The following is a 127,282-nucleotide window of genomic DNA, read 5'->3' on the forward strand; positions in this document are numbered from 1 at the left end:
ATATCTAGAAAACCTATTCAAAAAAGAAAAAAAAACAAAAGATCAAGAAAATAGAGAAAATTAATTTAGTAACAGTGATAGACTTCTTGACTTTTTTTTAAAAAAAAAAGAATTGAATTTGGTGTGATTAATCTACAAAAGTGGTAGATTTTGTGTTATTATGATTGATTAAGCATGAGGTTATGCTTGTCTTGTGCATCAAAACAAAGGATCCAGAAAGAAAATGCCAAGACAATATAGCTAAAATATTAAATGATAGAAGCTTCAAAAGGGTAGCCTTAATATTTGACATTCTTAAAAATGCTTTTATGATCTTTAAAGCAAAAAATACTTTCAAAAAATAAATATTTAGTAACATCATCTACAAGGCACTTTGAGAGGAAACTAGAAAACCTAGCATTTGTCCTTCTCTTTCCTAAAGCAAAAGCAATATCAAACAAACAAGACAAATATATCAAAAAATTACATGAAAATATTTTTTAAATATTTTCTTTGCATCATGCGTCCGCTTTTCAACATCGTTTTCTAGTTGTCACATGTGGGAGACTTCACCAGAGTACTCCTTTAAACTGTTGGAAACCTTTTTTTTTGATAAAAAAAACTGTTGGGAACTTGTTAGGAAAGTGAGTGGCGTAACAAATCCTATTCCTCAAATGGCGATTTTAGTTTGGACGTACTCTAGATTTCTTCTGTCAATTAAATAATTTATACATGGAAAAGAAAAAGGGAAAAATCTAAATGAACAGGTGCTCTCTCTCTCTCTCTCCCCACACTTCATCTGTGAACTGTGATGCATTTTACTGCATAGATCTACATCTTGTAAATTCTTCAACCATTTGACATTATTGTAACAAATAGGACCATTATTCCCTCGCCAATCTCTCCAAGAAACAAAAATGGGCAAAAAAAAGTCTGTATTCTTCCTTAAGGCCTGTGGGCTGCATCCTGTTTGACGAAATCTAAGCTTGTGTAGAATGGAATCTACCGTCAAGCAAGCAATAGAGGTTGCGTGTATAATTGAATAATATGCGGAAGACTCCAATGATCACAGGAAGAGGTAAGGAGGCCAGGATCTAGTAACACCTTTCCACAACCCGGACTCTCTAATAGGTGCTCGCTCTCTCTCTCTCTCTCTCTCTCAGACTGACATGCTTTACTTGTAGGCTTTCGATTAAAAAAAAAGAAGAGAAACAAAGAAAAGAAAAAAATATGTGAAAAAGAAGTCGCCCCTGCCCCTGCGTCTCTTTGTTTTCCCGTACAATAGTATCCCCTTTTTAATACTTTGTTTACCACTTAATTAAACTTTATTTACCTGCTCTTTTCTGTTAATATCATTCCTTTACGTTCTTACTAGTGAGATTTTATTATACTGTGCGCTCTCTCTCTCTCCCCCTGTTCCTCTCTGCGTGGGCTTTGTCACTTTGTTCGTGTATTTATTATTCCCTTCTTCGCTCCATGCTCTGTTGCTCTAAACATCAAACTAGATGTCCCTATGCAGCTAAATCTGATCTGGGAGCGGATTAAACGGCGCAAGATGGCATTTTGGAAGATGAGCATCTCATGCTTCGATGATCGATGGGTAATTTCATATGGGTTGTACTCATTTTCGAATGGAAAATCAGGAGTTCTGTAAGAAAAATAGGATTTTTATTGCTCCCCTCTATGGATTTTTCCGTTTTCTTTGCCTGGTTTCATTGACCCTTGTTCTGATTCTGTTGGATATTGGTATCGGTTGCTGTGTTCTAGTCTTTGGAGAATTAATAGGCTTATTCTGAAAGTGATGGATGGACAAAGACTTGTTTCTGTCTCTAATTTCGTTATCTGCTATATGGCTTATTTCATAGTCTCTCTTTTATGGGCTTTGTAGCATCAAGATTATTGCGGACGGTGGATGTTTCGTTGAATGCTCCTTCTTCTGGAGTAGAGAAGGGGATTTTGTGCAGAAAAGGCAGTACTCTTTCTTCCCATTTGTTTTGCGTTTAGAGAACATGGGATTCTTGAGCATCATGGGCAATTCCCTTGGATGTTCGGCTTCCGGAGAGCGGCTAGTCTCGGCCGCGAGAGATGGAGACCTTCAGGAAGCCAAGGCCCTCTTGGATTACAATCCCCGCCTCGCCAAGTATTCCACATTCGGTGGGCGGAATTCTCCTCTCCATTACTCTGCAGCAAAGGGCCACCATGAGGTGATCGATCCATTTATCGGTTCCGTTTATTGTTTATGGTTGTGACTTCTGATTAGTCAATAAAAAAAGGAGCATATTTTGAGGCCAATTCTGTGATTTCTACCTCCAGATGGTTTCTCTCTTGATTGAATCTGGTGTTGACGTTAATCTGAGGAATTCTCGTGGCCAGGTGAGATTGATCTTGATATCCTTACTTCCCTTTCCTTTTATTGAGGTCACTTGCTATTTTGCCTATGGCTTGGCAAAGAATTATACTTCAACAGTGTTGTCTTGTTAGAATATTTCATTGGTCTTTTGAGGGTTGAGCAATATCATTTGCTTATATCTACTATGATCCGATTGATGAAAATTAGTACTTGAGTTGTTGTAGTCTAATTCTCAGTTTGAGAGGATGAATATTGATGGAAGCTTTCCAATTTAAATGCATTCTGCTTTCTTGACAGACAGCTCTGATGCAAGCTTGTCTGTATGGTCACTGGGAGGTTGTTCAAATTCTAATGCTTTTCAAAGCCAATGTAAGGCTTTTCAATATGATAATGGTTTTGTTTATTTGGCATTGCAACCTAACTAAATTACTCAGATAAATAGTTGGCCATTGAATTTTAGATTCACAGGATGGATTATCTCAGTGGTGGAACAGCTCTCCACTTTGCAGCTCTTAATGGTCATGCTCGCTGTATTCGGCTCCTCCTTGCTGATTATGTACCCAGCACACCTGATTTTTGGAATATTGTAAGGAGGAGATTGACCAATGAAGCTTCAATAACCTTTGATGAGGTGTACGTTGAATTCTCATTTATTTTTATTGATATTATTTTTTGATAACTATAATGATTTTACATCCTCTTTTCTTCCTCTTCTTCTGCTTCTGCTTCTGCTTCTCCTCCAGCTTTAGTGCTCTATCTAAGATGCTGAACAGAAGAGCTGATGGAGGCATCACCGCGCTTCATATGGCAGCACTAAATGGACATGTTGAGAGTGTGCAGTTACTCTTGGACTTGGGAGCTTGTGTTTCTGAGGTCACTGTGGAAGATGGGACAACAATTGATCTGATAGGTGATCTGCTTCTATTCTTGTCACTAGGTTCCTCATTCCTATTTTCTTTTGTTCTATGAACATCTGTACTCAATTATTCTGGTGTTAAGTTTTCAGGATTCCAAATTTTTATGAGTGACTTTGGGTATTGATTGCTTTATACTTATGGTGGAAAACAGCATATATGTGCCAACAATGGTCACAGTATTCCCTTTTTAACTCTTTTTTTGTTGTTGTTGTTTTTTTTTTTGGTTGTGTCCGTGTGTGTGGGGGGGGGGGGGGGGGGGGGGGGGATTTATTTTTTTTTTTTTGGGCTGTGGGGGAATTTTTTGCAGTATTCTTGTTTCATGAAATCTTACATTATGGAATCATATAGGAAATCATTGGTGAATCTTTTAATAGGGCAGACTTTTTCATTATATATTGCTTTACATGGCAAAAAAATAAATGTAGTGGAAAGATACAAAGAAAATCTGGTTGCGGAACTACAAAATACCAAATGGATAGTCTTTACAATCTCTCGTTGCCAAGACAAACATCATGTAGCTATTTTGTCTCTCCCTGCCAAAATGAAATGGTATTTGCATTAACCTGATGTAAAGTATCCATTCCTGTATGCAAGCATTTAGAAGAGGTTCAAATGGTATATATAAAGGTTAACAAACTCAAGAGGGAAACAATGGTTTATTATTTTAATTTCTTGTGAAATTTTATTTGTTATTAACATCGCATGTTCCAACAACTTGTGTTTCGTTAGATTAAATTTGCATTAAGTTATCCTTGTAGTGTCATTCATTCCTTTTGAGAAGGTTTATTTTTTTTCCTTTGGCAGGAGCAGGAAGCACGCCCCTTCACTATGCAGCTTGTGGTGGAAATGCAGTATGTTGTCAAGTATGTTTATTTGTTCCTATTTTATTTTTTATTTTTTATTTTTAACAATAGCTATTATCTTACTTGGTAAACATGGACATGCAGATTCTTATTGCAAGAGGAGCCAGCTTGACTGCTAAAAATGCAAATGGGTATGTATTTGCTATTTCAGTTTATAAACAAGTGTATATAATGTTTCGTGGAGATTCCACTTTGTTTCTGGTTAGAAACATTTGACGCGAAATGACAATTGTTGACTTGATTGAAGGACATGTAGGCATGGTACCAGTAGCTCAGGTAGATTTGCAGAACTTACCTATTGGAGAACTCACAATGTGTTTTATGAAACTATGAATGATATTGTTTATAAAGTTTGTCTTGAGGAAATGGGAGAGGGTTGAACCTTGAAACTATTGTCAGATCTCCCAGAGTCACTGATTGCTATATTGAGAAGGAAGGAATGGTGTTGAGGTGGAAGATCAGTCTCAAGGACTACGAAATTCTACATTCCAACCAGTGCTTCAGGAGATCATAATGCATTAAAGTGTGAAGGTTTAGATTCCCCAAGCAAATTAGGGAATTATGCAAAAGAATAATTTGAAAGCACAGAATTATTCGAAAAAATATTTTGAAAAACTTTTAGATAGGAATCTGATAGAAACAATTGTAGACATAGATAGAAGCATATAAAAACGTGATGTCTGCTTCCTCATTTCTGGTAGTCCCCTTTTCTCCTTCCTCCTGAGTTGTATCGGTTGTGTAGATCCTAATACCGTACATGCAACTGACTAACCTTTTACTGATCCAGAAAGAAAAAGAAAAAAATTGTAAGTTGATTCTAAGTGATGAGCATGTTAGAAAATATTAGTTAGTCAAAGAGAAGCTAAAGTTTAATTGTTCATCGCTCATGAAAATGAGAAAAAACAATCTTTTGAACATATTCTTTTCTATGTAAGTCTTATGTTGACTGTAAGTTCTCAGATGAGGGCCCCTGGTCTAAAGCATGGGAATCATTGAGGATTTAACTGATAAACTTCTTTGTGGTTTATGCGAAACTTCAATGACTCTTACACATTTAATGCCTCTTCTTCTTGTCTCTGAGCTTAATGGATCTTTATGTGATTTGAAATTGTGCATGTACTCTCACTCTAATCACTAGATATTTTTTCTCTGTGCACTAAAAGTTGGACTCCCTTGATGGTGGCTCGTTCATGGCACAAAAACTGGCTTGAGGGTATTCTGAGTAAACAGCCAGAAGGTCGAACGCGTGTTCTTCCTTCCCCATATCTTGCTCTTCCTCTTATGAGCATGGTGAGAATTGCTCGGTAAGTGCTCCATGGTCCACATATCATCATGTTGTTTGTTAAGTTAATTTAGTTATGAATCTTCTGAGGACATATCTTCCCTTCTTTTTCATCGTATAATCTGATTTGAGTTACTTGAGAATTTAATTTTTCTGCATGCATCTTGGTCCCTGTATAAGCTTACATTTCTTCTTCCCTGTTTGTGCTTGTATATTAGCAACTTAGTATTACAACTGTATCATGTTGCTGAACCTGTTAGCTTAATGAATCCATTTTCCTGTGAAGCATAAGATATTTTGGTTGCTAGAGAGAATATTCTCATTTAATATGGCATACATTAAATTTCATTCCAAACTTATCCTGCTTTTAATCAGAAAGATAATTTTACTTAGCATGAAATGATGCCTACTTGAATTCTTTCTGTCTTTCCTTCTTCTTCCTCATCCTCCTTAATTTTTTATTTTCTTCAAGTGTAATATTAGAGTGTTGCCACAAGGATGGGAGCAAAAGATTATTATGACTGAGATAAAAATGTTGATATGGAAAATAAAAAACTGTGCAAGGCTATTACAGCATCTTGTTCAAATGCATGTTCTTGAAAATAGTAGCATGACGAAACTAGATCTAATCTCTGCTGGCCGATAAGACACTAATTTTTGAGGCAACTTTGTTGCAGTTCTTAGATGAAGAGCAAATCAACCAGTAAACCATAGTTGTTAGATTCGAGGAGCATGCTTTGCTGCTTTGCGTGCATCTAATAACATATTTTGAACACCATCATTGATAATACCAGGGATCGAGGACAGATCACAGAACACCAGAAGTTTCCTTGCTGTATAAGACTAGGATTATGTGCTTTAGTTTTTATATGACTATGGTGAAGAGCTTCAGTTTTTTTTCGAATTTTTGTATATATTCAATTCTGCTGTTGTTTTGTGAAACAGTTCAATCCTTGTTCCCATCCTTTGGTGCTGAATTTCTTGAAGTAAATATCTGGATATACATCTACAGACTCTACCTTACTTCAACAAGGGAAATTATTGGTTAAAATTTGCTTATCTTTTGCAGAGAATGTGGATGGAGGAAGACCTACCAGTCACCTGCATGCGTTGATCCATGTGTGATTTGTTTGGAATCGAGATGTACAGTGGCTGCAGAGGGTAAGTTTCATTCAAACTTCCAATTGCTGGAAGGACAGTCCCTCCAACCATCTACTTCCAGATTTTCTCCTCAAGATTCTATATGGCTTTATTCTTCATTTAGAACAAGTTGCATATTTGAAACTGATTCAGAGGGATAAAAAACCTCTTGGACATGCTTGCTTTTGTTGCTAATTGATGGTTACTGAATGTATATTTAGCTTGCCTTCTGTTGCTAAAGCTCTCAATCTCACATCTGACTCCCAGTTCCTTCACTGTTCATCTACTTTACACGCATGCTCTCGAATATCTACTGCTGATTGCTTTTGACCCATAATGAACTTCTGAGTATTTTCCATGTTCCTTACTCCATTAGGGATATGTTTTTCATTATTTATCATAATTGCAGTAGGTCGGTTAACTCTGTGGAACTTCAGTACTTAAACAACGACATCCCCTTAATCATATAAAAGTTCTTTGGCACCTCATTCTAGGCTTGCAGTACCATGTCAATACGCTTGTCTGTGAGCAACCAAGTAGCGTATGAAAGTGCCATCGCTCCTTTTACGATACATACCATCACTACTGATTAAATAATGCTCACTTTGTAGGTTGCGCTCATGAGTTCTGCACCAGATGTGCACTGTACTTGTGTTCCACCGGTAGCATCTCAACAGTTAAGCGAGGCCCCCCTGGCTCGATAGCTTGCCCTCTCTGCCGGCATGCCATTTTCTCCTTTGTCAAGCTCCCAGAACCCAGCCTGACCCAGGAGCTGCCAAAGGTAAGCCTGCCTTTGTCCATATGCACCACCGGTTCAGGCTCAAGCTTGGAGTCTGCCACCTCGATGGCCACCGAGCTATGCAAGCCCAAGATCCACTGCAGCCGGACTCCTTTGGGCTCTTCTTCCTTTCGATCACGCAACCTCCAGAAGTTCCCGTCCATGAAACTCAACTCCGCACTCTGCATGGAAGCCTCGGAGACAAGACCATGCCTTGTCAGGCGCCCAAGGTCAGGATTAAAACGATCTGCTTCCTACTTGGATGGTCGACGCAGACCATGGCTCTTTTCTTTTAACCAATATCTGAGTAGCTCTGGTGACAGCTAAAAAGTTCTCTGGTCTCAGAGTCTCTATTTGTTCATTTCATTCTTTTTTCCTTTTTCCGTACTTGGTTTTTGTATCTTGTGCTAAGATACCGATCAAGCTGGTCTTGATATGTTGTTAGGTTGTAAACATAGAGGAACCATAAACTCTTGCAATATTATCTACGTATATACTTTTTCTTTTATAGTAGCAGTATATTATCTATGTATATATCGATTCTCAAAAGGAAAACAGGATTGGGATGACAAGAAAGCATACAAAGCCCAAAGGGAGGGTTCTAAAGAGGAGAAAAACCATAGGAAGCTTAGAGGTCAAATATCTCTTGCTGTGACCTCTCTATTTGAGAAACATGGAAAGCATGTCTGCACAAAGCTAAGGGCTGAAAGATGAGCAGATCGAAGTAAATGGCAGGCAAGGAAGTGATGTTCTTCAATTCTCTATCGATTTCATGGTGTTCTTGTTTACCGAGATCATTGACATCAAAACTAAAGCCGCTGAGTTCTTAAGAAATATAAAGTTGGTTAGTTTAGAAGTGGTTCAATTAGGCTAGAGGTGTAAACAAGCCGAACACGAGCAAGCTAGGGTTAGGTCAAGCGCAATTCCCTTTGCAATAGCGCCGCGCTCGAGTTATTCACGCGCAGCTTGTTTAACATAATTGGATAGAGTATAAGATTTTTCTTTATCTATTTAAGATAAAATTCTGGTTATATTTTAATATTGTATTTGAAGTACATTCTATTTTATATAACTTATATTTGTTTCTAATAAATAAAAAAGGTATTTTTATATAAATAATATTAATTAAAGTAATATAATATATAAAGTACTTATATATTTATCTTTTGAGGTACATTGAACCGAGCACGAGCCGGTGAAACCTAGCTCTAGCTTGGCTAGCTCATTTACCAAATGAGTGAGTCAAATTCAAGATAAATTTTGAGCTAGCTTGCAAACAACTTGTTTGTCCAGCCCTAAATTAGAGTTGCAGTAATAGTCTCACGAGTTCAAGAAAAAGAATGTTCATAACTGCTGTAACATGTAAGGTATAAATAAGCATCAACCTCATCATATAACCCACCAAGATTAATCCATCTAAGCTCTTTGATTTCTACCACCATCGCCTCTTTTTGACACCAAAGTCATCACACCCATCTTCTGACGTCTCTTCTGAGCTCTTTGATCCACGCTTCTTCTGGAAAGCTGGACGAGGATTATCGAAACTAAATTACAACCAAAGATCACGGGGACACTAAACACTCTTGAGAGGAGTGGAAACTGCGAAAAGATCAGCACTCCGGTGATGATGGACGGAAGTCATGAGACTGAGAAGGAAAGGGATGGGTTCAAAGCAAAACCCGAAGCTGGTAGCAGAAACGGCCTTAAGCAATTTTTCTATACATTATCCTAAGAAAAACCAGCGCGTCTAATTAACGTCGTTTGCACCTCTCGGAACTGCTGTGGCCGTCATCACCCCAACGGTATCCTGCCAAACCCTCCCTTTACATTAAAAAAAAAAAAAAAAGTCACCACAACCATCATATCTTTGGAGGGGGTTTGAGAGTATAACATAATATTGCACAGAACTGCACGCTAGTATGAATGAACTCATTGTAACAATTCGGGGCCTCACCCAAAATAACTAATCGAAAAGTATTTGAATTTCTTAATCCTGTATAAGTACCTAAGATCTACCTAGCGAATAACCGATGTGGGACTAAATATACGCCCACACGATTCCTCACACTCATGATCTTCTTTCTGTGTTTTGCAATATATATAGGGAATTACATAGTTTGTTGAGTCAACGAGAAGACCGCTGATATTTGTGTTAGACTTGTTGACTTCCTAAAGCCAGAGAGATGCAGGTCAAGCAAAGTACCAACTGAAGCAGATATCTCGACCGGTATAGCGCTTAGATGATTAAGCTTGAGGAAACGGAGGGTTTTCGAGCAGATCGCTTACCAGCACGATGGAAGCAGGCGTCAGTTCTTTGAAAAGATGATTATTCTGCAGTGCTCAGGGAGCAACTTTGCTTGGGATGATTATGCTCTTCTACGATGCCATGTTTTGAAGAAGATGCTTGCATTTATTACAAAGAAGGAATAAAAAAGGCGCTGCCTTGACCCTAGATGCACAGGGGTAACCAAGGCATCTATATGAAGCCCTGTTTGAAGGAGATCAAGGCAGTATGCATCGCATAACAGTAGCTACTGTGTTTAAGTTTCAGGATCTCAACATGGTATATATCGGTTTTACTTCCAGACTAGCCCTGTAGAGAACTGAAAGCCAGATATACAATAATGAAAACAAGGATATACTGCAAATGAGTGTCATGTTATTCTTCTCATGGTAGCGATCATATCGAACGAACTACATGGTACACATCAAGCTATTCAAAGATGAAAGCAACACAAAAGGTACTAGAAATTTCAAGCTAAGAGAGTTCGGGATTGATGAAATCTAGCAATGAAATCTGAAGCTTTCATGTCGACATCGGGCTCACCAACCCATCGACCCCGGTCCTCGTCGCTGGGACGTATCTTTCTCGTGTACGTTGGCTCCCAATCAACATCGTCGACATCCCTGTAGCGCGACCTCCCGGAGAACTTGAAGACGAAGCAGAAGAAGGAACGGGACATTTTCCCTCCCATATCTTTCTTCCTCCCTCCCCTCTTGGCTAAGAGCTCTTTGCTAAGAGTAGTTTGGAGAGCGAGGAGCTTGTCTTTGTTTCTGAAGGGAGAGAACACAGGGCCCCTGAATTTATAGGGAAAGGACCTCCCCTAGCTCATGGGGGTGGTGAAACCTTGCTGGATTCCACACCATGCAAAACCAGATGAAAGGTGGATGATTTGATCTATGGCTTAAAGTGTGGTGGAGATGCCATGGTAAAATCCAGTGTGTTAATTTGAACCATTTGCTTGCCATGGTTATAGCTAGGCCGTACCCCACGACAGCTTTTGAGAGCATGCACCTTATAATATTAATTAGAACACTAACCCCTTCTCAACTTTAAACGAACACCACCCCACAGGATTGCAAGAAGCTCTAGTTGTCTAGTGTGTGTTCTATGACCGTTCGCTTGCCTGCAGACTTCGTTAAAGCTATAACATGCTGTTATTTTACAGTGGTAATATTGACTGTATTTTAGGTGCAATCCTTGGCTGAGACTTCATGAAGAACGGCCGGGAACAAGAGTTCAAAATGATCAACTGATAGATAGCGAGGTCCTTAATTAGTGGCTGCCAGTCGTTCATATAGAAGCTCCCGTTGTTTCTTAGGGACAAGTACGTACGATTTGGTGACTTTAATAGGAAAAGTAGGCTTAACAAAAGAGCACTTACAGGTTCTCTTTGAATCAGTGCTTTTTCAGCACCAAGTGGTAAAGGTTGGGTTTGGGTTGGTGTGTGCTTCAAAAGCCTCCCCTTTTGGCACATAATGCAAGCTGTCTTCCTTTTCAGCTATCTTAAAGCGCTGCTAAAATCCAGTTCTTTAAGGCACATTGCAGTCCAACAAATTCAAGCATGATTTGGTGATGCCCACTTAGCAGAGGAAATCACGGCAAAATATCTTCCTTTTGCCGTTCCCCATTTGTTTACTCATTGCTTAATATTTTCTTGGTGTAATCGCATTGCTTATCGAATTACATTAGCTAGAATCTTAATCATCAAGTGTCTTCAAAAGTTGGGTGACGTCCTTTCATTCCGGGCTGTGAGATTCTTTCGAAGTACAGGTACGTGTCCATGACTCACAGCGGTGGAGGAAAGAGCAAATAATGGAATCCTATGTCAAGGAGAAACATAAAAAATTACTGACAGGCTATTTTTTGGTTTCCTGAGGGAAGTTTCCACGCGGTTTAATTGGTCAAGAAAGGTCCTCTAAATTAATTCAACTTGCACTGCTTTACAACCTCATCTGTCCTTTATTTTGCGTTGTTTCAATAGTACGTCACAGCATTTGCCGGGGAAAAATGTACATATGAACAAAAGACTAGGATCGTCAGGGTGGAACCATCACCTTCAGCATTTAAACTACTTGGTCTTTTCGAAAACTATCGAACCAAATCAATACTTTAGTTCCAATAGTTGCTGTCTGTTCTTAGACCTTAAGGCTTTCCATCACATTCTCCTCTCAAAGTGTGCGGCCCATCGCACCATCAAAACGTTGATAGACATATACTACTCTCTGCAGGACAAGTTGAAATTATTCTGTGTCATTTAATGGCCTAGTTGGACTTCCCTTGATAATTCTTTTACGTCCATCTCTACATCTTTCTACTATTCAAAGTATCTTATTTTTCATCATTAGTTTCGCACAACTAAAATAATATGCAAATCTCCTACATACCCCGTGTGAATTGAACAACATGCTCTCAAGCAGAAAAGTTTGAGAAGCCTATTAAGTTCTCTAATTAAGGTGTAAACAATTATAAGCTACTCACAAGAAATGCAACACCGATGGCAAAGATGCACGCCACATTTCATTTTTCTTTTTTAACCAACGATGGAAGAATTGAGCCAAGAGAAATCACAACTTCATGAAAGCATGCAAAGGATATATCAACTAACCATGTTTGGATAGAGGCAGATGGTGATTTCCAATAGAGAAATGTGCAAACTCTTGAATTTGGCCCATGTTGACGAGTCGTCCAGCCGAAGTTTGATGAGGGCGGGATTAGACCTAGATCAAGGGTATTGAGCGCTAAATGACTTTGCTAACCCAACTCATCGGCACCATCTTGGTCCATTACTGATCCATAAAATCTTTCAAGATAATCACCACACGAGAATCCCTCTTGAGTTATTTCAAGAAAAACTCATTACGAATTATATAAGAAATCTTTAGTTGTCCTTCAAAGAGAACTTGAGCAGAGCCAACAAGCTCCCAAACGTGTCACTAGTATAGTATCAGTTTTCGTCTGTAGTCCCCTTGACCACAGGTTGCATTCAAGATTGAAGGATTTCCTATTTCCTGTAGGTGATTCTATGTATCAAAACTACGAGCACGTAGTTTCAATGCCATGAGTTGTGCAAATAATAGGAGGATATATTTATGTATATATCTTTATCAATATCTGAAATAACTTCTATATCTTTATAAATTTACTATTTACATATATACCTTTTTTTGCATATATATTCTCACAAATTTTCTATTTATGTATATATCCTCATAAATTATTTTTTTGTATACGTCTACTTTTATTAAGTTAAGGGCATACATGCAAAAAAAAGTAATTTATAATGGTCTACACACAAAAATAAATAATTTTTAAGGGTATACGTGTAAATAGAAAATTTGGAAGGGCATACACATAATTTTAGATATTGATAAGGGTGTGTATATATATATATATATATAATAATTAATGAGGGTATACATGTGAATTGCAAATTTATAAGGATATTCATGCAATTTCGAATATTCTTAAAAAAATAAATGTAAAAAAAAAATATCTTATAATTATAAAGCTTCGGTAAAGCTTTATAATCCTACTTTATCTGTAGGTGTGGCAAAAGGTCAAATCAGATATCTTTAAAAATATTAATTTGAACCTGATTTGTTTATTAAACAAACTATGAATTCAAAATAAACCCTATCGATCTATTAAACAAGTAATCTGACCCTGTTTATGTAACCTGTTTGATAACAGGCTAAGTCAAATCAAGTATATGATAATAAATTAAATGTCCTAGACTGCAAGTTAAATAGGTCACAGGTTGTAATTATTTCTACCCAACATAATCATGGAACCGATCGGACAAATTAGAACTTTTAATCTTAAACTGAGCCATTTAATAAATATATTAAGTCAGGTCAACTCCTTTACGATCCAGATCTGTTTTTGCCAAATCTAAACTGATATGCTGGTTGTGAGTTGATTGGCAGGTTAAGTCAAATTGTTGCTCCTATTTATTTGAGTTCATGGTCCAGTGGATTTAATAAATCAATATCTACGGGTGCAGGTGAATCAGAATCAGCCCCTCCCTGATTTGTACCAAACCGGAACCTAGTTTGTCCATATACAATCTAATCACCGACCGTCAGGATGAACCGTATTCTCAAATTATAGGTCTAGGCCTGGTACAATTGAAACTGGGTGAAAAAAACCAGCCAGACCATTGCTTTTGAGCGAGGGCTATGCCTCGTCGTATTCCCTAAGCCTGTGAGCCTCTTTCTGGTGAAAGAGAATATCGGGACCAACCAGAAACAGTTCAACACCAGCGGTTGGATAGATCATTCTGTACTGCCACAGGGCCTGAAATATATATATATATATATATAGATTTCAGAGCCTGCATTTATTTTCATGTTGTGAAGCAATTGTTTAAGGGGGAAAAATGTTCGACATTGATAGTTAATTCTAACAAGATCCGATCCAACCAAAACATTGCTTAAACTTAGACCCGGAAAAATAGTATTTCATTGTAAACTTAAATCGCCTCAGAAAATCTGTCCCTAGAAAACGAATTCTGGATGGATGATGTACAATTGAACATATATAATAATTTTGCCTTAGCCCAGTGATCCAAGTTGATAGTTCGCTAACGTCCATATCTTCACATTAGTCATAAATGAGGTTATCACTAATGTTCGTAAAAATGGTCATGCATAAGAAAGTGATAATTGTCAGGAAGAATATGAGATGGAAAGCCATACTGAGTTTATTATTTTTTTTAATAAAATTTTGAAAGGCTACTACCCACCTTTTTACCACCCCAAACTCCCATCCCCTTGCCATACCATCTGACCAAGTGCTTGGTTGTTATTTGCTTACATTGAACGGGTAATCACTTCGCCCAACAGATGTCTTTCAGTTGGTGAATAGGCATCGACCAGTTCATCAATCCAAAGATCGAGACTTATCAAGACTTGAAGAATAAAGTCTTAGAATTTAGTAAAACATACATATATATATATATATATATATATATATATATATATATATATATATATATATATATATATATATATATATATATATATTGCATTTTAATGGAATAAAATAAGATCCTGATCAATGTCAATGAGGTGCAAAATAACTATAAATGCTATGTAATTGATGCATAAAAAGGCAACTTAAAGAATAACAAGATAATAAAACTTGCTTTATAGTACCGCCCAATTTTTATGCAGAAGCTTGGGAAGATATTATGAATGCAGGAAACTAAAAATGTTCAGAAGGATTTGTGGATATAGATAGGATAAAATGACAACTAATACATTGCTTCCGTTGGAGTCATACTGACTGGGGAACAAAGGTGAGTAAGAACTGATTCAGATGGAATAGATATGCAATAAAATCTAAGGTACTTGTGTAACGTACATAGAAGCAGACAGGAGTTCTGAAAAAGCTCGGAATAATACTGCTGGTAATCCTCAAAGAAATTATTGGCATATAAGCCAACCTCAAGTAACTGGGACTAGGGCTGATAGTAATCAGTGTGGGCATCCATGTTTGAAACATGGTAGTGAAGTATGTGTTTCTGCAAGATGACAAAGGGTTATGGCGCCATGGAATTTTCAGAAGACATTCTTATAACATAGATGGTGAAAAAGATGCAATTTATGATGCAACTAGGCCATGGTAAAAAGGTGATCTATACATCCTGACAATCTTGTATAGGTTATCAGGCTAAGCTTTTTGAAAGAAATCATGGAAGTTGTTTGGTTGTGTACAGGACTCAGGGAAATCAATAATCATAAAATATGGTTTCTTATAACACGGGAGACATGTTTATCATAAAACTATTTTTTCAGGTTTTGCCACCTACATATCTTTCAAGACAAGTCTGACAAAGCAACCATATATAGCCTAAATCATTCAATTTAAATACCATGTAAACCTATTTTAGCTAAACCTGACACCAAAACAGCCATGTGGCATTTTCTTTCTCGCTTGTAAATAAAACCAGATTTACCATATGTTATATGGCTAGACCATTTCAGCTTTTGTACTTGTTCGAGCATCACTTTCATTAAATAACCAGTACTCTTCCAACAGCCTCTACTACCTAGTGTCATCTGTATTCAACTCATGGTAGAAACTATTAATAAAAGGATTTAGGATAATATCAGTTAACCCGGACACCATAAGTTAAAAGAAATGGAGTACCCTAAAAGATCTTCAATATACATGGGAACAATAAAAATTTGAAAACTATTTCAAAAAACCAAGATCAAACCAACTTTTTGTCATAACAATGGTATCAATACTATCAGCTGCTATGTTGATAATTTCCTAAGATAAATTCTATAAAATGCCATATTTTGAAACCTTTTGCTATTTCTATACCCCTGCAACTTGAAAAAATGGATGCAGAAATCAATAAATAAAATATAAGTAAATGAAATGATAAACATCTTTACCTTGTGCATGAGACCAACAATGAAAGACATGATGATGACAATTCTCAGGAAAGCAAAAGTAATCATACCAAAGGGGTATAATGCATGATAATTTGTTAGATCTGTGATAGTGTTAGTATGTCCCCTGCATTCTGTTCTATAAGCACATAAATTTGGTACTCGTGATGCTAAATAAGAGTCAAACCTATGACCTCCAAGTTGTACCAACAGCTGTGGCAATCCTATAATATCCAGGCAAAAGCTTTGCATCAACCAGCCATTTGCTTACGATACCATCAACTGTAGAGTTAATATTAAAGAAAGGTGTTTCAAATCTTGACCCCTTCTTTTTCTCATTTTTCAAAATAATTCCATAAGTAAAAAGGAAGATGGTAGCAAAATAGGATACGAATTGAATATACCCAAAAAGAGCCTTCAAAAACCATAGAGTAGCTCACACAGGATAAATAATAACCAAACAAAATCAGCAAAATGGGATCAATACAAATGCAACATGATCAGTTTTGAAGAAAAGGCTTCATATAGCTAAAATTTCAACTCATTATGAAGCACATGGCATGGTCAGATATGAACAAAATTCACAACCACAATCAAATAAGATGTTGGGTAGCTGGTCTTGCAGAGTCATAATCCCTTCAAAGACCTTCCAAAACTTAGCAATAGAGTGCTGTCAGCATGCCAAACTTGCAAGAACTGTAATTTTCTATTTACAGAAACATGAAGATACACTAATCTCTGTTTTGGCCTATCACCTAAAAAATAGTGAAGCTTAAGCAAACCAACATTGGTAAAAATGATCACAATAAGAAGCCACTCTCAAGTTTGGTATCAGTATGGAGACACCTGCAAACAGATGTCAAAAAAGAATTATTTTGACACTCAACAGGATTAGGAACATCATGATTTTGGTATCTATATGATCTCAGAAACACCCGTAGATGAACATGTCAACAAAAGGGACTGACTAATTGTAGCAGCTGACACAGAATCCTACAATTATCTGCTTTTTTTTAGCTTATGCTGACTCTTCAGGAGGCCTGGGTTCTTCAGGCTTTGGCTTGATTGCACCTGCTGCCCCAATCTCAGTTTTGAGGTCGTTGATGCTCTGCTCCAGTTCATCAATCCTGCTTCCCATTTCATCTAGTGCATTGTGGTTAAGATTTACAGCACCCAGGTTTTCACAAAAAGCATAGAAACAGAATAATACAGTATTCCATGCATCAACAATCCATAAAGACAAAAAAGGTACCAAGAAATTGTTTTAAGAAGCAAAAAATAAATAAAGAACAAATCTTTGCATTTTCCTGCAGAGCCAAACTTTGTCAGTATTATCCTAGTGGCAGCTCCACAAAATAATATAAACAGTAAGGCGACTATGAAGGTAATTGAAATATAGAACACACTTACATTAACATAAAGATTTAAACATACAGCCAACTTATTCCCATTGTAGAACCTGCAGTTACTTGGTCCCAACTGGGACAAAATTCAAGTGATGAAAGAAGAAACATCATTCATAAAAACTTACAATTGAACTTAACTGCTAAAAAAATTATTAACCTTGTAATGTCTCAAAGCACACAGCCACTTTTGAAATTCCATTTACAACCCTAGCAAGTAAAACTGGATTCCAACAAAGAATCCAGTAAGAAGTAAAACATGTAGCGTACAGCAGGAATGGGAGGAGGAAACGTAAGTGAAACACCTTTTTTCACCAGTAAAATCAGTTGCTGAGAAAAATATTTGTGCTTTAATATGCTCAATACAGGTACAGGTATTGCACGGCAATATGGATATCAGACAAGGCAGATTATTAAACCGAGTCAGACATGAGGAGTGGATATCTACATACTTGGGTATGTATTTATACTTTTTGTCCCTATAACTATACATACGGCATGCATGGCTCTTGTTACCTTTGAAAGTGTCACCAAACTGAGAGTTTTGAGTTCACGTTAGCCTTAAACAACACAAAAATAGAACTTGTAATAAACTAAAAATGAAATTGAAGCTATAAAATTATGTAATTTGACATATTAATATATCTTGAAAGAAAGCATATTATACCATAGACAAGTTAAAGCATTCAGAAAATATGTGTTACTCCTGCTAGGAATCTGAAATTTGCTTCTTCAATTACTACATCCAGTATCTTGGCAGTCACCTATTTAACAATTACCTTTAGCTTTCAACAATCTTAGACTACCTATTCATATGGATGATTAGACATAAGGATTTTAGCACCACACAATGACTTTGATGCATGCTAGACATGTGTCGGACACTTGAACCTACCCATAATATTTGCCAATCAAAGAATCAATTAACATAAGTGACATAAACCTGCTGCAGTATCAAGGTGCACTTTGCTAAGACTGAGTGGTGAAAAGGATATTCTTTGAAACAATGCTCCCAGACATTGCCTGGAACCGCGTTTGCTGCAAACAGACTTTTTTCAGTTAAAAGAAGAGGCTAGGATATATGTATTAAACTGTAATTGGAATTCTTGCCAGATAAGGGCAAGAAACTCACCATCTGCACAAGGAGATTTTGCACCTGAGCAAAACAGGACAGAAAATCAGCAAACGGATATAATCCTTGTTAAGAACATAGAATTATGCTTATGGCATCACTACGAAAGTCGAAACCTCCACAACATGATGCTAAAAGCATGTTTAGGTTGTAGAATCCTTGAATTTTTTCCCAGATGTGAGAGATGCATATTCAAGTTTAATATTTTAATGTTCAATTAAGAGCCAATTTTGGAAAAAACTCCTATACTTTAAGCCATTGTTTCATAATCATGGAAAAGAAAAAGAATTTACAGGTATAAAGCTCATTTTTCTGAAATATCAAGAATGTGACAATATTAGAACTCACAAATGCTATCATATCAGCGGTGCTTTGTGTTGAACCTTCGGATTCTTGTTCAGTCTGCCATCAATACCAACAGATCGAACGCATCATAACAGAAAATATCAATAAAATCCAAAGCTTCCATGTGACATGAGCCACATATCCAACATCCAGTGAAATGAAATCTGAAGTTTATACATAGTGTGAAACAGCTTACTGACCAGACATGATCTGGAACAACCAATCAGCAAGATATTAATGAATACACACCCATCATGTGACATAGGTCAGCAGCAATTACTGATGATGATATAGATAACCAAAGCAACTGATGTGGAAAGGAAGCAGTGAAAAGAAAATTAGAATATTGAAACCAGAGTCTCACAGTTTGGTGTTATCTTCTAACCACAAGACCTTATATCCAATGAAAACGTTGGCAATTTACCAGATTACCAGTCATAACTGAATCCCACCAAATAATCAGGGTATGTTTGGCATCATTTCCATTTCCACTTTTTTGGTTTTCAAGAAGCAAAACATGAAAACCGAGATTCAAAACTTGTTTTGGAGCATTTTTTTTTGAATTTTTTTATTTAAAAACTAGAGTTAGAACTTCTAGAAAAAGGGAAAGCTGGAAAGCCAGCTTTCGCTTTTTCTAAAAAGAGAAATCAGCAGAATAGGGGCTTTCTTTTCTCGTGCAATAGAGACCAAGGTGTTCTCTATTTTGTTGACGCCACAACTATAGAGCTGTCGGGTCCTCTCTCTCCCAACTCCCATCCAGCCAGATCTGCATCACGGGTTAGATATTTACAAAAAGACAGAGAGAGAGAGAGAGAGAGAGAGAAAGAGAGAGAGAGAAAGAGAGGTCAAGAAGGGCCCAAGTGCCATTTTATTTTTTCAAGCAACTAAGGAAAACAGTGCCCATCAACACTCATCTCAGTTTCTTGAAGATTTGATTAGTGGACTCCAGACATTTTACTTATACAACAAATCAACATTATTCCTTTCAGTCCATTTGAAAACCAATGCTTGTAATGTTGTATTAGGATTTTTGTATGATTAACTGTACTCTTGATGGTGCCACTAATTACGAAACAGTGGATTTACTCATTAACACCCCAGACAAGTCTGTTCCTGTTCCTCTCAATAAGCCCTATTCCCTGCACCATTAAATAAATAAAAGAAATACTGTAATGCTCTTACTAATTTCCGATAATAAGTAATTGACCAACTCTAAGGTTTTTCAAAAACATATAATCCACATACAACTACCCTGATTCTTTCCTCAAAAAAAATCAATGATTAACATTCCATTATCATGCACTGTTGGAAAGAGATGTTGCAATCACAAATTACATGAACCTAGTAAATCTTCACAAGATCTCATCCACATCATTAATGAATTAATTTAAATTGCATTATGTATTAAAGGTAATGGCCATTTGAACTTTCCACCCCTTGGAACCTTCTTAACATCGCATATCTTCATATAGCTCATATTCCTAGCTCTATTATAAATTTCAAAATCCTGCCTATAAAAGGAAAAAAATGAAGCCGTTCATCATTTTTGATATTCCAAGCTCTACCAAACAATTTCTCCTTGATGCCAATAACAAATTCAGAAACCAAAAAAAAAGAGAGAGAGATGGAGACCACCTTTCATCTTCAATATCATTTATATCTTATATACCTATTCAACACACACACACACACACATACATATATATATATATATATATATATATATATATATATATATATATATATATATATATACATACATATATATAGATATAGATAGATAGATAGATAGATAAATGGAAGAAGCATGTATCTAAGTTTCTTCATCAATGGACATGATAAATGGAGTACGAGATTTAACATTGAAGAAATGAAAATATTGAAGGGTTACAGAATGGTGTTTATCTAACTCCTTGTTGCTTGTAGCCTTAAGATCGTGTGCAAGTTTATATAGTTTGATGCATCTCCTGTACAAAAGAATACCTAGGCCTAGAAAACAGGATGGGTACTTGACATTTGTAATATAATTATTGCTACAAGTCCACTATTTTTGCCAAGGACATCAAGCTATCACATTGTTCTTTTTAAGCTAGATGATCGAAAAATATGGCTTGTAGGTTAGCAGAATATAAAAATTTCGCTCTTGCACACTACCCAAAAAAAAAAAAACAGTAACTTGGGACATGTTGTATTTTGGGCTTCTATTTAGCTTCAAAAGAAGGTGCTAGAACAACAAACGTTGCTGCGCATCACACCCCAACTAATTAGCAGTTGACTTGACTCTCTCCTATGCCCTATCTAATGAACAAAGAGAGAAGATCAGACTATCAATGACTGAACCAGTCTGATCTCCTTATACCTCCCTCAGACAACAGGTGAAGTTGAGATGCTGATGAGAAAGGGGCAAATCTCATGGCCAAATAATGCTCTTTGAAGGGTAAAAGCCCAACACTCTGCCAACTGAGTTATACACCCAATTTGGCAATCAGGATTAGTGTTGAAAAGGAAAAAAGGTTGGTGCTGAAAGGAGAAATGTGCAACAAGTTCAATGGCCCCCTTAACTTCCAGACATATAAACCTGAGAGAGCAAATAGAAGACTACATGGCATCCCAGAAGCACTGATTCATATTTTAATATATCTATATACATATAAACACAAATAATATAATATGATTCCTTAACTTCTATTCATATATGTCCACCAGAGGCAGTAGTTTGGGAGGTTCTGAGATAGGTGATGGATGTGAAAACAGAAGTGAGAGAAGAACAAATTCCAGATTCCTTATAATTTGGATAACCTGCAAATCTTCATAGACCTGATTTTCTTTTACAAGTTAACAAAATAATACATAGAAAAAGGATCCACGTGATTATTTCCATTATTGCTGGGCAACTAGTGTTTGATTGGATTTATTTGCAAGCAGCAACAGTCATATCGAATGACATCTCTCTTTTTTTCCTCTCATGATTCTTAGTTGCCTGGCATTGTAAGTTCTAGTTGCAGTACCTCTTATCTATGGTAAACAATTCCATATGGGAAAAAGTGACACAAACTGCTACATAAGTTAATACCAGAAATACCCAACATTATCGATGAATTATATACATGACTTGTGATTTTAATAAACTGATTTACAGATTTGACAAGAATATTTTTTGTTGGTCGCCTAAAAAGGCTTGCAATGTCCGCAGCAACCAGAGATGTGAATAGAACCAGATATGATTCATCTACTGTAACTGAACATATAACAACATTGTGATGATCTTTATCTATTGACTTGAAAAACAGCTTGCAATAGCACACTATACCTCATCACTTCTGACGGCACAATAATCCAGTTTTCTATAATGTTCCACTTGGCAAAAAATAATAATAATAATCTACCACAAAGCATACTAAAAATGCAACTTATTAGAAAAAAAACAGCTACCGTCAGGCAAATTCATAATCCACATTTCAGCACAAAGTATTTCTAATCACGGTAAGCATTTCTTTAAAGAAAAACATGGTTCAAACTCATCAAGATTATGCAGCAATACTACACCGAAAACAGCTATATCACATTTTCCCTGTTCTTGATGTTTCTTGATTAAATCGGATGTTAAATATCGGATCAAGAATCAGAACCACGAGAGGCAAGCCGTAAAGTTAGAGATCGATAGCAATAGGCACAACAATTCAACGCAAAGCAGTAACAAGAATAAGAGAGGACAAAGAAACGCAAAAATCAATAGTTTCTTGAAAAAATTCATCAAAAACTCGAGGGTTTCTTGAGGAATCCGCCGATCCAGGAAATGGGCAACGGAGGAGATATGAGGGTCAGGGTTTAGATGGGAGTTACCCTGAGACCCCCGGGGTTGGAGGCTGCCATGGCGCAAGCGACGAAACCCTAGATCGGAAATGGCGAGGGGACTCGCCTTCGCCTCCGCTGCTGGCGAGCAGAGATGGGAAGCGGGAGCAAAGAAACAAAGCGAAGAGCAGGCCAGGCGCAAGTACGAGTCCCAATATTTATACCCTCGTCGGTGGGAAGCAATCGGTGCAGCTTTGCTCTTCACTTCTAAACAGCGAACCGAGAAATACACGGAAGCAATCGCCTATTCGAGGTCGGTGCCCAGTATGTTAGCCTGAACGGTGACTGGGCCTTTATGATGTAGGAGATCAGCGGACGGCATGCCATGATGGATCGGCTGTCTCTGATTTAGGACTTAGGAAGGATGACTTACGCTTTCAGTGTTGCACATGTTTATCAAAAGAGAAATACAGTTACTAACTGGGTAGCCTCCTATGCAATATAGGACTCTGGAGCTTTTTTTGGATGAACCAGGCGGACGTTTCCGATCCGTTTAGCTAACTTCTTTTTTTTGATTTTGTTGGTTGTACTTATATACCTATAATGTGAAGAACTGATGTACCAAAAAAAATAAATTCAAGAGCCAAACCAATGTCCAGCCACACGTGGAATATAGCATGTTATATTATTATTTATACTACTACTATTATTAATTATTAATAGATTATATATGGAGCTTCTACTAGAACTAGCAATGCACACGTGGAGTATGAACATAAGAAATAAATTAATAAAAAAAAGATGGATAAAAATTTTAAAAAATAAAATTAAAATGTAATTGGTTAAGAATATTTAAAAAATTATAAAGATGAGAAGCAGAAGCCAAGAAATAAATAAAACTTTATTGATTAATCATATTTTTACGTAGACACTCATAAAAAGAATTAAGAATACCTTAGTCACAAAATTTGACAGGTGAAATCTAAAACAACGTACTTCTCTCTTATTTGATAATATATATTGTAGATAAGGATGGTATGTTTAGCCTCGCAATTGAGCACAGAGAGTTTCCCAAAGTATATATACTGCCTCCCTAAAAATTAGACATTGCCCCCAACCACCGTTCTTAATCTTGCTCATGGCCTTCCTAATTTTTTTTTTGTATTTGGTTGATATCGATCGTATTCGCTAAACAAAAATGAACACCTTTACATATTTGATTCGTTTTCAACCTTGAACTCGAGATTCGTGGGATGTTGTTTCTCAAAATTTCATCTATGATTTCACTCACATTTGCATCTTAATTTGATAGCCAAGGCAAAGGGGAGATGTCGTGATGGTACAAAGATAGGAGGAATGCCAGCCTCCTGCCAAAAAAATGCCAGCCCAATCTTTTATCCAGAAGTTATTTTAGTAAAAACTAGCTATTATGCCTTGCTGATATGATATACCTAAAATCTTGATCCTTATATTCTTGACCAATACAAACTAATATATCTCAAGATATTGGCTGATGATATGATACCAACTTATCATCTAAGATTCGTTGGGATCTTTACTTCTTATTACCTTACATAGAGTTTTTCAATAATTATCAAAATCAATTAGCTGATTTTGGTTTCGCTTCATCGATCAGCTAGGATATATATCGATATTGCAAACATAGAAACGGGAGGATTTTTCTCAACTTTAGCTTGTGGTTGATGACTGTTCGAGTTAACCCTCAATACTGTTTGGAGTTTTGAAATAAGATGTAAACTATGAAGGTGGACGTTTCAATTATGAGGTTCGGAATGCATGGACCGCATGATAGGGATTCACAAGACTCATTCGAAATAATAATAAGAATAATAAAGTGAAGACTATAGAAGTCTGGCCACATGCAGCACACTCAGAAGCCTTTTGAGTTATGATACAGCAAACTAATATATACAAGCAATCACAACCCATAGTAAGATGGAGCCAAGACTTGTTTTTTTCTCATAAACCCATAGTAAGAACATATACATCAAAGCTTTAGAGCAAAATAGGTACATTTTCTTTCGGAGAAGAAAAGCACATACATGAAGAAAAACCTCCCCTTTCGTAAGACCAAAAAGATGTCTACAAAGGAGGGTTAATTAAAAGAACCTACCTTCTACCCTTTAACAAAGCCTTCCATCGATCCAGTCCCCCTTCATCTTTCTACTCCACAAGCTACGCACCTCATTGTCATGCGCTCTCCTTCAGCCGGCTCTCCGCCATCACCAGGAGGATTCCATCGGCATGATATGAAGACAACTACCAGGACGAAGAGGAACAATAAAAGCTTGGGGTCTTTTGAGGGCTGGTTTTGGTTTTGCTGGTGGATGGTGAGATTGATGACATTGGATGCATCCGAAGTTCGGGCCATAAACAACAACCTTCCAATCACAACACCTACAATGACACAAAGAAAAGCACATACCAATAGTTGAGGAATGCTATGATGGTTTCTTCTCGCTCTTTGGCGGTCCATCTTCTATGAAGCGAGTAATTAAGGACGATGGAAACCGGAAGCAGAAGGAAGAAATAATAAAAGAACGTATTTAAGAGAGAAGGAACCGAAACGACTCTTAAAAATTCACGTAGAGACGAACTTGGAAAGTATATCTTGGGAGATCACGTGGATATCGTTAAATCATTTATTATGGTATTAGTCATATGGCCGAGTGCAAGTTTTCCAAAGAAACGCGGACTGGTATCGCTTTTTCCTCTCCTCCCTCCTTCCTCTCTCTTCTCCTTCTCTTCCTTCAACTTTCCCTCTCTTCTCACCTCCTCCTCCTTCCTCGTCTCCTCTCTTTCTCCTCTGTTTATTATCAGTTGCCATGCAAGCATAAGCATCACTCTGACAAACATGTGATGGTACTAGACATCATATTAGTATTGTCTCAAACCTTGTTCTTTCTTTCTGAGGAAATCTTCTTCGTTTTTGAATCTGGATTTGGGCGCAGAAAAAAAAAAATTTTAGCATCCATTCAAATATCCTTGTACAGTTGCACTAGATGTTGATATTGAACATGCCTTTGGATGTGCATCTGTTTAGTGCTGGAAATGGACCAGGCTTGGGCTTAACGGATCAAAATTCCGGCTAATAACCTGACCCTGTGCCCCTTGTATCCAGCCCCACCCTTTCAAGTTCTAGTTCAAATCCTACTTCTGTCATAACAAATAGAGGTATTCAATATGGTTGATATCTGTGTTTCTACTTGCATTCTTGTCCGAAAAGCAGACTGCAGGCATATTAGCATGTACAGATTGATCCACCCTTAGTCCTAACCATCCATGTTTATTTGTGGATTTTATTGCCCAAACATGTGAATAGTGCAACCACAAAAAGATAGTTACCATTAATCTCTCACTCTATTCCTGTATCTATCTCTTGAGCACCATTGATTGGTATTTAACAGAGTTTGAGCATTGTGACATAGAAATGTTTTGATACTTAAAACTACGCATCTATGACTATTTGTAAATGGCTTTCATTGACCGAATTATTTCAGCTCCCATTTATTGCCAATCAGTTATATGACAGTTGTAAAGTAATTTAAATGTAAACTATTTACTTTGTATACCCAAAGAAAAGTAGATGTGATTAATGATGGTTACTTGTCAATTTTTTATTTAAGGGAGCTATATATAATACATTTGTTACGGATGAGATGGGATGCATGGATGCATTAATTTCTCCTTATGCTTTGATTATCCAACATTTATATTATGCATAATTTGCATGCTTTATTTTATTTCTGTTATCTAGAAATCCATCCTGCCCAGTAATATATATATGGGGAGTTTGGTTTCTCAATGTTTTCTACAGTTATGGTCTAGCAGTTCAGTATGTTTTAATCAATTTCATACCAAGGCATAAGTTAATTAAGTGGCAAGCATTGTACTCCCGGTTTTGCAAGATGGTTGAAAAGAAAGAAAGAGAGTATTTTTCTTCTAAAAAATCATTTTTGTTAAAATTTAAACAATCCTGGATCTGCACCATCCCACGTATTCTTTCAAAAAGAGAGTATTAAAAACGTAAAAGCAAAAAAAAAACTAAAATTCAATGAAGCAATAAAAGCCTCACTTAGTAATCTTTATAGAACCCTAAGGATTTTTATTTTCAAGAAAGAGAATATTTAAAAACCCATTAAAAAATAAATAAAATAAAAAATAATATATATATATATTTACAATTTTAATCATTGGAAGGTATATCAAGCACTCCAAACTCCTTCATTCATCCATCTGCATAAATCTCAAAACAGCTGTTCTGCGATTCAAAATTGGATTCATGCAAAAGGAAAATGAATCCTTCTTTCGCGCCCAAACCCTGGATTTAGATTGCAACCGGCAAGCACTAAGTGAGCAAGCGACCGCATAAACTGAACATAAAGAAAGAAGGGAAACAGTGATGATTATGGAAGGAGGAGGAGGAGGACTAAGAACCAACACCAGTCCTATTTGCGTGCAAGGCAGCTAGGCATGAGGAAAGAAACATCCCATGCACCGATAGAGGCCAGCAAACCCAAAAGCAAAACATCACGATGACTAGTTCTTTGCAGCAGAGGTTGCACTGCGATTCCCGAGAGCTCATAACAATGTTGGCAGTGAGAGACGATGCATGAGACACCGTAGCCGTAGTAGGCTCCACCGCCACTAGTCTAGAGGAAGGAGGTGACGGTAGGGGAGGATCCAAGGGTTGCACCACCACATAAGGAGGAGGACATGGAGGTGGAGGAGGTGGTGGGGGTTTCACCACAAGGCGCGAAGAGATTCAGGTAGAGGAGGAGCCGTAGGCTCTACTACTGGATAACGAGGCAGCTCCATTGTTAACCTATAGCAGGTTCGGAGAGGAACGATAAACAATAGGCTTCAGAAAATAATACGTCCAGTAACCGGAACTAAAGAGTACTTAGCATGGGGAGTAAGATAGTAGAATTCGGTGGGGAGAAGTATTTTCATTCCGACTGGAACTCATACAACAAAGTTGTCGAATTTAACTGAGTTGGTTGAGTCGCGCTTTGCGAGTAGTTTGACTTTTGTATAAATTCTACTTCGAATAAGACTCGGGCTTTTCGGCTTCGAGAGGAAATAGTAGAACCCATATTCTAAGGTGTGCGAGTGCCGTAAAATACGAACTTACTAAGGATCCATCCCCTGCAGCTAGGTTTTGGGAAGTATTGGTCTTTTTCTCAATGATCTGGTTAAAGAGAGCAACGGATACATCCTAGTTCTGCTCGTTTCTTGCTCGTGATTTTTATGGTCATTGGTATGTTGATCTTGGGCCATTTAACATGGTTGTCGGTGCTTTGATGGTCTGAAAGCTGAAGTTACTGCTTTTAAGTTACCCCTAGTTACATCCTGAATATCTCCATCGACATCTTAATCGTCTGATATATTCTGAACGAAGTGGAGGATAGACTTCTCTCTTGATTGAGCAGTTTTCATTAAGCATCAAAGTGTTCATACAGCTTGATTTATGTGTAGATGAATGAATTATTGTTGATTTTATTTCGCAGGAGGTTACATGTTCGATCCAAAAATAATAAATAATTTATAGGAGGCCCAAGACAACTGTTGGGGTCAAAGGCTATCTCAGTAATCAACAGATGAATATACATGCTCCGCTTCATAATGAAGCCCTACCCCATGGCTGAGGAATCATTGTGCTCCGCTTCAAGATGAAAGAGGACGAGATGCTCTCTAGCCGAAGGCCCTGGGTGCCACACCAACTATTGGCCATGGAACCTTGGGTGCGACTGCTATATTTGGCCCTTAGATATTGAGGAAAGGATTAGAGTATAGAGGGAACAAGACCATCTGAGTCATCACAACAGCAGCCGACTGCCTGCTGACGGTCAACAGCTTCACAAACCAATTGAGGAACCGAAGGCATGCCGAGATAAAGGTCAAGATCAATGCTCTAAAACCGCTGAAGCCAGATATCCTCATATTAAGGCGAAACAAAGTCTTCCGACAATCCTTTTTCGAAAACATCCTGCAGAATGATGTTTCCTTCTTCCCTCGCAAGCGGCAGAAGGTGGCGAACCAAGTAGAGCTCATACAGCCCAGATGGAGATGGAAGACTGTAAGGAAACCCCCCAACGTGGAGGAGCATCCTACCGTGCGAAAGTGGCAGGTTTTGGACCTTAGTTGGCCACGGAAAAAATCCCACCACCTAAGATTTTGAAGGGAGAAATTAAGCCGAGAAAAGAGACGTGATTCAGATAGGCGCAAAAGCCATACAAGGTGACACAGCAAAGCTCTCGAGCAAAAGGACGCCATTAAATGAGTCGCATCCACTGGTGACGAGCCGAGTCAGCCCGGTTCTGGATCGAAACGGGTAAACAAGCCGGCACAGCCCAGTAAAGGCGGAAATTCGAGCCGAGTTTCTAGCCGAATGAAACAAAAGCAGTTATAGTTAGGGCTGTCAACGAGCCAAACCGAGCCCGAGCCACAGCAGGCTCGGCTCGGCTCGTTCTATAAAAGTCTAGCTTGGACTCGGGCTCAGTACCGAGCCCTGCACTGGTCAAGGTGGGGTCGGCCTCCGCCAGCTGAAGCGGGCTAGATAGCCTACAATGTGGCTCAGCATTCCGGTTGTTCATGAAATAGCCTTGAGACACTTTCCCGTATTACCATATCTTCTCTTTTACATGGATGTACTCAAACTAACATTATCCAGAAATACGCCTCAAACGCTAACTATAACATTAGACAATAAACCAACAATGCCATTATACACTCCGATCATTCACGTAAACGGGCCACAGAAGTGACATCACAGAAGCACATAAACGTCGAACCACCAGTATCGCAAGCAGAAAAGTTGAAACCAGAAACAGGACCATCCTGCCACAGAGATGCATGCTCTTGGTCACCTTGCTCGACACCGGAGAAGAACAACATGGCAGTCTTCTGCTGAAGACATGGTTTTAATCATGCAAGCTTGTGTTGTTCATTCAATATAGCACATGAAGCATAATGCAGTGACTGGTACAATTGCAGACAGATGCAGTCAAATAAAAGATTCAACGGGTCTAAGTTCAGCTTGAGACATACCGCGAATAGTAAGGAATGAATTTTCGCCAAAGAAAGAACAACTCAGTCACCACTCATAACCACCAGCCAAACATTTTGAATTGTCAATAAACTGATGCCATGGCCAAACCAAAACCCTGATACACAACAGGAAAATGCCTAACGAGAAACGGGGATCCCGCAGCTCCAAATTTCGAAAAAAAGCTCACAAAGAATACAAAAAAAGGAAATCTTGACAAAAGTATAACCTATACAATTCATACTAGATCACTAGTTAATGCGAACATTAGAGTTAAATCTCTTGAGAAACCCATTAGAAGCTCATGTAGACATCGATATTTACAAGATTCGTACAAAGAAAAGAAGCATGAATTGTTTTCCACAAACTGTCAATGAGAATGAAGATACGGGATTCAGATGGCAACAAACAGCCCCATTGATCAACAGTAAGAAAGACGCTGTATAAACGTCGCCATGCAGAACTCTACATGACAAAATATAAAAAAGCATGAACCTCGATGCAAATACCAATTCAAAGTACTAGAAATTATCATATATCCCCCAAAAAATGTCAGGAAAAACAGGAGAGAAAGAGATCTGGCTGACTTAGTGAAGCACAAAGGAGGACAAATGTAGGGGACTAGTTCATCCCTAAGGCTAAAATGAGAGCCAGAGGGGCAGACGTGTAGTCCCGAAGTTGCCAGCTTCTACCAAAGCTGTTGGGATACCACCAACGGTAACATTCGAAGAATTGAACTAAATAAACACAAATAACAGGACATTGGAAAACAAGATCGCAAAAAAAAAATCACAGAACTCAAAACAAGAGCATAATTACAAAAGACGTTGATCTATAAAATTGATTAGAAAAATACAAATATCATGCAAAGTTTGGTCAACAAAGCACAGTAAATATCAAATTTTCCAATTCAATAGTCCAGCGGCCAACGCTCAAATCAAATATAGAAAAGAAGATTGTCCACATAAACAAATAAAACTTCAACAAGAAAAAAAAAACAATGCGAAACAACAGCAAAGAAGACCAAATAACATAGAATTTGTAGTTTGCCAATAGCCTCAGACATCCAAGGAAGGAAATTTGAGCAGCACAAGCTCTCAAGCCTGGCAAGGCGAAAGCTCTCAGGCGGCCACTGCGAATGTTTTGAGAAACAAGCCTTAGGATTTGTCATCATCAGCATCCTACTACGGAACCACAACATATAAAAAGTTCCAAAAACTCTCATCATCACAGTTCTCATTTTATACAGGAGATTGGAAATAGAAGAAAACAGCATTTCAAATAAAAATAATCAAACAGAACGAAATAATATCATTTACAAGCTTCAAGATCAGCTGAGCAACAACAACAGAATGTTTCAGAAGCACAAACTCCAAAGCTTACCATAGGCCAACGCACTAGGCGACTACTACATGTCTGATGAAAGCAACAATCCTGTCAAACCAGAATAAGATATGAGTCTTCTCATGATGCAGCCTCAGACATCCAAGGAAGGAAAAATTCAAGCAGCACAAGCTCTCAAGCCAGGCAAGGCGAAAGCTCTCAGGCGGCCACTGCGAATGTTTTGAGAAACAAGCCTTTGGGTTTGTCATCATTGGCATTCCATTTGAAGACTCATTTTAGCCACCCAAAACAAAAAACAGCCAAATTGCTAATATCGTGTTCATAATAATAATAATTGAAGGTAGCAAAATATTTAGAGAATGGACGAAGGATAATGAAAATATGACAAATATTAAAAAAAAAACTACAAAGACATCCAACACAAATTTTTGAAACAAAATCAAAAACCCAAGCACGATGGAATACATACAAATTCGGGTTTATTAAAATCACCATTTTCCAGGTAACATCAAAGTGTTATCAATTTTGACATTAAAACTTAAAAAACAAGTAAAAATAACCTTCAAATAGACTCAGTAAACATCCACAGAAGAAAAAGTTTAGGAGCTCTCAAGCCTGGAAGGCAAAGAGCTCTTATGAGAAACAAGACTTTGACTTGCTGCTGTTAACGACCGAGAAATTTAAAAAAAAAAATATGCATCATGTTTTCAAAAATTCAATTTCATCATCGGTCTTACAAACCAAAAGACCAATGATTTGAAGTTTCTAATACCAAAGTAACTATCCTTGTATGCAACAGATTCCGAAATCTATGGTAAAAGACTTAATTACAGAAATTTTAGCTTCAGACATCCAAGGAAGGAAAAGTTGAGCAACATAAGCTCTCAAGCCTGGCGAGGCGAAAGCTTTCAGGCGGCCACTGCGAATTTTGAGAAACAAGCCTTTGGATTTATCATCATCAGCAACTAGATTAATATTACCCAAAAAAAGAGCGCAAAAAGATCAAAACAAGTGGAAAAGACGCCACATAAAAAAGATCAAAAAATAAAGATTCAACCAAACGTAGAAAAAAAATGTAGAACTACACAACGAATTCGCGAGAAAGGAATTTCAACTTGAGGCGATCTCAGCCATCCAAGGAAGGATTTAACAGCAAAGGCTCTCAAGCCCGCTAGGCGAAAGCCCTCAGGCGGCCACTGCGAATGTTTTTGAGAAACAAGCCTTTAGATTTATCATCATCGATGCCCCAGCATAAGCCCATCTCACGATCCACAAATAATTCGACGATCGAGAACAAAAAAGAAAACGACTAAATAAGTAAAACATATGAAGAAAAAAGGGACCTCTTACCGACTTCAATCGATGAGAGGCGAGGCTTCTCTATGCCATGGCCATGGATGGCGGCGCCTAGGGTTTAGGGTTTAAAGGATGGGGAGGGTAGTAAACCAGAGCACACCACGGTCGATATATAGTGCTTGTTGGTGTAGCTCCAGAAGCTTCCATTGTTAGCGCACAGGCGAGCCCAGAACGGTAGCGGGCTTCGGCAAGGCCTTTCGTGATCATTTATAGGCCCCCACATTGTGTTTGGGCTGGCCCAATGTTAAGCCGGCAGTTGATACTCCACCGACGCAAGCATGGTTCGCGCACTGTTCAATATTTTATAATGAAATAGATTTTTCTCTATCTAAGAAAATCGTTCATGTGTTTAGTCAAAAATAATTTTAATTGACAATGTTTCTAGTGTGTTTTTTTACTTGCATGGAAAATAATTTTTTTCTATATGTTTGGCTGATGGAAGCGAGTTCTCAAAGCAACAAAAATTAAACACATAAGGCATATGATATAACTATAGTATCATGGAAAAAGGAACAAGTGATTGCTTTTTAGCTATAAAATGTGATTCTGAACTATTGTTATTATCCAACGAAAAAGAAAAGATTGCGTCTATCATCGTGGGATTAACTTACAAAAATCCCGGCTATTGATCATGCAAAGAGCCGCAACAATATAATTACTCTTATTATCATTTCAATATTTTTAAAGAAATAATTAATTATACCAAACATATTTTGAAATTTAAAAATTTAGAAATAGCTTTATTTTCTTTTTTTTTTTTAAGGACGACGCCAAATGGTTCTAATTTCTTTGATTTTTTTTTCATCTTATTTGATTTCTACTTCTTACAGGAGCACTTTTTCTATACCTTCGATAGATAAAAATTGAAAATATATCTTTGTCCCTTTTTCACCGGGTCTTTCTTCAAGCACTGCCTCCTATTTTATGTTTTCATGAGGCAATAGATCATTCTTTTGCTACATACATACATATTCTATATATATATATAATATATATGATATACGTTATATATATGTATATTTATATATATGTATATGTATATATATGTAATGTATATATATATATCTATATGTGTATATTTATATATATTGTGTATATATTATGTATATATAATATATATATATATGTATATGTATATATATATATATATATATATATATATATATAGACACACACATATCTATAGATATATGCATATATGTATGACTAATTGTTTGCATTGGTCTAATCCTTGTCGGGTTAAAACACATATTTGAAAATATATCAGATCAAGAAATAGTAGGATGGGAGAGGAATAAAATTATAAATACAATCTCTTTTTTTTTTTGATACATGGTACGAGACAAGCTTGCATAAGAAAAAAAAAATACAGTATTCCACAATCTGGGCCTAAGCTCGAGTATATACAATCCCATACGTATCTTCCAGCAGAATACCAGCTAAGTCGGGATGCAGATTATCTGCAGCATTGATGAAGAAATCTCCATGTAAAGTTTTGGCAACCATGCATCTAATCCTCCATTTGATTTCTCTCCTGCAGTAATATGTGTTGATCTAAACCATAAAACTCTTTGACATTGCATTATATCTTTGAACAAATAAATATTTCTATACATGGACACAGAAGTATCAGAGATTTATTATTGTAGCAGCAGAATCACCTTCTACCCAAAGATGATTTGCTTCTTACTTGTAAATTGCTACTGAATTCCTTCCAAAATCCAACAATCGGTGCATGCACATGTTAAGATCAACGAATCTTTTCCATTATTTTTTTGCTAATTGAACTTTTGGCTTTTTTTTTTTTTTGCTAGACTGAGTGATCTATACAACACGTGTACAGATGCATCTATAAAATCCGAATATAAAATATCACGAAGCTTTCGAGACAGCTTTTCATCCTCTGCTTATAGGGTACTACTGGCATGGTTAGCCACATACGTGGCCACCCAATCTGCAACTTTTTGGCTTTTTTAAATACATGTTTCATCTGGACCATCCCTCCGTCCCTCATCATCATCCAGATATCGTGAATCAAAAAATGGTCGGCAGCACGACCCTCGATCTCTCTGAATCCAACTGATAATCGTAGCCGAGTCATCCTCCAAAATGACTGAACTAGCTGAGAGCACACGCTGAACATGTCAAAGATCAACCTAGGCAACTCTCAGCTCCGCTCCAGAAATTTGGGATGGTCGTTTTTTTTTTTTTTGAACTTTTGGCTCTATTTGCGATGCATATTTATATGGGATTTTGATATTGTCAGCAGATGCCGTGGGATGGACGTCTTTTTTTTTCGTTTTTTTTTTGAAGAGGAAGCCAATAAGTGTTTGATATTAATGTGTTGAATATTGCAAACAAAAACAAAAACGTGGATTCGAATGCTTCTAATTTTCTGAATCGGCAACTACTTCTTTACACATTTAAAAACTGGACTGGTGGTTGGACCAAATCCATAGCTCTTGATGGACCACATGAATTGTGGAGAAACGCGCAAAAATAAAAATTTAGAAAAAAGTGCAATACATACTACTGTTGCATATCGTTTTGTAGTTGGATCGGTCCACCAGCTCAGGACATGATCCAACTAAAATTTATATTGTTTTAGAAGTGATCATTTGTTGGATCAGGTCGGCGGCTTAGGATCAATCCAACTACGGAGCAAAATGTAGAGAAACAGATAAAACAAAAAGAGCACAATATATGTGCTCCTACGGATGTTGCTTTGTAGTTGAATTTGTCTATCAACCCAGTGGATTTGATTCAACTAAAAATTATAGTGATTGAGGATGATCACCCCAAATATGGTATAGGGGCGATCCAAGTTTACCGCTCTTTTTTTTTTTGCTTTAACGGATTTTTCATACAACGCGTGTACGAATACACCCAAGAAAATTAAAATACACAATCTCATTGAGTATCAGTGGCATCTCCCTCTCTCCTACTCACAGGACGTATCCTGAGTGGTGGGCCGCGTATACAACCACCTAGTTAGCCGTCCCATTGGCCTCTCTGAATACATGCTTGGCCTCAAAGGCCACACCATCCCTCACCATCACCCAATGTCCCGGATTAGAGGGTGGTCTGTGCTCTCACCACTCCGCCGAATCCACCCAATAACCGTAGCCGAATCGCCCTCCAAGATGATCGAGTTGGCCCGCAGCTCCTGCTGTGCATGGCGAAGATCTGCCCAGGCAGCTCGCAACTCCACCCCTAGAACTGATATATCGAACAACCGGCAACTGCCCGCTGCCACTACCCTGGAATGAGGGTGTGAGGCCCAATAGTCCCACATCGGAAAGACTCGTTCCAGAGCCTGGACATATGAAGCGGGTGTCTCCAAATCCTGCAGACGCGTTTGGGTGGAAAACAAAACCGGGGAGGGGTGAAGGACGCTTGCGTGAAGCCCCAGAACCGGACAATATCTGGCAGGAGAGCCCCGTGTTCCCCCCTCATGTGGCCCCCACGTGGGCACTGGGTGCCTCACGTGCCTCGCAGAGGCGGGGGCGTGACATTTTGGTATCAGAGCCGAGGACGGCTCTTGTCCGATGGTGGGAAGGGTGTGAGGCCAATAGTCCCACATCGGAAAGACTCGTTCCAAAGCCTGGGCATATGAGGCGGGTGTCTCCAAATCCTGCAGACGCGTTTTGGGTGGAAAACAAAACTGGGGAGGGGTGAAGGACGCTTGCGTGAAGCCTGGAACCGGACAATATCTGGCAGGGGAGCCCCGTGTTCCCCCCTCATGTGGCCCCCACGTGGGCACTGGGTGCCTCACGTGCTCGCAGAGGCGGGGGCGTGACATTTGGTATCAGAGCCGAGGACGGCTCTTGTCCGATGGTGGGAAGGGTGTGAGGCCCAATAGTCCCACATCGGAAAGACTCGTTCCAGAGCCTGGGCATATGAGGCGGGTGTCTCCAAATCCTGCAGACGCGTTTTGGGTGGAAAACAAAACCGGGGAGGGGGTGAAGGACGCTTGCGTGAAGCCCCAGAACCGGACAATATCTGGCAGGGGAGCCCCGTGTTCCCCCTCATGTGGCCCCCACGTGGGCACTAGGTGCCTCACGTGCCTCGCAGAGGCGGGGCGTGACAGAGGGTCTCGTATAACAAAGCCTGCCTCGCCTTGCGTACCTCATCCAACACCGACTCGTCAAAGTTGATCTTGAGGAAGCTCGGAGGTGGGGGCTTTCAGGTAAAAAACACCGTCCGAGGAGCTGCCTGAGCAGAGAAGGAACCCCAGGTGTCCCGAGCGATCAAGGGTGTATCTGAAGGGATGGTGAGTCTGGACTCCATCCCCAGTGCTCGAGCAGACTCCACAACAAACCTCGGCGACATCCTGCGCTCGCCGAAGGTGCGAGCGTTCCTTGCTAGCCAAATCTGATAGGCTGTGCAAGTTGCTCTGATGGCCTCCTGACATGTTCCGAGACTGGCCAACCACTGTCATATCATCTGTAGGAAAAGTCGCCTCTCACGCCACGCCTCCTCTAGGATCCCTGTCCACTGCCATGTCGACCTCGCCGAAGTGCACTGAAATAGCACATGGTCTACATACTCCTCTGCACCGCAAGCCCCGCACTCCGCAGGGATTCCCAAACCACGCCTACTCAGCACTGCTCTCGTTGGAAGGCGGCTCACGTCACCTTCCATAAGAAAGTGCTGCCCTCGGGTGGAGCCCCGACCTCCAGATTCAGGCGCAGTCCGGTCCCCGCTCATGCTCCTGCTGGATAATTGGGGATAGATCATCCAGTCTGATACTGGCCCTGCATGAGGTGCCCCAAACCCTGACGTCTGGCCCCTCACATTCTGGTACTGGAAGGGATCGGATCCTTTCAGCAAGATGTACCTCGAACAACTGATGTAGTTTGGCCTCATCCCACTCTGCCCTCCCTGATGCTAGGAGGTCGCACATCCGGAGCCACTTTGCTGCCTCAGAATCCACCGTAGCTGGCCAACTTCGTCCACATCTCAAAGGAAAGTATCCACCATAATTTACCGCCCTATAGGATCACCACAATATAACTAAATAAGACGATTTCATCCTCTCATCACTTTTGATTCTTGGTCATCACTCCGTACCCAACATTCCCCATATTGCCATCATAACAGTCCCCAAATCGAGTTGGCGTCTGGTGCCGGTTGGGCTGTATTTAAGCCAGATCAGATCGCGTGTTATTAAGACCCGTGTTCCCTCGGCCTCGGCGAGCTCAGGAGTTCATAACGAGGCAGATCGTCGACCAGGAAGACCGTCCCCTCAGGATTAAAACCCCCGATCCCCCTGGTTATTTCTTTCAAGCTCTTATCATGGCGGTTCGTCCCCCCCTTCTTCCCTCGAAACCCAAGAACCAAAACCGGACAAATCCGAGCAGGAGAAACTCCAAATCCGGCCCCCAGGATCCTTCCTCCCTCCCTCTTCCCTCCTCCATTCCTCCTCGCGCCTCTGCCGCGGCCGCCGAAAACCCTCAACCCCAACCCCCTCCAATTTCTAAACTCCAACCCTAACCTCAATCCGAACCCAGCCGTCGTGACCTCGCTGCCTCCATCAGTTCCAGCCTTTCGCCCGTCGTGGCGGCCCCTAGGCGCCCCTCCTGTCCCCCAGTATTCCATCCCGAATCCCAGCTTCCTGGGTCCGATGGCTCAAAACCCCAGCTACCAGCCGCCAGGGATCTTGGCCCCTGTCCCGATCATGCTTCACGGGGCGGCGAGCGGCGCCGGAGCCGTGACGGCCTCCGTTTCACCCATGCCGCCCGTTGGCGCATACCAGTTCCCCCCCGGTCAGCCCCCCACTCCGCCCCGGTGCCCTACGGCAGGTTCCCAATGGATATATGGGATTTCCCGCGCCTTCACCGCAGGCTCCGGCTGCGATACCTCCACCTTGTGGGTTTTCTTGAATTTGCCTTGCCGATGTTTTGGCGTGAGGCTTCTCTTTAAATTAAATATCATTGTTGCTTGCTTTTAAGTAGATGACGGTTTATTATATCCGATCTGGCTTTAGTTTTTTATAACCTATGATTATAACTAGCTTTCGTCGTGTATAATTAAATCTCTTGTTTTTCTTCTTGTTTTTTTTTCTTTTTTTGGTTCGCATGAACAATAGGAGATGACAATGGTGGTAATGTGTAGCTAGGAAATGTTAGATACATTAGGATTCATTGTGCTATATGAGAGTTGGTTGTTGGATTTAGTGGGATGGGTGACGGGAGGTAAGGGAGAAGCATCGGGAAAGAGAAGAAAACCTATCGGTTTGGCTAGATAAGGGATGCTTTTGATATCGATGGCTAGATTATTTCATCTTTACAGCATCGTCCTATGGTTTCCTGGTGAGAAAGATCGGCAGGCTTCCTCTTGCGGTTCGTAAAAGATCACTTCCACTGCTGTGTTTGGTATGCTTAAATTCTCCTGGCTACAATGAATATATAGCATCTAGCTGTATTTTGAATATGATTTGTGCCCTGCAAACTTTTAGTTAGCTTTTTGCATGAAAAAGTGACTTTCATTGCTACTTCTACAAATTTACAGTATGGTACCGTTTATGAGACCAAAGAACATTTTTTCCCCTCACGGCTTTCATGGATGCATAATTTTTTTTTTCAACAGTGGATCATGTTAGCATCTGACTGTGGTTGCAATATGTCTCGAGGTACAATAATCTTCTTTGATTACATATTATGTACACTCTTTATCTTCCTTTACCCAATCGTTCTTCCCTGTTCCGTACTTTTGTACTATTTTTGATTTTATAAGAGCTTAGAAATAGTGACGCCTTTCATATGTTGTCACAATTGAATAGTGTATTGCCATGATTGAGCTTGACAAGTCTCACAAATGCTCAAACTCACTCTTACCTGGGATAACTTCTGAAGATTGTGTTCAAGAATGTAGACAAGGTAAGTGCAATTTTACATACTTTGTTTTATGAAATAGATGCTATTTTTTGGGCATGCCCCCCCAGGTTAGCTGTTCAAATGGTGATAGTTGCCACACTTGTGCTGCGCATCTCTTGTATGCTTTATGTTGTGTGGTAACATGTTTAAATTGTTCTTGTCTACTATTTTAATTTTCCTTTGTAAGTAACATGCTTGCTAAGATGTTTTTACTCATTGCTGGTAAGTCTATAGATTCTGTCTGAGACGTTTGCATATATGTTTTTGTGTTTCTGCAGGGGTGCCCCGTTATCCTGCACCATACCTAACTATGACTCATCCTGGTTTTCCTCCACGCGCAATTACACCAATTGGTGTGATACCCCAACTTCCACAACCTCCTGTTCCAAGGATTCGTGGCGTTCCTCCTATTGTTACCCCTGTGGTCAGGCCAGTTGTCCCTATTGTTCCACCAACAGAAAAGCCACAGACCACAGTTTATGTTGGCAAGATTGCGCTCACAGTAGATGATGAGTTTCTGCTGTCTTTTCTTCGGGTGAGTTTATATCTTATATGTTGCAGAAATAATTGTGTCATATAATTTTGAAGTTGTTTTGATGTGTAATTTTTATTTCCTTTTTTTTTCAAGATTTGTGGGCCGGTGAAGTGTTGGAAACGTGCTCAAGATCCCTCTAACGGAACTCCTAAGGGCTTTGGGTTTGTGAATTTGAGTCTGCTGAAGGAGTTTCTTCGGGCATTGCGCTTGTTGAGTAATTTGAACATCGATGGACAAGAGCTGGTGGTATGGTTGTCCTCCTACTTTACTTTCAGACATTACCATGTGAATACCATCGTTTTTTTTCAATTATTGAATGCTGATGAGGTGTGTGAAAAACTATTTTCAAGAAAAAGCTCACTTGATCTACCAAGAATCAAATTTGTCATATGAATTCATTTTATTGGTTCTTTTTAAGCTCTACATGCAGTACAGATTCACGGATCTATTCTTGGTACACGATCTAATTTAGAAGGCATGCCAGTTCTCTCTCTCTCTCTCTCTCTCTCTCTCTCTCTCTCTCTCTCTCTCTCTCTCTCACTCTCTCCCTTTCCCTCCCCCAAGCAATTTTTCCAGGGAAAAAATTGATCCTTGTAATTGTAATTGGGCTAAAATCAATTAAATGACTGTGCTTTTGTTATTGTTATTTTGTTTGGTCCATGGATTTATCATGATTGCCCTTGTCGTTTTTCAAACATGGATTTCTCATCTAATATGCAGATGACAATAAGATGAGACATGATGAGACTTTTAGTATAATTTTTTTGTTGGTGATTTCATTGGGTTGTTGCAGTGTTTCGAACAGTGCTTTATTTCTCACAAGAAAGCACTGTTGACTGTTTAATGCATTACTTGTCATGCAGGATGAAATTTAAGGCTAGAAATTTATATCCCTGGTTTGTTACATTTGGATGTGCTAATTCCTATGTAGTTTGCAATTTTTGTGCATCATATGCTCCCCAAATTTGGATTGAACTTGTTCTCTATGTTTGTTATTCATCTCATACTGTTTGTCATTGATCATGTTTTGATCATGGGATAAAATTTGATGTCTTTTCAGCTAAAGTTGACCAAGCAACCAGGAAATATCTTGAGCTCTATGTTTGAAAGGAAACTGAACGAGAAAAGCTCAAAGAAACTGAAGCTTGTGCTGCTGATAAAGAGAGTGAAAATGCAGCAGGTGTTGAAAAGCGAGAGCCTCCAAAGCCAGTTGTAGGACAAAAGGGAAACGATTCAGAAGATTCCAGAACTAAAGAAAATCAAGAGAACATCCAGAAATTTGGTATTGTTGCAGATGAGATAGTCAGGCCGATAGAGATGCTCTTGAGAAACTAACAAATATGATAGAGGAAAGATTAAAGACTAAACCTCTGCCTCCTCCCCCCCCACCAGCACAGACCCCTGCTGATGGTTCTGCTAAGTCAAATTCTGAAGGTCTTTCAAAATCGAGGGATGGGGACTCAGACATGGGTATTATGAAAAGCGGTGAGTCAATTTCTATTAGTTTTTTTTAAAGAATAATTTGGTACACTACTTTCATTGCATTGTTGCGCTGTTGTAACATATTGTATTCTTATTGTTGCAGATGCTGCTGGAGATAAGAATGATGATGAAACAACAAGTGAAAATAAGCCAGCAACTGATTATTACAAGCCTGAGACTGGTTCACCTGATAAGAGCAGGAAGCATGATGGTAAGATCAAATATCGAGATAGGGACCATGATTTGAAACGGGAGAAGGAAAGGGAACTGGAGAGAAATGAGAGGGGACGAGAGCGAGAGAGAGTTAGGAGGGAGAAGGAAAGAGAGCTGAAGTTGAGAGAGGCTGAGCGATTGTATAAAGAACGTCTTAAGGAGTGGGAAGCTAGAGAAAGAAGAAAGAGTACCAGCAGCAGTAACGAGAAGGAACGAGAGAAGGAAAGAGAACGGGAAACGCCGCAGAGAGATCCTGAAGAAGGAAGATGACGGTGATGATGATGATTCAAGCAAAAGAAGGTGTAGGAGCAGCACGCGTGAGGGGAAGAGGAGAAAGAGACGGAGGGAGGAGGAGGATGACTTGGTTTGATAGCTTAAAAGAGGAGGAAGAAATTGCCGAAGCAAAGAGGAGGGCAATTGCAGAGCAGCCATCTAAAGATGACACAAAGCCTCCTTCTGATATGATTACTGAGAATGAAAAACCTGTGATGCAAGAAGGAAAAACTGCTGAAGGCACACAAATTGCTCCAGACCAGGCTTATGAAAGCATTTCTGGTAATGGTGATACCCCTGGTAAATTTATTGGACATTTGTTATGGCATGGATTGCCTCTTCACTGGCTTATTTTCTGATGTCATATGGATCTTCATTGTTACAGGTGATGGAATCTACAGAAACAGCAGCAGTGACGAATTGACTGCAGCAATGGACATGAAGCAGAGTAAACAATGCTCCAACTAGAAAGCTGGGGTTTGGTCTTATAGGTTCAGGGAAACGAACAACTGTACTATCTGTTTTTCATGAAGAGGATGATGAAGATGTAGATGAGAAAAAGATCAGACCTCTTGTGCCCATCGATTATTCTGCTGAGGAAGCGCAGGCTGTCCAGACTAATGCTTCCGGGGCACCCGCAAATCGGGCAGCTGCTGCTGAATTTGCCAAGAGCATCTCTAACACTAACCCTAAAGAAAAGAAAGCTGAAATGGAAAAGGAAAGAAGTAGAAGGTCTAATTACAGATGGAGTCGGAGAGAGCGAGATAGAAACAATGATGAGAGTACCCGTGGCAAGGATGAGAGGAAGGAGAAGATGCATGATCAGGAAAGGGTACGAGAAGATAAGTTGAAAACAGAAAACAAGAAGCTTTTGGATGCAAAACAGTTGATTGATATGATCCCAAAGACTAAAGAAGAACTATTTGTTTACAAAATTAATTGGGATATATATGACAAGGTGTGGAAACTTTTCCTTTGTTTTGCTGCAATTATTGTCGTTTTCCTTTATCATATGCTGCATATGAAATCAGAATAAATAGTTAGTGCACCTATTTGTAGATCTTACGTGTTTGAGGTACCTTCATGCATTATTGTTAGTTAATAATGCTAATTTGTTAATGCAGAGTTTGCTATTGTTGGTATTTGGTAGGTTCCATCTACAGTTTTCTTAAAAAACGAGAGGTTCTGAATGGTAACTTCCTGAAAAATAATATGTCAAATAACTAAGCTGGAAATTCCCTGATCATACAATTTTATACATTTTGTTTCAGCTGTTGCTTATATATGTTTGTCATGTTTCTGATGCCTTAATTTTAACAGCATGAGTTGCATGAGAGAATGAGACCGTGGATTTCAAAGAAAATAACTGAATTTCTTGGAGAGGAGGAAGCAACACTGGTTGACTACATTGTGTCCTGTATCAAAGATCACATGCACGCATCGAAATTGCTAGGACAGCTTTCATCTATCTTGGATGATGAGGCAGAAATGTTTCTCCTGAAGATGTGGAGGATGTTAATTTTTTGAAATCAAGAGAGTTGAGACCGGTCTACAGGTGAAACCAAGTGTCTAACTGCCAGGTTGCATTTCCTTTCATTGTCTTAATTATCTTTTTCTTGCATTGTTTTTCTTTTGTCAAAGTTATTGTTATAGTATTGTAGAGAACAGAAATTATAAATAGTCATTTCCACTGAATGCTTGTTTATGTGATCATCAATCTCTAGCATCACATACCAGGATTTATGGCTGATTGGTGAAGGATCCGTATTTGCTCTCTATTTGTTTCTACCTGCCATTCTCAATATTGTCTCAGAGATGATCATGAAGGGCCTTAGTACATTTGAGGTTCAAATTTTGCAGTGCTTCCATGAAAAAAGAAGAGCGCTCTCTTGTGAGAGGACAAGTCTTAACCGGTAGGTATTGTATCAATTGCAAGTACCTTATACGTGTAAGGGCTTGCTTTACTTTGCTTGCTTCATTTAATTATTGTAATATATTATGTGCTTGGTAGCTTCATCATGCAGCTTGATGGTATATGTTATCCAGGCCTTTTATATATTCAAGCTTGCCATGCAGATGGTAAACCAGTGGAAGTCCAGATCCGATAGGTTTGTTTAGGCACATGTTGACCAGAATTTGTATATCTAGTGTGTGGTGTGACTTGTGAGAAGCCTTGATCACAGCCACAAAGATAATAGTACAGACTTTACAGGTGCCCATATTTAGGCATGGATCATAATGCTTCTGAACTGTTTTATAAATGAAACCAGAATTATTTGTAATTTAATGTTTTTCTCAGAAGTGATCACAGTGTTATTTGGACATTTCTTGCACATTGAGAACTTGCTAATCAACTCTGATGTAACATTCTATGTATGTCTTCATAATTGCAGATAGAGCACCTGCTAGTTCATCAGTTAGTGCATGAATGTTTGCAAGTGGTAGGAACTTCAACCATTTCGTCCATTACTTGAGGCAAAATAAATGGTCATGGGAAAAAACATATACAGCAGTCGAAGTTGTAAATGATTTTTCACCCTCTTTGCTTGGTTTGATTATAATGATATCACCAATTGTTGTAAGCCAAGTCAGGTCACTCCCTTGAGTTCCCCCTATTTCATATCTTTTTTGTGATTGTGGTTATTGAGCGACAATTCACAGAAAAAAAGGATTGATATTTTGAGTCACATAATCCAATTGCTCTGAAAGGTGGACCTGAATATGAGAAATGTTTGATCATCAAAGACCTTAGTTTTCAAAGTATCATGCATTACGAGTCAGAAAGGCAGACCTGGATATGAGAGAGATTCGATCATCAATACTTGAGGTTTCAAGTATCATGCATTGCTCGCAATGATCATTAATTGGTCATATGCAAATTATCTTTTGTTGGCATGGAAAGACAAATATGAAGATGTACAAGGATACTTACAGCTAAGTTTGGATTGCACCATAGAGATGAATATTCTGCTGCTTCGGCGCCTTTTGAATACATCCGGTCCTTGGCTAATTGTGCATGCAGTTCCGGTACTCTTCAATATTCCTTCTTGTCGGTGTTTAACATTGCTTCAGAAATTATTGCATACAAATGTCTTGGAACCAGAAACTAGCATAAACGTTTATGCAGGATATCATATTTTATAATTGTGTTCAATGTTGCCCTACGTCTCCTGCCTGGTAAAGAAAATGATATGGATGAAGTTCTCTTGACTTGCCGTTATATCTTTTCACATGCTTCTCTGTTTCTTATTTAAGTTTTTTTTTACTGAATTCGCTATTTTTATTGATGAACTAGCTATACTACCATGGGGCTCGTAAGGGCCTTTGTAGACCTGATTATCGGCTTGTCTGTCAATTTGTATCTGGATGTCTCATGGCCTGGTAGTTGCACTCCATAGGAATGTTTTCCCCTTTTCTATGGAAACAGCAGTTTACTTACTTAGAATGCTACTTTTTGGGTCCCTCCCACCACCACGGCCCCCCAATTTCTTATGTGGTTCCCCCGCCAATTTCTGATCTGAGCTTGGGGGTAGTGCTTTCCAGTAATCATGCTGATCAGTGTTGTGCCGATTCAAACTTATCAAAGCAAATGAACCTTGAAATTGGGTTCGTTGGGTTCTGGACTTACAAGGACGTAAACAATTAAGCAGATGGGTCATATTATTTTTTTTAGCTAAGGGATAGGTCATATTTGATGTGCAACCAATTTCATGCCATGCGGAATTATTTGAGTTCCTTTTGAATCAATTCTCAAACACGAACGTGTGTTTTTCTATTAGTTTATATGAAATACGGTTTAAATTGGGGTAGCTGAAAGTTTGATTGGCTGCTTCCATTTTTTGAACGAATCCGTACTCGGAGGTCTTTGGTTCCGTCGTTCTCTTCACTTGTACAATTTGCAGTGATGCGGTGTTCGATACCATAAGGTTGTTTCGATGACTTACTCAAAAAAAAACTTCCGATTATGTGAAAGATGGTTTTGCACTTTTTGTGCGCTTACACCTTTCTGTCGCATCTCTGTCCATGTATTTTGTTCTACTTCTATGATGAATTATATATGGTGCAATGTTCCAGGTTTGGAGACTGCATCACCTTGTATTCCTTCAAGCTGCCTAAATTCATTCAGGTCTGACTTGGGGCAAATGGAAATCGATTAACCGATGGCTAAATGTCAAATTATATTGATGGTTTTGGTTATTTTTAGCTGACATCAAGGGGGTCACATTGTAATTTAGCCATACCGATTGAATGCTCTCCCCGCCCCCCAAGGCCCCAACGGGGTAAAAAAACAAAAAACTTTGCTTTATATAGCTCATGTTGAGTGGGAGGAATGGATTTCGTAATTTTGAATATCAGTTGATGCCTGAAGCTTAATATGATTCATCTTTCGTCACTAGCTGCTGTAATGATTTGTGAGCGTGGAGTTAGAAAACTCATTTAAGCCTAGTGACTGGTTGCCGCTTTTCATCGAAGGTTGTCATTTTTTTTTGAAAAAAACATAAATTCCAAGGAATTCATTCTTGAAGCAGCGTGAGATTTTTGAAGAGAAGGATGGTTTGTGATTTGAGTACTTCCATCTAGATACCCATGGTCCTCCATGTTCTCTTGAACGGGGACTCCAAAATAATGTAGGTAATCCGTGCTGCAACAGCTTACCAATCAACATAAAAATTGATCTTAACCAGCAGGCTCATGATGTGATCTGCATGTTGAATCAAAGGGGAAAATTTTAATAGATGGACGTGGTCCCATCGCTAGGTCATGCATCTCGTTCTGAGTTTTCTATTATTATGAGGGTGTAAACGAGTTGGTAATGCCCAAAATTAATGGATACGAATTATTTAATCTTCTTTTCAAATCATTTAATAGAATTTATCGTCAACATATTGTTCTACTTTTCATGATACATGAGCTGTTGATATCACACCTTAAGATTGACCTTGTGGATGATCAAATTGATTCATGGGCTTGTAGCTTGTTTAGGCTTTTGTGGAAGCTTTGCAATGTTTTATACACGTTGCTCTAGCATTTTGATTTATTAACTAGAATAAGATTAGCAGCGGCTCTCATGGAATGTATACCGTAAGTTTCTTTAATATACACCTAGCGACGATCCAATATATAACTCTATATAAATTGATATATATTTTTTAGAATATGGCATTTACTAGTACATGTTGTATAAGGCTGCAAATGTAGGTTAACCCGTGATCCGAGTCAATCCGACCCACTTAGATCCGACCCGACCCGATCCGACCCATTTAAAATTTGGATAATTTTAGATTTTCAATCTTACAATCCGATCCGACCTGACCCAAATCTGTAAAATTATTTGGACACGTGGACTGTAGCCCGCTAGGGTACAAACACGAATTCCGAATCCATGGATGAATTGATCTGAATCGGACCCCGACTTGAACTGAACCCGAATTTTTTGAGTTGGGTTCGGGTTATACATGGAATGGACCTGACCTGACTTAAATGACCCGTTGAGTCAAAAAATGTAGCAGTGGACCCGATAGAGTCGGGTCTGGATCTAAAATTAGGACCCGAACAAGAAACCGGGTTGGGTCGGAGTCACTTATGACCCAATCCGACCTGACCCAACCCATTTGCACCCCTAATGCTATATGGTTAGGTAATACATATCTAGCAAAATAGTCATCCAGCATCCTAATACGTACCTTCAGATAAAGTGATATATAGTTTTCAGAATATGGTGTTTATCAGTATACACTACAAGGCGAGGTGCTACATATCTAGCACAATAGTCATTAAATATTCCAACACATATTTTTACGTAAATTGATATGTAATTTTCAGAACATAATATTCACTAATACATAGTCCATGGTTAGGTAATATGCATCATAAATTTCTTTAATCTTGAAAAAGAAAAAATTTGGAAAAGAAAAAAAAGAACTCGGGGAGGAGAAGGAAGGCCCTACAGACGGGAGAAATAGTTTGACGAGAAAGAGGATAGATAGAGAGAGGTTTCATGAGGAAGAAGAGAGTATGTGGATGGATAACCTCTCTTTATGCGCCCTATTTTCTTTCTTTTTTTTTTTTTAATTATGGCACTCGCGGACACCGCTGGTAGTAGGAGCCACATTTCAATTGACTTTTGAGTTTTCTTTTTAAGATAGAGGCTAGAGAAGATGTCACAAAATAGAACATGCATCCCATGCGATATTCCCTAGCGCATGTATGAGAGGGTTTTTGTTCGCATCGTCCAAGCAAGTTCTTAGAAGACGCTTTTCCCAAGTGAAGTCTTTGCATTGATACTTGCGTGCGTCCTCTAGCTGCTACCTGATGCCTGACTTCCATACCAAGGGAATAAAATGGCAACTTTTATGTGCGATACACTGGATTGATACAAGGGGGAGAAGTTATGCGGACCGCCATCATTAGTTCTGTAGGAGAGGAAGTATTTAGTGGCTTGTTTTAATCCTAGCAATCTGTTAAACTACGTCCTTTGGAAAAGTTCACTACCATTTGCCTCTGAACAAAAATCATATGGGGTTATTACAAGAGAATAAATATGGGGACAACTTCTTATTTTACCACGTTTCTTTAATTGCGCATCTTAAAAAAAAAAACCCAAAAATCATAGGTCCTTCTCCTAACGAAGTCATCAGTTTTGTGCCTTAAAAAAAAAAATCAAAAAAAAAATTACCGTCCATACTACAGAGTCAAGTAATACACACTAAGCAAATTAGTTATTTAGAAAGTAATATACACATTTAGATAAATGGATACACAATTTCTAAAATATGAAGTTTATTAATGCACGGTACATGATCAAAATATACACAATTAGAAAATTAATCATCTAATAACCCAATACACACTTCCAAGTAAGTTAATATACAGTTTTCCGAATATCATATTCACCAATACATACTAGATTGCTGGTGATATACATTTGTTGACCTTCTAATGCATACTGTAAGCTTATCCAATATACACTTTCAGATAAATCGATAAATAATTTTTAGAATATGTTTTTTTATCAGTATACACCAAATGGCCGGATGATACATATCTGGCTATTAATCATCTCTCATTTATTTTTTTTTAAAGTTACGAGATTGACAGACTCGATTAGTAGCAGGAGTCTTATTCTGATTTGACTTTTGGGTTTCTTTTTTAAGATGAGCATTCAAAAAAATGTGGCAAAACAAGAGTTCTGTTCTATAAAATATTTTATAGTGCCCGCCCCATATGCTTTCTGTTCTATTTGCCTGTTGTATGACTATACATACTGTAATTAGAATGTAGGGAGTTCGACCATCTAAGGCCCAACTTTTGATAAGCCTCCACTTAATTACACTTCAATAAAATCCATGATCATGGACCTTAATGGGAAATCTATCAGGTCACTATGTCAGAGAGAGATATCAAGGGAAATCTAGAATATCAATTCCACTTATGGGTTCCAAGCTCTACACAAATACTATATTTTTTACATGCATGGCATGTACCAAACACTAGTTATGGTAACTAAAATTTATAATAGTTTGTACCAATGAAGAAAGGAAATTTATTTATTCTCGATTGAAGCCTTGGCAGATTGCCAACATTAGTCTTATAGATTTCCACAATGGAATTTTTGGAAGATCAAATTTGTACAAAAAGAAGAACTATTAAATATATGCATAATGTATGCCCAATTAAATCATATACATAATGTGAAAGGAAATACATGTTTTATCTTGGTGATTATTCCATGTTCTAATAACTTATACTGTAATAAGAACTGCTGTAATGTTTACACTCTTACCCGGCAAATAGTGATCCAAAATACTATACATTCAAGTACAATTATAGTGACAATTTATTAATCAGAGTCGCGTCAGATGAGGTAGGCCCAATTCGTCTAGCCTCTTTATTTTAAAAATTAGATGAACAGCTTTTATCCAAGAAGTTACATGTATAACAGCTTTATGTTGTGGTTGTTATATGAACATAAAAATTTTAGCTGACAAAAATAAAGCCAGAAGAAGAATATCCATGTCACGAAGCTTTCCAATCTTCATCTAATTTTGCAAGGCAAGGCAATTCCTTTCTTTTCCTTGGATACTAAGCAAAAGGAAAGCAGAACAAGCAAGGTCAAGCATTGAAGTTCCTTCCACAGCCGCATTTCAGATTTATTCATACCCACTCCGTGCCTTCCATGCCTCCATCAACCCCTTACCAAATCCGTCTCTAGCTACTAGAAGGTCACATTTCTTCATGCAAACAATTCTCTCATGCATCACATCCCTCCCTCATGCCTCAACCAAAACTTCTATAAAAAACTGGGAAAAAGCCCGAGACCAGGACAGACAAGGCTCTGGTTGGCCAAAATACTAACCAATGCCGACGGCGCGAGCTCTCATGCTCTCTCGAAGCAAAACCTACCGCTGACAACAGCTTCCACCGCATTGTTCATTTAAGCGTATTTCAAGGCGAGGGAACCGGGAATGTTGAAGAAACTTGGGAGGAGAGTTGGTAGGCTCACAAGCCATTTAATCTCCCAAACCCTCAAGAAAAGGAAGCGACGCCCCAGGCCCGCTTCCCCAAGCCCAGTTCCGCTCCCTTCCCCGTCTCCTCCTCCTCCTCCTCCTCCTCCTTCCCCTCCCAAGATGTCTCGCCCTTTCCTCTTCCCAAAAGCCCAATCCACCGTCCTCCCTGACCCCTCCGCCTTCTTTTCCCCACACCTCCTCTCCTCCCCTCTCCCCACGAACTCCTTCTTCCAAAACTTCGTCCTCAAGAACGGAGACCAGCCCGAATACATCCACCCTTATCTCATCAAATCCTCCAACTCCTCCCTCTCCATCTCCTTCCCTTCTCGCTTCGCCACGCCTTCTTTCATCTACCAAACCTTCAACGCGGATCTCATCATCTCCTCCTCCAATTCCTCCAGAAACCACATCATCTCTTCTTTCAACGATCTCAGCGTGACCCTGGACCTCCCTCCCTCCCTCCGCTTCTTCCTCGTCCGCGGCAGCCCCTTCGTCACCTGCTCCACCCTCGCCGCCCCCGCCCCGATCTCCATCTCCACCATCCACGCTATCCTCTCCGTCACCTCCAACCCTTCCTCCACCAAGCACACCTTCCGCCTCAACAGCGACCAGACCTTCGTCTGCTACTCCTCGTCGCCGCTCTACCTCACCCAGTCCAACGTCTCCCTGCTCACCGCCCAGAATTTCTCCGGCGTCATCCGGATCGCGTTCCTCCCGGACCCCAGCTATGAGTCGGTTCTCGATCGGTTCTCCGCCTGCTACCCGGTATCCGGTGACGCCTCCTTTTCTCGACCCTTCTGTTTGGAGTACAGGTGGGAGACGAAGGGATGGGGCGATCTCCTCCTCCTCGCCCACCCCCTCCATCTCCGCCTCCTCTCGACTGATGATTCGTGCGTCACCGTGTTGGGGGATTTCAAGTACCGAAGCATCGACGGGGACCTTGTCGGAGTGGTCGGAGCCTCGTGGATCTTGAAAACCGACCCTGTCTCGCTCACCTGGCATTCGATCAAGGGCGTGACCGAGGACAGTTATCCGGAGATCATCTCCGCCCTGTCCGAGGATGTCGGCGCTCTGAGCTCGATCGCTACTTCTTCGTCATACTTTTACGGGAAGGCCGTCGCCCGGGCTGCCCGTCTGGCTCTGATTGCAGAAGAGGCCTGCTTTCCGGATGTCATTCCGGCAGTGCAGTCCTTCTTGGGGAACTCCATCGCGCCGTGGTTGGATGGGAGCTTCAACGGGAATGGTTTCCTCTATGACCCTAAATGGGGCGGCCTCGTCACCAATCAGGGGTCGGTGGACTCCGGTGCGGATTTTGGATTTGGAGTTTTCAATGATCACCATTACCACCTGGGTTACTTCCTCTATGCGATAGCCGTGTTGGCAAAGATCGACCCTGCTTGGGGGAGGAAGTACAGGCGACAGGCTTATGCCTTGATGGCGGACTTCATGACCTTGGCTCGGAAGCCAGAAGCCAATTATGCTCGATTGAGGTGCTTCGATCTATGGTTGCTGCATTCTTGGGCTGGGGGGCTGACTGAATTCGCTGATGGACGGAACCAGGAGAGCACAAGCGAGGCGGTGAATGCTTACTATGCGGCTGCTTTGATGGGATTGAGCTATGGAGACAGTCATCTTGTGGCCATCGGGTCGACGCTCGCAGCGTTCGAGATCCGAGCTGCAGAGACTTGGTGGCATGTGAGGGAGGGAGAAGGATTGTATGAAGATGATTTCAGTAGGGAGAATAGAGTGGTTGGAGTGTTGTGGGCTAACAAGAGGGATAGCGGGCTGTGGTTTGCTCCTCCCCAGTGGAGGGAATGCAGGCTCGGGATTCAGGTCTTGCCGTTGTTGCCTATAACCGAGGCTTTATTCCGTGATGTTAGGTTTGTGAAGGAGTTGGTTAATTGGGCCTTGCCAGCTTTGGCAAGGGAAGGGGTTACAGAAGCGTGGAAGGGATTTGTTTATGCCATGGAAGGGGTCTATGACAAGGAGTCAGCATTGGAGAAGGTGAGGGCTCTGAATGGGTTTGATGATGGTAACTCGCTCTCGAATTTGCTGTGGTGGATTCACAGCAGGGATGAAGATGAGGAGGGAGTTGTGGGATGGGTGAGAGGCTGCTGGTTTGCTCACTATTGCCACTGAAGATGATGCAGAATCTCATGTTGCCGCTGTTCTTCTTTTAGTTCTCTTGGAATTCATTTCTCTCGCATTTTCTTGACAATTACTTCTATCTCTTTAGTTCTCTTGGTTATGGTATACAATATGATGTAAAGCTTGCTCTCTGAAATTTAAATCGGATCTAAAACATTAAAAAAGCTGAATGTTTCCTGCTAAACAAAGCCTCAGTCATTACATGATATGAGAAACATCTAATCTTTTTGTTAATTCTGGAAACCGGGTGCTCGTGGGTATTGAAAAAGATGTCTTTTTTAGACACCTTTGACGTGAGTTGTGATGATGGCTTCAGTAGTTGTGGCAGTGCAAAAGAGTCAGTCTGGGAGTTGTGCCTTGCGGGCGTTATGGTTTATTGTTCTTTGATCATCAGGAATTTTTCCTTCCCTTCCCTTTTTCCTCTTTTTTCAAATCTCGATATATGGGTTAAGACTCATTCTTCTTCATTCTTTCATGGTTTTGGTTTCTGCTCCTCAATAGTGCATTCAACTGATTAATTAACTAGATTGCAGATCACATGAAACTACATTCCCCATCTTATACAAGCGTCTGAAAAGTTTTTGTAGACCTTTAATTTCAGATAAACAGGCGTGTAGCGTGAACCTAGATGTTATTGGATATTCTTAGATTATTTTGCTCTGTCCTGACCTGTGAAAGCCCTTTTGATTGTACCTCCATTAAACCCAAAATATAAAAGAAAAGAGATATTGAACGCTGAAAAGAAATGTAGCTCATGTTGAAATATTATTACTCAGTGTAAAGATGTTATTTCACTTGTCTCGTGTCAATTTCTGTTTATTCTCTGCACCAATAGTTAGTAATTCTGGTGGAGTCTATTCAGGAAGAATCGCAGCAATTCTCCAATCGAAGTCATTTCTCCGGAATTATTAGAGTATCAATCAAGAGACAATATTATATATATTTTTCCTTTTTCATCTCTGGTCAGGTTTATCTCTACTCTGTTTTTAATGCCTTAGCACTACGATGATATTATAATGTAAATGGTTGGTTTCGGCCGGTTCATTTGCAAACTTAAATTTCTTTCTGACATCAAGATAATTTCACTGACAACTTAAAATGTAATATGACAGCTAAATATAGTATGATCCAACACGTGTATGGTCTCCTAAAAATAGCATTTGAACTACAAGAAAATATAAAAAACAAAATTTCATTCAACTGATTTCTGTCAACCCCCCGCCCCCCCCCCCCCCCCCCCCCCCCCCCCCCCCCCAACACACACACACACACACACACAAAAAGAAAAAAAAAACTTTGAACAATTGATGAAATAATGCAACTCTTTTTAGTTTGAAAGTTACATAGCCCTTGCTGATCTGATGGCTTGAGGCCATGAAGTAGAATGCAGAATAAGTCTGTGTGCCATTACTTTGTTTTACCAAATCTTTATTTCTACTTGGCACTCCACTATATGGTTTCTACTTCTAGTGGCAGCAACTGGAGAACTTATAAGGTTTTATTCTTCTGGTTGTAGTTACATTTGGAGACCACCTATTCAGATATTGTATATATTTTATTTAATTTTTTGACCTATGAAATCTCTATAAACCTTCCCACCAGCCGATTGGTAGGTGGAGATAGCACGGATAGTCAATTTGAAGAATTAGCACAAGGCCTTGATATTATAATTGCAACTCCTGGCTCATGCATCATTTGTCAGAGATTGAGGCATGTTTCTATTCACTGTAGAATATGCAGTGTTTGATGAAGCCGGCTGCCTGTTTGGCGTGGGCTTCTGAACAGTTGCACAAATTCTTTAACAGATAAATGAGACGCTAAACCTTGCCTTTCAGTGCTACCTTGACAAATACCCTTGCTGAGTTTGCCACGGCTGGTCTGTGTGATCTACAGCTAGTGCTGCTAGAGTTGGAGACTAAAATTATCCCAGATCTTAAGCTGATCTTCTTCACATTGCACCATGAAGAGAAGCTCGCTGCTTTGTTATATTTAGTTAGAGAATAGAGAAGTTCTGATCAGCAGACTTTGATATTTATTTCAAATAAACATCACGGGAAGTTTCTAAAGTTTCTTTTCAGAGAAGAGAGTATCGAGCCTTCCATTTCTTATGGGGATATCGATCAGGATGCTCAAAAAATTCATCTTTCAAAGTTCAGAGCAACGAAGATCATGTTGCTAATTGTGAGAGATGTTGTTGCAAGAGGCCAAGATGTTCCCTTGCTTGATAATGTGGTAAATTGGGACTTTCCTCCAAAGCCTAAAAGTTTTGTTCATAGAGCGGGCTGAGCAGCTCATGGAGGTCGAACAGGTACTGCTTATGCATTTGTCTATCGGAGGATATGCCTTACCTGTTTGATCTTCATCTACTTCTTTCGAAGCCTCTTAGACCTGCTCCACCAAAGGAAGTTGTTAATGACCTGGAGTGTATGCAAAAATTGAACATGCACTTGTTAATAGGTGTTAAAATCACCACATATCCCAAAAGCCTAAGCTGATAGAATCAGGTAGATTTATTTATATATTTTATATTTTTTCTTTAATAGTTGAGTTCAATATGTGAAATTTTTAATAATGGAGTTAAAGAGTGCGGAGACAGGATTAGAACTCAAGACCTTTGCTTTGATATCATGTTAAAATCACCACTTATCCTCAAAACTTAAGCTTATAGGATGAGGTAGATTTATTTATATATTTTATATTTTCTTACACTTCTCTTCACATGTGGGCCAGACTTTTGTTTAATGGGTAAGCCCAATATGTGAAATTTTTTAATAATCGGGTTAAAGAGTGCGAAGATAGGGTTCGAACTCAGAGCCTCTGCTCTGATACCAGATTGAAATCACTACAACGGGTCCCTGATAAAGTTCTTGAGATTATTACTGGATAGGAAGTGGTGATTTTAACAATGTGGAAACTGTATATGGGTGTTTTCCCTGATAGAGTTCTTGAGATTATTACTGGATAGGAAGTGGTGATTTTAACAATGGGGAAACTGTATATGGGCGTTTTCCCCGATAGAGTTCTTGAGATTATTACTGAATAGGGACTGATTTCTTTGCAAAGAGCTGTGCTAATCCATTTCGTTTATATTCAAGAATTTACCTCACGAAGGTTTGCATCCAATTTTTATAAGTTCACTGGGATCCCATGAATGGACAGCCCTTGCATTTTCTGAATGTTTTGAAAGCATTTAGGTTAGTGCTATTTGAGTTTGCTATGCTTTCCTTGCTGGTCTATGCCTTCTTTTTTGATGGTGCTGTATCAGGCATCCTAATTGCTCATACTTGGATTTTTCCTTCCTTTTGATTTGATTATTAGTGAAGGAAGAAAACAGAACACATACATTGAAGTGCTAATATCAAACCATGCATAATTTTGAAATTAAGAAAATGGAGAAATACAAGTAAATAAAGAAGGTGGGCAAGTTGAGCGGCTGATAGCTTTTCAAGCTTTGTACTGTAATGTAATAATTGATTGCTTCAGACTCCGGTTAACAATGCTATTCATTAAATATCTAAAACAAAATTGTGTTTTTTATGGAAGTTTTCGATATACGTCCAGTGACAACAAATGGACAAACAATAACATGCTAAAATACATTGGAAGCCGCATAAATCTTGGGATCTATGTCTTATAAAACCTGCAAATAAAATTCAGCTTATCTAGATGCATCTAAATTGTTGAACATTTTATTGTGTTGTTAGAAATTATCCATTTTATGGCCATATATAAGCAGAAAATCTTTTGAAACATTTAATTTGTGATCTCTAGCTATGTTTTGGAAGGCTAAAAATGAAAATGAGGCGGCTTAGCCTAAAAAGGTGAAGTGGACCCCTTGCGACATTCTGAAGCATAAACCATAAAAATTAATTGAAATAATTATGAATAATGTAATGACATAGGACAGGTACCTCTAGTATTCATATGTTCATGGCTACCTGCCGCTGCTTTCTTGTTAAATGGAGCTATGCCACTGTCGCTGTATGGTGGCGACTGGCGAGTTAAAACAAGTGGGATAGTTTTAATACTTCACATGTATCTGTTTCAAAGAAAGACCTAGTTTGTAAAACTTTTAAAAAAAAACCAAGGTTAGATTTGTTTCCTGGCTAGTTCTATAAAAGAAAAAACACTTAAAGAATAATTTTAATGAGAATGCATGGGTTTCCTTGTTTCTTTGGGAACCCTTTTTTTTTTTTTGTCAAAATTCAGATTTTATGAATAGTCACTTTTCATAAATTCAAGGGTTAGAATGGTATAAAACACTGTTCAAAGTTTCAAGCGAGAAGACTGACTGGACCATACCAAGCAATAGTCAGAGTATCATAAGCCAGGACATATCATGAGTATTAGCGCCGGGGAGATTTCACATTTTCTGAGTGCAGGAATTAATAGTAACAGTAACACATCAATGCCCCCTCTGTAACGTTCCAAGTGCAAAGCCAAGTGCTTCGATCTCTGCTGCTCATTACTAATCAGTTGTGATTCAAGAATTTTAGTGATTCAATTCTAATAAATCCGCGTGCATGACTACTGTAAGCTTTTTGCTCAATGGACGAGTTTGGCAGTCTACTTATAGCTATAAAGCCATCCAACAAGCATAGTCATCAGATTTCTTGCACTCAGGTGTTTTAATATCAATGTGCTAACAATACAATGTGCCTAAAGCTAACACATTTATATATATATATATATATATATATATATATATATATATATATATATAAAGAGAAGGTAACACATTCCAATTTGCAGAATTCTGAAAATGGCTGTAAAATGCTTGCCCTGCGCCCTTTCAAAATACTGCTACCCTCTTAATAGTGAAACCTTATATGCATATTCTATGCGATAATTGGAGGTGTTAAATTAATGAGTAATGATAATTGAACATCAGAGGTCATGCGAAAACCCTCTTTAAATTCTATGTTGCATCTCTATTGGTTCGGACCTGGTAGGCACCTGTCTCATAGGTATCACCTTCTCATAGGGTTCTATGTATATGTATTTAGGACTTGTTTTGGCTCATGGGATAATTTTTTTCTTACTGAAATACTTTTACTGGGAAGCTGATGCTAGAGTATATGATGCCTAAAAAAATGATTTTTCTATATTTAGTTGATTATAAAAAAGTAGCACATTTTAGAGTTATTTATATTTAGTTAAGTATGTACTTTTTGAAAAAGTTGTGTAATCTGTTATGCCCTTAATAAAGAAAAAAATCTTAACCCATTCTATGTAGAAGCTTAATAACATATTTTGGAAAAAAAAATTATCTCAATTTTCAGCCGGTAGGAATTGAACTTTTTCATATCCCATGTGTATGTTTTTTTTTTCCATGAAATATAAAAATTTCATTCTCATATGAAAACTATTTTTTCATCTATCTTCTTTTGAAAACTCCTACTAAATATAAGATCTTTTTCTATTTTCTGGTTGACCACACTTTTCTTCTTCTTCTTTTTTTTTTCTTTTCTGCAAACCAAAAGAGTCCAACACTTTCCAGTCTTTCCGTCTTTTGCACTGTAATGGATAAGTAAAAGAAAAAAAAAAACTGAACGAAAAGCCCTCACTCTTTCAACTTTGAATCAGCCCATGGAGAAGCCGAGAGTTGAATGGTTCCTACCATAGAAAGTACTCCCTATGGTATGGTCTGCATGGAAAGATTCTGCCACTTTTTTCAAAAAAAATTATATATCCGGTGGACAAGCTTCTATGGCTCTTGTGTTGACACTGCACTTCGACACATAATCCATAATTTGATTATTCAAAAGGGGACAGGAATGTCTGCATGACAATTTAAGAGGGAATATCTATCTGAAAAAATGATTTGTTTTGGAAATATGAACCAGTGCGGTTCTACCAATCCAACTTGCAAGTTGCCATCCTATGAGTATGTGTGTGTGTGTGAGTGAGGGAGAGAGAGAGAGCCTTTTAACCTTGGCAAGGAACTTGTACCTTTGACGAGGTCACGGCATTGGGGAAAAGAGAGACGAGGACTTGCTCCTGCTCCCACTTTTATCATCCTCCAATATCTCAAAAGCGTATCCTACTTATATGCTTGCTTTGGCTCATCCCATCAACCCGTATCAAACTTTTTAAGTTCACAACACCCTTCCACCCACTTCCTTCTGCTCTCAAAAGTAAAGGACACCAATCCGCTTCGACACCAAAAGATGCCACTATCCCTTCGCTGTTAAGAAATTTAAAGGAAAAAATAATGGCTATGGTTTAATGTTCTCCTTTCTCCGTTATTCATGCTTTAGGCGATACGCTTGAATCTCTCTCTTTTTTCTCTTGTTGTGCGCGAGTGTGTGGAGAGAGAGAGAGTGATGTCAACATCTTTTCGATGTTAATTTTTTAGATTTAATTATCAAAGTGGCCTTGAGAATAGTCTGAGGTGCTGACTCAGCCGTGCATGCATTAGCCTCCAAATTAACATCAAATGCCACCTCACAGGTTAAGCCAAATCAGTTTGGCACATTATCCTGTGCATCATGCCTCGTGATGCCTATCAACTATATTGGTGATGATGCATTCCATCATATATACAGAGGAGTTATTTGATGTGAATTACACACATTCACACTATACTGGACCAGCCGATAAATTTAGATCGAAGAAGGGAAAAAAATGGAGGAACACCAAAGTCAGACTTTGATGACAAAGGTGCCTGAAAGATTTTGTTTTCATGGCCTCTGTAGGTTGGTCCCAATGCACTATCTGGCTGTGTTTTCTCACAGGTATCTTCTATAAGATCTGGTGCATAAGCCACGTAGCATGCAATGTTTTGATGCAGGAGAAAATAGGAAACATGAAAGCTTTCCACTTCGTCATGTGAGGAAAGTTGTGTTCAAATTCCATGCCATCTATTTCCTGGTTCTGCTGCCGGCCTGAGCACATCAAAGTCACCTTCGAGAAAATTGAGGCCTCACGTCAAATGAACGCCATGTACATTTCTAAGTAAAATGCAGATGAGTTATGCAAATAGTATATTATCATGTCAAGATGTTATGTTTGTGTCATTATAAAACTTTAGAAGAAAAAGAGTTGTCCACTTGTTGGATGCTAGCGGTGTCGCTTCGGCCCGTCCCAATTAATATCTTGCCTCCTATTTTAGCGCTCTCTCTCTCTCTCTCTCAAAAAAAAAAAAAAAAAAGAGAACGAATTATCTTTTGCAAAATATTATAGGATATTGACTATTTGTTATAGATATGTTTTATATTAAAATACCACTTATCTGATAATTACAAAAAGAATTGCATGATTGGGACCGGTTGTATCTTTAGGGCGAACGAAGAATTCACCATCCTTTGCACAACTCCACTATTGGATCACACAGTAGCCTCTTCAAAATCTGTGTAGGTAGAAGGCATTCGGAGTGCTTTGAGATCTATATAGAATTAAATCCAACAGTGGTCGACGTCGCGAAATAAGATCAATCATTCTTTCGCTAAGAAATACAATCCGAGCCCCCATAATTGAAGGGCTCGAAGGTGTTGTTTCCGATCCCAGCCTCTCTTTACAATAATCATGTCTTAACTGCAACCAAAGTGACTTCCTAAACTCAAATTCAGCCCTCCGGAGTTCCAGCTTTCAACTAGAAGTGGATGCCAGATGAGTCGTAGGGAGCCTGCATTGCTCCAATTTCGCAGTGGTTGGTACTGTAGGAAATGGAGGGCACATCAGCACTTAGGCTGCCAGGGAAATACTGAGTTCGGTTGACTTTGTTTAAAAAGGCGTCTGTTTTCTATGCTGAACCCCTACAAGTTTGTGCAATGAGTCATCCCATTACAAGCATAGGAGAGAAGCAAAATGATGCGACATTACTAACTGGGGCAGTGCGTGGGAAGCACTTCTTTTATAAAGGCTTTGTTGCGCTAATCAGGCCACCAGCCAGCCAAAAAGATTTAGTCATTGTTTCATAGTTTAAGATGTGCATTTAAAACTTAGATTAGATGAAAATAAGAACAGGGTAGCTCTTTATCTTCCTAGATTCCAGGTAGGGATGATAAGACTTGTTGTGACCTGAAACTTTGTTATTTCGTTGGGAGGAGAGGAGACCCATGAACCTCTTTCTCTATATAAAATATTGGGATACTCTACTATTTTTAATCCGTTATCCTCTTAACTGTCCAATGGCATTTGTCAGACAACTGGAAACAGAGGGGCCATTGTTTTCTCTCTTCACTAAATTCAAGGTGCAATCAATGAAAAAATTAAATAGACTATAACGGTTCACCAGGATTGTTACAGCTTATCAACTTTGTTGCCGTGTATGTCTCAGTTAATTATGAAATTGATAAATCGGCAATTGTGGGTTTGATAACTTTTTATGTGATCTGCCAACAAAAAAAAAATTCTACACAAGAGAGCAGAGAGAATAGTTCGAGTTTTTTTGATTACTATACTTTATCTATTTTTCACAAATGAATGAATCGAGTTCGATCGACTTTTCTTCTCCTGCTTCTTCTCAGTCAAGAAAGAGCTCATTGTAACACGAGAACAAACTATAGATAGCTGCATGTACGAGTTATGACGAACTTAGGTGTTTTTTTTAAGTCCTAACATTTTTTTCAAGTAAATAGGATTTATTAAATTAATTTGAAATAAATATAGTAAATAAAATATTAAAAAAATTAGTAGGGCTATCCAACAAAATCGCTCATACAATAGATTTGATAAATTCTTCTATAGCGCGCACCCAAAAATATATATTTTTTTGAATATATTGACCCAGAATTCAATATTTTTTGATTATTTTTTTCTAGTTTAAATTTGAAGTACAAGTCCCCTGCGAAAGGGGAACTCTTTTTTTTAACTTTCTTTTTTTCTGATATATAGAGGGAGATTATATTCAGTGGAACTCGTTGAGAGGCCCTCCCCCACCACCTTTTCCAAGTATACGCGGAGTGGCCGCGGCGGACAAAAATGTCGTTCAGTTCTGTGCTCGTCTTTTCTCTTTATTTTTGTTTCTTTTGTCAGAAGGAAAAACGGATAGCTGCGATTATGTTGGAGATTAATCTGTGCTTGTTCGTAGCCACGACAAATTTAGACCAGTCAGTATGATGGGTGATTGGATTCAATAATGGTCAGACCAATTCTATCCTAAAACTTTGTTAATTGCACGGTTCCATTTCCCACCGAGGATCTTCCTTTTCCAGGCAAGTTTTGCCGTGGTATTCCTATATTCTCTTTCTTTTATCCAGCAAATTCCCGCATCTGGGACACTGAAAATTAGTTCCTTAATCTAAGATTTTCTGGGTCTGTTTATGTAGCATCCACAACAAAATCAGTGAGATGAAGACCAGACATGAATATGAACATGGTAGCATGTGGAAGGCCTAGGTCAAACTTTGAGCATGGTATCTAATGGTACAAGCAATTTCATCTAGCTCACAACCAATATGGCAGCATTCCTGTTGACCAGATGGTCGAATCAAGCAGATAGAAGCAATCGACCTCCAAGGTCGGGTCTTTCGGCTCAGCCAAGAAATCGCTCAGTTCAGCACTAAGCTGACTAGGGCCATCTCACCTTGAACAATAGTTCGAGACGTGTTAAAGCTGGAACCTACCCATTGGAATAGTTAGAATACATTCCGCCATAGTTGTTGCACGATCCTAGGCCATTACAATGTGATCGTAGGTGGCTAAAGCTATATCTCATGCGGTTACGGCAGAATCTCAGCCGATTATGACATGACTTTAGATAGTTAGGCGCAGTCTTTCGGAATGTCGTATCCATTCCTCGGCTATAAATGAACCTAGAGACCCTCTGTAAAAGATAATCACCAAATTACAACTAGAACAATACTCTACCTCTTGGATTCCTCCTTCATTCCTACAAAAAAAATCTCTCTCTAACTTAAGTATTGGAGGGCCCAAATGGAGTAGACCTTTGACGAGTTCTCTGACTTTTGTTGTTGTCTTGCATATCCACAAAAACGATCCACGTCGGTGATGTTTGGATCCACAGCAATAGATTGGCATCGCCTGTGAAAAACAAATAACAAGCCATACTGCTAAGAAAGAGGAACCTCCCCGACATATCTCCTGTCAGATCTTAAGATTATCCAAGAGAGAAAATTGTGAGGGAATCCCATCTTCCTCAATCACGACTGTTGACTCCGCCACTGTAGCAATCTTTTAGAGTGCCGGTGACCACAAACACTTCAATTGGTTCCAACAATTCTAGGCCCTGACTGATCTAGTTAGAAGCTTGGTCTCGGAGAGAAAGGACCAACTGGGAGAAAAACCTCGAGCTTGGTCGATTTAGCGACCAGGGTCTAGCTGGAGAATTGACCGATCTCACCACCATCAGTCCTCATAAAACAACGTAGAACGCTCTTACTCCAAGAACAAATCATGGGAGTCGGAGGAAAGTTCTAATGCTGAGCGAGACTCACTCACTCACTCATGGAAAGGGTGGATAGTCCCCGGAGGAGTTGGGGACCGATCTAACCCGCTAGCTCATAAAATAAACGAGCATCTGACTCGGGTCATGGAGGAGGTGAAAGAAAAGAGGGTCGACATTTGGTGCAAGCCTCTCCTCAACAACGTGCCAATTTTTATTGAGTAAATCATAATGGAACCTCTTTCTCCAAGGTTCAAGATGCTCAAGATAAAGTCGTACGATGGCACGAGGGACCCCATTGACCATATGGAATCTTGCAAAGCACTCATGCTGCTACATGGAGCTTCTAATGTTATCATGTGCTGAGCAACCACATTGAAGAAGACCACTCAAGCGTGGTATTCCAGCCTTCAGTTATGTTTGATCAACTCGTTCAAACAGTCGAGCTAGAGGTTCATTAGACGCCCATCAACAACATATGGCCTTTTGCTCAATGGTGCATGAACATTCTGGATTCCTTCCCTTGCCCATCAGACAAAAAATTTCTAATCATGGCGATAGACTACTTCATTAAGTGGGTTGAAGCGGAGTTCCTAGATCGGATCATAGAGAATATGCAAGAGACATCGTCCGGAGTTTACTCACTATAATCTTTACTATATGCTATGGTTTTAGCCATCTAGTTATAAAATTTACAAATATCTTGCACACAAATAGTGAATGCACTTAAGGTAGCATGTTGAAATGGGCACTCGTAATAGTAACGAGTTCTTATTGAATTCTCCAACCGCATAAAAAATAACTAATTGGAAAATAGATTTGCACAATGCCTGATAAGCCAAGGTTTCATCAGTAGACGTCCTCTTCTAAGTTAAAAATATATAGTTTGACTTCACGATGGCACTCTCACATAGGATCTACATTATGTGATTCTTCAACCCATCTTCTGCATCAATTTTTAAATATTTTATTTTTCATGAATGTATAAATACTCATATTAATTAATTAACTCATCCATTTCATCAAAAGAAATTTTCTCCGATCAACGCTGGGTGCACCTAAATTGGTATGTAGCCCTCCGTCTCAATTTACCCTCGAGATGAGCTATTTACCTGATCTTTGACTGCATTTTTCAACGTCAGGAGAAACGGTGAAGATGGACGCAGATCATATTATGGTTTGGGGAAGCCGTTGCCTGCCCTCTATCTTCAATGCCACCCATTGGGGGATCTGATCTCCCCCACCACTCCCATTATTTATCAGTAGCTTTACCTCCAGGTACTATTTCCACCCACGGATCGTAATCGAACGGGCATGGAGGTAGGGTGGAAGGTGGAATCACAAGGCCCCACCATGTGCTCCTCCAAAAGAAAGTACATCAGCTGGTCCTGTGCCCCCCCAGGATAGCTGTCGCGCCATGGACGGTTGATGCCGGTTCGGTGGCGCGCTTCTCGCCGGTCAACTTTGTACCCTCACGTGGGAGCCTAGGAGGGCAGCTGCTCAATGACCCAAATACCCCTCACCCGTGTCCGCTCCGGCCGGCCTCCTCGTCACCCGCCACCGCGACGCCTACCTCCGACCTCCCTCATCCGCTCCTACGCGACCCTCGACTGGCTTGCTTGCAACGGGAGACGGATGTTCGAGATGATCACGAGGGCCGGGGTCGTTCGGACGAGTCTTCCATCCGGAAAGACGATAAAGCGGATTTATCGAGAGATCCCCGGAGAAGGATGCTCGGCCGACATCCGGCGGGCGTCGTCCTCTTCGCCGCCCTACTTTTTCTTCTTCTTCTTCTTTCTTTCTTTCTTTCCCAGTTCTCTCAGGAGGAGAATCTAACCTTCACGTGGGCACTACCTTGGTCTAACTTGACAAGTATTCGGTGTACCTGGACATAAGTTTGCAGCGCATGCATGCAGGTGCTGCAAAGGCTGAGCCGCTGAAGCATTATTAAATAGACCCGATTTTTACCGCATCAGTTGACATATGATAGTTGAGAGCTCAATAGATTGGCTGACATATCTTAATGTTTGGCCATTTCCAAAGATAGTAGATTTTTTTATCCCTTTACTTGTTTCCTGGACATGTAAGTTGAAGATGGAAAGTCACTTTCACATATCCCATGGACATCTTGCAGATGTTTCTATCATGGACAAATTAACCTTAGAGCCTATATTTCGGAGGAGATGAGATTTTATAATGTGTTATCCTGCTTGTAAGAAAATAGCCCTCACGAAATAGGCCACCACTTTGATTGATTTGATTGAGTTATGCAATTTCTTAATAAGGTTGACAATACATTGGGATTTTTTATTATAACTATTTTCTTCCAATTTTTATCATTGTAATCATTATCTAAGAAAATGCACCACATATGCTCCTTAAGAATGTGTCATACATGTTCCTCCGTGATGGATAAGTTTTATCCTCTATGACATAATTATCAATACACTCCAGGCAAGTTAGTTGATGATGAGAATAGAAGGAAGAAAGGCAGTAATATCCGCCTTCGAACAAATTTATTGGTGATGTATAAGATGTGGAAATTGAGGCTTTCAAATTGCAAATTGACTAATTATGCATTAACTTATGACTATGGACTCTACAAAAACTGGTACAGTAAAAGCCGAAAGCAAAAGCTTAACTGAATTTCTATCCTTAACTTTGATTCTGAACCCCAAAACTTGTATTTAGTATGTTGGTTATAGGTTTGTAGAGTCGTTCTGAATAAATATGTTAATGAACTTCTAGATACTGTTTTAAATTTTCCAAATCCGTTCCTCTTGCATCTCTCTTTTTACAAGTAGGCGAGCAATCTAGCATGAGCATGGATATGAGGAAAAATAAGGACTTTTTTTGTAATCGTTGCATCCTTATCTAAAGATTCATTACAATTTACACTAATTGGTGGAGAATTATAGTTTAAGCTACTCACAAATTTTTAAATAGATATTCTACATTATTCTTCCACAACCCCACCTCACAGTCACATGTAGAGCTCGAAAGGATGGATAGGGTGATACCTTAGCTTTAATACCATGTTAAAATCTAATCCAAAAACTTAAACTAGTGGATGAGCTCCTGATGAGTACAGGCCGCTGATCATCTTACGGCTATCACGGTCATTCTGCCCTCCCAAGTGAAAACCCTTGTCCCATTGATTCAATTGCGTTGGAAAATCAGGATTGTTTGTCTTAACGGCAGATACCCGGAGAACCAACGCCTGAGATCAACAGCGTCGCCCGAGGGCACTTTCGTCACTCCGCCAAAGTCACCCCTATAAAATCCCGCCCTCTCCAGGTCTCACAATTTTAGCCGCGAAGCCCACCACAGCATAAGAAAAAAATAATAAAGAACAGAGAGACAGAGAGAGCGATCTCTCTAAAGCTCCGGCCGCCGGGATCTCTCCGATTCCTACCACAACTCCCCTCCCGTTTTCTCCTCCCGGAGCTTTCCTTCCTCTATCTTCTGTCGTCGTATCTCCGCCTTCTCCTGCTTCTGAGGCGACCACTAGCACGCCTCCTCGCCGGAAGTGAGCACTCGTAGGATTGGCTTCTCTCCCCCCCACTCTTGGTGCATGATGGGGTTTTCTCTGTTCCCGATGAAGACCTCGACACGCCTCCTGTGGAGTACCAGCTTCTTTCGCCACAAGACCGTCGTCTTCTTCTAAACAGCCCGATCGATCGTAGAGAAGAGTTTACATAGCTCTATATATACTATAAGAAGATAAATCAGTGTATAGTAGAGAAGGAGAAGAGGGAGATCTCGCCGGGGATCGTTCGGATCTGCGTACCAGACATGGATTCCGGCCGTCTGATCTTTGATTCCTCCTCTTTTCATCATGGTCGCATGCTTCTTCTGGGTGGTGGCAGTCCGATCTTCCGAGGTACCAGTTTCTCTCCCGATCTAAATTACCTACATATCTACTTGATTTAGTTTCGATTAGAGTTTAAGTAATTATGTGTTATCGATGGGGCTTATGATTTGGGTTTTGGTTGGGGGGGGGGGGTGTTGGTGATGAAGGGGCGACATCAGTGCTGGGGATGGAGGGGCCGAACAAGCGGCGGCCCTTCTTCACCTCCTCCGACGAGCTTCTGGAAGAAGAGTACTACGATGAGCAGCTGCCGGAGAAGAAGCGCCGCCTCACCTCCGAACAGGTAATCCTTCCATCCCCACCGTCTATCCGGTGAACCCCGGCCACCAAACTCTTGGGTGCTCGATCTCATATCGCTGAGGAGAGAAAACTAAACCACAAAACTATTCTGAAGATCTGTGAAGTGCTCAATGCACGGTTTTAGTCTAATCCCGTTCGTCTCTGAAAAAGTAAATATGTTGACATGAACCACTTGAACGAGCTACTTTACATCCACTGCTGCTTTCAGTTAAGGCGTACGGAGCTGGCGGGCACTGGATCTGCCCTCCAAGCTTCCGCGCTTGGAAGGTCATCCGTCCGATCTCGTATGTTGTCTCGCCCGTGAACAAATGACATCTCGGCGTGACACATACCTCTGTTGATTTAAGAGATGTACTGCCGCATAAAATTATATATGCAATGCGACCCATCAGCGCTTGGGATGGTATCTGATGGACAAGACTGACAGCAGATCGGGTGCCCGCCTGGGAACTATCGTACGGTTGTTTTTGAAGCATCCTGCCTCGGTGCCGCTAACCATAGCATTTGCTTGGATGGCGTGGAATCGACGAATCGTGGATCACATCTTGCAGTTGCAGGCATTAGCGCATGAACTAGAGCCGCGTGGGCGGCAATGCTGCTGGAAAATTATTGATATTAATATTTATTATTATTATTATTATTATTATTGAGTCGGTGGTGCAGACTTTTAAAATAACGATAATTTATAAGATAATGAATAGGTGGTCTAATTTTTCATTTAAATATGGTTTGCGTGATTAATAGGTGATTATGATAATAATAAATTTTTTTTGGTGGGGGGATAATAATAAAAACAAAAGGTGCATCTGCTGGAGAGGAGCTTCGAGGCGGAGAACAAGCTGGAACCGGAGCGGAAGAGCGAGCTGGCGCGGAAGCTGGGGCTTCAGCCCCGGCAGGTGGCGGTGTGGTTCCAGAACCGCCGCGCCCGCTGGAAGACCAAGCAGCTCGAGCGCGACTACGACTGCCTCAAGGCCTCCTACGACTCCCTCCTCGCCGACCACGACTCCCTCCTCAAAGACAACGACCGCCTCCGTTCCCAGGTATCCGCGTCTCTTCTTATCGACTCTCTCTAGGCGGTAACTCCACCTTTCTCACTTACGATCACCGCCTCCACCATCGACTCTTCCTATCGGTTTCCTTTCAATATATTAAAATTCTTTTAATAATAAAGTGACGCTACGTTTGATTGATCTATGTATTGAGATTGACGAAATATGACCCACCACCACCAAGCATCACGGGACGGCACCAGGTCCACCACTCCTCGAGGAGTATTTCCGTGATTCATTTGAACTTTGATGGTACTTTGGTGCTGTACCCATCCAACATCTCCATCAACCGCGGGGGGTTCTATATACACCCCCCCTATTGCTAAGGACACCCCCCAAAAACCAAAAAAAAAAAAAACCCAAACTAACCTTTAGTGTAATTACCATATTGCCCTTGAAATTTTCTCAGTACACCCCCCCTTCCTCCTCCTCCGTTTCGTTTTGAAAAGAAAAAAAAAACACCCCTCAAACCCCCCTTAAACCCCTCGATCCATTTACATCGTTTAGGCGATCTTTGAAGGAGATTTAAGCCCCATTCGAAGCATGGACAAGCAACTAGTGATTTGGGACGAAGAATCGGCCGCAAAGGTACGTGTTCCACCTTGTTTCGATTTCTTTTTTTTCACGGTTCGTGCTCCGTTCGGCACTGGATCGCCGAACAAAAGGCTTCTGTTCGGCTGAACAGTGCCGAACAGAAGCCTTCTGTTCGGCAACCCTCAACCGAACTCTTCTGTTCGGCTGCACAGTGCCGAACAGAAGGCTTCTGTCCGGCACTGTGCAGCCGAACAGAAGGGTTCTGTCCGGCTCTGTGCAGCCGAACAGAATGCCGGCGACGAGAGGGAGAAGGGGGAACGGGGGGGTTTTGGGCGTTGGCGAGGTGCTTTGGGCGGAACAGTTCAAAGGGAGACGGAGGGGGTTTGGCCGCCGGCGAGGTGCTTGAGGCGAGGTTTTTTGGGCGGAAGGGAGAAGCCGGCGGGTGTTTTGGAGGGGAAGAGTGGGGTGGGGGGGGGTTTGGGGGGTGTAGAGAGCAATTTAGGTGAGGGGGTTGGGAGGGTGGGGGGTAATTTAGGAATTTCTAATTTTTTAGGGGTGTCCTTAGCAAATGGGGGGGGTGTAGAGAGTATTTAATTTTTTTTTAATTTTTGGGGGGGGTGTCCTGAGCAATAGGGGGGGTGTATATAGAACCACCCATCAACCGCCCTAATGGTGGATGATTAAAATGACGGACATGCCCTTGATTACTACGTATGGAAAGTGATGGGAGGGGAATAGGGATTGGAGATGCTTTGCTGCTTTCGGAAAATTTATAGGCATTTATTCTTTCCGCACTAGTAAGAAAGAAAGCGATCGTTAAAAGAGAGACACTCTCCCAGATCCCATCACCCCCGGTGATAACGATTTTACCGACCAATTAACCGTGCAGGTGATCTCGCTCACCGAGAAGCTCCAGGCGAAGGATCTGGAGGCCGCGGGGCCAGCTTCGGGGCTGAAGCCGGACGATCAGGCGGCGTCCAGCGCGGATCCCGCGGCCCTGAACGCCCCTCAGCTGAAGGCGGAGGACCGGCTGAGCACGGGGAGCGGGGGGAGCGCGGTGGTGGACAGGGACGGCCCGCCGCACCTGGTGGACAGCAGCGGCGAGTCCTACTTCCCGGAGAGCTACCACCGCCTGGGGCCCGTCCACGGTGGAGTCCAGTCGGAGGAGGACGACGGCAGCGACGAGGGCTGCAGCTACTATCCTGACGGTATGTTCGCGGAGCACCACCACCCCGACGAGGAGGCTGCCCAGCTCAGCTGGTGGGTTTGGAGCTAGCTGAACGAGAATAATACGTATCGGAGATGGCCTGGCTTGCGTTCTTCTTCTTCTTCTCCTCCTTTTTCCCCTCTCCGGCCCTCATCTCACTGCTATCATCACCACCACCACCACGGCGATTATTAAGCGCGGTCCATGTGAGTTAAGTAGTGCCGCTGGATGTGAAATTGTTGTCCATGTATGATGGTATTGCTATATATCTCATCTGTGATGCTTGGAATAATTGCAAAATAAAGTGCTTAGAGGGAAAAACTCTTTGTATGCACAATATTATCGGTGTTCTGATGATTGTATTGTTAAGGCACGAACTGTGTATTTTGATCTTTGTTTGTGAAATGATGGGATCGTTGATCCGGTTGTGACTTTGTCTCCTGGGGTGTTGGATATGTGGCTTCTCTTTCTTTTGGAGATATGATCCACAGCATAACAAAAAAGGAGGACGAATTAGATAGCTGATATTCTTAGTTTCCTACTTAAATCATTTCCTTAGATGTCCTGCCACACTGCCGTACGTGCAGTGCATGCTTGTTTCTTTCGTTTAGGGATGATGCTGTTTTCTTAATTGGGTTATGATTGGTCTCGTGTCAGTTTGAATTGTGTCACACTGCCACGCAGATCGTTGCATGTTGATATTTCCATCCACTCCTATGGTCTTGAGGGACTGCTAATTATATGTCATTTTCTTTCATGTGTTGAGAGAAGTTTCTTCGAGAATTTTCTAGTTATCAGTTAGGTACCATGTATTCTTCGTATGATTCATAATTAAATACTAAATGTTATGCTTCCAAATTAATTGGACTCTGGAGTATGCAAACTAATCAGTGACTGATTTCAAGAAATTAGCTTGTATAAAGCCCAAAACTCATATAATTTACATGTATGAATTCTTTTATTTGTTCATGGTGAGAAATAAAGCTTATTTTCATGTCTCAAAGCAATCAGCTTAAGAAATACTTTACTAGTATATACATCTTCAACAACAAAAAAAATTGATATATAACTTTTCTCACTTCGCAATCTCGCATTGTAAAATTTTTGTCGAAAAAGAAGTAATGAGAGTTATGCATTAATCATGTAACTTTTCTGTTACTTCAGTTTCTCAAAGAAAGTGATCGCACAAGTCTAATGTTTCTTTAAGAAAACAATTTCTTTGTGCTACACAAGCACTTCTCATATTCAAAACACTAGATAAAGATACCAAGCATTGATTCAGTATCTAAATTTAAATTTAAACTTAATTCTTACATGAGAGAATTCAACATTTTTCCTGTGAACTAACCAATTGATTTCAAAAGCTAAAGTTGATAGGGATATCGTTAACAACATGTATCAGGTTTAGAACCTCCAACATTATCTTGTCAACTAATCAATCAATTTTAAAAACTTGTTGACAGGAAAGGAATCACATATATATGAAGCTCAACACTCCCAATATTACTCTATGAATTAACCAATTGATTTCAAAAATTTAAGTTGATCGATGCTTCTTGCAAACCCGAGCCGGTCGAAAACCATTTGATCTAAAAAAAAATTTAAACTTTTACGAAAACTTTTATATATATATTGGGCGAGCTTGGGCCTTGAGCCAACGAAAGTGAATATTTTGCAATGTCCGTAGCCCATCTGCATCCCTATCAACCTAAAAAGAAGCGTCAATCTTAACCAGGGTTCGGACCATCAACGACCCTAGCTGTAGCTGGTATCATGGCACGAGCCGGGCCCCAAATAACACCATCCTGACGAAAGCATCCAGTCCGCGAACCCTGATACGGCGTTGTTGAGGGCAGGGTCCTTCAGAACCAGAGGGTTGAGTTTGGTAAAAGGCCCACTTTTGCTCTTCGTAGGTGCCTGGTTCTGGCTCGCATCCGATCGAGCCTGCCATATTACTGTCCATCAATGTACCCAGTTGCCATGCGTCCAGTCCGGGGGGTGAATGCCATATGAGTTTATTAGTCTAGATCACTCCTCACAGAAGCTTATACTTTGGAGTTCTAAGTCGGGTACCAGAGTTAGACCTATTGTGCATCACAATTTTTATTAGTCATGCAACCCTTTGGATGAGAGATAATAGGGTCGAGGAAGATCCGGTAGGATCAACCCCCTTCCCTCTAGGAGGAGACAATGGTGATGAGCACGAGATTGGATGAAAAAATTATCATAGTCCCATGTTGACTAATAAAAGAAATGCTGCATGGGTTTGTTTGCTTGAACTAATTCTTCTCTCAAAATGTTTAATTTATTGGGTTGTGAGTTCAAAGCACTTGGCTACTGTTGCCGTTAGGAATTAGTCTGACCAAGATGTTGAGTTGGTTGAGCTGCTGGAGGGCTCGGACTATTGGTTGTTTAGATCGTAGAGGTCAACTGAAGGTTGCAATGTGCCTCTAAGGTGGCAAGGTTGTGGTCACCTATACTCAGGTGACGATGGCTCCAGCTCTGGTCGCTCCCAAGGTGATACTGGGAAGAGAAGATTATGCTCGGATCTTTGCTTCGACGCCAGATCCGACTTAAAATAGCAAAAGTCGAAAAAGTTTTCTTACTAGAAAGTGTCTAGCGGAAAATCTTTTGATATCTTAGAAAATAGCAAAGATACTGCGAGAGCGGCAGATCAACGGTAGCTACAAACTGACAAACGGTTGTTGGGTCTCTAATTAGAGGGAAAATGCTGGCAGGAAATTTTTCTGGTCTCTAGGAATATTTTATAGACTAATCAAAGTATTGCTGTTATTGAACGCTTCAGGACAAATTGCTAGAGGATTATTACTGTAAGGGGACACCAAGGGACCACATTGGCTTGCCGTAACGTTGTCTTTTTACTAATTACGCGAACCCATCGTGAAGACCTAATATGTGGTGGAGAACTTGTGCCTTCTTTTATTTAGCACGCTAAGATTGCTTTCAAAGGTGCTGGTCCCTCCAGTTTTCGGACATTTTGGCTGCGTTATCTTAGATTCCGTCTCTGTTGGAGGGGTCCATTTCCTGTTTTTGATATATCGAATGGGAATGCCATTTGCTTTTCTGCTAGCATTTGAAAATTTTGTACAAATATTTTAAAAGTTTGGGCAAACGATATTGAAAGCTTTTGCAACTTTGATATAAAATTTATTTGTCTAAATTATGGAGTTAGTATGATCTCCACAATATTTCACTACCTCGTCCCTCTACAATTTTCTATGCATTAGAGGAATAACATGGAAGCATCCCTGTTCACTGCGAAAGTTAAAGGTCCTAATCAAAATTAAATGCTTTTTAGGGCTCACATTGATAAACAAATTTAACACAAGGGATAACATTCAATGAAAGATAGAGACACATTTAGATGGATGTATATTTTGCAATGAACTTTGTTGAGCCTCAGGACCATACTTTTGGGCACTCTTCTCCCTTAATCTTTGGCATTTGCCACCCCCTGCATCAGATACAGTCTTGTTAATGACTGGTCTCTTCTTTGCAACCAGTCAGACTTTTCGGGCTTCATGAAGCGTTGGATGAAAAGTAAGGATTTGCTATCAATACTAAAGGATGACCAAGGATCGTGGATAAATCATGAAGATATAACTATGCTTCTATAGCTCAGTTCAGTACTATTTTCATTCATTCATCTTTCTGTGCCCTTGATGGAACTAATCTCTGTTTGCAACAAAAGAGACTTTGTTCAGACTGATGAAACTCTTTTCCTGGTTCTAACAGATGCTGAAACTCTTCTCCATGCTGTCTTCTTTATAAATGCTAAACCTAATTTCTTTTAAATTTTTAATAGATAGCAGATGCTGTAACTGGCTCACTGTTCAACAAAAGAGACTTCATAGACTTTGATCCCTGTTTCTATAATATTTTAATAGAAATTATTGAATTAATAAATTAGGTGGTTCTCGTCCCTCCTTTAGCCGAAAAAAAAATTCAAAAAAGAAAAAAATCCCAACTTCCAAAGTCCAAAATGCATAACATAGTTATTTACAATTCATGACATTTTGCAAAGAAACATATGTTCGAAAATCAACCAAGAAGATAGAAACAAATAAAAATACAATTTGCGATATAATCTTGAATTATGTGTTGTAAGATAATAAATATATATAAAGTTCCTGCTGATTTATAAGCTAATAGCTAATGAGCATAGGAAGATGGTGGTTTGATAATATTTGTATCGCCTAATTTAATTTGAAAATACTCTACTGGTGAATTGAAGATTAACATTTGATCCCGAGAAGATTCAATATTAAAAGATCGCTCCCATGAACGTTCTTCCTTGGGTGCTCTTATGCTATGCTCTGGCGAAAGGTGTCAACGCATACAGAGGGAGCTTGGGACGAGAGGCCAAGCTGCCATTTATTTCACTTCAGTGTATGAACAGTCTAAGGAGTCGGATGAAATGAGATCGCATGGAAAGTTTGATATCCGGGAGTAGATCCATGGCTGTTAGCGCCATGATTAGCAGGCTTATCCACTTGGTGGTTTGCATCTGGTCAAGTATGCAAGACATTGTCTTTGAAGAGAGTAGATTTTTGATCAAGTATTCCTCACACTTATCAGTATCTTGACTTTAGATTGTTTCTTTTCTGAAATGAAGTAAAAGGTGAAAATTGACAATATTATGTTAGAGCAATAAAAAAATGAGAAACTGAAATTAAAATTGATAATATTTAGCCCTCCTTCTAATAATACTCATGCCACTGCTTTCATTAAAAAAAAAAAAAACTACAGCAACATTCTTTATCACATACTAATGAGAAATAAAAACATGCAAAGCACATTAAAAAAAAGGAAGAGTTAAGGGCAAGCAGACATCTCTTCGGTTGAGTTTTTTTTTTGAAAATAGAATTGAGAATTATATAACCTTTTCTAGTCCCAATAACAAAAGGAATTTTGTGAGATAAAGTTGAATAAGTCTTAATTTGTGTTGGAATAAGTATTCTTGACCCAGTCTTAATTACATAATACCACGTACAATTGACAACAATATATTGATTATTTTTCGATTGAAAGACAAATATTTTCTTTATCCATTTTAATTACTTTGCAAACCGGTCCATCTTTCTTCTCCTCCTATCAAAAAGAAGAAGAAGAAGAAGAAAAAAAATCCATCTTCGCTTTCCCGTGATGTCCATATCCGAGACTCCTTCGCATTAAATAAAACAGTGCAAGAGATTAACCAGAACGAGACAAAATACTGACTTAAGGAAATTACGGATCAAGATGACGAACGGCCTGCCATCCCATCCCCTTCTCGATCTCTCCGCCATCTTCCTACTCGCTACTTCCTCCCCCCATCATCATTCATCACCCACTCCTCTTCACCAATTCCTCCCCCATCATCATTCATCACCCACTCCTCTTCGCCAATCCATTCGTCAACTCAGCGCTCCTCCGCCAATCCGCAGAGACCGTCCGAAAGAACTCCTCCCTCCTGTTTTCCTCAGCCAAGAATCTTGTCTGAATTTGGCTTTTATCTTATCCGAAATCATTCACCTGGCTCGAAGTCTTCGTCTTATATCTGCATGCCGAGAAGAAATCCAGTGGAAATTTGGATGCATGTGGGAGGAGATCGGAAACATGCGTTGCCGGGTTTCTGATTGCACCAATACCATCCAGGAAGCTGCAGAAGCCTAACAGGAGTGGATAGAAGAAAGGCCGCTGGAATGACCAACAGGCTTCTCGGCATCGCGGCGCAGATCACGTTGATGGCAATCGTGGTCTCCGTCGTGCTGCTCTTCGTGGGCATCGGAATTCTGGTGCTGATCCACGTCTGCGTCCTCGGGAGGGCGTTCCGAGGAGGCCACGGCGCTGCCGCGAGAGCCGACGGGAGCAACGAGGTGAGCAGTGGCCTGTCCGCGGACGACTTGGAGAAGCTCCCTTGCTATGATTTCAAGGCCGGGGACAAGGGAAGCGGCCCGATTGATTGCGCCGTGTGCTTGGAGAGCTTTAAGATGGGGGATCGGTGCAGGCTGCTGCCTGCTTGTAAGCATAGCTTTCATGCCCGGTGCGTGGATACTTGGCTGTTGAGGTCCCCGGTCTGCCCGATTTGCCGGGCCAGCGCCGATCACCGGAAGGGCTGTGAGGCTTCGTGCGAGAGCGGAGTGGTAATGGTGAGGATTCCATTGCCTGTCCATGCCTCGACTTCGGAATAGATGTTTGAGAGGTTGATGGATGATAAAGATCGATACCTTTTGGTTTTTATACTTGATTAGTAGAACGTTTGATTTCTGAAAGCATGTTAATTACCCGTTAGTTTTCGATAATTGTCTAATATGATCATGTGATTATGAGAAATCCTTTATCGAATTCTAAGGTCTTTTTTATCCTGATTGCTGGAAATTTTATTGGTTGGTTTCCTATCGATGTTTTCTTCTCCTAACTCATGTATTCGTTATCATCTAATATTGAAGGAGGGTGTAGAGTCTCTATTTCCATTAAAATGGTCCAATAGATTGAGAATTTATTCTAGGATTATGCTGTTCTCATAGAATTGCTTGGAAGGCTGCATTAATTCCACTTTATACATGGTAGGAAGCTTAAGTACATACATATTATTATCTTCTCTCTTTTTTTTTTGGAAAAAAGGGAATCACCATACTGTTAATTGCTTGTTCCTTGTAACCTAAGATAAATGTTCAGCAAGATGTTGACAAAATTTTTGAAGACACGCCCTTTAAAGATTCCTGATCTTTTTGGTATAGATCCGTTGAATTTTTTCTGCACAAAATTGGGGAAGTATGCATCTTTCTGTCACTGTAGGCAACTGTTGTTTGAATGGCTATTCTGTTCTCTTAGCAATTTTTTCCTTTTTCTTTTTTTTTTCCTCAGAGAAATCTTATCAGTTTAAGTTTTAACAGAAATTGATGTATGTTTTAACACCCCGGCCTCATATCTCAGTTGATTGTCTGCAGATTGCAATGTTATCTATTTGAACTTACAAATGGGCCATTTCTCATGTCCTAAATTTTTTTCATATCACTTTATGCTAGTTCCCATCCTTTTTTTAATCTTGTCGAGCTGCTAATGTTCTTAGATGTAAATTCATATGTGGGAACGCAGGTGATTCATTGTACATATGAAACATTAATTCCGTAAGATATAATAAATAGATATTTGATTCCTCTATATGCTGGAGCATTCGTGAATCATTTCTTTGGAATACAAGAATCTAAGCATCCAAATCCTAGGGATCTCATTTTAGCATTTTTTTAATATACTACAGATACAATCTTTTATGATGATTTATATGTAAATTTACAATTCCAGACAATTGAACAATTCCTTCTGATTTTCTCTTCCTATCATGATGTTCTTATTTTCAGAGTTATTATATTGCATAGCTGTAACTGCATGAATTGTGAAAACTGTGCTCATCCTCATTTCCTCAGAGACAGAGAGAGAGAGAGAGAGAGAACTATGCATCCTCATGCAGGAAATGCTATTGGCTCCCTAATGTCTTCCAGTGTGTTAAACATTAAAAATTTCAAAGTGGAGATTGGATTAATTGGACTTGAAAATTGGTAGGTCAATTTCTCTGGTGTCATCTTGAGGCTAGGCATTGCAAATTGATTAGACAATCTATGAATAAGCTTGGAATGTGATAATATGCAATGCAAGGTGCTTTTACTTTGGGTTAGGTTACAACCTAGATGGTGGAGACTTGGAAGATAGAGAAGGCGAGATGTCAAAGGATTGAGGAAGTTAGAATTACATCCCCATGTCCCATGATCAAGTTCAAGTGCAGCATTTATTCTACTCAAGTTCTAGAAAGCAGAGGAAAGAGGTTGTTTCAATGGTTCGCAGACGGACCCTTACCTAGAATATTAGAGGCTTATCCTCATAGCTGTAACTGCATTAATTGTGAGAACTGTGCCTGTCCTCATGCAAGAAATGCTATTGGCTATCTAATATGCTTTTGTGGATAGGCAAAGGGCTCGAGGGGTAATGTGAGGCTTAAGAATTGTACCCATGAATTGCAGACTTTGTGCTATTCAGCAAGTCAGGATTTAGTTAGGGTTCTTTGCCAGCTTACTCCAGTATGGAGAATATCAACGAGCTTCTTCAAGTGTGATAAACTCATCAAAAATTTCTAAGAGAAGATTGGGTTTTTTGAGCCAGAACAAATTGACTAAACAATCTTGGAAGGTAGTAATGTGCTATGAAAAGTGATCTTACTCAGGTTAGGTTATGACTTAGATGGTGGAGATTTGGGAGATATAGAAGGTGAGGTGTCTTCTCGAAATAAATAAAAAATGAGGAAGTTAGAATCATGTTCTCATGGTCAAGTTGAAATACTGCATTTATTCTACTCCACTTCTAAAAAGCAGAGGAAAGAGTTGAATCATGATGTTACGACATACAGCCCTTACCTTGAATATTAGGGGCTTGGATATGCGGAAAAATATGCAAGTGGTAAAGAAATGTTGCAGCCTGCTTAAGATTCCTTGGACAAATCAACCTGAATTTTGGACTCATAGGCAAGAACACTGTTTTTTTCCCACATTCACTGCTTATTCTTGTGATTTTTTTTTTATACTGCCGATATCTCTGTCATTTTATCTTGCTGCAAATATATGAAATGTATTATGTGTTAGCATCCCAATTTTTCGGTGATATGGTCTTAGTGTTATTAGTCATGACTTTGTAACTTTAGTTCGATTGAAGACATCAATCGTAAAATGAAGAAACAAAGTGAGAATTGAACCCTATGGAAACTAACCGAAAAAAAAAAAACTGCAACATAGTATCAGTGAAATACGGGACTTCATAGGGTTGCTGAACCTCACAAAGCATTCATGGAACAAAAGAGTGTAAAATTGTAGCCGCATCAATGGATTTATTATACATCATTTTTTAAAAGGAAGAATCATTCTACTACAAAGCCATAAACATACATGGCAGTTATTGCTTATTATGCTTCTTGTGCTATTTAATATGGCTCAATATACTGCATCATTCTTTGTGTTGTTTAAAATGGCAAGCCAAGGCAATTGAATGCATTAGTTGGGTGGTAGCTAGATGAATATTGAATAACTTGCATAGAAGAAGCTTTGCCTAGGATAAGAATGGACCAACTATGAAATCGAAAATGTAATAGAGCATGTGTCTCTTCACAAGGAAGAATACAATAGTCGGTGACATATAAGAAATCTGTATTTCAATTAATTTATCAAAAATACATCACCCTAAATTGTAGACAATTTTTTTTTTGAGATTGAAACTTGTGGAATATACTAGAGAATCCATATGAATTCTAATATCTTTAAATTGGTTCTCATTCATCCTAAGAATATAACCAGATACCGTCAGCATGATACACTGCATGTCATGAAGGTAGATGATGTGGTGGTTATCTATAGTAGTACAATATTCTGTGATGTAAAATCGTATCAGAGAGAATCCTAAAACTCTACGGTAGTACAATACTCTCTCCTTTCCAAAAAAAAACAGCGAAAAAAATCACCTCGAGCAACTTGTGCCATTCGACTATGGCTGGTGACCTACCAACAAAAATAAAAATAAAGATTTATGAATACAAATATAGGAAGCCTATCTCCTAGAATTTATTATTGGGAGAAATATGGTGGTAGTGGTCCTATGTGATATTTGATTGGCCAACTTTTGTTACTGGAAATGCCACCAAATCTTTTTCTCTCTTTGTATCTTCGTTCTCCAGCGGAGCTTTGGGCTCCGCTATATCGCCAGCCGGTTGCAGAGAAAGCGAAGGCCGAATAGCTTCGGGGTCGGAAGAGTTATGGTGGCGCGAGTACAGAGTCTTCCAGTGGAATGGTTGAGCACGAGAAGAGAAGGGAGAGCAATGCATGTAGGGAGGTTCAAAACAATACAAATTCTTTCTCCTTAGGATGTCAACAGCGAGTGTGGAGGATTACGAAAAGAAAGTATTATAAAGAAATCCAGAAGGAATACCTCCAACTTGCTTGGGGTAGGTATCAACCTTAGGGGAGCATGGTATCCTAGTTTGAGGTAGGGGATTTGGCCGGCTTCGTGGATTGATCAAAAACTAACCTCTCGCCCTTCTTTCGATGTAATTCGATTGTTCATGCGTACAAGATTTTGGGTGGTATTATGTCGTGCATTTGGACCTTTTGATACAAAAGTAGTTGCACAAAACTATACCGAGGTAAAATTATTAGGTAGAACAGATTCACCATGAATCTAAAGTGAAATGAATTGATCTAATAATTTCATTTTAGGGTTTAATAAATCCATCTATGATAATTTTCACTCTAGGTCCGCAGCGAACCTGATCCATCTAATAAATTCTCCGCACTGAAGGATATAAACAAGTTGTTTGAATTGTATTGTAAATCAGGGCTATTGAAAATTTCATATATTCTTAGCTCAAATCCGCTCGGTCACCTCCCTTGACATACGCTTGCAATTCTGATGGAAGGAGATAGAAAAGAGCCGGCTCCGGCTGAACAAATAATAGTTTTCAAGTTGCCCTGTGCCACATTGTTATCGCTTTTATTTTTTATCTTTGTTATTCACTTATTCATTGTACAACGAGTAACGATCAAGGCTAAAGTAGGCAAATAGTAGTCGTCCTCAGAACACTAATGATATGATTTTGAAGGGGATTAGCTAGATAATTATTAAAGGAAATCAATGTTTTGAAACCTTGACGCTTGTTTCATCTTCTCATTGGCCACAAAACTCGGTGACACCATCCTAATTCTCAAGACGGGGCAGCACAGCATCACAGAGTTGACTGGATTTTGTGACCAATAGAGACATCAACGGACACATCAATACATACCGGGTGGTAGGAGAATCGGATTCCTAATTTATATCGCACTTAAAAAGTATGATGACGAATCCGATTCTCCAATCTCGAAAAAATAAAAAGGATTTTAATTCCCGCATATAAAATAGGGTGCCTAGCGGTCTACATTACGTGTATATATCCAACAAAGTAAATTAATTAGTAGCCACGAAAATATTTATTATGTTACCAAAATTTGGTCGAATTCTTAAAGTAGTATATTGAATCTATCAAGATCTTATCTTCGTAATGAAGAAAATATTTATTATTTATCTTGATAATAATATTATGTCTTTGAGGAATTTTTTGGGTGAAAGATTGGTTACTATAATTATATGTGCGTGAGAGAGAGAGACGGCTAAATGATCGGAGTTTCCAAGCGGGGTGCGAAGGACTCGTGCTCGATCTGAAGGAGATGGTCTTCCGTTTCCAATGAAATAAATTCTTGGCTTCTCCGGAGGAAAACAAGAAGAGAGCAATGGCGAACGTCCCTGAAGACAAGAGGAGGGAGGAGGGGAACCACCCGGACCACGCTCACAAAAGCCTCCTAAAAAGCGACGCCCTTTATCAGGCATGATACTATTATGCTCTCAACCTCGCACGGGATCCTCTCTCGCTTTCTCGTGCCATATCTATTAATTTCTTCTCTTGCTGCAGTACATACTGGAGACTTCCGTGTACCCTCGCGAGCCCGAGTGCATGAAAGAGCTCCGGCTCATTACGGCCAACCACCCCTGGTGAGCATATATTTGCATCAATTCAGAATGTTTTGGTTGGTTTCGTATGACATTCTTTGAACATAAGTTTATTAGGAGAAGGGCAGGCAATTTATGATCGGAGGGATTTTTTTTATTTTTGTTACATGTTTTGCAAGAGATAAGTTTGAATCATCTTCCATTTGGGGCTGAGCTAAAGAGGTGAGGTGTTGCTGTTGTGATTGCATGAGACATGCATCTTGTATAGGAAAAGACACAAAGTCTCGGTTAACGGACCACTCTAATTTCTGAAAAATATTTAGTTTTGAATTCAAATCTAGGTTCTAAATTTTTCTCTCTAGAGTAAAGATCTAGATGCTCGGCAAGATTGCATTTTATTCATTGAGCAACCAATGGTGACATGATCAAACAATGATATTGTTTTGCTATTAGTGTGCTATGAATTTGTTTTCCATTATAAAATACTAAGATCTCCAACTTTATGTTTTTTCTATCCGTTCTGAAAAATATTCTATTTTGAATTCAAATCCTGATTATAATTTTTTTTTCTCCAGAATAAAGATCTAGATATTACATTTACGCAGATAAACAATGCCATTGTTTTGCTGTTAGTGGGGTATGAATTTTTTTTCCACTATAAAATACTATTAAACGCAGCATCAAATAATGTTAAAAAATAGGCACTTGCAGTATTCCAGTATTCCAGCCCCATAATGGTAGGATATGATATGACTGCCGTATATAATTAAAGGATTAAAATAAAGGTTGTCACATTGCTACAATTGGCATCATCAAAATCACGAGCTCGACAGGAATGGAATGGCGGCGGCGGCCGACGAGGTGCAATTTCTGGGCATGCTGCTGAAGATGCTCAACGCCAAGAACACCATGGAAATCGGCGTATACACCGGTTACTCCCTCCTTGCCGCTGCCCTCGCCCTCCCTGATGATGGCAAGGTATTTCTTTTCGCATCTCTTTCACCATGAGCAAAACAAGAAGAAAACATTGATTCAGAGTTGCCCTTCTCAAGGAAAAACAGAAAATGCTAGAGATATAAACGTCGTCATGCAAGCTACTGAATGCAGATACTGGCGTTTGACATCAACCGGGAGAACTACGAGCTCGGACTCCCCATGTTCAAGAAGGCTGGAGTGGCCCATAAGATCGACTTCCGCGAGGGACCCGCTTTGCCCGTCCTGGACCAAATGGTGCACGACGTAAGAGAGAGCATGCCCTTCTACGTACTAAACTAAAGTTTCATATATGCTTGTCTGTTATTCTGTGTTTCTTTGGCGTGGCAGGAAAAGCACAAGGGATCGCTCGACTTCGTGTTCGTGGATGCAGACAAGGAGAACTATCTGAGCTACCACAGGCGAGTGCTGGAGCTGGTGAGGGTAGGGGGTGTGATCGGCTACGACAACACCCTGTGGAATGGATCAGTTGCGGCTCCGCCGGACGCTCCCCTCCCCGACCATGTTCGACGCCTAAGAGGCCACATTCTAGAGCTCAACAAGCATCTTGCGGCCGATCCTCGTGTCGAGATTTGTCACCTCTCCATTGCCGATGGCCTTACTCTCTGCCGTCGTCTTGCTTGATGCTAGTTTCATGAATCCTTCATCTTTGGTGCTTTCAGACTAGACCTTGTCATTCTCATCCTTAGTTTCTTCTGCATTCAAAATCTCACCATCTCTGTTTAGCAGTCAAAAACTAACAAGGCGACAAAGTGGATTTAGCCGGTTGTTATGGATGTCGATGATTGAAGAGGGAAAGAACCGGACAACGTACGAGTGCAGCTCTGAATTAGAGACTTCACCAACTCCTTACCTATCCGTTTCACCTACTGCCGTGTCTGTCCACCATTATTGTCTAGATTGATAACACGTCAATAATTCTGAATAGGTTGTTGTAAGTTCTCCATTCCTCCAGCGATGCAATGATAATAGGCAGGTTAAGAGAGGGTCAGTTTTGGATCTGGGTCAATCGAACTCGATTATGAAGCAACCTAAACAATGATCGACAGAATGGCAGCCATTTTGTAATAAAATTTTTCATGTCATAAATCCAACCCCTTGACCAGCTGCAGCTCCAGCCAATTCATATGATCAGCTTCTATATACCTGTTTCGTGAGCCTTATCTGCATATAAATTCTTTCTACCAATCACCAACCTATAGCAAGGTTGATAAGATTTAAAAATTTGAGAGAGAGAGAGAGAGAGAGAGAGAGAGTCTTAATAATAGACTGGTGGTGCAAGCTTTCCATCCTCTGAATGATGTTATCGGAACAGGCAACATAAGCTACATCTCAGCTAGGCTTGTCGAAGGGTCGGAATGTGACCTGCAGGGGACAAGAGGAAGTAGGCGGCGAAGAAGGCAGAGGATTAGGCCCATGCGGCGAGGATGGTGATGGAGGAGGGTTGTTCCTCATGGCGCACACTCGAGCAGATGATGACAACGCCCGAATTGGCAACGAGTCTAGCTTAATATCTGCCCTCTTTTGTTCCACGATTCTAGCGCATGGGAGGTGCTCGAGAGTTGAGCTTCAAGTGATGGAAGCATGTCCGGATGCTATGCTTTATTTATTAGTTTAAAGAATAAGATGTATCGTTCTGGCTGTTTTTTTCCCTATCACCAAAGAATTATTTCCCCGTCTAGTCTTCTCTGGACATCCAACATGTGAGCTGTGATAGATTTGACATACAAAGAAGGAAATGAAGAAGTGATTATAGTGATCTCACCGATATGATTTAATGAAACAACTTTGTTTCCCAAAATTGAGATACCATTGGCAAAAGACAAGCTGATGCAGGGATGCAATCTACATGCATGCAAAAAATCTAATCAATCCATTACTGGCGAACTTTCATCAAAAAAAAAAAATCATTGATCAAATAATTACTCTATTGTATATAATTCCACTCAATTAAGCTTCAATTCCAAACTAGTTGGGGTTGGCTATATAATTTTTTTTTCTAAACCACAAAAAAAGGAGAAGAAAGATTCATGCAGCTGATCCTAACTTGTTTAGAATTAAAGCTTATTTAGGCCACCTTGGTCCTCAAATCTATTTGGCCCAAACGTATCATATCCAAACCCAGCCTTTGTATGGTCTAGAGACTCGTTCAAGATATCGCAGCTCAAGCGTTATAATACTTGATTAGCTTCATTATTTAGCAATAATAAATATCTGTTTGGAACCACTAAAGGGGAGAAAAGTATTATAATAATCCGACGACAGATCCAAAGAGTTTTATAAATAAGATAGACCTATCGTCCTACATTTGTCTTTCTCTGGCTCTCGGACGCCAACCGCTCGGCCGAACAGAGTCCAAATGCTTCGACCAAAACAAGGCAGAGAAGCCCGCACAGCAAATGCGTCCCCGCTCCGGACTCCCACCTCCCGCCCATTGGCCGGCAACCTCTTCTTTTATTCCAACACCCTCAGAGGATGCCTCCAAAACTTCCCTCGCCAATCACTGCTCTCCTTCACCCGCCCACAGAAAAGAAAAATACAAGAAAGATAGAGAGAGAAGATACAAGAGGAGGACCAAATATCTTTTTCTCTTTCAATCTTAAATCTCTCTCATTGAGTTTTGAATCTTCTATTCTGCAGAAATAAGCACAAGGTTGGCAACTTTTAAGGTAACGGCCAATAGCTTCTCGTTAGCCTTATAATCATTTCCATAAACTTTTGTTTAGTACTTGTCTTCTCGACAAGTTACTTCTCAATATAAATCGTCGTGTTGAATATTCTTCAATCATTAAGAGCACTGATTTTTCTTCCCAGAGAAGTGGGAAAATGATTTTGGTGGTCTGCAGAGCTCAATTCGATGATTCACACTTCTCCTTGGGCTTGAAGTTAATACATGTTTATGTTCTTTAACCAATATAGCGACCAGTATGTGGTTTTAGTATCAATTGTAGTAATAATACAGCAATGGCATCTTTTAGTTTGTTCTGATTATTTGGAATGGGCTGCAGTGGTACTGTTGTCATACGCTCTGGTTCTGTTTTAGATTTTGACCATTTGCATGCTTAGTCCCGTCCCACCCTCCAGTATTTTCCTTTCTTATTTTTAATTTACTCGCCTCTATTTGGTGGTTAGTTCCGGGACCCTTTTAACTTGTGCAATGTTTTCATCATGACACAAATTCTGTTCCAAAACTAGCAAGATACAATGATGGCTTTTGGATTCAATATATAAGGGTCTGTTGAATTATTATTAGAAATCTCTGTCATGGGGCATGGGCTTTTCAAAATATGATGACTTTATAGTTTATACAGTAAGACGAATATGAGGGAGTAAGGTGCTCTTTGCTCTTAAGTTTCGTCATATAAAAAAAAGGACATTTAACCTGGTGGAGCATGATCTTGAATCCTTGATTCTGTTGGTGCAGATGGAGGACATGGGCAAATTTCTAAGCTAACTTTTCTGGAACCAAGTTCTTGTCTTGATTATATAAATGTTTAAAACAGAGAAAAATTTCTTTATATTGTTCTCCTGGGCCTTTGTAATATGTCTTCCCAGCTGGAGATTCGTTACTTTCGTGAAAAATGTCAAGTAAAGAATGTCAATAAACCATTCCAGAGTTTCAGAGAATCTTTGCAAAATTCAACTTCAAGGTCAGAGTGTTCATGAAAGTACTTCTGAAAGCAAACTTTTAGTTGGAGAAGCATGGGAAGGTGCTGCAACTTGGCATCGCTTTGAGCAGACAATATTTGTAAGAACGAACAATGGCAATTAAATTGAAACAGATTGAGTGGTTTATGGCTAAGCTTGGTTTGCAGCTACATCAATACTATGGCATAATTAAAGGCATAGAATGAACTTGAGCCTAGAACTGCTCCTATAATGTCTGCTATTTGAAAGATCTCCCTGAAACAACAATAACTAGCTAACTTGAAGCTGCATGAGGAGTGATGTCTCTAGCTGATAGAGTGTGAGTGCTGAAAAAAATCTTTATACCTGACGTCAATTAAAAGAGATGTCAAATTCTGTATAAGGAGCTTGGGTTCGAGTTGCAAACTAGACTTTTGATCTATTCTTTGAGCTGGAAAAAATCTTTCATAATTCTCTCAGGAATTGCTAGAGTTGTTTAAGTTATTTTGATTGTAGAGTTATCTTCTGTATCTTATGGTCTAGATCTGATCTGATGTACAGATTCTTTCTTTCTTAATTTTGAGGAGCGTGGGAAGGTCATAGCGGGTATGCTTAGATTATTGAAATATTACAACCTTTAAAACCTTTTGTGAATAATAGTTTTACTTCCTTGATAGTAATGTTGCCGCGCACCTTTCCTTACCTCCATCTCTGTTTTCAATCTTTAGGGAATCATTTTGCATTATTTGGTATCAGAATGACTTAATTCATTATGCTATTAGCAATGCCAGCTTCGTCGTAGGTTCATTGAGTGATAATGAGCATTTACTGGTAAGCATGACTGAAAATTCAAAGAAAGGGACTTATGGATTCTGAAAATACATTAGATGATGCTTGGAATGTAGACCTAAATGCAAAGATCTTTTATATGACACAAGTCATTTGGTTATATATTTGCATGTATATGCTCCATCACTGCTTAATGATCTTAACTTGCTTCTTTTGTGGAGGTGGAACCCTCACTGAGATCTTGGTACACATTCTATTCCATAAAAATCAGTTCCCATTTTCCCATTTTCATATCCAGGGAAATATAATTTGGGTGGATTTTGTTTCCTAAACTAGCATTAAAGACCTAAGTAAACCTGCAGTTATTAATGATGGAATAAAAAGGGTTAATCTATATGTTATGGATCACTATTGAAAAGTGCATCTGGGGCATCTTTGGATTCATATCAAGATGCGAGACAACTTGATTTTTGAATGGTATAAATTAACAAAATATAAGATTTGATACATTCTCGAGTAACTTAATGGGAATGGTGCAAATTTAGTGGGACCAGCAACAAGGGACTTACACATGATCTGGTAGCTTATCTGTAGGAACATGGAAGTTGCAAATTGAGAGCATTTATCTTTGTGTAAATTTCTATGGACTACGTCAAGCGAGTGATGTCTTACTCCAAAGATGTAGAAAAGCTTTATGAATTGGTCACCATGCAGATGAGGACATAAGACTCAAAAATATGAAAGTGTATATGTATATCTGTACCTGTCTGGTGTAGAACATGGAAAATCATATTACTAGACATACTTCAGGAAAATATGCTCAATATTCTCTTGCAAGGGATTTTATTTTTGGAGCAAACTATGTTAAGGTACAATTTGAGAGAATCAAGGACCTAGAAATATTTAAAACAATAAAAACCTATTCATTACTATGTAAAATTTGATACAGAACTCTTCTCTTGTAAGAAGAGCTATAAGATGGATTGAGTCAATTTTAGCATGTTTTTCTCCATATTTTCTCTAGGGTGATAAATTGAGGGCTCCACAAGAGCAATTGATGGATTTTCTTGATAGAACTACAAAACCAAATAATTTTATTGGAATCCTTGTCTTAATGCTACAGCTTTTTATGTTGCTCTCACTGATATGTGTGTGATCCAGATGAGATGATCTTTAAGAATAAAGAGCCACTGAATTCATGTAAATGAGAATAACCAATTTAAGCCTACCTCAACTGTACTCGGAATGAGAATAACTTAAACAGGACAACCATTTGGCAAGTGAGTACTTTATGCCTTGGATATTTAAGCCCTGGATATCTGTTGGAGATCCAAATTCTGGGACCTTACAGTGCTTTAGCAATTACTCATTGCTCAGAAAATAAAATATTATATGCTTCATTTTAATCAACATAAATCATTCTCTTGTCACTTTGTAAATATTTTATTCTTCTGACAGTTCACATCTTCAATTTAATTACTATTCTAAGTTATTTGTCCATTTAGGAATTACAAGTCTCTTTTTGTCTCTCGTTATTTGCAGAGGGAGAACAAGGTAACGGTCGTAGAAATATCATGTAATTAGCAACAGTTTAAAACCTTCAACATGTTCAGGTTCTGACCCATGCTTCAAATTTGTCTTCTTGTCTTTCAGAACTTCTCATATGGATACAGGCATATTGGTGCTAATTGGGTCCCTCGTTGGAGTTTCAGTCATAATACTCATCATATTATGGCATGTGTTGAAAAGAATATATATATTGAATTCCTCTCAAGCAGATGATTGTACTATTACATTTTCTGGTATTGAGTACCTGCATGGCCTTCAGTATTTGTACTTCTGATGTCGATCCTTTACATAATATGCTTACTGTATGATCCTTGCAGCTTCCAAAGAGTTGGTATTTGAGGAGCCTCTTTGTAAGAAAATTCCACTTAAAGAGATCTATGCTGCCACAAATAGTTTGAATGATCTAAACTTTATTGGCCAGGGCATTGCTGGTGAGCATTTATTTGAACTTGCTTCAAGAAAAACTGGGACATGCTGCACTAATGAATGTGACATTTAGAGTGGCAAAAATATTCTTCATGTTTTTCTACAGATAAATGTTTCAAATGTACAACTTTTTTTTCCACAGATAGATGTTTCACAAATGCATGTAAATGGACTTATACATGTCACAGAATAGGCATAGCAATATCGAAAAGAATTGATGTGCCATTTTCTCATTGTTTACATCCTCCTATTCAGATATATACTTTCTTTTGAAAAAAAAAAAAGAAATACAAGAAGAAAATTAGCAGGAGCATCACCTATTAGAATTTACCTAGGTCAAATACATGGGAAACAACACCAGCCTGATTTGAACCTAGAATCTTTCCTCTGCAGAGTAGGGGTGCACCATCTGGGCTATTGGCCAATCCACATTCAGATGCATACTTAGATAAATTTGCATGGAATTCCTTAATATTTGTCAAATAAAATATATAATTGACAGTTACAGCAATCACACAGCAGTTATTCTACAATATCAGCAAGTGTAAGCTTGTAATTGATAATGTGTACCCAAAAAGTATGCAGTCACATGGTAATAAGCTTTTGTAATTCTTGTCTAACTCGTTCTAAAATATGCATCTACTAGGTTATATACAAGAAAAAGTAATAGCCATTATCTATGGATGAATTCTTTGGGAAACTTAATGTTTGCAAAATTTTAAAGAAATGTAAAACATACTAGCTGAAGTTGATCATTTTTCTATATTTCTCACCTGACTTCATCTTATCTGGTTATCAGGAAAAGTGTACAAAGGTGTGCTTTCAAATGGTTCGAATGTTGCAGTTAAGCATATTATCAAGGATGGATATGCAGAGACATTTGTGAGGGAAGTTACTAGCCTATCACATGTTAGGCACCCAAACCTTGTGGCTTTGCGAGGTTATTGTGAAGAAGAAGATGAATGTTTTCTTGTATACGAGCTATGCTCCAGAGGCAATCTATCAGAATGGCTATTCGGTATGGTCTCCATTAAGCTTAGGTCTTGAGTCATTTCTAATGAGATACTAAGCTTAATTTCATATGACAGGGAAGGACAAAATACTTTCATGGATTCAGAGACTTAAGATTGCTATTGGTAGTGCCCGTGGCCTTTGGTTTCTTCATACATATCCAGGAGGCTGCATTGTTCATCGTGATATTAAGGTTGGTAGCAACATTATACTAATTGCACACATTTAATGCATCACCTTACAGCTGCTTGCAGACATGTTTAATTGGTCCTTTAGGATGAGTTAGCCATGATATTATGAAATGCTCAGGCATCGCAGGGATTTGGCCATCCTGAATACGAACATCCATGCATTATTTGTCTGTAAGCCGATTTCAAATTGTATTTTCCATATTGTTCTCATCTGGTTTTATATCAAAGCAAACCTAACATACCAAATAGTGGTTGATATTATGAGATGCTAAATAAGATTTTATTGAAATACACAAAGAATGGTTTTGCTTTCATATTTGATAATATAATTTTATGGATGACTAAAGTAGACTCTGTGTTTATTCATATTCAGCCATAAACAACACAGGATTGAGTGTGCAGGTGTTAATTATCAAAAACTGTTGCAGCAACTTTATCGTTCATTAGAGCTTGAGGATGCTTGCTGAATCTTGGTCAAGAAAGAGAAAAAGAAAATAATTTTGGGATTTATTTAGTTCTGAGATTATGATCATTCTAACCTTTGCTTATAAGTCTCAGAGACTTTAATCTATCTATTGATTAGCCAAGAATCATTATAAATTACTTTCCCCCAGCCAATTTTTGTCGAACCTGGTCAAACATATTAATTCATGATTTATTTCGTTAAATTCTAAATATATTTCGTTCACATAAACAAAAAATAGAGTACCGTTTAAGACTGGTAGCCCCAGTTTCATGATCAGCCAATTCAATCCTCTGAATTCATTCAAGTAGCTTTTATACAGGTTCTGAAAACGAGCACGCGTTAAACCTGTAAGTTAGCAGAGATATATGCTAGTAATGTTTGTCATGGATCACTGGGTTCTGAGAATTCTGATTTTTGTGGTTTAGCATATTCTAGACAAAGAAAAGGTAGTGGCAAGGATCTTCCTCTGAGAATATTATGAATCGAATTTAAGTTGCTACTTTGCATTCCTGTAGCATAAGGTTTATATAGCGAGATATGTTAAGAGGACTGGATGTATGGAATTGAAGATTCTTGCTATATCTTCCAAATGGTGGCCCTTGTAATCTGATCAGTACCCAGCCAGGCCTAATCCTGCTTTGAATATTGCAGCTGGGAGCTCTTCTGTTGTGTGTCTGTGGTTTATGCTTGGCCGATGATTTGTCTGGATAAATGCCCTCATTGTAGTTTTAATTAATATGGTGTTGTTGAGGGGTCCTTGGGACTTTAGAATGCCATCAAAGAATTCAGGGAGTGCATTGCCACCTTGAATTGTTACTAAGCTCAATTACACCCTGAAACAAACCTATAGCATGACTGGACAATTAGATTATATACGGTAGGCTGTCTGAAACTGATGTTTCCGGATGATACTAATTGCAATCAGGAATGCCTACGGTGAACTCTAAGGGAAGCTAATTGCTTTTGATGTTCCTTTTGCTTTTCGCATGAAGTCCAAAAGAATGCCCGTTTTGATTTCACAGAATGGTGAGAGGTGTAAGAAGCAAGGACATGACATAATATGTAGGAGGGATGAGAGATAGCATCTTTTCTTGAATTTTAGTTTTGTTGTCCTTTTGAATCCTATGAGATATCGAGCTTTTCATGTGCTGAGCTATATGAGAGAGGTAATCTTAAATTATGCATCTAACTTGTTAGAATTCAAACCTTGGAACAGTTAAAATCTCTATAACAGCAATATCAAATTTACCTGTTCGTACCTTTGTAGTTAAATATATTTTTAACATGGATATTTGGATCTCTTTCAGCCAGCCAACATTCTTCTTGATGAAGATTTTGAAGCCAGACTATCAGACTTTGGTTTATCTAAAGTTATGGACCTAGGTGTTTCATACATGAGCTCTGAAGTGCGGGGAACCTTCGGCTATGTCGATCCAGAATACCGACAGAATCACCGTGTGAATGCTGCTGGAGATGTATACAGCTTCGGAATAGTACTGCTACAAATCCTTTCAGGAAAACGAGTTATCAATTTGAATGTGAGAAAGCCATTGCCACTGGATAAAATGGTAAGCTATAATTTATATAGAATTTATTCTCCATAGCCGATCTCACCATGCTGATAAGGACTCACACTCCCCAGGCCAAACTTCTCACCAAGGACGGAAATATTTCAGAATTCGCCGATCCAAGATTAAATGGGGAATACTCAGCGGAGGCCTTCGAAATTGTCCGCAAGCTAGCTTTGTCATGCACCAGCCATAAACAGAAGCGACCATCAATGGAGAACGTTGTCACAAGGTTAGAGAAAGCACTGGAAATTTCAACTCGAGATAGTGAGGCCTATCATGTCAGTACTACATGATCCCATACACCGTTTAGTCCAGATGATAACTCTGATGTGTGAGATAAAATAAATCAAGCGTCATATGACAGTAACAAATTTTGTAGCACATTCTACATTCATTAAGGTATAAACGTGAAATAAGAGAACAGTGGTATTTTCTGGTCCAAGGCATATTATTGCAAAAAAAAAAAAAAAAGGATATCAATGCTCTAAAAAACTGATCATGATCTCAGCTCTTCTAAAAACCGAGCTGAGATCAAAGCATGATAAAATTCAGAAGTGGGAAAAAGAAAAAAAAAAATCGAGACTCTGGTGTATATATACTGGGAAGTAGCTCAAAGACCTCAGATGAGAATGAACGAAGAGTGCTCGATAAGGGATTGAGAACTATATCATTGTGCACGAACAATGTCATTTCGGATTGGCCGTGTCAGAATGGCATGGTAGCCTTGCTCTTGGAAGCTGTGGATGTGATTGAGCAGCGACCTGGCCTTTTTACCAGCATGAGGAGAGCCTTCTGTGACAAGGGAATATAGTGATGGCATAAGCGAAGGCATTTTCTCTAGTAGACTGATCACTTTTGAGCCACCGTTGTTGCATAGGGACAGCAAGATAGAGACGCAGGACTCCCTCCCAGACCGGGATGGGGTGGACCGGAGAACTTCCACCACACGAGGAATGACAGCAGACCTCAAAATTGCATCTGTCCCCTCCTGCCTTTCCGCTATTTTCGCAAGAACTGCAGCGGAATCGGTAACAAGGTCCTCCCTTTCGGATTGCAGAAGATCGGCGAGAGCTGGGACTGCCCGCGCTGCCAATAATTTTGGGTGGTTGCCATGATACAGAAGCAGCCCAAAGAAAGTAACCAAGGCATTCTTCTTTCCTCGGTATGTGCCGTCTCTTAACAGCTCTGTGAGTGTTGGAATTGCCTCCGGGATTTCTCCGATCGCTACTCGGTACTCTGCAACTGATGAGAGGTAGAAGAGGACTGCTGCTGCATTCTGCTTGGCCTCAATCCTTGAACCCGTTTTGATAGCATGAACTATTAGACTTAGGCCGCCAGTTCCGCAGATAGCCTTCCGACCTTCAGGATGCTTGGAAAGGTTTAAGAGGCAAGCCACTGCATTTTCCTGAATTGAAGGATCTGTGGAGGAGAGTAGATGGAGAAGACATGGAATTGAACCAGCTTCCACCAAGCAAGCTCTGTTGAAGAGGTTGGATTTGGAAAGCTTTCGGATTTCATAAGTTGTTTTGTACTTCTCTAGCAGGTTTGCTCCGTTCGAGAGCTTGTCGACTAGGAAAGCAGCAGCCATTCTTATGGCTCCTGCTGCTGCTGCTCGGCTGAAGGGTGAGACGGTCTTGGCGAGATCTCGTTTCTGGTTGATGCTTGGCTCGGTGATTGGTACGATGTTGCCGTGGCGGAATTGCTGAACAAGCTTCCGGATTGTCACGTTGGGGACTAATTCTGTGCTGGCCAGCTTCTCGCCGGTCACCGGGCATGTGAGATACCCGGCTTTGAGCCATCTCGCTATCGATGCGCGGTCGTAGGTCTGCCCTGTAGCCAGTGTTACAGGGTCTGCCATGAGCTCGAGAGAGATTGGGCACCGCAGATCTTCTAGGTACAGGTGTTCGATGGCTTCTTCCTGGAGCTTGCATTCCTTGTGATCGCTCCTTCTGCCGTCCATGGCATCAAACAGAACCACGCGGCAATAGACCGTCAATCCCATCAAGCTACCGAGGAGGGCCACTTCATCACCGTCACCATCCGGGCTTGCAAAGATCTCCTCTTCCAAGAATGCGATCTCTTCGTTGCAGTCCGACCAGGTACGAATGTGCAAGCGATCCAAGAGACGCCTAAGATCGCTTCGAGCCGGAGCCACACCATTCTTGAATTGGGTCAGCATCGACCACACGCTCCGCACCGCGCGGTGGTCGGCAGGGTCGGTTTTGATTGCCGCCTTCCACGCTTGCCTCCTGACAAGCCGGATCAACTCCTTGACTTCCGGCGCCGCATCGATCGACTCCAGCGGGAGGACGTCGAGGACGGTGGCGATTGACCGGATGAGGATCCGGAATTCGCATGACACCCGCTCGGACCGCATTAGGACCCAGAGGCGGGCGCCCCGCCGGGCGCAGTCATGGAGGAGGTGCCGGATCTTCTGGAGAGTGACATGGAGCTCGGAGAAGCTCACGACCACGGAGCCAGAAAGGGTGTTTCCGCGGTCACGGACATCCTCCAGGAATTCGAGGATGGCGCCGACCTGCCGGATGGTTTCGCGGGCGCTTCGCCGGTGGATCGGGAAGGCGTCGGAGCGATGGGCGGCGATATCGCGGCATAGAGCGATGAGGGCGTGGAGGAGGGCGGCGGGGGAGACGGCCTCGCAGGGTGGGATTGCCGGAAGAGTCAGAATCCGGCGTCTGGGTGTATGAGACATTGAGTAGAAGAAGAAGGGAGGAAGAGAGGAGGGAGTTGCGCTTGGATTGAGGAGAGATTCTAACGAAATTTTGCCTTCTACCGGAAGTTGGCGGTTGGGAGGAATTACGGGGGATATTTATAAGAGGCAACGGAGGGTAGGGTCCTTCGATACACGACGCGTGTCAGCTTTAGAACCCCGGAGGCTGAAGCAGTACAAGGGGAAGCAACGACACGTGGAGCGATTTGAGATCGGGAGGAGGGAGGCTTCGAGGGTGGGGGGCGCTTCCGGATAGGATTAGATCGAAGGATTGAGCGGCACCGGGGCCACGAGGAAGAGGAGGACAACGTGGGGCCCACTGACCGTCCTTGCCACGTGTCGTCCGATAAGGACGACAGGGTGGGCTGATGCCTGATGGCTCGTGAGTGTCTCGGGTCAAGGGGAAGGCTGCTTCTCCGGGCCAGCGGGGTCCGCGCGGCCGACATTGAGTCGCTAAGCTGTTTCTCTCCAAACAGCAGACAGCTTTTCGGCGAACTAGATTACGCAACGGAAGCAATACGAAACGTGTCCCGAGATGGAAACTTTAGAGAAGCTGCCTTCTGTTCGTGGAGCGCATTTAATGAACGAGGCAAATTGGGCTTTGTTTGTTTCCTTCGAAAATTACGGACGAGGTCGCCTTTAAGCGAAAATTACAGGGGCTATTAAAATAATTAAGCTATTAAGCTCGTACAATAGGAAGGGACACGTGACAGGAGCCGCGGAGGGACTTGGCGGTGGGGTCTACACGGCTTGCATGATTGTGCGCTTATCCTTTGATTTGCTGCTCATCTACGTGCACGTGGCAGAAGCTGGAACGGTGATTTAGACTGCTGTTTGCAAGGCTAGCTGTTTCTTGTTAATAAATTCCATAGGAGGAAGGTCAGGCTTACACGCGAGGCCACGCAGTCGCATTGCGTGTGGGCCAGCGGATACGTGTGAGGCTTATCGTGGCCTCCCGCAATGATGCGTGCTATCAGCCTGTGCGGCGCCAGTTCACTATATGTAAAATATTCTGAATCCTTTGGTCTTATTTCTCGCTTCATGCATCTCTCTTTCGTAGTTTGTGACGTGGTTATGGCTTATGGCGTCAGAATTTGAAACCATTAGGAGAAAATACTTTATGTTGATTAGCTTTTCAGACTAGAGCCTCGCACCTCCAGTTGAGCATATTTTATAAGAATAAAAAAAAAGAAATATCTTGTTGGGGATTTCGCATTCAGTTCCAAAAATAGAAGAGTTTGGGAGAAAGTTCGGCAGCCAAAGGTGGACATGCATAGTATTTTGCAATAATAGTTCATGTTGATTGATGAGTGTAACACTTTTGAAAATGTATATTGATATATATATATATATCTGTGTGTGTGTACATATACATATATGTACATATACATGCATATACATATATGTACATATACATATATATATATATATATATATATATATATATATATATATATATATATGTATACATACCGAGGAGAGAGAAAGAATATTAATTGGAGGTTGAGAGAGTGAGTTAATGTGAAATTGTAAAAAAATATAAAAAATAAGAGTATTTTTTGTCTACGAAAAAAGGATAGATTGATAACCTACCATAACAGAGAATAGGTTATCAATCCCCATATATATATATATATATAAAAGAATCATCTATTTATTCTTCAAAGAATATAATCATTGATTGACTATACTTAAAACTGACATAGAGAATGATCTGTTGTTAATTTGTTTTGTCCTTTGCCTTTTTTACTAATTATTACGCATTATACAATTGGAGGTGATACGGAAGTTTAAAATCTTGCGATAAAAGCTATTCAAATAAGATATTTCTTTCCTTGTTAATCAGCAAGCAAGGTGGTACTGTAGTTTAAATAAGAAGGAAAGCAAAAAAAAAAAAAACATGGAGCAACCAACTTTGCATTGCAACCTTCATCGAGTCCTTCATCAAGTATACTTTCTAATGCAACTTGAATCATGTCAATTGGAGGTTGGACAAGAAAGTTCGGACAAAATATGAAAGCTATATTAACATGTTCCAAGATTATGAAATAATAATCTGATCATTGAATCATATTGATGGTAAGAAATATGTCATTGTAATGGTCTGGATGGTAAAACTCTACATGCAGTTGGTTGGGTTTTTGAGTCCAAGTCAACCTTGGAGTTTTTGGATGGCAATTAATATGTTATCTGATCATATTGGGTAACATATAAGTCACTGACGAATGATTTTTCGTATCCAGAAGTGTCTTACAATATAGGATTTGTTTCTAAGAGTCTTAATTGAGTCATTCTTTAAGTTTTGGTTGAATTATAGGAGTATCCACGAGTTCTAGTTATTGTAAGAGATAGAATACTGCACCCTCTAATTATAACCCCTCCTTTGCATCATAGTAGATTGAAGTTGAAGGTTTGAAGTTCTCTTTACGAGGGTGGTTGATGATGTGACTCTCTCTCTCTCTCTCTCTCTCTCTCTCTCTCTCTCTCTCTCTCTCTCTCTCTCTCTCTCTCTCTCTCTCTCTCTCTGTGCTGTGACACTATGGCAACTTGTTTTATCACTGGAATTTCATTCCTCTTCTTGTACGTATAACTTTAGAAGGTCCTGCACAAAGCTAGTGTGATGTCCGTGCAGACATGAGAAGCTCAAGCGAAGATTCATGTGACTCTGGCTGGATCAAGACATTCAATTGATGAGACTCCAACTAGTTGCCTAACTTTGATCTTACTTTAGTTATCGTTTTAATTTTTTTGCTTCTAATTATAGTTCGAGTGAATTTCTAGTTATTCCTTGATTTCTTACTTCAATACTTATTTTGAAATTTAAAAAATATTAATTTATTTTCTCCGCAATTCTAGAAAATTTTGATTTTTTTTATGAGATGAGTCTTGTCCAAGTGATCATGCTTATCCTCGCAATATTTTAATTTGTTGAATGTTGTAATTTGTAAAGGTGTAAAACAAAACACTTTCAGCAATAGTTTTCTCATACAATGTTGAGCTTAGGTGTGAACGAGGCCATATATTGCTACCTCTGTCATTTATGTCATCAAAGATGTCTCCTGTAGAATCCAAAGGAGTGCTATCAATCTCTTTTCTCTTTTCTCAATCATTTTATAATCGAACACTTGTCCCCTAGAGCCCAAAGGATCAATCTCTTTTCTTAATCACTTCCCTCAGAAAAAAAAAAAATCTCGTTTCTCATTTATAAAGCATGCAAGTGTGTCCCAACTACCAGGTCGATAATTACATTAAAAAGAAGAAAACTCACCAGATGGACAGGGAAACGGTTGACGAGTACTTTTTATGAAAAGAAATTTAGCAAGGCTGCATGTGAATTGCACTCTTTATTCGCTTCTTGTTCTGAGTAGCTGAATGACTTGAAAAAAAAAAATCCAAAAAATTAGCAGACGAACCAATTAACCACGGTCGGTATATTTTCATCCAAAAAAAATAATCTTGTCTTTGAATTCATTGGGCACAAGAGTGTGCTACACCACCACCCACCTAAAAATGGCTGAGAGAGAGTAGAGAGAGAGACTGATGAATTCGGTGAGTTTGTCTGGCTCCATGGTAATACAAACATGAGCACTTTCAGTTTAAAAATGACTTGATTCCACCTGAAGGGAGCATCCCAAGAGCTCTGCTGAAACTAGCCTCTTATTCCAAGCTCACGACGCTTGATTCGCACTTCACGTTACGTTGGACTGGTTAATTTCCTACCTGTAAGGGTGAAAAAAAAAAAATCTCGCCGACCAAAAGCATTGTACTTGATGTCGTTGGATGAGGGGAAGGGGAAGGTGCTTGGGCAGTTGGAGAATTCAATAGCTGCCCAAGTTTGCTCGTACTCAGGATTGTTTAATGCCACCCTCTTTGAGACGCGTCCACTTGAGGAGGATAGGACAGCCCCTCCAAGTGGAGGAGCATGCACCGTTGTCTATGGGTCTGGATTACGTTTTTCGTGCGTAACTCCATCGCCATCTTTCTCGCCCATGCCATCGTTGGATTGCTTCCAGAAGATGGAGATTTACGTCAGAACTGTGGATGCGAAAGACGAAAAACTTATACTATAATTTATCTGAAGTTAGTGAGGAGTTTTGGAGTGCATCACTTTCAAACGAGAGGAGAGAGAGAGAGAGAGAGAGAGGACTTCTTGTTCTCCAACGACGTCCCGTCCATCCCCACGGCTACCATCCTCGTCTTCTTCAGAGCTCAGTTGTGCTGCCGCTCTCCTCGCTGTCCAACCCGCCTGCCACCACCGATCAAGTACTCTACTCTCATCACAACATAAATTTTAAAAAATATTTTTTAAAAAAAAACGCAAAAGGAAACTGAAGGATCAAAACACCAACATTTACACCAAAAATATTGTTAATCATAGCATACACATGGACAAAAATGAAGGAAGCTGAACTAACTAAAGAGATTGCTTGCAATGCCATCCTCTGCATCACCGATTCCAGGTATCGGTCCTGTGGTGGTGCCTACGAGGCTTTGATGTCCTAGGCTTCCAATAAATTCCACAAGGTACGCTCCTTGAGACTGGTGCAAAGTTTTGGGGTTGTCTTGATTCCCGGAATTCCTAGCCTTCCTTCTCAGCATCAGCACCGGTGAGTTGTCGTAGGTGATCTTGTTGGGTTCATCATTAGCATTGTTATAACCAAGTGGAATATATTCACTCTTGATCTCTGACATTCCTATCGATTTCGTTTAGTAATAGGTCATTGGAAGTTTGTATCATCAGATCTATGAATGGTAATGCAAGCTCAATTACTTTAAGAAAGTAGGAAAGATTTGTTTCTTGTGACTTGAAATATTTCTTCTAGTTTGAATTTCTATACACTGTTCATCGAAACCTGACTGTAGCTAATGGTTGGTACTCTAGTAACTCGCGAAGTTGTTGTCTTAATGAGACATAGCTCACTATTGGTGGAAGAAAGAGTCTTATAAAATTCCAATAGCACATTAAAAGCTTATCAAAAATTAGGATGGGGCCGGACGTTATTAATTTGCATTGTGCATCAAAATGAATAGGCTAGATTTTATAGGAGAGAGCGATGCATGGCAAGTAATATAAAGGAGGAGTGTAGCGAGCATAACCAAAGACGGGGATTGTGAAAAAGATGAGGAGAGGGGTGGTGAGGACGGAAGGAAGATGAAGTCCAAGACTAATCGCTAAATTCAAACTATAGTTCGAGTCTGAGTAACGTTGCATTTTCCATCTATCAGTTTTTACGTAGACATGCATGCACAAAAGAAAGTTTTTTTGTACAAAATATCGAACTCGATCGGACCTGCACCATACATGCCTTGTAGTCACCTCAGCCTTTCCTCGAGTCATTACGACCTTATTTGGCATTATTTTTGATGGCCAACAAGCATTTCTTGGAGGGTAGAAGCTCTTTCGAATGATTTTAAGATGTTTGATCAAAAATTTAAAATAGTTTTCCGACTCTTTTGAAGACTAAAGATGAGAAAAAGCTCTAATTTATAGCTTTTGGGTAAAAGCTCTATTTGAGATGTAGTAAGAAGTTTTTTTTTTCTTGAGAGACCCATGTATAAGTCCTCGTAATGAACTTTTTCAAAAATTAATTTATAAGTTAATATCACTTTATAAAAATTTTGATGGTACAAATAATATATATACATAATATAATATGATTATCATCATTACTATTCTATTATAATAATCAATTTCGGTATTGTTATTGAACTAATTTAATATGATTCTATTAGTAGGAAGTGGTGATGGATAGCTAGATATTTTGCTCACCTGATTCCTTTTTAGCCAGAGATTTTGCTTACCTGATCCTTTTTTGGTACCGTTAGCAGGAAGTGATGATAGATAGCTAGAAATTTTGCTTACATGATTCCATTTTGAGGTCGGTCCAAATAGGTGCTAGCAAAACAGTCGACTTAGAGGGGTCTCAACACTAAACTATATCTAGGAAATGGCCAAGGAAGAGGCCCTGCTAGAAGAGCAAGAAGTGCAAAACTAGATGATCACAAGGATGCTTGTACACCAGAGAAAAGAGAAAGAAGGCATGAAAGCTTGCCAAGAAGAGAGGTCCTACCATGGATAGGTGTAACCATTGGTATGAGATTGATAAACTAAGCCCGGCTATTTTCAGCCGTTGGATTAAGTTGTCTTAGCATGAATGAATATTGATTCAACTCTAGACTGGAATTACACCAATTCTAGCTAATGCCTATTTTCCAACTACGCACTGGACTGCATATCTGCCTGGATACTTTACGTGGGAGGCCTAGCTAGCTGGTTGGCTAGATTAAGATCCAAGGAAGACCATTGTGGAGTCACTTAGCAGCAGGCTAGATGGCAACTTTCTAATTACAAGTGCGACTCGCAAATACTACATCATGTTATTCCAGGCTCACATTACATTTTCCATCCCACCCTTCACCTCGTCTAAAAAAAAGAAACTCAATTTTGCAACTTTAATTTCTTTAGCAAGAGAATGGGGTAGTAGAATCTAATTTTGGAAGGTAAATATTAACTAACAAATTCCTGTCACGGCAATAGAACCTGATCATAATATAAGGGATGCTGTTGGATTTGAGCATGCAGTGGCGTTAAGTAATGAGTTTATGTAATGAGTTTTATCAAAAGCAGACGCGAGAGTGAAACTAGGGTATCCCTGGAAGCCCATGTCAGTCTATGCTACAATATGGGATGGATCGCAATGGGCATGGAAGAAAGAAACCAGTTTAACGACAAGTTTGCACCCTTTGTTGCATCATTCAAAGATCTTGAAATGGAAGGTACACTTGGAATCAAACCAACATGGCTCCTCGATACTACAATAACGGTCAGAATGGTCGTCCGAGCCTTGATCCAGTTGAGGAGCAAGAATTCGCAAAGCTATCGGAGCAACTAGTATGCAATCTTAACTACAAACAGATTCGAAGTTCTCATTCACTAGATCAAGTGATGCATCCTGTTTTGTTACCATGATGGCACATTAAGGGCTTCTCAAAAAATGACCCTGTCCGAAGCGTGAGATCATTTCTGAGAAATGGCTCAAAGCAGTTGAAATATTATTTTCTTTAGAAGAAACACTGAACATTCTTTTTGAAGGATAGCTGATTATTTATGACAAATATTCGCAATGCAGGATAGCTGATTGCAGTGGTCAAACATCAACTAGCTGGTGCTTCAGAAAACAAATGGCTGGACCTTAATGAAGGGTTGCTAGGTGATCACAACCATGCTGGGTTCTTCAGTGAAGTCACAACTGCCTTTACCTGTAGGTAGTTCTTAAGGCTATCGATGCCCTTTTCTCTTCCTTGCCCGCTCATCTTGTAGCCGCCAAAAGGAATTGTAGCATCAAATACATGGAAGCAGTTGAACCATACGGTTCCGACTCTTAGTGCACGCATCAAGGTATTGGCGGTGTTCATGTCGTTCGTGAAAACCCCTGCAGCCAGCCCGTATTCAGTAGCATTCGCTCTTTGTATGACCTCATGAAGGTCCCTATCATCATCAACATGAGACATGATTATTACCCAGACTGCCCAATGAATATTTTCTATAGACAGGGAGGTTATTGAAAAAAGAAGAAGACATCCTCTTTGGCAGAGTGTCACTCACTTAAACTTCAAGATTGATTGAACTGGCCCAAAGATATCCTCTCGTGCAATCGCCATTTCATCCTAGAAAACAATGATGTTATGGTGGAAATAAAGCAAGCATAAATGTAGACTTTCCTGTAGCTGTTGGTGGCTCAGAAAAGCCATACCTTCACATCTGAGAATACGGTAGGCTGAACGTAGAAACCCTTGTCACCTATTCTATCACCTCCTGCTACAAGGGTGGCGCCGCTGTCAATGCCAGACTTGATGTAATGCATGATCTTTTTGAACTGCTTCTCGTCAACCTGGTATATTTGGAACAACCACAGAATATGATCACCAAAGCTTTCTGAGGGATAGATTATCCTTCAACTACATCTAATCCTTGGAAGCAGCCATGCTGATGAAAGATGGAGAGGGAACCAGCTTTTTTTATTAAGGTTCAGAAAATTCTATACTAGGAAGATCTTTTCTTTTCTTCATTTTTGAATTCTATCATCTTTTCTGCATTTTCTGTATAGTGTCCCAACTTGCTTATCAATTTGGTTATCTTCAGGCTGAACCATAGCTTCTAGGGATAATTTAGAAAGAAGATTTGCCAATACGTTTTCCATTCTTACATGCTCGGTTTCAGCTGAAGCAGAATTGATTCTGATTCAGTCTTATATATACTCCACTTTGGTAGACACTAATTTCTATCCATCGTCTGACATTGTGATGATTTACGAAAGTACTTATCGTACACAATGACAGCAAGTTCACAAGATCCACATACCTGAGGACCTTGTTCGACACCATTCTTGAAAGGGTCGCCGACAACACGTTTCAAAGCACGTGCCTTTGATTTCTCTACAAACTCATCATAAACACGTTCATGTACAAATGTACGTGATCCAGCACAGCAGCATTGTCCCTGTAAGACAGCATCAGATTGTGCATTGCAACACATCATCCTCCAAGAGACATGGCATGCCTCTCGCATAAACATTCTTTTCTTTTTTTCAGCTAACACTTCTCTGATAAACTTGATTGAACGAACCTGATTGAAGAACAATGCAGAATGTGCAAGCTCTACAGCCTGATCAACATCAGCATCATCCATTATAATCATAGGAGACTTGCCTCCTAGCTCTAAGGTCACTCGCTTAAGGTTGCTTCTTGCAGCCAACTCAAGCACAATCTTGCCAGTATCAGTTGATCCAGTAAAAACAAGCTAGAAGAAAGTAAATTTTTGGAATTAGTATGCATAAAAAAGGATTATAAAAGAAAAAAATGGCACTGCCATCTAGAAGAACATTTCAATTATGCATGTAGATAGACATACATATGATCGCAATTTCATGTCGTATGATAATTCCACATTAGTCACATGAATGAAATTTTGAAATACCTTGTCAACATCCATGTGACTAGCAATAGCTGCACCAGCAGTTGGACCAAATCCAGAGACCACATTTAGAACACCAGCAGGAAGCCCAGCCTGAAAAAATTGTATGTAAATCTAATAAATCCCAAGAAACAGGAAAGAAAATTGGTAGGCTCTCTGTTTTTTAGGAACAGTGCCAAATTTCTCTCCAAAAAAAGATGGGGAACAATAGCAGATCGACTATATTTACTTATGTGATCTACAAGCAAACTTATACAACTATATAAATCATTTTTGATGGCAATAGATGAAAAATATTGAAATTTCAAAGAACTAGAAAAGTGTAAAAGAAAACAAAAAATTAGCATAAAGGTAAATGGATAGAAATATCGGAAAGATATCTCTATTGGTAGGCTGGCAGCCCATATACTTCAAAAATTGGAGACAAAACTGCTCCTGTAGACTTGTATCCTGCTACACCCCGCAAGGCAATATTAAGTCATTTTCTATACAAAATACAAGGAAAATGGTTTGCATCAAATACTTGAATCAACATTGCTGAAAAACTCCAAATAGGACAGCTATTTGCCTGTACATCCATCTCTGTCTCATATTTTCATATATTAAGGCCCAATACTATATGCAAATTTTCAGTTCTAGTATCTCTATTTTGCTCATATGTACCTACCAAAGAAAAATTGTATGCTATTATACACGTCAACACAGATGTAGATATTTCATAGTATCATGACCATAACAAGCTCCTAATAGGCTCATCCATATACTTGCATTTTATATACTAGAATTAATGTAGGAGGTCTCATGTCGTCATAGGCTTATCTCCAAATTCATGCTGGTATCTTGTCATTACCTAACGAGTGTCTGTTGGAAGTATATGATAAAAGTTAATGTTGGAGATCTCATAGCTGACTCTCTTCAAAGACATTTCTTTGTTATTCTCTTTTAAGAATTAATAAGAGCCATTTCATTTGAATATCTTGCCAATACGAAAGCAATGTATTCAGTTTAGTGTTTACTTCTATTGTTGTTTATGTTTAATTGGACCATTAAGATTCACTCATGACTCAATATGTATCCATAATGCAAAGCAACAATGCTAGAACCTTATGCAAAATTCGAATGCTAGAATCCTAATGATAAATATCCTGCTACTTATTTGGCATTGGTTATTTTATAGGCTGTATAACCAGCAGATTTCTGAACATGGAAAAGAAATATCAAGAAGATAATTCTAGTATACAAGACTCTAGCTATCTAAGAAAGTAAAAGATACAATTGCCGGACAAACCTCATGCAACAGTTTAGATACATAAAGAGCAGATAGAGGAGTTTGCTCTGCAGTCTTCAATACGACAGTGTTCCCGCATGCTAATGCCGGGCCAATCTTCCAACCAAACATTAGGAGTGGAAAATTCCAAGGGATAATCTGACCTGCAACACCAATTGGCTCATGCAGAACTTGCACATGATGTGGACCATCAGCTGGCACGACGAGTCCGTGTATCTTGTCTGCCCAACCTGCAGGATATCAAAGAGATGATCTAACAATTCACAAGCGATACAAAATTTAAACAAACAAATAATCATATTTTATAATCTTTCATGATTATAAGAAAGATTATACGCAGGTTATCCTATCATCAAAAAATATTTCAAAAAAATAGGAATTCCCATTTCACATACAGATATTTTTATATGTATCTAGATATATACATGAGTGTATATTTATGTATGAATAATTTTATATTTCCAAATATACATACTTAATAATTCAAAGATACTTTCAAAAAGAAAGTACTTCTAATATCAAAAAGTGGCAAGCCTGGATTTTACAAAAAAATATATGTTTACATAAAAATGTTTGCTTTCAAAGATAGTGCATATATTATACATGCTTACAGACATACACACAAACTAATATGATATCAACTTTCCAAATTATAGATGACTTACATATTATAGAGATGCATGTCAAGTACTTGCATATACATACATAGATAGGGAGACACATCGATGTATGCATGTTTAAGTACATATATTAAAAATACATAATTTGGTAAACATGCACGTGTACATGTAAACATCGACAGGTACTAGTGTTTACATTTACATACACGGTTGTTGTATGTGTCTGTATTTATAATATTGTATGAAATACATGTATGTGTCAAATTTTTTGCCCAAACCAATTCATACAAGACTACCAAATAGCTGAACAGATCAATCTATAAATTACAGCTCTTTTCGTTTTCTATGATATAAATGTTTTTTTTATATCTTTAAGTTTCTAAATTGAATGCCGCACGACCCTGTTACATGCCATATGTTTGTCCTGTGTCACTTAACTATTTATGGTGGTGTATAGAATACATGACCCAGTTAAATGACATAGTTGCAAAAAAAGGGCTTGGGTCAATATCAGCTTTCAGCGTTACCAGCATAATATCGCATCAGGCGTGTCACCATTGGAATTTCTTTTTGTGCAGTATGTTCATAAGGTTTCCCACCATCCCAAGTTTCAAGTGCTGCAATCTCATCATTGTGTTTCTCAATCAAATCCGCGAACCGATAAAGTATGTGTGATCTTTCCTGAAAAAAAAAAAATCACAAAGAGCATGACAATGTGCCCATACTATCACAGCAGCAGAACTCTGGAGATGATGAACGGAAACTATGCCTCAAAAATAAAACTTTCAGAGCATTACATAGCCGCTCATCTTTGGCCATGGTCCTTCATCAAATGCCTTGCGAGCAGCAGAGACAGCACGGTTGATATCTTCAAGATCCCCTTCGGCAACATGGGCAATCACTTCCCCAGTCCTAGGATCTAAGGTTGGAAATGTCCTACCTGGGACGAAGGTAATTTCCAAACGTCAGTTTATCACCAGAAGAAACCATGACATACTTTTTTTTTCAAAACAAAGCAGCAGTTAAAACGTTTGATACCTGATGCTGAGTCCACAAATTTTCCATCGATTAGAAGCTGCGTATGGTGTACCTCAACTGGTGGTGTGATAGGTTCAGCAGCAATGCTAAACATTCGAAGAACACCTAATGCACGGTCATGTGTTCTAGCTGAAAACAAAATTCATTGATTAGAAGCAGAAGCAATCAAAGAAGAAAACAGGAAAAAAAAGGGTTAGAACCAAGTTGGAATGCATCTTTAAATGAAATATTCTCAAGTAGGGGAACCATATGCTGATGGAACTGAGGTTATGGTTTTTATTATCAATGGGAAGAAAAAGCTTAAAACCCAAAAGAAATACAGTGAATTATCAGTTAAAATATTTGCAAAAGAAGAAAAAGACAAAAGAAAAAAAACTTTATATCTCTGAACCATCATATTCGATACATCTCAGAAATTATATATACTCATGTACTGATTCCATACAAAAAAAATAATATAAGCTAATATAAGATCATGCTAATAAAAAAAAATAATATTCGTTAATACAAGTTATTATGTGATCTCTAAAATTACTCTAACAAAATCATGCTAATAAAGAAAAATAATACAAACTGACACAAGATCATGCTACAAAGAAAAATAATACCGATCGATGCAGGATCATGCTAGCAAAGAAAAATAATGTGAACTGATAGAGGTTGTTACGTGGCCCTAAAATTATGCTAACATTATCATTTATATTTCACTATGTTAATTCCCGAATTTGATAAAGTGAAGGGAAAATAATGGTTGTACGCTATTTTTACAATGAGGTGGTGACCAATAATTGAATCATCCAGATATGACGAGAAACAGAGTTTCAATTCATATTGGACTTGGCTTCTTTTGGAACGGCTAGAATTTTGTCAGCAGCCTTTGGAAATGGAGTCATCCTGGAAGAGGCACGTGAACCCCAATCTCCAATCTTATCCTTCTCAGTGGATGATTCTCGTTGTTTGTGTGTCGTCATTTAGATTATCTTCTTCACTATTTTCCTTGTGACTGAACATTTTCTCTCATCTAACTTGTAATTATTTTGTCTTATTCAACAAAAGCAGGGTGGCTCCTCCTTTTTTCTTTTTCTTTTTGATCAGAAGCTCCTTTTAGCCCCCTTTTCATCAAAAAAAAAAAGGGAGAAAAGAATGATCCTGATGTTCTAAATAGTATTTAGTGTCAGAGTTAATCCAGATGCAGGGAAGTTGGTGATGATTGGCGAGAGATTTTGCCATGCTTCCATTTTTCAATGGCTAGCAGCGAGCAAAACTTGTATAAGCTACAAAAGCTAAAAAATTTCCCCAACTTTTAATTAATCATACTAGAAAAAAACTCAGATCAGATATGCCGTACTTGTTTAATCCATCTGTTTTTTTTTTTTCAAGCAGACTGCTCGATCGATCAAAATCTTTTACAGAAATCATACAATCTTCTTTCAAAAACATTAATGTAGCAATAAAAAATGTAAAAACGAAGTCTAAAAGCACAGACTACTCCATCGATCAAAATCTTTTTGAGAAATCATACGATCTTCTTTCAAAAACATTAGCAAATTCTAACAAAAAATGTAAAAAATAAATCAAAAAAATAGTAGAAACCAAAAGCAAAAAACGACTGTTCCAAGAAGTGATCTCTCCGAGGAGAAAGATTGGAAGCGCCTGCGCAAAAATAAGAACTGAGAAGTACAAAGTGAACAAAAATGGAGGGGAAAAAGCAAAATCACCTCCTCGAAACAGAGAGGAAGAGCAACGAGCTGCGTAAAAGGAGTGGGAAAGGAGAGAAGACGCAAGTCTTCTTGCCATCGCCATGGCCTTGATCTGCAGAACAACTTCAGCGCGGAGAAGGAAAAGAATATCTGTAATTCTCTGCTCTTGCTCAAGTAAGGCTACCTTACCATGCAGACTGTCAGTTGGCAACCCAAGTACTTAATAAGTCGAAAGAGCCGTACGTTTGGAGCTTATGATTAATTCTGGCTTGTCATTTTTTAGGGAGGGTAATATTTGCCAGCAAGGTTTCAATAATCGAACTACTGAAACCCTTCCAACGAGCGTAACGGCCGTTATTTATTTACCGGGCTCGTTTGGTTCGTGGAAAGTATTTTTCCTCCAAGGAATATGATTTCTGGGAATCAGATTCCTAGGAAGAGGATACCTAGGAAAGTACTTTTGGCATGTTTGGTTAACCATGGGAAAGTGACAAATTTCCAAAGTGCTTATGTTTGGTTGACCATCCACTTTCCTAGAAAAGTTAAGTATAATTCCTATTATGCCCTTAATAAAAATTAGGTCTTTAATGCCTCTTTAATGCTTCTTTAATGCTGAAGGGTCTTTTTGGGAAAAAATAAAAAAGGAGTAATTCCCACCTCATGGGAAAGTAACTTTCCCATGTTTCTCATGGAAAAGACTTTCCCATGAAATGTGGGAATCATATTCCCATGGGAATACAACTTTCTCATCTCTCTCCTTTGAAAACTCCAACCAAACAAGAGGCATTTCATTACTTTCCCGTTGACCACACTTTCCCCCCTCCTTTTCCTGCGAACCAAACGAGTCCATAGTGTACAGCTCCAAAATTTCATTTTTTTAATATTAAAAATAATATTATAATAAAAAAATAAGAAAAAATACAGCAATATTTTTTTATTTTTTTGTATACCGACAAAAGAAGTTCATGAAGAATGAGAGGAACAGCCTCAAAAAGCTCTTTAGAAGGAGCTCTTCTGAGTGATGGGCAGCAAATGAAGCAATTAGTCGACAACGCTATTCGCTTTCCGAACGACATGAGTAATATGGAAAGCATCAAGATTTCCGAAATTCTATATATGTTTCGAAGCAGCGGATGCTGATCGCCATTGATGTGCCGTCCTGAAACCAATTGATAACCGTGGCGGAGTCACCTTCCAAATAGATACTATCTGTACTCAACATGCATCCGTATGCGCTACTAAAATTTTTAATTTTTTCAATTAGATCCAAAAAAAAACATAATTTTTTAGATGTAATTTGGCACGATCTTCTATCTCCATCAAGATCCTTGAATATATGGTTGTCAGTTGATAGCATTGCACGCCTTGAAATGCCCTTCCCTGTTGAGAATCAGGCTCCATCCGTGGAGAAGCTTTTCTTCTCCCTCACCCGTCCTTCCACTGATGCCGCCGCACACCACTTTTTCAACACCGCCCAATTCGGCAGCCTTGATGACGATTTCAGCCCCAACATCGACCGCCGACTCTTGGTTGACCTGGGGCTAACGCAATGCAAGGGGATCGAGGAGTTGGTGGGGATGCTCCAGATCACGATGGGGTGCACCGCGACGACGCCAGTTACTTGGTCGGGTTGGATCAGATTGGATTTTCAGTTTGAGTCAACTATTTAATCATTTTTTTATAATTAAAATACATATTTTTTAAAAAATAAATAAATCGAAAAAGAGCCAACTAGATGTAAATTTTCATTCAAAAGTTTTTAATTTTACGAAAATAATTGATCATTCTTAAGCTTACAAAGTATATTGATAAACTTGAGGGTATTGTAAATAAAAGTTTATCATATGAAACAACAAAATATGAAATTTTAAATATAATTAAATGAAAATAAATGACAGGATCTAATTGCTGAGATACAATGTACACTCCAAGTTGATAAGGTAAGTGCCGAAGAAGTGGATAAGCCTGAGAAATGCTAGGGTAAACAAAAAAATCTCCCACATACATATCATGCAATTGATATGAAATGGTTTCATTGGACAACCTCTTGGGTCCAAGACAACATGGATAGCATGGTGGGAAAACATATCAGAGAAGGGGGACAAGTAACACAACTTTTTTCAATAATTTTCTCTCTGACATATTAGAGTGCATGAACCCATCTATATATATAACCTCACATGGATTTGTAGGGGCTTACGTTAAGATCATAGACTAGATACCTTGGGCTGAGGTTGTATATTTTGCATGGATTCACCATTGGATCACCATCTAGAGATCCGTGCAAATAGATGAGAGGCACAATTCAGAGTGCTTTAAGATCTGTGTAGGTGTCGTCAAACTGTGGATTCATGCAAAGAAAGGTGAATCCTTCTTTGAAGCCAAAGATGCAACCCCTATCTACATACTACATGCCGCGCAAGTCCATATCCAGGCATTATAGGTTCCCACTCGAGTTAAAATACCAACACTATCCAACGAACTTAGAAATAAATGTTGCGTTCTCTCTTTTACTTAATCCTAAATATAGAAAATTCCAACTTTTATACTAACTCACCCTAACTAAGTTTGGATTATGACTTCTCGACAGTATCCAAGTTTGGATTAAGACTTCCAACAGCAGAAAATTAATACGAGTTGTTTGTGAGATTAAAAAAAGGGAAAGTTATACAACCCAGGCTAGTCAGAGATATAACATATTTGTATGAGATTTCTTTGTTGTTTTGTTATTTTTGAATTACGTACTCTCACTTGCAACCCTGACTAATTAGCCTAACACGTAATTAATACCATCTAAGAATGAAGGATAACGTGCCAGGTGGTGAATCCGCTGGAGGCAGAAGCGTAGGAGTCTTAAGCTCTGAATTTTTTTTTTCCAGGGTTGTTCGTGAGGGTTGTTCATAAAAGTTGAGTTATTGCATAACGTCATCAGACCCAATTCGATTAGAGCAGGACAAAAGTAGACCTGTGGTTCATGTTTGGTCGCAAACATGAATCTGGTGGCTGGCTAGATGTTGGGTCCGGATGGAACGTCAGTCATATTGTGAACTATTAGTAAATGGGTTGGGTCTAGATCTAAACCATGAAGCCAAAAGAAACCTAGCTTGGTTATGGATCGTGCTAGATTGCATCCTAAAATGGAAGATTGTTCATCAAACCACACTAAAATGGAGCTCATAAAAGCGTCAAAGCAGCAGAAGATGTGGACCCAGGACCTCACCCAAAAAGGCTAGAAAAGATATTTTTGAGGTTTCTTAGTTCTATATAAGTACTCAAAATCTTTTCGGCGAATAATCAATATGGAACTAAACACACGCCCGTACGGTCCTCATAGGTACCACCAGAATGAGAGGATAACCAAATGTTGATTACTCGAGAATGATGACTGGCTGGAATTTCAGACATATTCTGTTGCCCCCATCTTCTTTAAAAGGAGAGTTGTACAGGATTTATTGATGTCACGATTAAGTGAAACCATAAAATAATAATTAAGCTCGCCATACCAGTTGCTAGGTCAAATGAGAAGTCCCTCTACTCCATTAGCAGGCAGACTTCAGCACCTCATATCAGAAACTAGTTTGAGATTTCTATGACAAATGGCCAAAGCCGTAAACACTCGGATTGCAGTAAAGCTTAATATTGGAGTTCAAACAACATCTTCCTGGATGGTGTCTCAGTGTTGAAATCACTATTTTTTCTAAAAGCATAAGCTGATAGGATGAGGTAGATATATTAATATATTTTATATTTTCTTACACTTTTCGTCACATGTGGGCCGGAGACAAGGTTAGAACTCAGGACCTCTGCTCTGATACTATGTTAAAATCACCACTTATCCCAAAAACTTAAATTGATAGAATGAGATAGATTTATTTATGTATTTTATATTTTTGTACACTCGGAAACCAAATAGCAAGACCGTAACGTTAGAAGATTACAGCCATGCAGGGTTCTTCAATGCGGTCACGACTGCCTTGGTCTGTAAGTAGTTCTGGAGGCTATGGACGCCCTTGTCTCTTCCGTGCCCGCTCATCTTGTAGCCACCGAAAGGAATTGCAGCATCTAAGACATTAAAGCAATTGACAAATACTGATCCAACTCTCAGTGCACGCATCAATGTGCTGACAGCGTCCATGTTGTTGCTGAAAACTCCAGCAGCCAGCCCGTAGGGAGTGGCATTTGCCCTACGTATGACCTCGTTAATATCGCTGTCATCAAACATGAAATATGATCAGTATTCAGTGCCCACGAAAGGGCAATAAAGCAGCAGGCCTGCTCCATGACTACTTAAAATTCATTTCCTCATTACTAAAATATATAAATGGTTATTCTGAGATGTTCTGAGCCCTTTTACCTTAGGGCCTGTGGACCTTCTATCCAGTATGGAGCAAAAGAAAAATAAGGTATTTATTATGCAGAAAAGGAAGCACAGGACAATAGATTCAACTTACTTACACTCATCCACTAAAAATGCAGGGTTCATAATTGAAGCAAACAGTCATCAGAAGAAAAAAAAAGACAAGAAAAAAAGAAAAAGGAAAAAAAAAACTCTGAAATCACAAGTTGAAGGCATGTTTGGAGAACTGTTACCTGAATTTTAAGATTGATTGAACTGGCCCAAATATCTCATTCTGAGCTATCTTCATTCCATCCTAGAAAATCATCGTACAATGGATTAGGTGAGGCATGAATGTACATTATCCTGGAAGTTCTAGTGCGACAAACGAACCATATATATATACCTTCACATCTGCAAAGACGGTAGGTTGAATGAAGTAACCTTTGCTACCGAATCTGTCACCCCCTGCTATAAGGGTGGCACCACTGTCGATGCCAGATTTGATGTAGCCCAAGATCTTGTCAAATTGCTTCTCATCAATCTGTGATGTTTAAAAGATCACGAAATAACATCACTATCACCTTTCTAAAGAACGGGCTTCCCTACATGAACATTTGTTTCCTTGAAGCAGTTAAGCTTGATCAAAAGCAAGGCGTTCCACTGTAGTGTCTAAACTTCGGTCCATATGGTCTACTGTTCTTCTGAAGGCGTTCCACGTATAGTGTCTAAACTTCGGTCCATATGGATTTCTGTAAACATCAAGTTGTCTACTGTTCTTCTGAAGGGGTTCTACGTATAGTGTTTAAGCTTCGGTCCATATGGTTTTCTTCAAGCTAAAATATAACATATCATTAATAATTTCGTTTAGCAAGGTAGACCAAATTTTTCTGACATAAATTCTTGTCCTTTCTGCAGACTTCAATAACCAAAAGAAGCAGAATATTTGGTTCAGTCTACTTCAACTCTAGCATGATGCTAATTGCTAGTTATTAATCCTTTGATGATAAAACATTTTTTGAAATTTACGATCACTATAAGCTCCTCAAAGGATTCGAGTTATAGCCGATAGAATGAGAAGGAAATTTCTTAAATGTTTGCAGATAATAAAAAGCAAATCCTAACGCCGGAAAAGGAGAGAGATTTATATACACACCTGAGGACCTTGTTCAACACCATGTTTGAAAGGATCACCAACAATACGCTTCAAAGCACGAGCCTTTGCTTTCTCAACAAACACATCATATACCCTTTCATGCACAAATGTACGAGACCCAGAACAGCAGCACTGTCCCTGTACAATAGCATCCAATTGTACATTAATAACATCATTCTCCAAGAATGTTTCTGTGCTTTAAGTGCAGTAATTAAATACAATTGATTGAACAGACCTGATTAAAGAACAAAGCAAAATGTGCAAGCTCTACAGCCTGATCCACATCGGCATCATCCATTATGATCATAGGGGACTTGCCTCCAAGCTCTAATGCCACTGACTTGAGGTTGCTTTTTGCAGCCAATTCAAGAATAGTCTTGCCAGTAGCAGTTGATCCAGTAAAAGCAATCTGAAAATAAAAGAAAAGAAAAATATCAAATTAGAAGATATAAGGTGGATTAGAAAAAGGACCAAGTTTTGTCATGTCAACTGGAATCATCAAAAACTGATGCATTTACTATATAGGCTACTGCATGCTATTTGCTGTAATGGGAATGAACACTAGATGATAAGCATTTAATCAGCCCATCAACCTCCAGCTACCAAGAATCATGTCTTTCTTCTTTCGTTCCAACTTTTCTGAGTGTTTACGATCAAATTTCAGAAAAACTAAAATCCATAAAATTCTACAAATCACCACGTGTTATTGCATCATTTATTTGTAAAGTCCCTCTTAACCAATTCTTAGCTCGATTGGAAAATTTAGATAATCCCTATATTATTTCTATAGAAAGGTGCTAACTGGCTCATATGGGCATTTGAGGTAACTTGGCCTCATTTAAGAAAATTTTCAGCTACAAGTCACTCAAAATGGTTGGTTTCGAATTTCCCTAAAAGAAAGAAAAGGATTATCCTCATGCATTTCTGGTGGAAATACCTGGAAACCTGTAAGAAGCCATTGGGGTCACCTTAGGGCACCGACAGAGTCAATTGTTTGCCATAAGCCAAATTCTATATAAATTATAATAGTTAGAAGAAATATACCATACTCTTGAATATGGCATGAATAGCGCACTATTATTAGAAAGTCGATGCCTGATTAGCATTTTCAATTTCTAACTTTCAATTTTAGATCTAATCTATAAGCAAATGCCTGCGAGACTTATCATGGATAAAGTAGTATTTTATTATAAGGAGCTTGAGAGCATACGAGTTTTATAGTATGCAGGAGTGGAGCATATGCAACAATATGCAGAGTATTTTGATTAGAAGTGGAAGGAAAAAATTTTAATAGCTATTAAGGAGTGGAGCATGACATAAGAGGCTATACATCTCACACCAAACATCATGGGGAAATTAGCAACATGTGGCATACAAAAGATGAAAAAAATCACTATGAATAAATACTATACTATAATTTCACATTGCTGACAAATTCTAGATGATGGTAAGAAGAATAAATTTTTGAAATACCTTGTCAACTTCCATGTGACTAGCAAGAGCTGCACCAGCAGTCTGACCAAATCCAGACACTATATTTAGAACACCCTCAGGAAGCCCAGCCTAAAACATTTACAGACAAATTCATTAAAATCCCAAGGAAGTGAAAAATTTGAAAAGAAGAAGGATTTATTGATTCTGTGCTCTCAAAGAACAACACCAAGTTCCTGTTTCCTTTTTTGTTTCTGCAACTAATGTCAAACGTATAAGACATCGATAGACAACAAAGTTGTGAGGGAAGAAGAAGGCAAGCATGAGAAATGCAAAATGGAATCAGATAGCTATACTGGATAGCTGTCAACTGGCAGGCAACAACACCATGTACACAAGTCACAGACAGTATACATCAGAGGTTGGAATTAGTTCTCATGATAAATTCAGCGACATCATGAGAAAAGCTTTTCGAGCTCGGCAGGACTGCATCATTTTCCGTATAACATCGCAAGCATTTCCAGCACAACATCTTTTCAACACTATGAAAAAGTCCATCACTAATCCATACACATAATACGACTGCATAAGAAGGGTTAGCATTGGATTCCTCATACATGCTCTTATCTAAGGAATTTTCTTACTTCCTCTCTCTAAGAATTACTACAGATGCCCTTCATTTGAATACTTTGCAGATATAGGGACAAGATGCATCACTGATCAGCCAAACAGATCCACCAAAAGATGCCTCCATCTCGCCAACTTTTTGACTGTAGACCTATATGCCATAGTCCAACATCAAGACTCCTAGTTATAGCAAAATATTCTCATATCTACGTCCATATGTTAGAGGCTGAATTTATGACCTCAAGAAGATAAGGAATCGGCCATCCTAAAACTATAATCAGCAAATTTTTGAAGAAGAAGAGCTAAATATCAAAAGGAAGATATAAAAAATACCCAATTCTATCTATCCAATGAAAGTAAGATGCAGTTACTGCACCAACCTCATGCAATAGTTTAGACACATAAAGAGCAGATAGAGGGGTTTGCTCTGCAGTCTTCAATACAACGGTGTTCCCGCATGCTAATGCCGGGCCAATCTTCCAACCAAACATTAGGAGTGGAAAATTCCAAGGGATAATCTGACCTGCAACACCAATTGGCTCATGCAGAACTTGCACATGATGTGGACCATCAGCTGGCACAACGAGTCCATGTATCTTGTCTGCCCAACCTGCAGGATATCAAAGACAATTGGCAAGTTGCATGATTGGGAAAACTAACGAGGTTAGTCACAACAAATCATTCTCCCTTTTTTTTTGTTGTTGTTGAAGGTAGAAGGAAGCAATTGTCACCTAAAATTATTCGGAAGAAGAATATATAATTGAAGAAGATCGTACAAAAAGAGAGAAAGAACAAGGGGTTACTGTGTGTAAGAAAATATAAAAATATATAAATAAATCTATCTTATCCTATAAGCTTAAACTTTTGGGACAAGTGGTAATTTCAATATAAGAAAATATAAAAATATATAAATAAATCTATCTCATCCTATAAATTAAAGTTTTTGGGAGAAGTGATGATTTCAACTTGGTATCAGAGCAGAGGTCCTAAGTTCAAACCTTGTCATCGCAATTTTTAATCTTATTATTAAAAATTTGACATGTTGGGCTCACCCATTCAAGAAAAGTCCGGCCGGAAGAGTGTAAGAAAATATAAAAATATATAAATAAATCTATCTCGTCCTATAAACTTAAGCTTTTGAGATAAGTGGAGATTTCAACTCAGTGGGTTGCAGAAGCTCTCTAAACCTTAAAAGTTTCGGCTACATCAAGCAGACAGCTTTTGTTCCTATTTTACCATCAGGTTTTTTATTCCTTACCCCCATAATATCGCATCAGACGGGTCAGCATTGGAACTTCTAAATTGGCAGCTTGTTCATAAGGCTTCCCATTGTCCCAAGTCTCAAGTGCCGCGATCTCATCGTTATGCTTTTCAATCAAATCCGCGAACCGCAGAAGTATGCGCGACCTTTCCTGAACCAGAGAATTTTAACGGAACACGACAATTTGACTCATCTTATCGAACGTATCTTTGACGAGGTTGTATGAGATTGGTGAAGCCTTAAAGTGCTTAAAAAAGGAGACAAAAGTTTCAGAGCATTACATAAGCAGTCATCTTGGGCCACGGTCCTTCATCGAATGCCTCGCGAGCAGCAGCGACGGCACGGTTGACGTCTTCGGCGTCTCCTTCAGCGACATGGGCAATCACCTCCCCGGTCCTAGGATCTAATGTTGGAAATGTCTTACCTGGGAGCAATGGAATTCCCGAAAATTAGCTTGTCATGCAACGTACCGAGGAACAAAGCGATCGCAGGAGATTGGAATATGCCAATGACCAGAAGGTCCTTCATTTAGTTTGACAAAAAAAAAAAAAGCAGTTTGTATCATAACAGGGCGATGTACCTGATGCTGCATCCACAAATTGCCCGTTGATCAGAAGCTGTGTGTACTGGACTTGAACTGGCGGCGCGATCGGTTCTTCAACTGCAACGGCAGTGCTAAACCTCCGAAGAACCTCCGATGCAGGGGCACGCGATTGGTCTGAAGTTGAGTTTCGCAAAATGCAATCAGATTCAGTCGGGAAACAGGAAAGTACTTATGATGTATTCTGAAATAAAACAGAGCATCCTCGAGTGGGGCAAGCAGTAGACCAAAAGAACAAAGAAATTTTAGCTGGTTCTCAGAATGCGCATCACAGATAGGATAAATGGAAGAATTGTTGATTAGAAAGGCGTTTTCTCTTTTTTTTTTCTGAGAATAGATTAGAAAGGGATTTTCCTTTTATTCTTTTTATTAAAAGAGTATATCCATCTAAACAGGGCAAGCAATGAAAAACAAGCAAAAGAATGAAACTTGCCATCTTAAAAACTGATATGGCTTATCTCCAAATAGGAATAATCATGAACAAACATGGAATGATCCATATGTTTAAAATCCACTCAAGGTCAATCAAAAACAGAGCCAAACTAGATGCAGAGGATAAGTGGCAATAACAACTGATTTTGCCTTCCAATTTGCATCTGCTGGCATGAAGAAAATCTTGTAAAACAAAATCCATTTGATTGAAGCATCTATTGAAATGAGACGGTTCGGATCTAGATAGAAAATGCGACGATCAAACATCGAATCATGCCGATGTTCCAATTTCCCATTACAGTCATTCAAACAGAACCATGCCGGATGCAGGGGATATGGAATGGCAATAACAGGCCACGGATTTTGCCATCCAATCAGCATTGGCTTGCACGGAACTACTAGCACGTATTAAGTTTTGTAACTTTCCAGGATCGCTGGAATTGAAAACAAAAAGGCAACCTTCCTTAAAAGCTAAAACAGAGGAACGTGTCTATCTCCCCTCACAAAATGACAGATTGACACTAAAAGACTAATTTTTTTTCTACATACCGTAATTAATCGATCAGAAAATTCACAATCCAGAAACAAAAGTCGAAATCATGTCAAAAAGCCAGTCGTCAACTATAGGTCTTTCTCCAAATAACTTGAAAACAGGTGAGACAAGTCGGCAGGTGCAAGTAGCGACAGCCCAAAGAGCAAATTTTGGCTGCGCATGATCAAAGAAAGCAACGGCAAAGGTGGAGAAGAAAAATGAGGAAAGCGATGGAAACAACACGAATCGAAAAGGATCAGGATAGAACAGGGGATCACCTCCATGAAAAATTGAGATGAGAGAGCGAGGAGAAGTGGAGAAGGAGCGGGAGAGGAGAGAGGACGTAAGCCTTCGTGCGATCGCCATGGTCTTAATTGCTCAGGTCTCTGCCCTCCGCTCAGTAGTGAATCTGTGAGGAAAACGAGCTCTGTGATTATTTTTTTACCTCTGCGCTCCGATCCGGTGGCAGGGCTGGTATTTATACAGGCGGGAGAGATGAGGGCAAGACCGTTAATAAATCCATGGACAAGGTCATTTGCTGATGACATTTTTCAATATGACCATAATTTCGTTTAGCCGCATTTTACTAGTTCAGACGAGAATTCAGAAGCGGATTGATGGAATCGTGGCAAATCTTAATTGAATCCAGAGATTCCCTGCTTACTAGGTTTATCACCTTTTTAGAATTCCTTCTAATCATTGCCCCTTATTAATTTATATAGATGCTGCTGCTCCCTGGATTACTTCGTTTTGTTTTGAAAAAATATGGATATCTTATCCACAATCTTTGAATATAGTAGAAGAAGCTTGGAGGATTCCTATTAGGGGTGATGCAATGCACCGTATAGCACAAAAACTTAGAACTTAGAAAGAGGACGTTGCGCGGATGGAACCATGAATGCACGGGCAACATTTTTAGAAGGTTGGAGGTGGTAAAGGTGTCAATTGCAAATTTGTAGAAAAAAAAAATCAAAATAGAGAGTTTTCACCGGAGGAATTGTTTGCTCTCCATTCTTATCTTTCCATCCATTATTTTTTTGTTGTGCTAACAAGAAATATTTTAGAGACAGTAATATTTTTAGAAGGTTGGAGATGGTAGAGGCGTCAATTGCAAATTTGCAGAAAAAAAATTCAAAATAGAGAGTTATCACCAGAGGAATTGTTTGCTCTTCATCCTTATCTTTCCATCCATTATTTTTTTGCCATGGTAGCAAGAAATATTTTGGAGACAGTAACATTTTTAGAAGGTTGGAGGTGGCAGCGGTGTCATTACAAATTTGCAGAAAAAAATTCAAAACAAAGAGTTATCACCAGAGAAATTGTTTGCTCTTCATCCTTATCTTTTCATCCATTATTTTTTTGCTGTAGTAACAAGAAATATTTTGGAGACGATAACATTTTTAGAAGGTTGGAGGTGGTAGAGGCATCAATTGCAAATTTGCAGGAAAAAAATTCAAAATATAGAGTTATCACCAGAGGAATTGTTTGCTCTTCATCCATATCTTTTCATCCATTATTTTTTTGCTGTGGCAACAAGAAATATTTTGGAGACAAGTCCAAGGCAGTCTAGGTCACACAAGGGGCTCAAAACATAAAAACTTTTTTATCAATCCGCGGTAATCTGAAGGCACAGGAATTGTATTCGGCGGCTAAAGTATAGTAATTGGTAGATTACAGGTAGTATGGATAACATTAGAAAGAAAATTTTTCTTTTTTTCGAGATAAGCTAGATGGCGGATGCAACCAGAGTCTCATTGTCATCCTTTCCGGAGCCTGTTAGCAAAGTTTCTGGAGCAGAAAATACCTCTCTGCTAAGCCAGGTGACTAAAAATGAAATCAGAGCGATTATAAGTCAGATAATAGAAGACAAAGGTCCCGGTCCATGCAGATTTTTCTCCTCTATGTTTTAGAAGATATTGGATGATTATTCGAAAGAAGGTGGTTGCAGCTACCTAATAGTTTTTTAGCACTGTAGTCATGGATGAAAAACGGAAGAAGATGTTCATTGCTTTAATTCCCAAAAAGTAGGAGGCCATGGAACCGCTATGTATAAAATTATTACTAAAATTATGGGGGAGAGGATAAAGTCGTTTTTCTCGGATTGATCAGCATCAAATAGCAAGCATTTGCCGGTGGCCGGTGTATATAATGTGACGGTTGACTCAAGAATTTACACATGACCTGAAGCTTCATGCAGTAGAAGTTATTAATAACTAATATATATTAATAACTAATATTTATAAATAAATATATTAATATGTAAAGTATAATATTTTACATAAATTATTAATCAATATATTAATATGTATATATATATGATATTAATATAACTAATATTAATGATAGAATTTAATTAATATAATATAAGTGAGGATATTTTCGTCAAAAATGATATCTTTAGATTACACCTGTTCGGTAATCTGGCATGGAAAGACAAATAGCACCCCTCCTGATGATATTTATTTTACCTTCTTTCTTAGAATAATAGGCATAGAATCTGTCATTTATTTTATCATCTCTTTTATATGTCTTTCATATCAAACGTAGTAATCTGGCACTGAATTTATTTTTCTACATGCCAGATTACCACCAATCAAATGGTCCTAAGAGTTTGCATCACAATAATGAGCGCTGACACATGCAATTTATATTAGAAACTGCTATCTTAAGAAACCCAAAAAACATGAACGTATGTATATCCGAAAGATAAGTTAGAAAACAGTGAGAGAGCATAGCATATTTCTAGATGTTTTCATTAACAGTGGAGCCGAAGACGAAGAAAGAAAGAAAGAAAAAGGGGGCAAAAAAAAGAAAGAAAAAGGTGGCAAAAAAGAATCAAGAAAACTTGAAAAGGAAACCTTTGAAGGAAGATGATGATGCACTGATCCTGAGTCTGGGTATGACGATTCACCACTTAGCTTTTAGATATGGCTGAATACAGACCGGTAGTAAAATATTATATTTATCAATAATTTTTAGAAAATGTTATATTTATCTAACTTTTTTTAAAATATATCTATAGATATAGATATATAGATATAGATATGTTTAATAATAATGATTTGCAGAAATGGTTAGGGAGTTAAATATTTGAAATTTGGTGAAATTATTTTTTCTCCAGCGATGTAACTTTTCCAATAACTAAGATGCTGTCTTTGTATGAAACGGCAAAGTTTGCAACCTCTGCTATAATCCCAGCACACAAAGGGGTGGGAGGCTTCACGGAATAGTAGTTATCGACACCATCTAAGATAGGCTAGCCGGAAGGTATTATTTGGATTGCTTGATCCTGTATAAGTACCACAAAATCTACCCAACGAAGTGGGACTAAACACACGTCCGCACGGATCCTCACATACTCCCCCGTTCAAGTCCTGACGTCCTCGTCAGGCTAAAGGTTCATATCTATTCAAATCAAATCACAAACACCACGATTGACTCGTGGTCAGCCCCATTGGATTCATGCTGCAGTGTCTCTAGTCCACATAGGTTATGGGCCGGGTTTGCTCTGATACCATTTGTAACAACCCGGGACCTCACCCAAAATGGCTAGCCGGAAGGTATTATTTGGATTCCTTGATCCTGTATAAGTATCCAAGATTTACCCAGCGAATAATCGATGTGGGACTAAACACAAGCCCGCACGGGTCCTCATAGTTAACCTCCTATTCTAAAGGAGACATTGCGGACAACTTGGAAACGTAAGAGGATCCACTCCTCTTGTTGTAGAGCATGGGATCAAATCGTACTTGCTTTTTGTTGGCAAATTTAGTTGGAAAGAAACTCTATGCTGTTCTTCGAGAAGAAATCCCCAATCAACTATGGAAGTTCCAATGAAACTCTGTTCTGAGAAGGGAAAAGTAGGACGCCAAATCTTAGAGAGGAACATTGACACGCCGCTCAATCTTTGAGATTGTCTCTGTTTTCTGCATCATCCTCTATTTATCCTCTGTATCTCTCTTGTAACATGATCTTCTTTTCCATCCCTTAATGAAAGCTGGGGGATGGTTTTCCTTCCTCCACTTGCATCAAAAAAATAAAATAAAATAAAGAAAAAGCTTTGATTTTCTGTAGATCATACGTTGATTTACTATACATTTCTCTACGTGCATTTCCTCGTTTTCTTTTACATATTGCTTTGAAACCGCCCACTCCACCTCTCTTTCCCATCTTCCCCCAAACTTATCACTACAGTCATCCAATTTTCTTCAAAAGACTCCAGCAAAATCTCCATGTGCAATCTGCGCAAGCTTTAGAGGAAACCTGTCTTTCCAGTAGTGAATTTATGTAATAGAAGAATAAGTAGTTTCTCAGAAAAAAGAATGAGATATAAATTTTAAGCAGAATGTATTGATTGATAATTTTGGTTCAGACATCTCATTAACAAAAAAAAAAAAGCAATCTTAGGAAAGACAAATTCAAGCTTCTATAGACCGACAACTACAAAAATAAAGCAAATAGAACCCTTATTTAAATAGCTATTTAAATAATTAAATCAAAAGTTCAAAACAAAGATAAGATGGAACTTGAGGAAAAGCCATTTGGAAGGATGTGGTTCATGTAGAGAGTTGGACTTCTTTTTGCTTAGAAAATAGAAACGACAAAATTTCACTAATTCTAGCTATAATATTTTTTTTATATAATTTCCTTCGTCACTATCAGTTTAATTTCTCATCTCATGCTTGCAATTTTTTATTAGAAAACTAAATACTCATACTTCCTCCCTAGTCCTCCAATTAGTAACTTTCTCTTTCTCCCCATATTTGTCATCTTCGATCTCCTCTCCTCCTATAATTAGCTTCTTCTCGTTTCTTAATTCAAAATATTTATTTATTGCAAAAAGTTTATATAGGATACAAAGTTTATTTGGGGTTACCACACAGATCATGGATGACAAAAAGGCAAAAGTTTTATTTGTTGCATTATATAGTATACGACTCCTTTAAAAATCCTGCAGTGTGATCTTTTATAATTAAATAGATGCACCACCTATAATTATAACGCCGATGCATCCCATTCATCATAGATTGAAAGTTTTGTATGCTTGTTTTTTTCTACAATAAAGTGATGTACTCCAAAGCTACTAATGGATATTTATCGATATAAATTTAGCCCAGTATGTAATCAGACCCTCAAAATTTATTTGACCCAACATTATTGAGAGGTTTCGAGCTTTGCCTTATTTTAATAGTGCAAAGAACTAAGAAAATTGGTTATCATCCTCATCCTCTAAGAAATTTCAGAACCCTCTGTTCTCGATATACACTGAAATAGAATGTTAATCATGATAATTATAATATCAATGACATTGCGTTTACTTTTTGCTTGTGTCTGTTTTCTTCCAAGCTTTGCTCATGCCTGTTTGCAGCCCCATGTTTCTCCAATTCAAGGATGGGGACTGGACCACGTACCACCATTCTAACATACGACCTTTCTCATGGTCCCCATTAGCTTTTTTTCTGATTCCAACGCGACAAGAAAGGATGGATCTCTGCGCCCATGGTTTTATCTTTTTGACAGGGTCATGAGGCAAAGCATCTACATCATTATTTTTTACCCGTATGGATGGATTTGGAAGCATGTTCCGTTTTTGTGAAGCTAATATTGTCTGACTTGGATACGGGATATGTTACGTGTCTGACTTGGAAAATAACTCTAATCAGATTACTCTGCTGAGGATTTAAAACGTTTCTATGCCACTCTAGTTAGATTTCTCTTTTAAATGGTTTAAAATATGGTAGATTTTTGTGGAAGAAAAAGGATTCTAACATCGATAGAATTCGACATAAACTTCAATCTAGAAGAAGGAAGGAATTCGAAAACTTCTAGAAATTCTTAATGTGTTTGATCTCTAAGAACTTTCAAAGGAACCAAGATGGATCTTTCTAGACCAAGAATCGAACTTGTGATAAGATGCATTAGAAGAAAAAAAAATATTAATGGATTATTTTAGCTTTTAAAATTAAAATTTTATTTAAGTTATCCTATATATAAAACTCATAACAGTCATTTGCATCTGCAGATATACTATAACTAGTACCATTAAATGTGACAAAATTCGAATCCTTAGTAATGAAGATTCAATTTGTGGTGACTCATAGCTGCAAGTTTAAATTTGTTAGGGAAAGTAGAAATCGTAAGAAGTACCAAAAGAATTGAAAGAACTTGGTACAAAAAATACATTAAACGAAAACGTTAAATATTGAAATATTTACATATGGAGCACTATGACTATTTACATATGGATATGAGAGCAACCAATTTATATGTTAAATATACACAAAAGCATCCATGGATAAGCCATTGACTGTTTACACATGGATGAGTCAACAGCCTTTCGATATCTTAATTGTCTTGAGTTTGTCCACCCAATTGCTATCTCAAATCATAAAAAAAGCTCTTTATTCGGCATGCAATGCTTACCACCAAATGATTGTAGCACATCACTTCAAAGTTTGTGGTAGATATGGATAAAGTTTCTATTGTGCGGCACAATCTATCATCAACTTCGCTCTTGGAGCATCTCATTTTGCTTGTATATATCTTTGCACCCAAGTGTCAATTTCTTTGAACTTTTTTTTTGAAGAAAATTTTCTTGAACTTAATGTCGTATAAGAGCAGACAAGGCAATGTCAATTAAGCAACATGGGCAACAAACATGATAGATGCATAGAAAGTTCTTCAAGTTGCGGTCATCACGAACTCGAAGGCATATTTTTTAAAAAATCTTTTAGTGGATATTGATTTCAGGATGGTTTTTGAATTTAGTTGGAACGAGCAAGTTCGAAAGATTTTTTTTTTTTTTTTTTTGATAAAATGGATGATTTAAACCATTGAAGTGTAAATACGAGAGGTCCTTTTCTTAAGAGATGTGAGATTTTAATTTTAGTAGTTTTTCTTAGGGACGGTGCGTGGTGTCTTTGAAAAGTGGGCATGAGTTCCTGTAGTATAAGCCGGCACGTCTCGTAGGCGACACTCGTGCTTGAAATGACCCAAATGCTTGGGGCTCTCGTGTCTCGTAGGTGATGGCACAAATGGTCGTTGGGCTATTTCATCGTCCAATGAGACTGGCCACAAATTTCACTGTAACTTGCCTGAGATACATGACTACCATTACGTTTACCCATATGTGTGTGTGTGTGTGTGTGTGTGTGTGTGTGTGTGTGTGGCTACCATCACATGAGCACAAATGTGAATGCACATCTCACTCATGTTGATGCATGAGGTGGCATGTACTGCACGAGACGATCAGATAATCTGATGAGCAATAGTTTCCCTGTTGTCCCATCACAAGATTAGATAAAAAATTTCTTCACGCCGGTTATATAGTGGGTTCAAATATCAGGTGTGTGTAAAGCCCATTCGTTTCAAATTGTCTAATTTGTTCTCCTTCCTTCTTTTTCTATTTTTGACTCTTCTCCTACTACCGTTTCTGAGTATCACCAGAGGGATGGGTGAACCGTTGCAAGATGGGCTTCCATGTGTTCTGCTGCTCTGACGTCAACCAGGCAAACTAGGTCATCTTCCTTTGTGTTTCTATTGAGATATGCTATATTTCTACTCTACTCTGAATATATTTTTTTTTGTGCCCACTTTCCTTGAACCTATGTTTACCTTTCTGTCCTTTTTTTTTTCCCCAAATACTCGTGTGATGGCCCTAATGGATTTACTTAATGCGTTTGGCTTGCGACTGAAATCAGAATAAATTAAAATAAAAATTGGAATAGCTATATCCTCCGACACGACCGGAACTGGATTTGAATATTTGGGAGACTAAGAATCGGAATGAAAATGGGAAATGACAGAAATGATAGAAATAGCATGGCCCGAAAGCTATACATCCTATAGAAAACTTGAGAACCATATTTGGTCTTTTACGTTCAATTTGTTATGCTTCTTATTGGGGATGTGGCTATTATGGAACTGCTATGTAATTTAGCAATAATTCTTCAGCCTTACACCATGCAGTTCTTCATGTTACCCTCTACACTGGGAAGCCAATGGAGATGGAAATTCATATTTAGCAATTGCACCAACCCAAACTAGTTGGCTTTGCTTCCAATGTCAATTTGAAGTACAAGCTTCATGAAAAGACTTACTGGAACGGTAAATATCGTATGCTATCGGCAAAACACCAAGAAGTTTGCATGTTACCTTTTTATAATCATATAATTATGACGATCATGATTGAAGTAACAATAGCTATCTAATTATATTTCAATCATAAAATGAATTGAAGGAATTATCATTTATGGAACTCAAGCTGAAATTTTTCCTCACTATGATATTTTTATTAACTGCTGTATTATATAACTGCTTGGGGCAATCCGGTAGGTAAAAGAATGAGTTGTTAAATTGTATGTTTATGGGCTTTCTGCCCTTGCTAAAACTCAAGTTCTTAAACCACCTGTCAGCAATGCTCCCGTGCCTTCCAATCTAAGGGCTAAGTGTGCTACTTTAATCACTATAATTGAAAGAAAAAAAAAACAGAAATGTTTTAAGCTTTGCATAAAAACTTATTGCTTTCATAAAAAATATTAACCTTTTTAAAAATTTTCCAAGAAATTTAAAAGGATAAAAACCGAATGTAACATTCAGTTCTCCCGTTG

General features: G+C 39.2%; 11 protein-coding genes, 1 long non-coding RNA gene, 4 other non-coding genes and 2 pseudogenes across 19 annotated transcripts; 8 read left to right on the top strand and 10 right to left on the bottom strand.

Moving 5' to 3' along the window:
• The first annotated feature begins 1,051 nt into the window (after positions 1–1,051).
• LOC103707121 (probable E3 ubiquitin-protein ligase XBOS32) lies at positions 1,052–7,817 on the top strand. 2 transcript variants are annotated; one of them, XM_026804660.2, is made up of 11 exons: positions 1,052–1,110; positions 1,868–2,183; positions 2,293–2,352; positions 2,627–2,698; positions 2,790–2,962; positions 3,073–3,239; positions 4,051–4,109; positions 4,194–4,240; positions 5,273–5,413; positions 6,461–6,552; positions 7,143–7,817. In XM_026804660.2, the coding sequence occupies exons 2-11, from the start codon at positions 1,989–1,991 to the stop codon at positions 7,634–7,636; spliced, it is 1,500 nt and encodes a 499-aa protein (XP_026660461.2). In that variant the 5' UTR covers positions 1,052–1,110; positions 1,868–1,988; the 3' UTR covers positions 7,637–7,817. The 2 variants fall into 2 exon arrangements, with proteins under 2 accessions (XP_026660461.2, XP_008789715.2); XM_008791493.4 differs by lacking the exon at positions 1,052–1,110 and adding an exon at positions 1,172–1,579.
• Positions 7,818–16,568: 8,751 nt separating this feature from the next.
• LOC103707122 (heat shock factor-binding protein-like) lies at positions 16,569–22,996 on the bottom strand. 2 transcript variants are annotated; one of them, XM_039128106.1, is made up of 6 exons: positions 22,721–22,996; positions 19,078–19,643; positions 18,881–18,934; positions 18,533–18,556; positions 18,396–18,438; positions 16,569–17,143 (listed from the first exon to the last, which is right to left on the bottom strand). In XM_039128106.1, the coding sequence occupies exons 2-6, from the start codon at positions 19,138–19,140 to the stop codon at positions 17,016–17,018; spliced, it is 312 nt and encodes a 103-aa protein (XP_038984034.1). In that variant the 5' UTR covers positions 19,141–19,643; positions 22,721–22,996; the 3' UTR covers positions 16,569–17,015. The 2 variants fall into 2 exon arrangements, with proteins under 2 accessions (XP_038984034.1, XP_038984035.1); XM_039128107.1 differs by lacking the exon at positions 19,078–19,643 and having other exon boundaries at positions 22,721–22,994.
• A 4,889-nt stretch (positions 22,997–27,885) lies between these two features.
• Positions 27,886–32,426, bottom strand: LOC113462922. Of its 2 annotated transcripts, none has more exons than XR_005512498.1 (2): positions 29,741–32,426; positions 27,886–29,530 (listed from the first exon to the last, which is right to left on the bottom strand). It is a non-coding gene; the product is annotated as an uncharacterized LOC113462922 (long non-coding RNA). The 2 variants fall into 2 exon arrangements; XR_003386260.2 differs by having other exon boundaries at positions 27,886–29,596.
• On the bottom strand, positions 30,793–30,917 carry LOC120111432. Its single transcript, XR_005512618.1, has one exon. It is a non-coding gene; the product is annotated as a small nucleolar RNA SNORD14 (small nucleolar RNA).
• On the bottom strand, positions 31,212–31,338 carry LOC120111433. The gene has a single exon (XR_005512619.1). It is a non-coding gene; the product is annotated as a small nucleolar RNA SNORD14 (small nucleolar RNA).
• LOC113462923 lies at positions 31,923–32,046 on the bottom strand. The gene has a single exon (XR_003386261.2). It is a non-coding gene; the product is annotated as a small nucleolar RNA SNORD14 (small nucleolar RNA).
• Positions 32,205–32,326, bottom strand: LOC113462924. The gene has a single exon (XR_003386262.2). It is a non-coding gene; the product is annotated as a small nucleolar RNA SNORD14 (small nucleolar RNA).
• Positions 32,427–38,658: 6,232 nt separating the features above from the next.
• LOC103710060 lies at positions 38,659–44,191 on the top strand (annotated as a pseudogene).
• Positions 44,192–49,918: 5,727 nt separating this feature from the next.
• LOC103710073 (probable endo-1,3(4)-beta-glucanase ARB_01444) lies at positions 49,919–52,689 on the top strand. The gene has a single exon (XM_008795663.3). The coding sequence runs from the start codon at positions 50,285–50,287 to the stop codon at positions 52,463–52,465; it is 2,181 nt and encodes a 726-aa protein (XP_008793885.2). The 5' UTR covers positions 49,919–50,284; the 3' UTR covers positions 52,466–52,689.
• Positions 52,690–52,780: 91 nt separating this feature from the next.
• On the top strand, positions 52,781–55,668 carry LOC120111394 (annotated as a pseudogene).
• A 10,449-nt stretch (positions 55,669–66,117) lies between these two features.
• LOC103710059 (homeobox-leucine zipper protein HOX16-like) lies at positions 66,118–70,221 on the top strand. The gene is made up of 4 exons (XM_039128108.1): positions 66,118–66,705; positions 66,843–66,976; positions 67,794–68,033; positions 69,466–70,221. Exons 1-4 carry the CDS (start codon positions 66,618–66,620, stop codon positions 69,850–69,852), a joined length of 849 nt encoding a protein of 282 aa, XP_038984036.1. The 5' UTR covers positions 66,118–66,617; the 3' UTR covers positions 69,853–70,221.
• A 4,605-nt stretch (positions 70,222–74,826) lies between these two features.
• LOC103710058 (RING-H2 finger protein ATL39-like) lies at positions 74,827–76,164 on the top strand. The gene has a single exon (XM_008795648.4). The coding sequence runs from the start codon at positions 75,489–75,491 to the stop codon at positions 75,975–75,977; it is 489 nt and encodes a 162-aa protein (XP_008793870.2). The 5' UTR covers positions 74,827–75,488; the 3' UTR covers positions 75,978–76,164.
• A 4,891-nt stretch (positions 76,165–81,055) lies between these two features.
• Positions 81,056–83,301, top strand: LOC103710057 (caffeoyl-CoA O-methyltransferase-like). Its single transcript, XM_008795647.3, has 5 exons — positions 81,056–81,182; positions 81,269–81,348; positions 82,140–82,284; positions 82,414–82,545; positions 82,630–83,301. The coding sequence occupies exons 1-5, from the start codon at positions 81,090–81,092 to the stop codon at positions 82,921–82,923; spliced, it is 744 nt and encodes a 247-aa protein (XP_008793869.2). The 5' UTR covers positions 81,056–81,089; the 3' UTR covers positions 82,924–83,301.
• A 1,343-nt stretch (positions 83,302–84,644) lies between these two features.
• Positions 84,645–92,371, top strand: LOC103710072 (nodulation receptor kinase-like). The gene is made up of 7 exons (XM_026805795.2): positions 84,645–84,968; positions 88,369–88,517; positions 88,602–88,715; positions 89,510–89,728; positions 89,799–89,914; positions 91,686–91,946; positions 92,021–92,371. The coding sequence occupies exons 2-7, from the start codon at positions 88,379–88,381 to the stop codon at positions 92,240–92,242; spliced, it is 1,071 nt and encodes a 356-aa protein (XP_026661596.2). The 5' UTR covers positions 84,645–84,968; positions 88,369–88,378; the 3' UTR covers positions 92,243–92,371.
• On the bottom strand, positions 92,314–94,800 carry LOC103710056 (U-box domain-containing protein 19). Its single transcript, XM_008795646.4, has one exon. The coding sequence runs from the start codon at positions 94,657–94,659 to the stop codon at positions 92,617–92,619; it is 2,043 nt and encodes a 680-aa protein (XP_008793868.3). The 5' UTR covers positions 94,660–94,800; the 3' UTR covers positions 92,314–92,616.
• Positions 94,801–101,698: 6,898 nt separating this feature from the next.
• LOC103710055 (aldehyde dehydrogenase family 2 member B7, mitochondrial-like) lies at positions 101,699–108,501 on the bottom strand. The gene is made up of 11 exons (XM_008795644.4): positions 108,316–108,501; positions 106,598–106,726; positions 106,357–106,499; positions 106,087–106,240; positions 104,940–105,169; positions 103,655–103,744; positions 103,304–103,477; positions 103,040–103,177; positions 102,432–102,569; positions 102,284–102,345; positions 101,699–102,166 (listed from the first exon to the last, which is right to left on the bottom strand). Exons 1-11 carry the CDS (start codon positions 108,398–108,400, stop codon positions 101,893–101,895), a joined length of 1,617 nt encoding a protein of 538 aa, XP_008793866.2. The 5' UTR covers positions 108,401–108,501; the 3' UTR covers positions 101,699–101,892.
• Positions 108,502–112,129: 3,628 nt separating this feature from the next.
• LOC103710071 (aldehyde dehydrogenase family 2 member B7, mitochondrial-like) lies at positions 112,130–115,343 on the bottom strand. Its single transcript, XM_008795661.3, has 6 exons — positions 115,263–115,343; positions 114,025–114,198; positions 113,790–113,927; positions 113,040–113,177; positions 112,888–112,949; positions 112,130–112,505 (listed from the first exon to the last, which is right to left on the bottom strand). Exons 1-6 carry the CDS (start codon positions 115,275–115,277, stop codon positions 112,232–112,234), a joined length of 801 nt encoding a protein of 266 aa, XP_008793883.3. The 5' UTR covers positions 115,278–115,343; the 3' UTR covers positions 112,130–112,231.
• Positions 115,344–115,896: 553 nt separating this feature from the next.
• Positions 115,897–119,221, bottom strand: LOC120111395 (benzaldehyde dehydrogenase, mitochondrial-like). The gene is made up of 6 exons (XM_039128442.1): positions 119,119–119,221; positions 117,689–117,826; positions 117,390–117,532; positions 117,106–117,259; positions 116,228–116,457; positions 115,897–115,998 (listed from the first exon to the last, which is right to left on the bottom strand). Exons 1-6 carry the CDS (start codon positions 119,219–119,221, stop codon positions 115,897–115,899), a joined length of 870 nt encoding a protein of 289 aa, XP_038984370.1.
• Between the last annotated feature and the right edge of the window lie 8,061 nt (positions 119,222–127,282).

Source organism: Phoenix dactylifera, chromosome 7 (assembly GCF_009389715.1).
Source record: "Phoenix dactylifera cultivar Barhee BC4 chromosome 7, palm_55x_up_171113_PBpolish2nd_filt_p, whole genome shotgun sequence".
In the NCBI taxonomy this organism is placed as follows: Eukaryota; Viridiplantae; Streptophyta; class Magnoliopsida; order Arecales; family Arecaceae; genus Phoenix; species Phoenix dactylifera.

Coding starts and splice junctions, on each gene's coding strand:
- LOC103707121 (XM_008791493.4), top strand. Junction 2,353..2,626: donor TGAGGAATTCTCGTGGCCAG/GTGAGATTGATC, acceptor CTTTCTTGACAG/ACAGCTCTGATGCAAGCTTG. Junction 4,241..5,272: donor ACTGCTAAAAATGCAAATGG/GTATGTATTTGC, acceptor GTGCACTAAAAG/TTGGACTCCCTTGATGGTGG.
- LOC103707122 (XM_039128106.1), bottom strand. CDS start 19,140: ATGTCACATGATGGGTGTGTATTCATTAATATCTTGCTGATTGGTTGT. Junction 18,935..19,077: donor GTTGTTCCAGATCATGTCTG/GTCAGTAAGCTG, acceptor TATTGATGGCAG/ACTGAACAAGAATCCGAAGG. Junction 18,439..18,532: donor AAAATCTCCTTGTGCAGATG/GTGAGTTTCTTG, acceptor GTCTGTTTGCAG/CAAACGCGGTTCCAGGCAAT.
- LOC103710073 (XM_008795663.3), top strand. CDS start 50,285: ATGTTGAAGAAACTTGGGAGGAGAGTTGGTAGGCTCACAAGCCATTTA.
- LOC103710059 (XM_039128108.1), top strand. CDS start 66,618: ATGGATTCCGGCCGTCTGATCTTTGATTCCTCCTCTTTTCATCATGGT. Junction 66,977..67,793: donor GCCGCCTCACCTCCGAACAG/GTAATCCTTCCA, acceptor TAAAAACAAAAG/GTGCATCTGCTGGAGAGGAG. Junction 68,034..69,465: donor ACGACCGCCTCCGTTCCCAG/GTATCCGCGTCT, acceptor TTAACCGTGCAG/GTGATCTCGCTCACCGAGAA.
- LOC103710058 (XM_008795648.4), top strand. CDS start 75,489: ATGACCAACAGGCTTCTCGGCATCGCGGCGCAGATCACGTTGATGGCA.
- LOC103710057 (XM_008795647.3), top strand. CDS start 81,090: ATGGCGAACGTCCCTGAAGACAAGAGGAGGGAGGAGGGGAACCACCCG. Junction 81,349..82,139: donor ATTACGGCCAACCACCCCTG/GTGAGCATATAT, acceptor CGAGCTCGACAG/GAATGGAATGGCGGCGGCGG. Junction 82,546..82,629: donor TGGACCAAATGGTGCACGAC/GTAAGAGAGAGC, acceptor TTGGCGTGGCAG/GAAAAGCACAAGGGATCGCT.
- LOC103710072 (XM_026805795.2), top strand. CDS start 88,379: ATGGATACAGGCATATTGGTGCTAATTGGGTCCCTCGTTGGAGTTTCA. Junction 88,518..88,601: donor TTGTACTATTACATTTTCTG/GTATTGAGTACC, acceptor TGATCCTTGCAG/CTTCCAAAGAGTTGGTATTT. Junction 89,729..89,798: donor TCTATCAGAATGGCTATTCG/GTATGGTCTCCA, acceptor TTCATATGACAG/GGAAGGACAAAATACTTTCA.
- LOC103710056 (XM_008795646.4), bottom strand. CDS start 94,659: ATGTCTCATACACCCAGACGCCGGATTCTGACTCTTCCGGCAATCCCA.
- LOC103710055 (XM_008795644.4), bottom strand. CDS start 108,400: ATGGCGATGGCAAGAAGACTTGCGTCTTCTCTCCTTTCCCACTCCTTT. Junction 106,727..108,315: donor TTCCTCTCTGTTTCGAGGAG/GTGATTTTGCTT, acceptor TTTTGTTTTCAG/CTAGAACACATGACCGTGCA. Junction 105,170..106,086: donor CCTGATGCGATATTATGCTG/GTAACGCTGAAA, acceptor GATATCCTGCAG/GTTGGGCAGACAAGATACAC.
- LOC103710071 (XM_008795661.3), bottom strand. Junction 112,950..113,039: donor CCGTCTTTGCAGATGTGAAG/GTATATATATAT, acceptor ATGATTTTCTAG/GATGGAATGAAGATAGCTCA. Junction 112,506..112,887: donor CAATCAATCTTAAAATTCAG/GTAACAGTTCTC, acceptor GTTTGATGACAG/CGATATTAACGAGGTCATAC.
- LOC120111395 (XM_039128442.1), bottom strand. CDS start 119,221: ATGTCATCAGCAAATGACCTTGTCCATGGATTTATTAACGGTCTTGCC. Junction 117,827..119,118: donor CACCGGATCGGAGCGCAGAG/GTAAAAAAATAA, acceptor ACTCAACTTCAG/ACCAATCGCGTGCCCCTGCA. Junction 117,533..117,688: donor ATTTGTGGATGCAGCATCAG/GTACATCGCCCT, acceptor CATTGCTCCCAG/GTAAGACATTTCCAACATTA.